The sequence below is a fragment of the Lathamus discolor genome, chromosome W, assembly GCF_037157495.1.
Source record: "Lathamus discolor isolate bLatDis1 chromosome W, bLatDis1.hap1, whole genome shotgun sequence".
Classification (NCBI taxonomy): Eukaryota; Metazoa; Chordata; class Aves; order Psittaciformes; family Psittacidae; genus Lathamus; species Lathamus discolor.
In genome coordinates, this window is record NC_088908.1 from 26,620,986 (window position 1) to 26,765,164 (window position 144,179).

At 46.8% G+C, this 144,179-nt stretch overlaps 2 protein-coding genes and 1 long non-coding RNA gene across 3 annotated transcripts; 2 read left to right on the forward strand and 1 right to left on the reverse strand.

The window, feature by feature from the left end:
- Window positions 1–1,066: 1,066 nt before the first annotated feature.
- Window positions 1,067–6,286, forward strand: LOC136004186 (uncharacterized). Its single transcript, XR_010608258.1, has 2 exons — window positions 1,067–1,393; window positions 4,813–6,286. It is a non-coding gene; the product is annotated as an uncharacterized LOC136004186 (long non-coding RNA).
- Window positions 6,287–13,423: 7,137 nt separating this feature from the next.
- LOC136004273 (partitioning defective 6 homolog alpha-like) lies at window positions 13,424–23,054 on the reverse strand. The gene is made up of 3 exons (XM_065660632.1): window positions 22,886–23,054; window positions 21,625–21,847; window positions 13,424–14,535 (listed from the first exon to the last, which is right to left on the reverse strand). Exons 1-3 carry the CDS (start codon window positions 22,946–22,948, stop codon window positions 13,736–13,738), a joined length of 1,086 nt encoding a protein of 361 aa, XP_065516704.1. The 5' UTR covers window positions 22,949–23,054; the 3' UTR covers window positions 13,424–13,735.
- On the forward strand, window positions 22,889–59,264 carry LOC136004274 (uncharacterized). The gene is made up of 4 exons (XM_065660633.1): window positions 22,889–25,361; window positions 50,537–51,480; window positions 53,231–54,192; window positions 54,790–59,264. Exon 1 carries the CDS (start codon window positions 23,764–23,766, stop codon window positions 24,796–24,798), a length of 1,035 nt encoding a protein of 344 aa, XP_065516705.1. The 5' UTR covers window positions 22,889–23,763; the 3' UTR covers window positions 24,799–25,361; window positions 50,537–51,480; window positions 53,231–54,192; window positions 54,790–59,264.
- Window positions 59,265–144,179: the final 84,915 nt, after the last annotated feature.

Sequence of the window (144,179 nt, forward strand, 5' to 3'; positions counted from 1 at the left end):
CCAACAGCTTACCTCATCCTTACCGACGAACCTAAATGCTAGAATATGAGCAAAGGAGAAACCGGTAAAATCCCATAAAAATTCTGTGCACGGGAGTCCGGACGAAGACGCAGGACGCGTAAGTATATTGCGAAATTTTCTGCAGAGTGAGATTGTTCACGGCAGATCTGCAGAGTGAGATTGTTCACGGCAGATCTGCAGAGTGATTGTTCACGGCAGATCTGCAGAGTGAGATTGTTCACGGCAGATCTGCAGAGTGAGATTGTTCACGGCAGATCTGCAGAGTGATTGTTCACAGCAGATCTGCAGAGTGATTGTTCACGGCAGATCTGCAGAGTGAGATTGTTCACGGCAGATCTGCAGAGTGATTGTTCACGGCAGATCTGCAGAGTGATTGTTCACGGCAGATCTGCAGAGTGAGATTGTTCACGGCAGATCTGCAGAGTGATTGTTCACGGCAGATCTGCAGAGTGAAATTGTTCACGGCAGATCTGCAGAGTGATTGTTCACGGCAGAGTTGTTCGCGGGTTTACCGTTCGGGCGGGATTGGGTTTCCTGGAATATAAAGAATGAGAGGTTCAATATACTGAACCAAGCGAGTGTGGACCCTTAAGTACTGCGGTTCCCATCTCCCGCGAGGGACTGGGCCAGGAACAAGGGGGAGCGAGTGAGTGTGTGTTCGGAGATATTCCAGAAGATGGGGGCGAAGGGCAGCAAGCCTTCGACTCCCATGGGAAGGGTACCCATTGTACCTAAGAATACCCCTCTGGCATATATCTTAGACAATTGGAGATATTTCCCTGGAACCCTAGGGAAAGATAAGCAAAAAAATGATAGAATATTGTACTAAGATATGGGGAGGGAAGAAGATTTTTAAAATTTTTTTTGGCCAGTCTATGGGTCAGAAGAAGATTGGGTAAGACAGCAATTAAACCTCTGGGTTAATAATAAAAAAACCCTTAACCCTGAGGAGAGTCAATATGCGGAAGTGTGGCTAAAAAGACTGGGAGCTAGACTTTACCCGCTGAATGAGATAAAAACTAAACAAAAGAAAAAGAAGGTATAACATGAAGCGGGGACAGATACTAAATATGTATAGGCGTAAGGGAATAAATGTAAAGGAAAAACGACCCTGGGTGTGCATACTTTGGAGGAACGATCCCCATGCACCTCAGCGCTGAATAAAGCATACCTACTTTACAACTTTAACGAGTTGTGGAGTCAATCTGCATATCAATTTGGCGAGCCAGCCAGGAGGCCTCTGTTCGGCTGCAGGATCGGGTGAGGAGCGGATATCCTAAGCCCCCCCCCAGGCCGCTTGCCTGGAGGAGCTCAGCTTCTCATCCGCTCACTGCGGGGACAGACAGCGACCTGCGCCGGCTGCGGAGAGGCGGTATGCTTGGAATTTAGGTACTTTGGGGGGCCTGTAGGGCGTACGCGTGGCCCGGGGCTGCTGGTAAGGCGTGCAGAGACGTCTGGCGCACAGCGGAGTTCCCCGTGGCAGGTAGGGCTTGCAAGCTGGGGGCTCGTCGACCGATAGCGCGGCTGCAAGCGATCCTGGAGGCGGATCGGGCGAGCCCGGGTTTTCGCTGCATCCCAAGTTTTGGGAGCCAGGGCGGACCTGCTAATGACTGTGTAGGAAGCAGGAGAAGGGTAAGCGGAACCATAGCGTGAGTGTGTGGGATCCCATGTGTTTCTGTGTGACTGAGACGTAGCGTAGCTACGAAGCGAGTGTGGAGTCCTAATCCACGGTTCCGTGTCTCCGCGAGGGGAGCGGCCGGGGACGGACGAAGCGTTTATGTTTTTCTGTCCTGTGTCTTGTCTGTGTATAACCATCAAGCAGCTTAGAAAGCGGGGGAAGGTCCGGCTACCCCTCCCGCAGTGGATAATTTTACCAAATACAAGGGCAAGGGAATTTCCTATATGCCCTGTGAGAGTATGTGCCTTGTAGGAGTGTAACTGTATGGGACGGGTGGCATTTCACGTGGATATTGCCACTCAGGACACCGGTGGGGCAGATACTGCTCGGGGTGTCTTACAAAACACTGCCAGGTAGAAAATTATAATTATCTAATCGGTGACCAGAAATAAAAGATTACTTTGTGGAGAAAAGCCACAAAATCCTGGCGGACTTCCGGGAAGTTAGAATGGAAAACTGAGAAAGGGTTTATAAAAGGTATCAAAGAAAATTTGAGAAGATGTGGTTACAAAGGAAAAAAAAAATAAAATGGGAATACAACAATTAATGTCTCTCTTTTTGGGACAATCAACGGGGGATATTAAGAAAACCTTCGTAACCTGACATATGAGTGCATAATAAGTTTTGAACAGTGGAACCTGCTGTGGATACTAGGGCAGTGTAAATTTTGCTGGAACTGAAACTATGTTCTAATGACAGGGGAGTTGATCTGCAGAACCCAGAGATACTATCTTACTGAATCCCCTGAGAATATCATAAAACTTGTGTGTAGGTGCTCTCATATTTTAAGTGCATTTGCAGAGCACTGGGAAAGAGAAGCTATAGAGATTTGTAAGAGATTGTTTGAAATGGGAGCCGGTCAAAACAAGGGAATTCTGAAGAAAAGCCCATTGGGTTACATTTTGGCACATTGGAAAGAAGTGGGAGGTTCTTCTGGGGGCTCGGTAAACAAGAAAACATTGGTAAAATATTGTAACCAATGGTGGCCTTTATAAACTTTGGAAAATCAGGAAAAATGGCCTAAAAATGGAACTCTGAATTCTAATGCATTTTTTTGCAATTTATGTTGGTTTTGAGGTGGCCAAGAAAATGCAATGAAGTAATGTATGCAGATATGTTTCACTTTAAGAAAGCACCTGGAGTGGAAGACAGAATGTGAAATTAATATAACTCTGCCAGATCCCTAATTTTGGTTTTGGAAAAGGACAGGGAAAAACAGAAACCTAAGCTGGAGAGATGTTGTTCAGCCTGTGATACTGGGACAGTCATCAAGAAAATTATATATCACAGGTACCTCCGAGAGGAGCACCCTCTGCCTCTGTCCTATCAGATATTGATAAGGAGGAGGAAATTGCTGTCACTGGCAACAAGCAGCACATTCACATTCAGGGTTAAGAAGGGGTTAAACCAGAAGTGCTGTTGCAGAGGCAGGCATCTGTAACCCCTGCAGAGCAGGGTGAGCACCTGTGAAAAATAATAAATAAATAAATAAATAAGGGAAAACCAAAGGGGAAAGGAGGGAAGCTGCCGCAGTTCCTGTGTTTGAGCATGGAGAGTGTATAGGAATTGGAAATAGGTAGAAAAGAAAAAGCTGGGTCGTGCTACAGCCACGGCTGCGCTGGTTGCTTTAAAACTGGTGGAGGACGAATGTCGGACAGAAGTGGGGGAGTGACCTCCTCTTCTGTGGAACCGGATCGGTGTGAGTGCTATGAGGAGTTTGGACGCTGGGAGTGAGACTACCCTAGTGGGAGTGCCATGGGGTGGCTCGGGTGACTGAATTGGAACTAGGCTGACGGGACCAGGGGAATCTTCCCTAGCAGATCCACTGGTTATAATGGAATTTTTGGTTGATACAGGTGCAATGTATTCAGTTTTAAACAAAGCTTTAATACCTTTGGGGATGATTATATGATGATAAAAGGGGCGACTGGCCAAGGTGAAAAGGCTTATTTTTGTAAACTACTAAAATATCAATTGGGAAAGCAATGGGGCATCCATAAGTTTTTGTATATGCCTAACTCCGCAAAAGCTCTTTTGGGGAGAGATTTGTTAGAACACTTGGGAGCGACCATTACTTTCAAAGGAGGCGAGATCACTTTAAAAGTAAAGGACCAACAGTATATAGAGATGTTAAAAGCTTAATTTTGATCACTAATCATGTCGAGGGAGAAGTCAGATTGAAGATATACTGGATCAGGTATTCCCAGGGATATGGGCTACAAACATACCTGGAAGAGCTCTTAAAAGAATACCAGGTACAAACGGGGAACGTGCTGTTACAGTATGTAGATGATCTGCTCATAGCAGGGAATAATAAGGAGGATGTAAGAAAAGAAAGCATTCGATTTCTAAACTTTCTTGAACAAAAAGGCCTAGGGGTATCACAAGAAAAGTTACAATTTGTGGAGGAAAAAGTGAAATATTTGGGACATTATTTGTTTAATGGCCAGAAAATATTGGAGCCAGTCGCATTAAAGGCCCAGTGATGAGACCCCACTGGCAAGTAATCAGTACTCCAGGGGACACCAAGATAACCCTGAAAAGATAACGTAATGATAGAGACTTTATTTAATTATTTTGCCACATTATCTTTTGGTATAAAGTGTGTATTGCTGTTTATATTTGCTATAATTATTTCTCCTCTTTTCTATTATATATGGAAGCGTACAAAGTGTGTTGAAGGAAATTGCTAAACTTATGCAACCACACAATAGTGAATATAGAAGATATGCTGATGTAAATAATGTATGTACTCTAGATATACGAATTAGGTGTAATAATTTGAATTGCAATTGTTATCCATTTGCTTGTTTTAGGTGTAAGGTATGTCAGGATAAATGGTGGACACACTGTGAATGTGGATGCCCTCCAATAGGAGTTTGCACACAGTGTTGGAAAATCCAAAGAACTCTCACTGAGTGGAAATTAAAACAATTAGAGTCTAAAACAAGAAATTATTTGGGAATCCCATGAGTGGTGGGAGATTTTTGTCAAAGGAATAAACCCTCAATATTATTGTTACCACTCCAATGAACCAGTCCCCTTTATAGCCAAAATTTTGATTATAAAGTGTAGAAGGGAAGTACTAACTGTATCTTGCTTTGCCCCATTAGTTAAGGCTGCAAAGTGGGAAGCCTATGTAAACAGGCAGAAAGCCCGAAACAGCTGTTCTCCTGAAGAATTCCCTTGCTGCCGAGAAGATGGTACACCCCGTGGCTCGAAGCAACCAAGTCGACGGGCGAGGCAGAGGAGGAATAAACTGTGGAGAAAAGAACCAGAACAATGGGATGCAAAAACAGCAATGGCCGAACTTCCCCAGGACTGGTAAAAATATACTTAAATTGGCAAAATTGACAGACACCCTTTTTCCTGGTATACCGTTAGTTTTGTTATTGATAATAACCCAAGCAAATGGAAACCCGCATGAACCATTAAAGTGGGAATTAATATCGTGGGAAACATCCAAAGTGATAACCACTTTCACTGGGACAGGACAACCTGAATTCCCTGTACAACCTTTATGTAGAACTCCGGAAAAGGTTAGATCAACGTAAGAAAGATCGTGAGGCGGGCAGGTCATGGTATGAAAATTGGTTTAATATTTCACCTTGGCTAACCACTTTGTTGTTTCCTTTAGCAGGACCGCTTATTATATTGGTTTTGGGACTTATATTTGGGCCTTGTATATTACGCTATATTTTACACTTTATTAGAGAGCGGTTTGACATAGCTAAACTGCTTATTTTAACTACGAGATCTGGGGTAAAATATAAGAGTGTATCTATTGATGAGGATGAAGATTGTTGTGAATGTGTCATGCCACGTAAAAAAATATACCTGTGATTGTAAGGAATTACCTTGTGAGTGTTATGATAAATGTTGGGAGTGTGGAAAAAGGTTGGCTTACAATTCTGAAAATGAAAGCAGCATCTAATAAACAATAATAGGATAAAAGAAAAAGGGGGGATTGTAAGAAACTATGAATTAGGATATTGTTTAAGATTTATGTTAAGCCCAATGTAAAGGTTAGGCAATAAAAAGTATGAAATTGCTTACTCAAACAGTCACCGGACACAGCTTACATAGACTAACAGTCGCCAACCGCAATCGCTTATCGCTTATGCAAACATAGCAGATGTTGCCTAAAGATAGCTGTAAGATGTTCCATGTGAGAAACTATAGACTAGTGTATTGTTTATTAAGATATATGTTAAGCCAAATGTAAAGGAACTGACAGAGATAAAACACAGCTGGCCAAGATAAGATAGCCACAAGATGTCCCAGGAACTGGCAGAGATAAGACTAACAACTCCCTGCAAAGACATATGGATGAAAGATCAAAGGAGGAAGACTTCTCACCTTGGTCTCATCGATCACCAGGAGGCAGGAAACTACCCCCTAACAACAACTGAAGTCTGCGCAGAGTACTTCCACTATTTCATGAACAAAGAAGTAAAGATGTATAAAAAGGGGCTGTTTGAAATACTTAACACAGCAGTTGGCGGAGCGCAGACTCCCCTGTCGTCCAGCGCTGTCTTTGCTCATATTCTACTTGCTATAATTAATAAAATTTTAATTGGATTATGATCCGTTGTGGTCTCAATTTATAACAATAATCATGATCATTCCTATACATCCCACACAAGGGGTTCCGATTCCACATAAAGTGCAATGGTGACAAGAACTAAGTTGGTGACACGAATCATTCCTGTATACCTCACAGTATGGACAGCTCTTTTCTTGCCTCTCCCAGGAGAGCTTGTCACCTCCAAATCCAGAGGCTCTGAAATTCCTGAGGGCGTATTCTTGCTGTGGCCCTGGGATCGAGCCATGCAGACCACTCTCCCCAAGGCCTGCCAGAATGAGTGCAGGGACACAGAGGATCCAGAAGCACTGGGTGCTGAAACAAAGGTGAGTTGCACACTAACTGCATCCATCCCAGGTGTGGGCGACTGATAGAAATAGTTAAGGAAATGGATCCAGGCGTTATCGCCCTGGTCTGCCTTAAGCCAGTTTTTTTAAGTAAAGAAAACACCAGGTGTTAATGCGCTGCTCGGGCCTAAGCCTTGGGAACTGTAAAGAGAACAATGAAGGGTAAAGATCGGTTAGCAAAACAAAGCAAGTTGTTTGCAAGATAAAGCAGGATGTGCATCTCAAAGACAGACCAAACAGTGTGAATATTTGTAACCCTTAGTAGTTTTGCTAAATCGGGATGATAAGGGAGTAAAAGAGTGGAAAGTTACTGCTTAGCACTTAGTAGACTATAAAAGGGACTGGAGATGGGAAATAAAGGTCTTCAGATTTCACCAGAGCTGGATTCTTCGATAAGCCACACCCAGGGGTTTCTGGCACTCATCCATCCCAAGGGTTTCTGGCACTTATCTGTTGCTCCTGCTTTGAACTCTTCATGTGTTCTTCTAAAGTGTTGGGTCAGATGTGCTGCATGAACCAGGAGATCTGTAAATACTTTTCCTGGCTGACCCAAGGAGAAGGGTCTTGGTCACTGGGGTGGTGAGATGGGTGTTCAAGGATTGCTAATACTGATGTCTGGCTTCATCCCTGCTCATAGTTAAAGAGATCATGAGGCTCCCTTTGAAAATCCCACCTCCTCACTGTATAAGTGCCAGTGATCTCTAATCCTAGGGCTCTGCAGGAGGTCTTGGGGATTTGGAGACTCCTCCCACCTTAATCAAAGGAACTGTGGCTTCTGGACCTTAGATAAAAATTGGGAAATGAGTGAGCTTTTTAGTAAGGAGAGTTAAATGAGTAGTAACAGTTAAACCTTTCAGGTGCTCTGTCTGGGAGGTCCTAAACTGCTCTGTGTCTCGTGTCTTGGCAAGTGTGGGGTTGTCGGTCTGTTGGTTCCCAAAGGCTGTGGAGTGACTTAATTTAAACAGGGTATAAACTCCTAAGGAGGAAACCCAAGAAAATCTTAAACTCAAATCCAGTGACCTCCTCCCATCTTGACCACCAGAGGAGGTGTGATAGCAAGTGCTGTCTCTGGAGAAATGCCACCAAGGACCAGCTAAGATCCTGCTCTGCCAGGCTTCTGGTGAGTGATATGCGGATAGACTCCACAACTCGTTAAAGTTGTAAAGTAGGTATGCTTTTATTCAGCGCTGAGGCGCATGGGGATAGCTCCTCCAAAGGCATGCGCACCTCAGTGTTGTTTCCCTCTACATTTATTCTCTAAAGTTATACATATTCATAAGGTTACACAATACACCTATACTTTTTCATGTCCTATCCCCGCTTCGTATTATAATGACCTAAAGGTCCTTTGCGCCTGCACAGTCCCCCCCTGTGATCATGGACGAGGGTCTCAAGACGAAGTAAATGAGTCTTCCTCTTGTGAGTAGGGGTCTTCAAGATGAAGTAAATGAGTCTTCCTCAAGCCTGAACTTTTCACCTCTAGCCGTCACGCATGCTCTTTAGGAGTCTGGTCAATGTCCAAACCCCAAAGCTAGTTTTCACCGGAACTAAGTAACTGTTTCTCCCCCTTATCAGCAGCTTATTGTCCTGGTACTGCATGGCAAGCATGATAGGTATTTGCAAACAATACTTTCTGTTAAACAAGCAAAATTCCTTTAACCCCCCTTGTACAACCCCCTTGTACAACCCCCCTGTACATTGGTCAACCCTCTGCATCAGTGAGGGTCTGACTGTTTTTTCCTCTGACCTTTCAGCTGCCGTGACGGGCTCAGAATACACCAGTAGGAGCAGTGTAGACTATGCCAAGCCTGGTTCTTTTGTCCTTCTGGCTTTGAGGGCATGGGGTCAGCCTGGGAACCTTAAAAAGGCCAGTTTTAGGCTTGGCTTTTGGTGCCTGCCTTCTCAAACCACAGTCAATAGCTCCTGCCTGACTATGGCCCTGCACCTGAGATGGGATGGGCTGAGGGTGCACCTGTCCTACTGACCTATACCCGCAATTCAGTGTCTTGTGCAGGTGCCTCTTTGCTTTGTCCCTTGTGGGGACAGGGGCACTGCCTGTGTGTGTGTGTGAGCCGGGCCCTGCTGCTTCCCTCTCATTTCTTGCAGATGCAGGTGGAAGGCAGGAGCATCAACTTCATTAAGTACAATACCCGCAGTGCCAAGCAGGCCCTGCTGCGGCAGTCCCTGTCTGAGCAGGCGCTGGCCAAGATGCTGCAATAAAAGCACTGGGAGCAGGAGGACTACAACACCAAGCAAAAGGGCCATGTCCCCCAGTAGTACATACGTCCTCTCTGGTTCATAAGACTTTCTGTCACAGGCCCACTTTCCTTCATTACATCCCCCAGCTTCTGCATAGAAGGGAGGCTGGGGAACGAGGTTCTCTTTCCATATGCAAGCAGTGGGATTTTCTGTGGCCTGGGGAATAAAAGCAGTCCCTCCTAGTTTCTTCACAAGCATCCTGTGGCCACTGGGCTCAGAAAGAATTTTGTCTCCTCCTCCCTGGGTTGCTGTTATCCGATGGTGCTGACACGGGGATGCTCTGTGCTCTGAGAAGTGTGCTCCTGCCCCCTGTAAGCCTTGCTCCATATGACAGCTTCAGTATTACAAGGTCTGGTTTTGGAGAGGCAGACACCTTGCTCTGCCTCGCAGCGTTCACCCTGCCCTGGACCCGGGGTCTGAGGAACATCCAACTAGTGACTTGCCTGTTGGGGTTCTGAGTGGAAAACTGTTCCTGGTGACCCTGTCCTATGACTGACTGTGGTGTCAGTCTTTTGGCTCCGTGCTGTGCCTGCTGTTCTCTGCCAGCATCCCTGGCTGTGAGCTGCTTTGCCCAGCTTCATTCCATCACTGGCCCGCAGATGGTTTTGAGAGGACTCAGTGGCCTGGGCCAGAAGCAAGGAGCAGAATCCCTTGTCTCCAAAGAGCCTGTGCTGGCCTCAGTGCACCTCTTCCAGCAGCCCTTCAGTGCACATGGAGTACATTTGCTAGTCCATGCATAAACCTGGGTGTAACCCCTCTATGGCAGAAGTGTGTGCCAGCAGCATGGGTCTCTGCGGTCCTCAGTCAGGGATGTGGAGACTAGCAGGGTTTGAAGGGCTCAATTCCCAGCCTCTGCATGCCTCCCTGGGCAACCCCTCCTGACAGATGTGCTGACGTGTTTCTTTTGCCTTCCTTTTGCCTTGCCAGCCTGCTGGAGAGGAAAGAGCTGTGGTGCAGAGAGATGGAGGAGTGGCTGTGAAACCTGCCAGATCCCAACATGCCACCTGGTCATACCATGATGCCAGAGAACCAGCAGCTAGAGACCCTCAGCAGTCTGTAGCAGAGTAAGAGGAAAAGAAACAGGGATTCCAGTTCAGAAAAATGGGTGATTCTAATCAGGATTAGGGAGAAGAGAGTTCTGGAGCACAGATTCCTGCCACTTGGAGAGCTACCTGGAATAAGGCATGTAGCTGGGATGTGAGCTGCATATGTGGAAAGAGAAATCTCCTTCAGGTTGGTGGGCTTGCAGGTTACAGGACTGGCTCTCTAGAGCAGACTTGTCCAATAGACCTGATGTTAGGGTTACTATTGCTCTTAATATAATAGAAAGATTTTGATTGGAAGGGACCTTCAGAGGTCTGTAGTCCAGCCCTTGGTTCTTCAAAGCTGGCATAGGTCACTCAGGTCCTCATCCAGCAGAACTTTCAATAGAAAGATGGGTATTCTAAGTCCTTCTTCCAGTGCTGCCATCATTTTCGTGGCTGATGAGGTCAGAGGAAAAGGACAAATTTCTTTGCTCTTCTACTTACACAACTTGTTTGGTTTGGTTTTGTGTTTTACAGGCCAGGAACAGCTGATAAAGGACCTGGTGATGCTGCCAGTGGGCGCAGACACCTTCAGCATGCAGAAGGGACACGTGAAGCTGGAGAAGAAGCTCTTCCAGACAGAAGAGGCCATTTCCTCAGGGCCCAAGGTCTTCATCAAGCTGTACTCCTGAGCCAGTGGGGCTGGGTTAGGGTTAGGGCCCATGCAGTGTGCCGCCAGCATTTCTTGCTCATGCTCCAGTGCTGTGTCTGTCCATGGAAAAGGGAGGGAGAAGCCCTAATATACTCTCTGTGGTCTTGAGAACAGTTGTCTCTGTTGCTTAAATTCTCAGAGATCAGCTCTCTGCTCTGGATCCTTGGCATCACCTCTTATTTTCCCATTTTTTTCCCACTTCTAGGAACTGGTAGGAGATCTCCCATGCTGGTGCCTGCAGTATTTCTTGTCCCCCTCTCTCTCCTGAGCTGGCTCATGGTCATGGCTCATTCTGGGCACCTGCAGACTTGTCTGCACATAACCCTTGTGCTGGTGGTCTGCCACCTGTGCCCTGGTCCTGAGCACTGCCCCATCCTGCTCACACAGCCGGTGCCTCCCAGCCTGCTGGCTGGGCTCAGCAGCTTGGGGACAACAAAGTGGTGCAGAGCTTCAGTCCTGTGCCCAGGGAAGAGCTGGGCTGGCTGCAGGATGTCTGGAGAAGCCTTTGTTGTGTGTGGGGCAGGATGTGCTCCCATAAAGCATCATTTCCCTCTTTGTGTGTGTGCAGCTCCTGGTGGGTTCAGCTGGGCCTGAGGAGTGGTGGTGGGTGGCAGAAACCAGCAGCACCGATGTAGTGCAGGCAGGGGGAGAGCCATGGGTCCTGGTCCCACTTCCTGCAGAGGCCCAAGGCAGCCAGGGAAGTCAGGTTTCACAGGGCTGGGGTGCTGGGACATGGTGGTGGACTCAAGTGGAGGATGAGCAAAGTCCTAGCAGATCTCAGTCCACAGCCTGACAGGACAAGGCTGGACAGATGCCATTGTGGAGGTGAGCTCACTGCCTCCTTACCTTCAGAGGCCACATCAGGACCTGTGCAGACCTTTACAGGGATCCTGCTGCATGAAGAATTTGTAGAAGAATTTGATCTAGAAGGGATCTCTAGAGGGCTTGGTCCATGTCCTGACCAGCAGAGGGCCAGCTCCACAGCTGGGGGCCTTGTCCAGCTGAATTAGCAAAATCTCCAAGGACAGGGCTGCCATCACCACTTTACTGGGGCTGTCTCCAGGTGGTACCGCTCTCAGGGAAAACCTGTTTTCCCCTGAAATCCCATCAGAATGTCCCTCATTGCAGCTTGTGCCTGTTGCCCCATCTTCAATGCAACAGTCTGCCCCAAGCAGGTGCTTTGTGTCAGGGGTTTGCTCCATCCCAGGCAGGGTTTCTAGGGTGGGGATGTTGCAGAGCAGCGTCCAGCCCTGCTAGCAGAACCCTGGGACACTGTGGTGTCCTGGGACATCCGGGGCTGACTCTGCTGCCAAGGGATGAGGAAACTTTTAGTGCTGGAGGAGGTGAAGGTGCTAACCTGAAAATCACCCCCTGGTCCCCTGGGGCTGCCCTCAGGGCAAACACTGCAGCCTTGGCTGAGCCAGCTGAATAAGAGCAGTGCTGGGGGGCTGTGGGCACCAGCCCCTGGGCTCCTCCCTGCCCATAGCAAGTCTGGGCTAACCAGCCCTGCTGCCTGCTCTGCTGTCTGCCTGGAGAGTCAGTCACCCAGCTCTGGAGCCCTGGAGCTGTAATCCCTTCTTGCCCTGGGCAGGGCTGTGGCTCTGATGGACAGTCAAAACCTGAACATTTGGTACTGTCAGACCCTGAGAGCTGCAGGCCCTTGTCCTTGCCCAGCCCCACCACATGCCCTTGGCAGTAGTGCTACCAGCACTGAGGGGATGCTATTTGTAGGGCTGGTGCAGGCTCCTGCCACTAAACCAGTCCTGTGAGGTTTTGGCTACACCAGGGCCTCAGGACAGGAGTTGGGGGGGGTTTGGTTCTTGGGAGTCAGTGAAGGCAACAGGACACAGTCCCCCTTCCCTGCAGAGGGGACTGGCCATGGGGCACACTCGTGCCTGTGTCCAGCATTGCCACACAGAGCCAGGCCAGGGCACTTGGTGCTGGTGCTGAAGGTTGATGACGCAGGAGATGTGGCGAGAGGGGGTGAAGGACCACTGAAGTGGCCAGCCACCATCTGGCCAGGCCTGTTCCCACCAGGACAGGAGGAAGAAAAGCTGTCACCCCTGTGGGTCCATGGGGACCCAGCAGTACCTCCCTGCTGGGGTGTTGCTCCATCCCTCCCTGTGGGCAGGAAGGTGCTGGTCTGGGGCTGGGCCAGGCCAGCAGCAAAGCAAAAGCCAAAGCCACCATCAGCCCAGCACTTTGGTACTGGGAGAGGGATGGAGGGTGCTGGGAGCCCCAGGTGAGCAGAAGAAGGGGGTACAGTCCTTCTGGGCTTGGGGCTGGAGAAGGAGGATGGAGCTGTGCCACCCCCAGCAATATTTACTGGGGCTGAGTGACAGCCATGGTGCTGCTGCCAGCCTGGGTGCCACCCAGCTCCATGTGGATGTCACCAGGGTGTCCCCTGTGTGGCGAGAGCCCTGCAGCAGAGACGAGGTGGGAACTGGGGGGGGGGGGGCAGGCCAGGTTCATTATGTCAGGCCACGTGCTTCAGCATCTCTCCAGGTTCTCCACAATGGGCCTCACTGGGGTCACCCAGTGCAGTAGTAAAGCCATAACCCCAGTGCTGGGGTCCCACCACCACTGTCCCCTCCTCCTGGGGGGCCTGTGGAGCTCATTGTGGGGTTCATGCTGGTCCACAAGAGGATGGGCCACAGCACGTAGGACAGGGCGATAAGGCTGATGGGGGATGCACCTGCCCCATCCCATGGCATTGGGGCTGTTTGCTATCTTGGAGGGGATGGGGTCCTGTTGGGGTCCAGCCCCTGAGGTGACATGAACTAGGGACCAGCAGAGTGTTTTCTAGTAAAGGAATTACTGTCCATTGCAATATATTAATTGACAATGCATATTTCAATAAAACACTTTTAAAACTCCCACTTGCTTGGATTCAGGGGGTGGAAGGCTAGGGGGCTTGGAGGGACAGTGCCCGATGACAGTGGGGCTCCTGGGGATGCAGGCAGCAGGCAGCCCCCCTCCACCCCTGCCCACCAGCCCCCCCATCATCACCCCAGGGCCCACCACCAGCCCTGTGTGGAAATCTGTCTGGACACCAAGGATGGCACAGGATCCTGTGGTGGCTGCCGAGGGTGTCATGGAACCCTGTGGCTATAGGGTGAGGAGGATACCATCCTCCTGCCTGCTGACCTGTCCAGGGCTGCTGTTGTGGCTGCCATTGTGGCTGCCAAGAGACTGGAGGGAGCCCTGGGAGCTGTGTTGGGATGGGCTCTGCTGGAGGGGTTGGTCCATGGGGACCCCATTGAGGCAGCCCCCAGGGATGTAGTGGGACGCACTGTCACTCTCGATGACCAGGTCACCCTCGTCATCGCTCTCAGCCGTGCTGTAGTTGCTCAGGTACTGTGAGGCTGGGCTGGGAGTCTGTTGGCTGGGGATGCTGTCCGTGGACATGCCCGAGCTGCCTGAGGCCTTGCTGCTGTGGATGACATTGTTGCGCTGGTTGGCCGGCTTGACAGTGATGATGAGGTTGTGGCTGTTGGCCACCATCATGTCTGTCACCTGGTCCAGAGACTTGCCGGCCACATCGATGCCGTTGACCTCCAGGATCTCATCGCTCACAGCCAGCAACCCCGTGCTCTCAGCCAAGCCGCCCTTCACCAGGTGGGAGATGAAGATGCCAGGCACCTTCTCGATGCCATGCGGGGCCACATGCATGCTGACGCCATCGCGGATGTAGAAGCCCAGCGGCTTGCCAGAGCCATGCTTGTGGAGCCTCACGCGGCGGTGGGTCTCGGGCAGGGTGTCCACGTCAATGATGGAGGAGACCTGTCGGAAATCCTGGGGCATGCTGATGAGGAGGTGGGTCTTGATCCTGTAGTGCGTGGGGCGCAGCAGCCCCTTCTCCTTCCGCTGCAAGGAGTTTGAAGTAAAGACACCAGCATCAGACTCTGCTGTAGGGAGCAAAGAAGACATAGGTCAGGCACCACAGCTACCCAGGGACGCAACCACATGCCCCGTGTGTTGGGGAAGCCAGCAAGAGAAGCGCCCTGCTCACAGGTCTCACTGGCTTTTCCTCCCCGGAGCATCACCCTGGCTTTTCCTGCAGCCTGTCTCGGCCCAGCCCATCTCCTGGGATTACCCAGAATACACAAGGCCAGGATTAGAAGGATCCAAGTGGTGATTCAGCCTTAATCACACTTTAAGCCAAACTCTGCAGCTTAACACTAGAGCTGCTAGCCCTGATGGCCCAGGAGCCACAGCCATGCCCCACTTTGGGTTCGGGGAGAGATAAACCCCCTGCACAAGGGGCCAACATGGTGGCAGCTCCCTGAGGGCAAGTCCAGCCCCTGAGACAGAACCAGAGTCCCTCATCCCCTCTGGAGCAGGGCCATCACTGGCATGGGCTGGGGATGGCCACAGCTGCATCCTGAAGAGCCCTGCCATCCCCAAGGACAGAGGACCCCCCCCCCCCCCGGAGACCCATCCCAGGCTGCATTATTCCCAGGGCCCCAGTACATCCCAAACTGTGATCTGTGCCACTGTCTCTTATTCCACCATCTAGTACCACCACACAGGGTTTGACTCCATCCTCCTTGACACTGCCCTGGGGCTGTTCCATGGGGCCCAGCTTCACCATGTCCCCTCCTCAGCTACATCTAGCAGGTGCTGGGAAGCATCCCCTGAGCCCTCTCTGGTTTCTCCCCATCACTTTCCATGTGGGAGCTCAGACTTGGATGCTTCATTGCTGGCACATCCCCCATGGTGCCCCCCACCAGCATGCCCCCTGCTCCAGTTGCAGGGTGCTGGGGATGCTCCCAAGCCCAGGGGACATGGGGTTTATCCAGAGCAAAGCATCCTGCCAGGGCTCCTGGGTTATAAATATCTCCCTGCACACACAACCTGGCATATTTTTAGCTTGGGGAAGGGTGGTGGAGGCTTTCCCACAGCTATTCCAGCACACAGCTCCTCTCTGCAGGACGTAGGGCGGCTGGGCCAGGTAGGGCCAGCACCTCAGGGACAAGCCAGCACTCCAGAGATGAACCCTTCAGCAGCTCTGGTGATGTGCTGGTGTCGTGGTTTAAACCAATCCACACAGGTCGTCCACTCACCCCCCCCCGACCTTCCCCACTCCCGGAGGGATGGGGAGGAAAATCAGGAGAATGTAACTCCCACGGGTTGAGATAAGAACAGCCCAGTAACTAAGGTATAACACAAACCACTACTGCTACCACAAATGATAATATTGATAAGAGAAAATAACAAGAGAATACGATACCACCGCCGAACGAGTTCGACCCCCCCTTAAGAACGAGAGCCTGCCCCTTCCGGGTAACTTCCAGTTCCCCCTCCGGGCATGACGTGCTGTGGTATGGAATACCTCTTTGGCTAGTTTGGGTCAGGTGTCCTGTCTCTGCTTCCTCCCGGCCTCCCTCGTCCCCAGCAGAGCATGAGACTCACAGAGTCCTTGGCCAGAATAAACATTACTTAGCAACAATTAAAAACAATCGGTATTATCAGCTCTCTGCCCAGGCTGGAAGTCAAAACACAGAGCTTGCACCAGTTACTAAGAGGGAGCAAAACGGCTCCTGGTAAACCCAGGACAGTATCCACCCCTTATTCCATACCATTCACATCATGCTCAGATCCCACATTTTTCAGTATACCATCAGTCTTATCTCAGTACACTCTTAGTGCATAGACCATATCAATCGTGGCATACCACTTGGCTGCCTTTGACTCTAATTCATACTGAAGTTCTAGCATGTCCGGTACGGCAGCACTCAATGGCGGTGTGACTTCATTCAGGCCACGATAGTCTACTGTTAGTCTCCACTCTCCGTTGGACTTTCGCACTGGCCATATGGGGCTATTAAAGGGTGAGCGGGTCCTGCTGATCACTCCGACTCTCCAGTCTATGAATCAGCTGATGGATAGGAATCAGGGAGTCTCGGTTGGTGCGATATTGCCGTCGGTGCACTGTTGTGGTCGCGATTGGCACTTGTTGTTCTTCAACTTTCAACAACCCCACAACAGAAGGGTCCTCTGAGAGACCAGGCAAGGTGGACAGCTGCTCAATTTCCTCAGTCTCCAAAGCAGCAATACCAAAAGCCCATCGGTACCCTTTGGGGTCTTTGAAGTACCCTCTCCTGAGGTAGTCTATGCCCAGGATGCATGGAGCCTCTGGACCAGTCACAATGGGGTGCTTTTGCCATTTCCTCCCAGTTAGGCTAATTTCAGCCTCCAATACAGTCAACTCTTGGGATCCTCCTGTCACTCCAGAAATATAGATGGGTTCCACCCCTTGACAGCTTGACGGCATCAGGGTACACTGTGCACCGGTATCTACTAAAGCCTTATACTTCTGTGGGACTGATGTGCCAGGCCATTTGACCCACACAGTCCAGTAAATCCGATTATCCCCTACCTCCACCTGGCTGGAGGCAGGGCCCCTCTAATAGTAATCACAACTTTGAACACTTAAGTCATATTGAAAGGGATTATTCTTCGCTATCACAGGAGCTGGAGTAAAGTCAGCTCTTCCACTCCATCTGGGGGCCTGCTCACCAGAGACTGAAGCCGCAGCTCTCATGGGATGATGAGTCTTGGGCCTTGCTCCCCTCTTCAATTCGCCCACTCGTTCCTCCAAAACTGAAGTAGGTTTTCCGTCCCACTTTGTCATGTCTTCTCCGTGATCCCGCAGATAAAACCATAGGGTGGCCCGTGGCGTATACCTCCTGTATCTTCTCTCTCGAAGAATAGGACGCCTTTTGTTAATAGCTGAGACGTGTGTTGGTACACGTGAGGAGCTGGATAAATCAGATAGATCGTCCCTCAATTGTTTGAGATCCTGGGACAGTTTTTCCACAGCTGAGATGATGGAAGGGGTGAGGTTGTCTTCGAACTCTCGGAATTTATGAATCATTTCATCCACTGTCAGTGGTACTATATCATTCCAGGTTACTGTTGCCAATGAATGGGCATATGATGACGGTGCATTCCGTGTTAGTTTTTGCCACATGGGTCGTGTACATTCGACTTCATCTGGGTCTATGGGTACATCCCCATTATTTGGCTTGATGTGATAGATCATCTCTACGATGGCTGATTCCCTCAGAGACTGGATGCCTTTGTCTAAAGTAGTCCACTTAGCCGAACGACTCATAACATCATCCTTGTATGGAAACCTTTCTTTCACAGCTGCCAAGAGCCGCCTCCAAAGACTGAGGGACTTTTTCTCTCTTGCAATTGCTTTGTCAATTCCCCCTTCTCTAGCAAGTGATCCCAGCTGCTTGGCTTCACTACCTTCTAGTTCGTGACCATCGGCCCCATTGTCCCAGCATCGGAGCAACCAGGTGATGATGTGCTCCCCTGGTTGACGGGTAAAATCTTTTCGCATATTCCGTAGCTCAGTTGAGGTCCGAGGTCGAGAAGACACCTCTTCTTCTTCTTCGTCATCATGCGATGATGACTCCTCCTCAGATTCTGGACCAGGTGGTGAATACATTGTTTCTTCATCTTGCTTCACCCTTCTTGCCTCCTTTTTGCTTTTTCTCTTGCGTACAGGGGCAACTGATATTGGTACAAATTGATCCTCTGGTTTAGCTACAGTGATTTTCACTGTGGTTTGAGTAGCAACTGTACTTGTCGCTGGGGATGGTGTAGCTGCTGTACTTGGAGCTGGGGTAGCCGTGCTGTCTGTTGCAGCCAAAGTCTGGGTAGCAACTGTACTTGTCGCTGAGGATGGTGTAGCTGCTGTACTTGGAGCTGGGGTAGCCGTGCTGTCTGTTGCAGCCAAAGTTTGGGTAGCTACTGTACTTGTCGCTGAGGGTGGTGTAGCTGCTGTGCTTGGAGCTGGGGTAGCCGTGCTGTTTGTTGCAGCCAAAGTTTGGGTAGCAACTGTACTTGTCGCTGAGGATGGTGTAGCCGCTGTACTTGGAGCTGGGGTAGCCGTGCTGTCTATTGCAGCCAGAGTTTGGGTAGCGACTGTACTCGTCGCTGGGGGTGGTGTAGCTGCTGTACTTGGAGCTAGAGTAGCTGCACTGACTGTTGCTTTGCCCTCAGATGCAGGGGCATTTTTTTCCTTTTGAAGGTGCTGGATAGTGTTGAACAAAGCCCTGTAAGCATAGGCCAAGCCCCAGCACGTTGCCGTGATTTGTCCGTCTCTGGTATGGCCAGACTGACCACACACCTCATTTAAGTGTTTTACTAATTCTTCCGGATTTTGCACTTGTTCGGTGGTGAAATTCCAAAGTACTGGAGGAGCCCACTGACCTAGATACTTGCCCATGCTATCCCACACACCCTGCCACTCATGGCTGTCCAGCCCCGGGGAAAATCTCTTGGTCCTCCTATATCGTCGTTTAACCCCAGACAAGGCCCAAACCTGACTCTGCTTAACTCTTGAAATCAGACGAGATGGTTGTGGGCAAAACACACTGCATATGCGTGCCAACATGGTAATCCCCATCACAATCAGCAAACAGGTCTCAACAATATTAAAAGGCCATTCAAGAACTTCAAAACTCTCAAATGATGCTGTAGCTGGTCTGAGAGGGGGGCCAGGAGGGTAAAAGAGTGTTTCCTTCGCAGGTTGACCACCCGAGAAGGAGAAAAAAGATGTGAAATTGCTAAGCACCTGTATTATATACCTCCCAAAGTATAAAGGTGGTGACCACACTGGGAGCATAAGACCGATCAGTTTCATGATCAATGATTCTATTGTATTGCAAGTCATGATAAAAAAGTACAATGAGACAAAAACCTTAGCCCACGCCCCACACTTGAAAAACATTACCACAGCAAATACCGGCTGTATGTAATGTACAGAGTTCTGAACCTGTGAGACCCAGAGGAACAGCTTTGAGAGCCAATAAATCAGCATTGTGACGAGTGACTATTAATCTGGTCAGATCTGTCGTTATCTCAACCCTTCGTGCCCCACGTTGGGCGCCAAAAAGAACTGTCGTGGTTTAAACCAATCCACACAGGTCGTCCACTCACCCCCCCCCGACCCTCCCCACTCCCGGAGGGATGGGGAGGAAAATCAGGAGAATGTAACTCCCACGGGTTGAGATAAGAACAGCCCAGTAACTAAGGTATAACACAAACCACTACTGCTACCACAAATGATAATATTGATAAGAGAAAATAACAAGAGAATACGATACCACCGCTGAACGAGTTCGACCCCCCCCCGAAGAACGAGAGCCTGCCCCTTCCGGGTAACTTCCAGTTCCCCCTCCGGGCATGACGTGCTGTGGTATGGAATACCTCTTTGGCTAGTTTGGGTCAGGTGTCCTGTCTCTGCTTCCTCCCGGCCTCCCTCGTCCCCAGCAGAGCATGAGACTCACAGAGTCCTTGGCCAGAATAAACATTACTTAGCAACAATTAAAAACAATCGGTATTATCAGCTCTCTGCCCAGGCTGGAAGTCAAAACACAGAGCTTGCACCAGTTACTAAGAGGGAGCAAAAGGGCTCCTGGTAAACCCAGGACAGCTGGGCTTTCCCCTGCCCTTCCTGTGAGCCCAGCCCAGCTGAGGAAGGCCAGCACTGTGTCCCCAGCCAGGCTGCCCTCCAGGTACCCAGTAGAGTGACAGCACAGACAGGAACCAAGCTTCAGCCTTCGGTTTTTACCCCCCTGGGCAGTCCTGGCTGCCTGGAGCCCACCAGCGGGTGCACACCTACATGTACACGTGCATGCACAACTGTGAGAGCAGCTCCACAGATACATTCCTCACTGACCTGGACTGGTTCAATGACAGCCCAGCCTCGGGATGACCTGTATCCATTTCAAATCAGCTGTACTCGCTTGGGGCTTGCTCCCGGACTCTCCACACACCTCCCCTGGTGCTGCCGGTCCTGTGGCCACTCTTCTGCAGGCACAACTGATGCTGGGTCATGCTGGTGCTGCCTCCTCACCCTCCTATTGCACTGTGCATGGTGCCAGGGCTGTGGCTGCCTGCTGGCCACATCATGCCACTTTGGCACCGTCACCCACAGGCCCCACATGCTTTCCCAGCAGTGGATGAGATGGCTCTGAGAGCAGGAGTAATGCTCCCACAACAGCTCTGACACACCCAGCCCCATGCCGGCTCCCTGTGCCGCAGCCTGGGTCCAGGAACAGGCCATGGTTCAGTGCCTGGACTGCTGCTGCCCATAGTGCATGGCCCCAGAGGAAACATGTCCAGGGCATCCCACACCACCCTGGTGCAAGAGCCCAGGAACACTGGCACAGAAGCCGGGTCCAGCTACCAGCATCACCTCTTGCCCGGGGTATTTGTACCACTAGCAGGAGCTGGAAACATGGAGTTGCTCTGGATGCCGTGCTGGGAAAATTGGGGCTTTGAGATCAGGCTCCGGCTCTGAGCACTGTTGCTTGATGATGCTACTCAAGAGAAAACCTCAGTGCTACTAAACCAAGTGGAAGGGGATGGGCTCATCTCCCTGGCAAAGGGGAAATGCTACTGGGGTGTTTGTCACTGGGAGGTTTTCACCCTGCCATCACAGGGATTTCAGGCTCCTGTGCAAGGAAGCTGCTCTCTGGGAACACACCACTAAGGTCAGGGCGAGCCCCTGGGCTGCCAGGGAGGAGATGAGCCTCCTTCCACTCCAAAACCTCAGCAGCAACCAACACTCCGAGAACTCTGCCAAAACAATGGCTGGACGGGGCTCCCAGTGTGGCACTCATGGAAGTAACATGGTGTTTTCCTGGAGCTTGGCTGGAAAACACAACTTCAAAGGGGTGAATGGCAAGGATTTGCCTTTGCTCACTGGGTTGCACAGAGCTGGGCTGGGGCAGATGCCCCTCAGCATGGGGATGGGCTGGGGGAGGACCCACATGGGTGCCAAAGCTCATGGGGGCTCTGGGAGCCTCCTGGTGCCACCACCTCCTGGTGCCATATCCCTCCACCAAAGTGGTAGCTGGAGGGTGCATGACCACCTGCCCCTGCTGCAGCCCAAAGCTGGAAGCAATGATACTGCAGCTCATGTCTCTTGATGGGGAGAACAGACCCATCACACTTCTCCCAATCCTGCTTACCCTTCTTCCGGATGATGACCCTGAGGAGGGGGTTGGCAGAGGACAGGGCTTTGTAGTAGTTGTCATCATTGTTGATGGGCAGGAGGTCCCCATGGACATCAGTGTAGCCCAGGAACACGTCCACCCATGGGATCTGGTGCAACGTCTGCAGCAGGCAGTAGAAGTCTTGGAAGCTGCCTGTGCCGGAGCGCTTCATAGCGAAGCGGCGAAACTCAGCGTCAAACTGCAGAGGAGGAGGAAGAGGGTAAGACTGGGCAGGGCTGGCTCTGGCCAGCAGGACCTATGCAGGCAGGGCATGGCACCAAGGCAGCAGTGCCCATCAGCCAGAGCCTGTCCCAAAATCAAGATAAAAGGAGTGGAGCCTTTTTCCAGCCCAAACACCCAAGTGACAGCATGGAGAGGTGCCCAGGTGGCAGAGAAAGGACCCTCTGGCCATACCACCATCCATGGAGCTGCCAAGAGGCTCTTCCCTGTGACACGGGCACTGCTGCAGCACCTGGTGAGCAACAGTGTTAATTATTGCCTCCCTCAGCCATGATAAATGAGAAGCCAATTAAAAAGAGGCTAAGGAACACTGTGAGGCTCCTGCTACCTAAGGAGGGTCCCAGCCCCACAGCTAGAGCACCCCAAGCACAGCTGGACAAGGGTGAACAGGGGGATCTGCACATCTGGGCAAGCCCAGGGCTGGGTGAGTGGGCACATGTGTGTGAGGGCACATGCCTGGGCAAGAGTGTGCCAGGTGAGCACGGATCTGGATGCACAGGTACATCCTGCGGGGGTATCCATACCTGGCCGAGCATGTGTGCACAGTGGGGATCACCCCATACTAGAGGTGCACATATGGGTGCTGGCACAGCGCTATCAACTGGGTGAGAGCACATCTGGGCAAGGCTTTCACCCAGCACTACCACACAGGAGGGCCGCCCTGCACACCAGGGCTGCCGGCACCGCACACCAGAGCGGGTGCACATCTAGCGAGCATGTACATCTGGCGAGGGCTCCCCGGCAGCGCTCACACGGCCGGTACCGGCCATGCCGAGCGGGCCCGAGCCCACGGTGATGGGACGCTGCGGTCGCCGGCCCGGGCAATGCTCAGGGAAGCGCAGGGAAGCGCCAGGCAGCGCCGCCGCAGCGCAGGGGAGGGGAACGCCAGCACAGACGGGCTCCCGCGCCGCTCCCCGGTGCACGGTGCCGCCCAACGGAGGCGGCACGGCCAGTCGTGACTAGGGGGCGGGGCCGGGCCCGGCCCGGCTGTCCTTACCTTGCTCTTGACCTCGATGACAGGCTCAACGGAGCGCACCGGAGTGCAATTATTCGTGGCCATACTGCAAACCAAGCTTCACAGCACCATTATAACTCCCACAGCCACCAGCGATTTTTACCGGCCATGAAGTCACCGGGCAGGAGACTGGGTGCGCCTCGCCATTGGCCCAGGCGGGGCGGGGGGCGTGGCCTAATGGTTGATGACGACGTCGCCGTGACAATAGTGGTGGGGGTGTGTTCTTGGTTTAGCAGTAGCAGTCATTTTGCTCCTTCTTAGGAGCTAGTACAGTGCTGTGTTTTGATCTTTTGGCCTTGGAACAGTGGTGATAACGCCGATGTTTTCAGTTGCTGCTCAAATGTTTGGTCTGGCCAAGGACTTTCTGAGCCTCATGCTCTGCCAGGGAGGAGGGGAGGCCGGGAGGAAGCAGAGACAGGACACCTGACCCAAACTAGCCAAAGAGGTATTCCATACCACAGCACGTCGTGCCCAAGGATGTAACTTGGAGGGACCCGGAGGGGGTAGAGGGACTGCAGGGTTAGAGGAGGTATCGGTCGGTGCTCGGCTGGGGGGAGTGGGGCGAGTTATCGGTCGGCTGGTGTTGAGGTGTTGTATTCTTTCCTCTTGTTATTTCCTTTAGCACTATTATTATTAGTGGTAGCAGCAGTGATTTGTGTTATACCTTAGTTACTGGGCTGTTCTTATCTCAACCCGTGGGAGTTGCATTTTTTTTTTGATTCTCCTCTTCGTCCCTCCAGAAGCAGGGGGAGGGCAAGAACTGGGGAGAGTGAGTGGACGAGGTTTGTGGTTGGGTTTAAACCACGACAGTTCTTTTTGGCGCCCAACGTGGGGCTTGAAGGGTTGAGATAACGACGGAGATGATCAGATTAATAGTCGTCACAGTGCTGATTTATTGGCTCTCAAAGTTGTTTCTCTTGCTCTCAGAGCTTCAGAATGTAGTACATTACTTAGAGCCGGTATTCCCTGTGTTAATCAAGTGTGGGGCTTGGGCTAAGGTTTTTGTTTCACTGTACTTTATGGCAATGGCTTGTAATACGGACGGGCTCCGGCAGCAGGGAGAGATAGATGTGCCCGTGGACTTGTACCCGGCCGTCCCGCTGCTCTTCACCGCCCTGGCCCTTGTCCTCGCCTCCGTCTTTGTGAGGCCGCGGGGAGCCGAGGGGGAGCGGCCCCGGGAGCCGGCGGCGGCCGAAGCGGCCCGGGAGAGCGGCCCCGGGGACCAGGCGGCGGCGGGAGCGGGACCGGAGGCCGGGAAGGAGGCGGCTGCTGAGCAGCGGGAGGAGGCGGCCGAGGAGCCGAGCCCCGCGGAGGAGCCGAGCCCCGCGGCCGAGCCCAGCCCCGCGGCGGCCGAGAGCGTCCCCCGGCAGCCGCCCGCCGAGCCCCAGGAGGATGCAGGAGTGCACACAGCATTTCCCAGCACGGCAGAGGAGGAAGAGCTGCACCCGGGAAGAGAGAAGCTGGTGGTGGGAGAGCCGGCAAGCACAGCAGCTGCACCAGCCCCAGGGACAAGTACAGCAGCGTCATCTGAGAGTTCTGAAGGGTTTGAATGGCCTTTGGGTACCCTTGGGACCTGCCTGCTGATTGTGATGGGGATCAGCATGATGGCACACACACAGAGTGTGTTCTACCCATCGCCATTTTGTCTGATCTCAGAAGTTAAGCAGAGTCAGGTTTGGGTCTTGTCTGGGGTTAGACAACAATATGGGAGGACCAAAAGATCTTCCCCAAGGCTGGACAGCCATGAGTGGCAGGGTGTGGGGGGCAGTATGAGCAAGTATCTGGTCCACTGGGCCCCTCCAGTGCTTTGGAAGCATCGGAGATGGAAGGCAGCTCTATGGAGTCCCCAGCAACAAGCTGCAGAAACTGCTGAAGGGGACAGTGAATTATTTTGAGCCTGGTGGGCCCATGGCACTTCAGGCCATCAGGGCAGAGATGCGACATAGAGATGGACTCATGATCAAGGGGTGGACTCAGCAATGGACACTATTGACCAGGTTATTCATGAGTGTGAACACTGCACACAGCCTCTCCTGCCCTGAGAGACTGTTACAAGAGATGGAGCCCAACATCATGGACCAGATGGACTCAGCAGCTTTATAGGTCCATGCACTAAGAAATGATCTTTTTCTCTGTGTGTATGTAGATGTATATATATATGTAAGAGTGATGGCATATTGAAGATGTGGGATCTGACCATGACATGAATGGTATGGAATAAGGGGTGGATAATGTCCTGGGTTGAGCAGCAGCAGTCATTTTTCTCCTTCTTAGGAGCTAGTACAGTGCTGTGTTTTGATCTTTTGGCCTTGGAACAGTGGTGATAACGCCGATGTTTTCAGTTGCTGCTCAAATGTTTGGTCTGGCCAAGGACTTTCTGAGCCTCATGCTCTGCCAGGGAGGAGGGGAGGCCAGGAGGAAGCAGAGACAGGACACCTGACCCAAACTAGCCAAAGAGGTATTCCATACCACAGCACGTCATGCCCAGGATGTAACTTGGAGGGACCCAGAGGGGGTAGAGGGACTGCAGGGTTGGAGGAGGTATCGGTCGGTGCTCGGCTGGGGGGAGTGGGGTGAGTTATCGGTCGGCTGGTGTTGAGGTGTTGTATTCTTTCCTCTTGTTATTTCCTTTAGCACTATTATTATTAGTGGTAGCAGCAGTGATTTGTGTTATACCTTAGTTACTGGGCTGTTCTTATCTCAACCCGTGGGAGTTGCATTTTTTTTTTATTCTCCTCTTCGTCCCTCCAGAAGCAGGGGGAGGGCAAGAACTGGGGAGAGTGAGTGGACGAGGTTTGTGGTTGGGTTTAAACCACGACAGGGTGTTTATCCTGCTTTGGGGTTGTTGTCTTCTAATACACGGCAGCATCTCCGCTGTGTCCCGTGGGTGCCATCGACGGGTGCCCCGGCTCCCCACGGTGTGTCCCTGCACCGGCAGTGCATCGACGGGGCTCTGCGCAACCCGAGCCACGGGCGTGGGGCCGAGGGACGATTGTTTCCAGCCTCGTGCTCGACGTTCTGCTGGCTTTGGCCCCTGCCCGCAGGAAGATTTCATTACCTTCAGGAGGGATTTGTCATTTTGGGATGAGCTGCTTTATCGAGCGATTGGGTAGGAGTGTTGATCAGCTGTAGAATATCCAGAGTGTGATAAACACATAAATGTATTGGCTTTCACAAGTCATAGGTGTGGTTATGTGGATATAACTGTACAAGTTTAAAATAACAGAAACAAAGCTCATTAAAGACACAAGATTAGACAACAAGTTAAAAAGGGTCAGAACTCTTGAGCAAAACGGAGTCACATAGCAAAAGGATTTGTAAAGGTAAAAGAAAGAAGGGGGGGGCTTGATATAAGAAAAGCTAGTGCCTGGAAAACATAGAGTTAAAGTACTTTTTAGCTTAATTTAGGTTGTAGAAAGTTTATGTTTATGTTGTAAATCTGTGGAATGTAGTGGCCCCACTAAACATGAGTTAATTGTTTCACACTAGTATTCTAAAAGTATCTTTAGTTTTAAAGAACAATGTTTGTGTTTGTCCTGGGTTCAGCAGTAGCAGTCATTTTTCTCCTTCTTAGTACCTAGTGCTGTGCTATGTTTTGCTTTTTTGGCCTGGGAAGAGAGCTGATAACGCTGATGTTTTTAGTTGCTGCTCAAATGTTTGGTCTGGCCAAGGACTTTCTGAGCCTCATGCTCTGCCAGGGAGGAGGGGAGGCTGGGAGGAAGCAGAGACAGGACACCTGACCCAAACTGACCAAAGAGGTATTCCATACCACAGCATGTCATGCCCAGGATGTAACTGGGAGTTACCCGGAAGGGCTAGGGGAACTGCAGGGTTGGATGAGGTATTGGTCGGTGCTCGGCTGGGGGGAGTGGGGCAAGTTATCAGACAGCTGGTGCTGAGATGTTGTATTCTTTCCTCTTGTTATTTCCTTTATCATTATTATTACTGGTGGTAGCAGTAGTGGTTTGTGTTATACCTTAGTTACTAAACTGTTCTTATCTCAACCCGTGGGAGTTGCATTCTTTCGATTCTCCTCTCCATCCCTCCAGGAGCAGGGGGAGGGCAAGAAGGGGGGGAGTGAGTGAACAAGGTTTGTGGTTGGGTTTAAACCACGACAGTGTTGTAAGTCTGTGGTGAGATAACAGGATTTAGTGGCCCCACTAAACATGAATGAGTTATTTCACACCATCCTTCTCCTTATCAGTTAGTTTAGAGACAGCCTCCCAAACATCTGCTAGCTTGGGATACTCCTTGTCTGCCCATCCTGCAATAAATTTTTCAGGAAGGTCACACTGTTTTAAATCTTTGCTACGTATCAAAATAATTATAGATATAGCTGGTTTCAGCTAGTTGTGTGATTACTGGGGCATCCAACTGTGCCAAAGGTGAAAAGTACACTGAGGAAGACTGCTTACTTCATCCTCAAGACCCCTGCCCACAATCACCACAGAGCAGTGCACAGACACCAAGAGGAGGAGACTTATGATAATAAGTTCTTGGAGCTAGTTATAATATTCCCCGCCTATATGCAGGAATTATGAATATGTATGTAACTAGTGTAATAGTGAAATTATATAAACCTGTAACAAATACTAATCACTTGCGCCTCTGGCTACGGTCATGTGCCCAGCACTGTTGCTTTTGCTTTATTGACTTTGTCCCTCAATAAAACCTTGTTATCTTGTTTAGAGGAGTGAGTTCATATCTCACACCTCCCAGCAGTGCTGCTCAAGCATGTCTGGAGCAGACATTCCAAGACAAGATCTAACCCTACCGAAACATCGATTGATACGCGGATTGACTCCATAACTCATTAAAGTTGTGAAGTAGGTATGCTTTATTCAGTGCTGAGGTGCATGGGGATCGTTCCTCCAAAGTATGCACGCCCAGGGTCGTTTTTTCTTTACATTTATTCCCTTAAGGCATACATATGCATTAGATTACTGATACGCCTATACATATTTAGTATCTGTCCCCACTTCGTATTATAATGAGCTAGAAGGTCCTTTGCGCCTGAGCAGTGCCCCCTCTGGTCATGGGCAGGGGTCTCAAGATGAAGTAAATGAGTCTTCCTCCTGTGGGCAGGGGTTCTCAAGATGAAGTAAATGAGTCTTCCTTTTCTTAAACTTTTCACCTTTTAATCTTCGCACATGGCTTTAGGGTTTGGTCGGTATCTCAGCCATAAATCATCTGCTTCTCCCCCTTATCAATAGACCCAGACATTCGCATTTCTTTGTCAATAGTTGCTTATCAGTAGAACCAGGCCTCTGTCTCCTCCCCTTATCAGTAGTTTGTGCCTTGTTCTGTTTAGTAAGCATGATAGGTGTTTACAACAGACAATACTTTTGTTTAAGCAAGGAATTCTTCTAACTCTCTTATACAGTCCCCTGTATTGTTCCCTTGTACATTTATTAACCCTGTATCACTATCATGGCTGAAAGCTGGTGAGTGAGTCCTGCTGAAAACCACCTCAACCATGGAGTATTGGGTTTGTGTTAAGGAATATCCACTTCCTCCATGTGAAGCTGACCCTCTTTGCATCAGAAGCATCTGTTTTCAGCTATGGCTGCCCCATCCCTGGCAGTGTTCAAAGCCAGGCTGGATGGGGCTTGGAGCAACCTGGTCTAGTGGAAAGTGTCCCTGCCCATGGCAAGGGGTTGGAACTGGATGAGCTTTAAGGTCCCTCCCAACCCAAACCAGGCTGTGATATATTGCATAATACATGCTCTAAGTGCCTGCCAGTAAGGGGCACCCCGTGTTACTAACAGCACTGTAATTTCCTGCTCTCCTTTCTCCTTTGTAGAGAGCATCATGGAATGTTGCCATGGAGTTGGCACTTGAACACTGCCAGGGCTGGGGAAGCCACAGCTTCTCTGGGCAACCTGTGCCAGCACCTCACCACCCTCACAGGGAAGAACGTCTTCCTAATACCTAATCTAAATCTACTCTATATTCAATTTAAAGCCATTCCCCCTTGTCCTACGTCTACAAGCCCTTGTCAGCAGTCCCTGTGTTAGAGAAAAAGGCAAAATTTTACGATAACTAAGCATTAGAAATTATTATATTTGAAAATTTATAAATCAGTAGTGTGGGTTTGGAAATAATGTAATGTTCCAGTACAGTTTGTAGTTTGTACCAGAGTTATTCAGTAACCAATGTTAACAATGGTAGGCTAGGTGGTAAGAGCTAACATAATTATATACGGTAAAGGGCATACGGGTAGATTTAAAAAGTATTGTGAAAGTCTATCGAAGTAGAAATTAATGGACACACCAGGGTAGTCAAGTAAGAACAAGACAATACTGGCGTCCACACAATGGTTGGGATATATCCAAAGAACAGAAAGGTGAAGGAGGACAGAGCGAGGAAGACTTCTTACTTCATCTGAGGAAGACTCCTTACTTCATCAATGCGACCACCAGAAGAGGCTGCGCAAGCGCAGAAGAGGCTGATGTCGTAATAGACTGATGTGGCAATCCTTGATACATATGTAGTAGTTAATGATGCAATCCGTGTTAAATATGTATTAGTAACCAAATTTTAGTGTATAAATTGCGAACGCGATGTGACGAGGTCGAAGCCAGATTTGGGCGAGTGCCCCTGGTTTCCCAGCGCTGCAATAAAGCACCTCATATAACCATTCCGGTGGTTATGTGTTTATTCTTACGCTAACATTTTGGCGACCCAGATGGGACCTCGCGGGCATTGCTGAGGCGGATCGCGTTTCGACCCCGCTCCAGCCGGCACCGAGAAATTCTCGGGGAGCCATCGACCGCGACCGACCTCTGCTGCTCACGACGGACCTCTGACACGGTAAGAAAGGTGCTTTATTTAAGTTACAGAACCGGTTTCTAGTAAAAGTATGGTGTATTGACCTTTGGTTAGGTCTGGTAAAAGCCTGCCTGTAATACGCAGCGAAAAGCTGCGTTTGGCTGGGCTAGTAGTAAAGCCTGCCTGTTAGACGCGGTGAAAGCTGCGCTTGGTTGGGGCTAGAGAGCTCTCGGGGTAAAAGCCTAGGCGCCGTCCGTTAGACAGTAGCGAAAGCTCTGCAGGTTCGGCAAACGTGGTTATGGTATTGGTATTTGTGCTGCAGGATCAGCATCTGTCTGTATAATTCCTGTAACGTAGTGGTAAGTGTGTGTGCGTGTTTTGGAGATCTCTTTGTATTTACAAAATGCCATTGGTCCCTAAGTCGTCTCCATTAGGTTGTTTTTTTAAGTCACTGCAAGGAGGGTCGGTTTGGGCAGAGCATGCAAAAGAGTAAACTAATTGATTACTGTAATGTACGGTGGATGCAATATGAATTAGAAGACCAGGAAAATGGCCTGAGAATGGAACTTTACAGTATAATACCATCTTGCAGTTGATGTTGTATTGCAAAAGGGAAGGAAAATGGGACGAGTTTCAAGGGAGGCAGGAGTGAGCTGGAAAGCCCTGCTGCTGCCTTCCTCCCACCCACCTACCCCTCCTCCTTTACCCCTCTCTTTTCCCCACTCCCTTTCCCTCCCTTCAAAAAAAAAAAAAGAAAAAAAAGGAAAATGAAAAAAAAAAAATTAAAAAAAAAAAAGAAAAACAGAAACCTTAAAAAAGAAAAAAGCCAAAAAAAAAAAAAAAAGATGAAACCTTTAAAAAACAAAAAAAAAAAAAAACAAAAAAAAAAAAAGAGAAAAGATGAATGGCAGAAATCCTATGGAATAATGGTTGTTAAGGTAAATACTAATGAACAATGTAAGGGATGTGTTACTACTAAGAAAAGAGGTATAGGGTGTCTTGCTTTAAAGAATAATTTACAACATCAGAAAGATATTGAAAGCTTGGATTTGACAGTTGCCCCATCAGCCCCACCGGCATTAAATGAAGAAAGGGGGGGAGGAAGAGGATTTTGTAATTAAAAAAAAAAAAAAAAAAAAAAAAAAAAAAAAAAAAAAGAGAATGAATGTAGACAGAATGTGATATAATCAATGTGCCCTTTGCAAGCAGGAAGGACATTGGAAAAATGAATGTCCATCAAAAGGGGGGCAGTTCATGACAACAAGAAATCCTTTTGCAGGATCTGACATGGCTAAAACAATGTTGTTGGGGGATTTTGTTAATCAAAGCTGACTAAGCCAAGCAGAAAATAAAGAACCCCTTGTAAAGATCCAACTAGGAGAGGAGGAAGTAAAATTTTAATAGACACAGGGGCTACATATTCAGTTTTAAATGATTTACATGGGGGGTTAAGGGAAAGAACTATGACAATTGTGAGAGCCACAGGGAAGGAGGAAATACGGCCATTCTTGCAGCCCCTAGATCTGCGATTTGGAGGGAAGGAATTAACACACGAATTTCTATATGTACCTGAATGCCCCATTCCCCCTTTAGGATGGGACTTATTGGCCAAATTGGATGCAATAATCATTTTGAAGATGGTGTATTAATAATGCAAATCCCTGAATCAAAAGCAGGACAGATTTTGGTTCTTAAAAAACAAAACAAAAAAAAAAAAAACAAAACATTGCTCAAATTCCAAAAGAGGTAAAAGAGGCTGTGATACCGACAGTTTGGGAGACAGAAATTCCGGGAAAATCAAAAGCAGCTCAACAGTGACAGTGGAATTAAAAGATGGGGTTAGGCCGGTAAGAGTTAAACAATATCCTTCGAAGCTAGAGGCAAAGTTTGGGATTATAAAAAACAATTGAGAAATTTTTGAAATGTCGAATTTTGGAAGAATGTGAATCAAAATATAACACACTAATTTTTCCAGTAAGAAAATGAAACAGTGAATATAGGTTAATACAGTATCTGAGGGCAATAAATAAAATAACAAAAGATATCCCCCCCAGTAGTAGCAAATCCTTATACACTGTTAACATCTGTGAAGGAAAAATATAAATGGTTTACAGTGATTGATTTAAAAGATGCCTTCTTCTGCATTCCCCTTGACAAAAGTAGCAGGAAACTATTTGCGTTTGAATGGGAAAATCCACAGAATGGACGGAAAACACAATTAACATGGACCAGACTTCCACAAGGATTCAAAAATAGTCCGACCCTATTCGGAAACCAACTGGCCAAAGACTTGGAAACATGGACCACCCAAGGAAAAATGCAAGTACCAAGATCACAATACCTGTTGTTACAGTATGTAGATGACATTTTTCATTGCAACAGAACAAAGATCCCTGTGCATAAAGGTAACAATTGAAATTCTGAATCAGCTAGGCTTAAATGGTTATAAAGTCTCAAAAGAAAAGGCATAAATTGCATGCATGACTGTGTTATATCTGGGATGTGAAATCTCACAAGGACAGCGAAAGCTGGGAATAAATCGCATAGAGGCAATTTGTGCTATCCCAGAACCACGGAACTTGCATGAGCTGAGAATATTTTTGGGCATGGCGGGGTGGTGCAGACTATGGATAATGGACTATGGACTAATTGCCAAACCCCTATATGAGGCCCAAAAATCACATACCTTTGTTTGGGACAAACAACAGAGAAAAGCCTTTCAGAAATTAAAAGAGGCACTGACGAAAGCACCAGCACTGGGGCTCCCGGATCTGACAAAAGATTTCCAATTATTTATCCACGAGAGACAGAGATTGGCATTGGGAGTGTTAACTCAAAAACTTGGCAACTGGAAAAGACCAGTGGGATATTTCTCAAAACAACTAGATCCGGTGAGTGCAGGATGGCCTTCCTGTTTGCGAGCAGTAGCCGCAACTGTTATTTTGATTCAAGAAGCTAGAAAACTAACTTTGGGAAAACACATTGATGTATTTGTGCCACATATGGTAACCACTGTTCTGGAACAAAAAGGGGGACATTGGTTGTCCCCTAGCCGGATGATGAAATATCAGGCAATCCTATTGGAACAGGATGATATAAGCTTGAAAACTACTAACCTGTTAAACCCAGCAGCTTTTCTAGGAACTGACCTAGAGGAAGGAACTCTTGAACATAACTGTACAGAGGACATCGAGCATATATATATGCAACCAGAACAGACTTAAAAGAGGTACCTCTTGAGCAACCGGACTGGGAACTTTTCACGGATGGAAGCAGCTTTGTGGAGAACAGAACACGGTACGCAGAATATGCTGTAACAATGCAACAAAAGGTAATTGAGGCAAAAACATTACCTCCTGGGACGTCAGCTCAATGGGCAGAGCTGATAGCTCTTACAAGAACGTTGGAACTGAGCGACGATAAAAGGTGAATGTATGAACTGATTCAAAGTATGCGTTTGCTATAATACATATACACAGAACATTGTAAAAAGAACGAGGACTGTTGTCTTCACCAGGGACTAATATATAATATCAAGAAGAAATTTTGAAACTGATAATTGCTGTACAAAAACCCAAACAGATAGCCAGTATGCATTGTAAAGCACACCAAGGAGGAACTTTGAAGATGTCCGAAAATACACTGGCAGATTGGACAACTCGACAAGTTGCCCGAAAGGTATGGAACATGATGGCCCTGATACCTCTCAAGGTAAGCCCACTCCATACCTATCTTTCACAAGATCCTAATTATTCAAAAGAAGATGAAAAGCTGGCCGGACTGTTGGAGGCTCAAAAGAATTCTGAAGGGTGGTATACAACAACAACTGGACGAATAATAGCACCACCAGCAATAATGCGAAAAATCCTACAAACTGAACACCAAAAATGTCATTGGGGTGCAGAAGTATTGGTAACTTATTTAAGGCTAGGAACAATTTCCACACAGATGTTAACGATGGCAAAAGCAGTAGGATCAAAATGTGAAATTTGTTTAAAAAAAAAAAAAAACAATCCAATAGTAAGGAGACAAATTGAAATAGGAAAAATTAAAATAGGAATGGAGTCAGGAGATTATTGGCAGGTTGATTTTGCGGAATAACCAAAAGTACAAAGATACAAATATCTGTTAGTAGGGGTTGACACCTTTTCTGGATGGCCAGAAGCCTTTCCCTGTCGCACCAATCAAGCAAAAGAAGTGGTGAAATGGTTACTTAGAGAAATCATCCCACGGTTTGGAGTTCCTTTAGGAATATCATCAGATAGGGGTCCACATTTTATTGCCAACGCAGTACAAGAAGTTAGTAAACTATTAGGAATATCATGGAACTTACACACTCCTTGGAGGCCCCAATCTAGTGGACAGGTAGAAAAGATGAACCAAACAATAAAAAGACAAATCTGTAAAATATGTCAGGAAGCCAAAATAAAATGGCCACAAACATTGCCTATAGCTCTGCTACGAATTAGAATAAAACCCAGAAGTAAAATGTCAGTAAGCCCCTAAGAAATCCTCTATGGAAAACCATATGAGGCACCGGAACCCAACCCTAATACCCATATTAAAGGGAATCAGGATGTTTATAATTATGTGCTATCTCTCGGTAGAACCTTAACTCGACTGCGAAGCACTCTGGTGTAGAATAGGCCACTATCTCTGGAAAATCCAGCACATGATATCCAACCAGGAGACCAAGTATACATCCGGAACTGGAATAAAGAACCATTAAAAGAACAGTGGGACTGACCATATCTAGTATTGCTAACCACATTCACAACAGTGAAGGTAAAAGGAATAGATTCTTAGATACATTATACACGAATAAAGAAAGTTTCAAAAATCTGGGAAACACAGGTACTAGGCCCTACAAAACTAAAACTGGAATGTAAATAAGATGCCTGGGTTCTATTATAAAACTTTGATTTTCATATGGTCGTTAACAGAGCTGACATCTGTTTTTATCCTAGCAATCCCTCGGAAAGAAGTTTTAAAACGACCTAAAACAAGATGCCATTCTGACTTGCAAGTTCACAAAAACCACTCCAATAGGACCAACACCAACAAGGATAGTTGGGAAAAAGATAATTGGTCCTATAGGACTGGATATACAATTAGCCATAACGAAACTAAGGTTACAAGAAAAAGGACTAAAAGATCAGTAAATTCAACACAAATAATCCAAGTGTATCATCGAAATCCTGAGGAAAATTTAATGATAGGACTGATTGAAGATTTTGCAAAGATGAAAAACACAAGTAGAATAACAGCTTGTTTACCAATACCCAAAGCGGCAGGAGAACCAACTGAATGGGGAATAATAACATTCTCACTTTCAGAAATTAACAGAGCAATCACTTGTCAGGAAAAGGAGGTAACAGAAAACATGACAATGACAGAATATCGAGAAGAAGGTGTTTTTGGAGATCCTGCAGTTTTAGTACTAAGATCAGTTTGTGAGAGATACCAAAATGCTCAATTTACCTCTGTAAGAGATGAATGGGGAAAATGCATTTACAAGAAAGAAATCAAGATAAACAGGCAAAAAAGGGTGTGGGAATGTGGAAAAACAAATAGTTCAAAACAAGACTGGAATACAATTTGGTCAGTGAGCATTTTACAGAAATTCCAATATATTGGGAACATCTCTTGGTGTCTTAGATGGACAGGAAAACAAAATGTAACAGAAAATATAAACATCAGTAACTTACTGTCCATAAATCGGGTTAGTCAAAATATAATCAAAAATGTTCCTTGGTGGAATTGTACCAGAATCTTAGATTGTGACACTGACCCTGAGAAAATTACAATACCTCCAATCAAGATTGCTTTAAAGGCAGGATGCGCGTGCCGAGGACTGAAAATTGGAGGGAAAGTAATACAAGTCCCCGTTGACAATATAGATTGTAAATATTCAACAGTGCATAGTATGGGACATTTCATTTGGGCAGCAAGTGACGGAACCTGGACTACCCACCTACCCATAGAAGGTCCAGCTAAAGAAATTACTTTAGGATTACCAACTCTTTGTCCAATTTGGAAAAAGTCACCATTCAAAGGCAAATTAGAAATCTTACAAATTCGAACAAGAAGAAATATAGATAATAACGACAATAATGATGAAAACATTTGGCAGGAGCCCTCAACAGGAGTTAAGATAGGATGGGCTTTTGAATCTCTACTTGCCCCAGTGGCAGCATATCGAAACAGAGAAATGATTGACAACCTGTTTAGTCAAACAAAAAGGTTAGCCAGAATAACAAAAAAAGGATTCAGAAATTTAAATTTACAATTGCAGGCAACAACCAAAATGACCTTGCAGAACAGAATGGCATTAGACATGTTATTACTTAAGGAACATGGCGTTTGTGGATATTTAAAGGACAGAGTAGATCACTGCTGTATTCACATTCCTAATGTGACCACAGATATAGAATACGACATTTCCCAGCTGTACAACATTGAAAAAGAAACAGAAAAAGAAAAAGAATATATTGAACAAAATTGGATCGGAGCACTTTTTGATGATCTAGGCCTTCACCTCACAGGATGGGTCCATTCCCTCGTACAAACTATAATAGTGATACTGATTGTATTTTTAATGCTATATTTGATGTATCTTTGTATTCGAAAGGAAATAGCCCAAAACAGGGCATGGACCCATCGAATTATAGAGGCAGTAACTAGGAAACATCTGAAATACCCTACACCTCCACTGACTTATCAGGAAACAGCTACCTAAGAGAATGAAAATACTTACTTAAGTTAAGTGAAGTATTTTCAAAGGGGGGAAATGTTAGAGAAAAAGGCAAAATTTTACGATAACTAAGCATTAGAAATTATTATATTTGAAAATTTATAAATCAGTAGTGTGGGTTTGGAAATAATGTAATGTTCCAGTACAGTTTGTAGTTTGTACCAGAGTTATTCAGTAACCAATGTTAACAATGGTAGGCTAGGTGGTAAGAGCTAACATAATTATATACGGTAAAGGGCATACGGGTAGATTTAAAAAGTATTGTGAAAGTCTATCGAAGTAGAAATTAATGGACACACCAGGGTAGTCAAGTAAGAACAAGACAATACTGGCGTCCACACAATGGTTGGGATATATCCAAAGAACAGAAAGGTGAAGGAGGACAGAGCGAGGAAGACTTCTTACTTCATCTGAGGAAGACTCCTTACTTCATCAATGCGACCACCAGAAGAGGCTGCGCAAGCGCAGAAGAGGCTGATGTCGTAATAGACTGATGTGGCAATCCTTGATACATATGTAGTAGTTAATGATGCAATCCGTGTTAAATATGTATTAGTAACCAAATTTTAGTGTATAAATTGCGAACGCGATGTGACGAGGTCGAAGCCAGATTTGGGCGAGTGCCCCTGGTTTCCCAGCGCTGCAATAAAGCACCTCATATAACCATTCCGGTGGTTATGTGTTTATTCTTACGCTAACACCTGCTGCTCTCTGCTCCCCTACAGTAAACTAGGGAAATACCAGAGATGCTCAGGAGCACCTGCCTGATATCCTGCCAGGAGCTCTTCCTCCGAAGCTGCTGCAGCCCCGTAAGGCCTAATAGCCGACGAGGAACCACAAGTGCAATACAAGAAGGAAAGTACATTCCCCCCCCCCCCCCCCCCTCCTCCTCCTCCTCCTCCTCCTCCTCCTCCCCCTCTACCCTCCCCCTCCCCTCCCCTCCCCCTCCCCTCCCCCTCCCCTCCCCCTCCCCTCCCCCCCTCCCCTCCCCCTCCCCTCCCCTCCCCTCCCCCTCCCCTCCCCTCCCCTCCCCCTCCCCTCCCCTCCCCTCCCCCTCCCCTCCCCTCCCCCCCCCCCCCCCCCAAGACGGCTGAGGGAGAGCTCCCTGAAGAGATGACGAAGCATCACGCCGGCCTCCTATTGGCTTTTGGTGCTGTCTGTCGGCTGAAAGCCCGTTCCCCCCGCCCCTGTCCGCCCCAGTGATAGGCCGTCCTGCCCGCAGCGAGTAAAGTATTTTCCGGTGCTGTCATTTTTGTCGCCGTTGCCCGGTGAAGGTGTGGGGTTTACGTTCCATATGCAGGTTGGGAGTGAGTGCCTGCCGCAGCAGTGGAAACATACCTGGTGGGAGGTTATGCTGTCTTGTTCCGGTAGCAGGTAGGGGCAGCTGCTGGGACCACTTGGCGATGAGGGGGCCATGGGCCGGGCGTGGCTCGGGAGGAGCCCGGGGCGTCTCGGTGGGACTTTTTCAGTGTGGGACGGGGCCTTGCGTGAGAGGGGTGTTCTTGAGTTAATGTGGAGGCCTGCCCGGACCAGCTCCGTCAGGGACCTCCCGCAAAGATCCGCCCAAGTCCCCGGTCGGCAGCGAACGCTGTGGGCCATGCCAGAGACACTTCGGGGGCTGCCCTGGCTCTGCCCCTAGTGCTGCAGTATAGTGGTCGCGTGAGGGCTGCTTTGGTTTCCGTGATTTGCTAGTCCTGCTGTCTGGCACGGTCCTCACCGCCGGTACCTGCGGGAAGTGGTGTGATAGGAATGGGGCCTTTGTTGTACATCTGGAGCGGGAAGGAAGAACGTCGGCCTTGGCTTGAGGTGTGCTGAGGGTGGCTCCAGGCTTTGGACTCATGGGTTATCACACAACCTGCCTGTACTGAATTAAAAACACATTTAGTAAAAAAAGCGTTTCTCTTTGTATGTAACAGTTCACATACTGATGTCAGAGCTTCAGGTGTTTGTGTGCACCTCACCAGGAGGCTGGATGAACTTGTGCAAAGCGTTTGACACTGTCCCACACAACATCCTTCTCTCTAAATTGGAGAGATATCAATTCGATGGATGGACCACTCGGTGGATAAAGAACTGGCTGGACGGCCGCACACAAAGAGTTGTGGTCAATGGCTCGATGTCTGGCTGGAGACCGGTAACGAGTGGTGTCCCTCAGGGATCGGTGTTGGGACCGGTCTTGTTTAACATCTTCGTCGCTGACATGGACAGTGGGATTGAGTGTGCCCCCTCAGCAAGTTTGCCGATGACACCAAGCTGTGTGGTCCGGTTGATATGCTGGAGGGAAGGGATGCCATCCAGATGGACCTTGACACACTTGTGAGGTGGGCTGATGCCAACCTTATGAAGTTCAACCACGACAAGTGCAGGGTCCTACACCTGAGTCGGAGCAATCCCAGGCACGGCTACAGACTGGGCAAAGAAGAGTTTCAGAGCGGCCCTGCAGAGAAGGACTTGGGGGTGCTGGTCGATGAGAAACTTAACATGAGCCGGCAGTGTGCGCTCGCAGCCCAGAAAGCCAACCGTATCCTGGGCTGCATCAAAAGGAGTGTGACCAGCAGGTCAAAGGAGGTGATCCTGCCCCTCTACTCTGCTCTTGTGAGACCTCACCTGGAGTATTGTGTGCAGTTCTGTTGTCCTCAACATAAAAAGGACATGGAACTGCTGGAACAAGTCCAGAGGAGGGCCACGAGGATGATCAGGGGCCTGGAGCACCTCCCGTACGAAGACAGGCTGAGGAAGTTGGGGCTTTTCAGCCTGGAGAAGAGAAGGCTGCGTGGAGACCTCATAGCAGCCTTCCAGTACCTGAAGGGGGCCTATAGGGATGCTGGGGAGGGACTCTTTGTCAGGGACTGTAGTGACAGGACAAGGGGTAATGGGTTAAAACTTAAACAGGGGAAGTTTAGATTGGATATAAGGAGGGAATTCTTTCCTGTTAGGGTGGTGAGACACTGGAATGGGTTGCCCAGGGAGGTTGTGAGTGCTCCATCCCTGGCAGTGTTCAAGGCCAGGTTGGATGAAGCCTTGTGTTGGATGGTTTAGTGAGAGGTGTCCCTGTCCATGGCAGGGGGGTTGGAACTAGATGATCTTGAGGTCCTTTCCAACCCTAACTATTCTATGATTCTATGAACAGCGTGACATGAAAATAACGATTCCATGTCATGGGGGTGATCTCCAACTTCTCGGGGCAGTGTAGCAAAGTTCCCCATCTGCATTCCTGCAGAGACCTTGCCTGGCTTCCAGAGTGATGCTCAGTCTCTACCAGCATTTCTGATGCCTCTGATGGGGTCCTTGCAGAACTGAGGCAGCATCTGTTTTTGCAGAGGTCTCTGCAGTACAGTAACATCACAGGTATACAACCCCTGTTGCAGAGTAAAATCTTAATGGTTCATGTGTAGATTTTGTCGAAGGTTCTCATGCAACGTTAAGATCCACAAGGATGTCATGACCAGTAACAACTTTATTACTTGTACAGCCCTTGTTATTTGTCTTTGCTTTCTTTGCAAACTCAACAGCAATGACTAACTGGATGAAAGCATTGCCCCCATTGCTGGTGTGTTCCTCCTCCACGTGCCTTGTCTTCCTTGGAGCCAAAGTGGAACTTTTTAGGGTGAGTTTGAGAAGCATGAATTGCTGGTCAGGGTAACACTGGTTCTGCAGGAGGAGAAAGCATCTTTCTGGATACAGGCTGTTATTCTTTGTCCATCTCTAATGGTCTGCAATGGTTTTGGGGCACTGTAGCCCTTGAGACTTCTGCCTTCTGAACTCCCTGGCTGCTTCAACATAGAATTGAATTGGATCCTGTAGGAATCGTCAGGTTTTTCATTGCCTTGGGTCATATAAATGCTTGTTGCTGTGTATATGTATATGTATATGCTATGTTCAAGGCCAGGTTGGACAAAGTCTTGGGTGACATGGTTTAGTGTGTGGTATCCCTGCCCATGGTAGGGGGGTTGGAATTAGATGATCTTAAGGTCCTTTCCAACCTTAACTATTCTATGATTCTATAAGAATATATGTAAGAGGTCAAACAGCTCCTTTCTGTGACTGTAGGATGGGACTTCGAGCTCACTGCGAAATTCGGCAAGAATGGAAGTATTCTGTGGCCACAAAAAAGGTTAAAGAGCTTTAAGTGCTTCTGTTTGAACATTTAGGTTCAGAGTGGAGTTGCAGGCATTGATTATTTCCTCTCTCTTAAAAAGGAGATTGTTTTGTATCTCCTGATGTATAAAATATCTGTTTGAGTCTGGTTTTCACTTCCAGATAAAAGCACTGCTCACAAGTATGACAAGGCACACAAGAAGACAAGGGTCCTCACAAGTGTGTTCATTCCAGTGTTCAATCCCCAGAGATATCAGTGCACGAGGATTTTAATTTCTGAAAGATTGGCTTATAAAAGGTTTTTCATTATTTGCATAACTAATTTGGTGGTGGCTTTTCCAAACCAAGGAATCTTTGCTTGCTTAGGTCTTCCTTATGTAGATGTAGTATGCTTTTGATCACCTTTGTCCGTATCATTTCCAGTTCTGCCTTTTTTTTTTTTTTCTCCCCTCCCCTTAGATAAGTATCAAAAATGTACGTAGGGCTCTGGAGAACTGTGCTCTGGGGACTTCTGCAGTCGGACAGTGCTGATCTTTTGGTTCTTCATAGGCTGTTAATTACAGCTGCCTCTCTCCAAGCTGTGGCCATGTTCTGATACAGTGGGGTTTTAGATTGCTTCTTCAAGGTGGCTTGGGCTGGAATATCTTGTCTACTAGCACTTGAGTGTGTCTGCAAGGTGTGGGTGTACCAATATGTACCCCCTTTTTCAAAGGCTCTTGTTGAGCCTCCTGTTACAGCTCGTTCAGCAGTTACTCTAGTTCTGCCTGCACCATGTCATGTATGCTCAGTGGCTTGCCCTGTGCAAGGACTGTGGGTTTGCTGCCTTTCAGCATCTACATCCATCCCTGACAAACCAAGACTTCCCAGTTGGTTAAGGACTGAAGAGGGATTAAGAGGCTATGGGTGGCCCTCAAGTGAGGGGAGGGAGCATGTCACTCTCTGCAGAGCTTGCTGGCTGCAGAATTTGGGGGAGTCTCAAGCCTGTGACTGTGCAAGCCATGTCTTCCTCCCTTGGGAGCCCGATGGCCTTGCTGGAAGTCATTGCTGAGGCTGACTTGGCCAGTTCTTGATTTGTTGTGGTACTAGTGGTGAGCTGGTGTCCTTAAGTTCTGGTATCATCAGGAGTTGGTCTCCATGGTAGTAAATCACTAGCTTTTATGGGTTTGTGCTAATAGCTGCTAGTGATACTGATGCAGCAACCTGTTACATTTTGGGAATAAGTGAAGTTAAAATGAATTCCACCTGACTGAGATTTTTGAAGAGGCAGTTGGATGGGAAACAGGAAAAGCTAAAACTGACACTGGGTGAGCATTACAGAAACTGGCTGCTCTGAGCAGCAGCAGTCTCCTATTGCTACTGTGTGCTCTTAATGTTTTCAAAGAATTCCACTTTTTCTAAACTTTTGTTGTGTTTCGTTGTTGCAGCAGGGAGGAATCAGCACGACCATTGTGATCAATAAGCACGATTCATTTATTGGGCTTCTACCTTCGGTTAATATAACAGTGAATATGCAAATACTAGGCACTTGATTGGTTCTGGCACAAATAAGGCATTGCGTAAGCTCTACACTTTTGCAGCTACACCATGCACACCCCCCCCACCATCCTCTTTCTCATGCACTTATCGCTTAGTGTCCTTGGCTGTGATTGGTCATAGCATGTTGCTGTTTGCCGGTGTCCTTCAGTTCCTCATTATCTGGTGCTAGTAAGTCTGCACCATTCTACACAGATGTCTTGTTTCAGCTCGTTGATGGGAACATGACCTTTCTCTGTTAGCCACTTCTCCACAAATCCCCCTTTTTCTTTATGAAGGAATAAGGACTGAGTCAGGAGTCATTGTAAACAAGCAGAACAACATTGCAAAGCACAACAAAGCAACAAGCCCCCTATAATTATGAGTCCAATAATGGCAAAACAGCTTGTAAAGCAAATGTATATGCAGCTCTATGAAGCAAACATCGATTTTCAAATAACTCGAGTAATTCAAAATCTGTACTTCTAAAATTAGCTAAATATTTCCGAAGCGCTATAAGTGGGTTACATAAAAGTTATTTTGACAGACTATACAGAAAGTCTTTGTTTCAGCCAACTCTGGTGAAGATATCTTATAGACTGACAACCACCACAATACAATTCTACTGTAGGGTCACACTGATGACAAAAACTACAAGGTAGTGTCTACTGTGGTTGCCAAGTCCATTCCGAGGTTGCCGGGGGTGGCTGGTTGCAAGGCAACGGAGTTTGACTTGCTGCGTACACACGTTGAGGCGCAGGGGCTGTAGGACACATGGTTGGGATCATTGCGCGACGGGTCTTGGCGCTCCGTTGCCTGTTTCCCGACCGGTTCTGTTTGCGTCGACAGGTAGCAGCACAATGGTTGTCCATTTGACAATTAGGGCACCAAACCGAGTGGTGGCAATCTTTTCTCATGTGCCCATTTTGACCACATCTAAAACATCGAGGACCCTTGACCATACCGGTGGCTTGCAAAGGTGCCAAGGCCGCTAATACTTGCGAATGACTTTTTTGAATTGCCTCTCCCACTGCTTTTACTGCCTCAACCAACACTGCCTGATGCCTCATAGGTACCCGTGCCATTCGTTCTAACATCTCTTCTACAGTGGCATTTGCAGGTAACTGAACAAGTGTCTGCCTTACAGCATCATTACAGTTCTGTATTGCACACAAATTGCAGTAAAATACCATGCATGTATTCTGGAGTACCTGACTTCCTTATAGCATCAGCTACCCTATCCACAAAGGTACTGAAGGGCTCATCCTTTTTCTGTGTCACTTTCATATAGGCAGGAGCTGCAGTAGTATCTTTAATCTGTGATAGAGCTCGCAAGGCTAGTCTCATAGATTCTTTTAACAATTCTGGACCTAGCTGGACTTGAGCCTCCTTAGTGGAGAACTGTCCGATTCCCATCAGGTGTTGTAATTGCACCCCAATCAGAGGATCTCCCTGGCCTCGTTGAACTGCAACCGCCTCTTGACAGGCTTCCTGCCAATACATGTTCCATAACAACAACTGCGAAGGGGTGAGGATTAATTATACAATACTTTTAATATAACAGCAAATCTGTTCCCCAAATATATGACAACATTTTCCTAGTGGGTTCAGACTGAACGCCTGTAGAAGAAACCGTTTGCCTTAACTGAGATAGCAATTTCTAATTTAGTGGAGACATTTCAGCATTTACTGCCTGACCTTGAGGGTTAAACTAGTACTTAACAGGAAAGGTGAGAATCTTTTCCTGCAACGCCTGCGAACAATCAAAATCATTGTTTGACAGAGCCTCTCTCTGAATAGATTTCCAATCTATCACCTGGATTCGCATTTGTCTACCCGTGCTCTGCAACTTTACCTTTTTTTTTTTTTTTTTCCCTCAAAGTTGTTCACCCTGCTTTGCACGGCTACAAACAGCAGCCTGCTCAGCAGCAGCTACAGCTGCCTGCCTGCTTCAGCAGCAACCATAAATACCTGTCAGCAACCGCACTTTTGCATTAACCCTTTCTTGCCTGAAATGTTAAACCACTACCTCTTAAAAACTTTTACATGAACACAATAACAAAAAAAAATACATAGAACACCATCTGCCCTCATCACACACACACATACGTATGCGTATGGGATCCCACAAGCACACTTCACACATCTACAATATTTGAAACACAAAATTCAGACAATCATTACTCCCACTACACAGTCCCACATACAGAATGTGGCACAAGGACCCTGTGAAGACTATCAGGAAACCAGCTCCAACAAGCATCATTGCAGTGTGAGGTGGCAGGCTCAGCCCTAGCGAGCGTCCCCACAGAGGCTCTGCCTCCCTCACATCGCATGAGGCTTGGGCTTTTATACTGATCAAAATGCACACTCATTCTGACACAGGTGGCCAGCCTATGTCAGAAGAAGTGGCCAGCAATATCTATAAAGGTTTCCAAGCATCAATAGAATCATAGACATATTTGCTAACTTCTAGTACATGAGTATCACAGAGAGACTGTATCAAATGAGTTGTATATGGGACCCCAAGTCCACAGTCCGCCACAGTTCGCCCGATACCCCTGATAAGGGCATACGAGAGACCTTCCCACCGCGGGTCTTGATCCAGCACATACATCACAGGGAAAGCACACAATACATCTGCATCCCCCACCCATCTCACTTCTCCCTTTACAGCTGCCCATTTATCATGAGGATCTGGGGGATATAAATCAGGCTTCTTTTCTGGCTCCATGTCAAAAGGACCATGCAGGTCAGCATCAGAATTAACAGGCGTCAGAACCTCAGGAGCAGCAACAGCAGCCTGATGAGCACGCACAGGTTCCTTGGGGTCAATAGGGTCCGGGTCAAAAGACTGTCTTCATCTCTGTCCTCAGTCTTTGCAGCCGCGGCGGCAACTGGCAGAGGTTCAGGGGTGGCCAGGGGTGGGGGGGACACTGGGTTCCACGATCTCACTTTTTGACTTTAACATCTCTAAAATAGTTCTCCAAATGATTAACAAATGTTTCACAGTGTCACTGCCTTTTGTGGCTGCGTCCCACAATTTAACTCGTGCACCATTCCACAAAGAGACCTCAGATACGATAGACTCATCAGTCTCTGGATAATGCGTCTTCGACCATTTCAACATTAAATTTAAGTCTGTCTCTTTAAAGGTTGCTCCCTTCACCTTAAGGAGTGAAAACATCCATAAAACAGAGACTTCTTCCTTAGCGATTTTTTCCCAAGTCCCAAACTCAAAGGCTTCTCCAACCCCCTGGATTAAGTCCTTCTCCTTAATCCAGAGCAGCAATCTTTTTAGCATAGCTTCATCATACGCTATCCCTCTCGCAGAGAGGATATGTCGGAAGAGTTGAAGTACTGCATACTTATGTAGGCAATTAATAACTGTCCTCCAGTCTTTAGCACATTTTTTTTTTCGCTTGCTTGTTATCATCAATCACTCTATTCCAAAGCTCATCCCCAAACTTCTTCCATTCGGGTAGATCAAATACATCGTTAGGATCTTGGAAACAACCTAACTCTCTCGTGTATTCTAACAGAGCCTTTAATCCCTTTGTTAAGTCCAATTCCTTATCCACTCCCCGCTTCTCTAAGAAGCACTTAAATAAATCATATGCTGCCTCTCTATCCATTATTACTCAATTATTACTCGATTTTTTCTCAACTCATAAAACGTTGGCGCCAATGTAGCTCACCAGGAGGCAGACGAAATACGGGCGGCCAGCCAAGTAAAATCTTGCTCAGGCTCTCGGAACCAACGCTGCCAGCAGCGAAGCGTTCTTTGCCTTCCGAAGGCTGCATTCTTCGGAGCTTTCCCAATCCCTGCTGTCTTCCCAGCTTTTAAAGGTACCTGGGTTCCTGTTCCAATCGGTCCGCTCCCCTCCTATTCCAGCTGTCTTCTTTGCTCAGTCAAGCAACAGCAAGAGGGTCCCTGTTCGGGCACCAGTTTGTTGCAGCAGGGAGGAATCAGCACGACCATTGTGATCAATAAGCACGATTCATTTATTGGGCTTCTACCTTCGGTTAATATAACAGTGAATATGCAAATACTAGGCACTTGATTGGTTCTGGCACAAATAAGGCATTGCGTAAGCTCTACACTTTTGCAGCTACACCATGCACACCCCCCCCACCATCCTCTTTCTCATGCACTTATCGCTTAGTGTCCTTGGCTGTGATTGGTCATAGCATGTTGCTGTTTGCCGGTGTCCTTCAGTTCCTCATTATCTGGTGCTAGTAAGTCTGCACCATTCTACACAGATGTCTTGTTTCAGCTTGTTGATGGGAACATGACCTTTCTCTGTTAGCCACTTCTCCACATTTCGTAATTTTGACATTGTTGTGCGTGAGGGTGGTGAGGCGCTGGCACAGGTTACCCATAGAAGTTGTGGTTGCCCCATCCCTGGCAGCGTTCAAGGCCAGGCTGGACGGGGCTTGGAGCAACCTGGTCTATTGGAAGGTGTCCCTGCCTATGGCAGGGAGTTGGAACTGGGTGAGCTTTAAAGTCCTTTCTAACCTAAATTGGTCTGGGGTTCTATGACTCCAGGTCTGTGCAGTCTGATGCCAGAAGGCACTTGCTTAGCCTGTATCTTTTCAAAAGATGATGCTCTTTTTACTGAAAGCATTATTTTAATTTTTTTTTCTTTCAGCCTGTAAACTGCTGAACACAGCTGCGTGGGGACTTGAGCAGCTATGCTGACTACCCAGCCACTTGCAAGCTTTTATTTTTGTTTGTATCATTTATAGAAAAAAAGCCCCCCCAGAAAAGCCATCTTTCTTGGCAATAAATTACCCTCTAATGTAGAATAGTAAATACTTTTAAAGATCCTTTTATTACCATCTTTGAGTGTTCTGCTAGATGCTGGATAAAAAAGAGTTAATTAAAATTCAAATGATTTTTTTTTTAATCTTTATAAAGACAATTATGGGATCACTACAAACCTAACATGACACAAAATATGGGAAAAAAACCCCTACTGAATTAGTTCAGTAAATATTGCAATTAGTAAATATTTCATGAGGTGTTTTATGGCATCTGCCAACATACATGTGTGTCTTGCAAAACAAATATTCACACGTGCTGCTGTTTCCGTGTCCTGGTTTAGTGTGTATACTACAAAACTGCCCAAAGTTCATTTGGGGTTGTAGTCCTGTTGTGCTGGTTAATGTAGGCACCCCCAGGCTAACAAAATGCTGATTGCACATGGAGCGTTGGCACTGAGTAGTTGGACTTGCAGCCTGGTGCTTCTCAGTGCTGCATCAGGATTTGCTTTCATACGTTGTAACTTAGGGTGAGTATTTTAGAATGGGGAGATGAGTAAACATCCCTGTCCGAAACAGAGACTCTTGTTGCTTGCAGTTTGTTGTTTTGTTTTTTTTTCCCTAAAGGTGTTGATCTGGTGTTGGTACCAGTTCTCTTTTTAAACATGGGCTTTGCTTTCTCATTATAAACATCTAAAAATACCTCAATGTGTCATGTTCATAACATTAAGAAAACTTTTTCCTTATAAAGAAACCCCTGCCAAAATCATTCAGAAAAGGTCAGAGTGGGTGCAGTAGTCAAGAATTTGGAGAGGCACAGAACAAAAGCCAGATCATAGGTTGCTGCGGTGTCGCAGATCGAGTAGACATCTGACATCTCTCCTTGAAGTCAGTGCTAAAGTGAGTGCTAAAGGCAGTTCAGTTGCGGCCAGAAGCAGTTCTGAGACTACTGGCAAGTTGGGATCTGAAGAGATTAATTTACCAGGAAATAATTAAAAGAACAGAAGAATTGTGACTTTAACAAATGTTTGTGTGGAGGGAATGAATATAAGAATTGTGTGCAAACTCCTGCATTCCTGGCGATTAGATGGCATAGGCAGAAGGAGGTATTTGTAACTGTCCTGAGTTAAGTAAAACTTTTCACTGCCCACATTGCCAGAGAGGAGCACCCTTTTCCTTTCTGAAAGTATTTTCAGTGTATTTAAAAACTGACATTAGAGTCTTCCTTGGAGCCTTTTCTTCCCCAGGCTAGAGCTCAGTGAATCCAGGCTTTCCCTTAGGACCTGTTTTCTACATGCTTTCTGGAGGAGCTTAACTGTTTGCAATGAAATTAAGTTCTGTCATGGTTTAAGCCCAGCTGGTAACTCAGAGCCATGCAGCCACTTGTTCAGTCCCTGCCTTCTTCCCCCCACTCCCGGGGGGATGGGGAGGAGAACTGAGAGAATGTAACTCCCACAGGTTGAGATAAGAACAGTCCAGTAACTAAGGTATAATACAAAACCACTACTGCTACCACCAGTAATAATAATAAGGGAAATAACAAGGGTAGAGAATATAAAACTAAAAGGGGAAAGGAAAACAATAAACCCAAGCAATGCACAATACAATTGCTCACCACCCACCGACTGATACCCAGCCTGACCCAAGCAGCAATCTGGGCCTTCTTTCTGGGTGACTCCCCACAGTTTATATACTGGGCATGATGTGCTGTGGTATGGACTACCCCTTTGGCTAGTTTGGGTTGGGTGTCCTGTCTCTGCTTCCTCCTGGCTTCTTGTGCCCCTCCTCACTGGAAGAGTATGAGAGACTGAAACGTCCTTGACCAGGGTAAGCATTACTTAGCAACAACTAAAACATGGGTGTGTTATCACCATTTTTCTTGGACTAAAGTTGAAAACACAGCACTGCACAAGCTACTAGGAAGTAGGAAAATAACTTACAGCTGAACCCAGAACAGCCTTGAAGTTCTTGTCTGATCTTGGCCTTTACTCATGTTCAAACCCAGTAATTTACACACAAAATGACAGGCTGAAATCATGACCTGTTAACAGAGAAGGCAGTTGTTGTGGGGGGTTGAAGGAGGAAGGGCAAGCTGATGGGCAGTGGGGGATGGAAGGCTCATTTTATATCTTCACATAAGTCACATTGCACATCCCAGCAGCACCCTGCCCTGCCCCTTTGGTGGGTCTGTTGGAGTGTGATATGGTCAGTCTGCCAGGCATCCCCATATTTGTACTTCAGCCGTTGTCCTCCGTACCAGAGAGGTTTTAACTGCTTGGCTTGCTTAATTGCAGCACGTTTCACATTGGTGAATAACCTGGGTGTGGACAAGGTGTATTGCTTTTCACTTTCTGACCATTTATTATATGGTGGAGCCTCTTCAGCATGCATCACCTCCTCTGGTGACATTCCAAAATCTTTGCCTTCTGGCCAGTCCATGATGACTTCCAGAATTCCTGGATGACTGGGATTTCTTATTCGAGATCACTTTGTAATTAATGCAGCCCACTTACTCCATGTAGCATCAGTTGCTTAATGTGTAGAGGAGATCCTGCCTTTGGACATCCAGCCCAGCATGGGCAACCGGGATGCCAGGAGGAGCTGTGCTTCAGTGCCAGTTACTTCTGAAGCAGCTTGAACCCTGGAAGAAACATTTATGTGCCCCAAAACTTGCCTATTATTTCATATAATCCTAGAATGGTTTGGGTTGGAAGGGACCTTAAAGCTCATCTAGTTCCAACCCTCTGCCACAGGCAGGGACAACTTTCACTAGGCCAGGTTGCTCCAAGCCCCGTCCAACCTGGTCTTAAACACTGCCAAGGATGGGGCAGCCACAGTTTCTCTGGGCAACCTGTGCCAGGGCCTCATCACCCTCACGGGGAAGAACTTCTTAATATCTAATCTAAATGTACACTATATTCAGTTTAAAGCTATTCCCCCGCATCCTACACGTACAGGCCCTTGTCAAAAGCCCCTCTTCAGGTTTCTTGTAGTCCTTTTAGGCACTGGAAGCTGCTCTAAGTTCTCCCCTGAGCCTTCTCCTCCAGGCTGAACAAGCCCAGCTCTCTCAGCCTGTCTCTAGAGCAGAGGTGCTCCAGTACTCGCAGAATCTCTGTGGCCTCTTTAGTTGCTCCAACAGCTTCACATTCCTCTTGTGTTGTTGCCCCAGAGCTGGACTCAGGACTGCAGAGGGGGTCTCCCCGGAGTGCAGTAGAAGGGGAGAATCCCCTCCCTTGAACTGCTTCTCATGCTCTGGGGATGCAGCCCAGCATACTCCAATTATCTCAGTTGGTCTAGTAAAAGGTATTTGTCTCACAAACCTTTATCTCATTTAGAGTCTGACATCATTACAACTACAGCAGTGCTGCTTTTACTGCTGGTGCAATAGATTTGATGTCCTGTCCTCTTGATGCTTCCTGTTGCTTCCATTTTGTACCTCACTGGCTTTGTGTTGTCCTGGTGTGCTCATGTGTGTTTCTGTATGTATGTCCTGAGTTTTGATGCTCAGGACTTTGTCAAGTTACTTTCTTTTGCAATAGGATTATTAGACTTGTCCTTTAATACTCTTTCTCTCTGGATTGCAAGTTTGGGGGATCTTGGGTTGATTTTTTTCATTAGGTTCATTGACTATTTTGAATGCTGTCTGAAGGATAGAATGTAGTTTTCAGGCTGGATGTGTTTGATACCAAAATATGCCTTTTGTTGATACTGACTTGTAACTTTTCCTGTTTTAGGAACCGTGGATGGAATGGAAAGCTGAGGAGCTGAACTTTTTATCGAAGGCTTGTGTGTAGACCCTGCTGCATGAACGACTGCAGCATGAAAATGCTCCCTGGAGTGGGTGTGTTTGGAACAGCACTGCTCGGGTACTGGTGCCCTTACTGAGAGCAAAAGGCTTCTCCATTGAAGCTTTTTGGGGGAAGACCAATGAGGAAGCCAAGCAGCTGGCAGAGGAAATGAACATCTCCTTCTATACGAGTCAGACTGATGATGTCTTGCTGCACCAGGATGTAGATTTGGGTTGTGTCAGTATCCCTCTACCACTAACTTGGCAAATTGCTGTGAAGGCTCTAGGTACCTTTTTATCTTTGGAGTTGGGCCAGAAATCCCTTGCTCCTTGGCAGATTGAAATTTGCAGCTGTTGCCTCAGCACAGTTCTGGTTGCACCAACATGCAGATGCAGTGCTGAAGGTTTTGTGTAGAATTAGTAGTTCCATCTGTGAGAAAGGTCACCTAGAAGTTTTTATAAAAATGCTGTTTATAATTGCTTATAGCTTTGCAAGTCTTGAACCAGTTGGGCTAAAGTATCTCACGTCTTCCTCAGACTGAACTCATGATCGGTTATGATGGGGAGGTTTTATTAAAAATGAGCTGTTGCAGAGATGATGTTGATGGGGGGTGGGGTGTAAAATAGTTTTATGCCTATTTGGGGACAAAAAAACCACCCCAAAACCACAAACCAACCCACAACAACAAACCAAACAAAAAACCCAAACCACCCCCCCCCCACCCCCCCGCAACTTAAGTTGCTTCATTAATTTCAAGGCTTCTTATGTTCTGCAATAGGAAACCAGGCTGTGCCTGTGGCAGGGGGGTTCAGCCAGCGTGCCGTGACCCTGGCCACCACCTGAAGCTCTCTTTGGACAACCAAGTCCATGGCAAGCTGGTTTGGTCCCAGGTACAGACTTGCTGGAGGAATCATTCCACCTGGCACAGGAGGGAGGAGATATTGGGGACAGCAGGAGGAATCCAGCAAGATGGGCTGGATGAAGGTGTCTGGGAGACAAGAGATGACACTGTAAACTGGTTGAGCAGGGAGGTGGGAGCCAACTGCATGATTTTGTAGTGTTAATGTCCTCTCACCTGGTGCAGTGTGGGTGTAGGTTTGTGTATAATCCTGTAAATAACAAGCGTAATGTTTTTACTGTGTTTATGGGAAATCCACATAAGTTAATTTTAGGGAGGGGTATTATCTCAAACCAGGTGAGCCAGGGTTGGTGTGTTGTTCTTTGCCTCTTTATAGCAATTTGTTTTGGGAGTAAACAATTTGCTGTGCAAACATTTGCAGTGCCACTTAGATAATGCAGAGAGAGATTTCAGGCAGATTTTTTCCCTCTTTTTCTGTTTTACAGTTAGATTAGTTTGCTTACCTTATTAGAGTACTGTCCTTTGCATTTTAGGTATTCTAATTTTGAATATTTGACCCATAAGTTAGAATTTATCTCTTTAAATGTGCTAAAAGTTCATTTAAGCACTGGTAAGGTAATCGGTGTTTTGCTAGTTCTCATGGCTCTTGGTGATCAAGCGGGCTAAAAGGTGAGGATTGAACCTTCTCTAGTGAATTATTAATGAAAATGGGTTGAGGATGAGGGTGGTGAGGCACTTGTGCAGGTTGCCCAAAGAAGTGGTAAATGCTCCGTCCCTGGTAGCGTTCAAAGCCAGGTTGGATGGAGCCTCGGGCAACATGGTCTAAGGTGAGGCGTCCTTGCCCATGGCAGGGGGATTGGAACTAGATGATCTTAAGGTCTTTTCCAACTCTAACCATTCTATGGTTTGTTGAGATATTTTTCTTCAACGGCTGGGAACCTGTAAGATGGCATTATTCAGAGGAGGAAAGGAGGGCAAAGCTGGTGCAGAAGTATACACGTGATATGTATGCTTGACTGCAGCACAGATAAGTGGGAAGCTGGAAAAGCTAGGGAAGTGGAAGGATGTTTTACTACTTCACGAGCCATATTGGTGAGACAAGGGAAAGCCTCCGGCCAACCAGAAAATGTATTAGTACCAGAATATATACATATACCTGAGCCCGTTGTGCTGTGGCAATTCTGTAAAGTCCACTTGCCAATGGCCTCCTGGACAATTGCCTTTGTTGTTCCAGATGGGGGTCTCAGCATGTTAAAGAAGGTTCGTACTTCTTTACAACACTTTAATAATTCCATTCATTTGCATACTCAGAACTTGGAGCTTTAAAGCCTCAGTCATTGATTCTGTTCCCCCATGAGTTGCCTGGTGTTTTTCTTCTCATAAGAGGCTGGGCAATTATTACTTGCCTGTTTTGTGTAACCCACCATCCTTAATCATTCTTCTTGGCTCCTAATAGGCTAGGTAATTTCTCATCCTCTGTCTGATAACTTGGAACTTCATTATGCAAGCACTGATACTTATGAGGCAATATTAATAAAAGGTCCCCATTCACAGCTTCTTTAGCTGTTTTGTCAGCAACTTGATTACCAGTATTCACTGGAGTGTTATCAAACTGATGTGCCCTAAAAGCAAATTTTGACTTTCTGACAATTCCAAGTCTCAGTAGCACCATCAGATTGGCTTTCTTGTGCTGATGTGTTGGGGGGCGGGAGGGGGGGATGTGCAGGGCTTCAGCCTCTATTATCTTACGTTTGTTTACCACAGCATATCCTGCTTTCTAGTTTCCATTTTCATAAAGCTGCTACCATCCACAAACAGTTCGTGGCCCGAATCCTTCAGGGATGTATCTTGCAGGTCAGAATGGCTTGAATACACATGCTCAGTAGTCTGCTCTCCTGCTTCTGGAGCAGTTGTCAAAATCACTGCTGGGTTCAAAAGGTTAGTTACTTTAAATTCTATGTCCTCTTGTTCTAAAAGCACAGCCTGATATTTTAACAGCCTGCTTGGGGAAAGCCAATGACTGCTTTTCTGTTCCAGAATGGTTGTTAGCATGTGAAATACAAATACAGTCCATTTTTGTCCCAAAGTATTTAACAAAGATTTCTATTAGAGGCTCTAGTCCTTTTCTTGCTTCCAGTTTTATAGGATATTGTTTCTTACATTATTCAGAGGAGGAAAGGAGGGCAAAGCTGGTGCAGAAGTATACACGTAATATGTATGCTTGACTGCAGCACAGATAAGTGGGAAGCTGGAAAAGCTAGGGAAGTGGAAGGATGAAGTAGCAAAGGGTAGTTTATTCTTCACGTCTGTCTGCTGTGTAACGTTCTGGTCTGCAAACTGATGCAGGCTTCTCTGACCCAGCATGACACTGACGTTGTCTGTCAGCTTCCTAGATTTGTCACAGTGGTATTTAGAGATCTGCTACCAAGTATGTTGTGACGTATTTTAAGCCTGTGTTGGATGGCTTGTTGCGATTGAACAATCACAGGTCTTGTGTGTTTTGTTTTGTTGGGGGCTGTTTGTTTTAAAGTGCTTATACTTCTATTACTTATTCATATACTTTTTTTTTCTTTCCTGTTTTAAAACGTGCTTACATGTTTATTTCTGGCAGAGAGGAGAGAGACACAATTTTTCCAGGTGGTGCAGCTTGCTTGCATTAAGTTTCTTACTGACAGACATCCATGAACAAGCCCAGGTGAAGCATGGAATCAGACTCTACAACTCAAAGAGAGTTATAAAGCGGGTATGTTTATTACAGCGCCAGGTGCAAGGGGGATCGCTCCTCCTAACTTGCACACTGAGGGGTTAAGCAAGCAGATATTTATTACACACAAACATAGCATATTCATTAGGTTCCCGAGAGAGCAGCAGGGATATTACAATTAGTTTAGGTATTCATTATCATAAGTCTCCTCCCTTTTGGTGCTTGCGCACTGCCCTCTGATGGTCGTGGGCAGGGGTCTTCGAGATGAAGTAAGCAGTCTTCCTCAGGGTGCACTTTTCACCTTTGGCACAGTTGGATGCCCCAGTAATCACAAAACTAGCTGAAACCAGCTGTACCTGCAAGTTTCTGATGGCTGGCAAAGATTTAGAACAGTGTGACCTTCGTACAAAATTTATTGCAAGCAGAACAGGATGGGCAGACAAGGAGTATCCTAAGCTACCAGATGTTCAGGAGCCACTGTCTCCAATCTAACTGATAATTAGAAGGATGGAAAGAAATAATTCACTCTTGTTAGTAAGACTACTAAATTCTGCTATCACACCACAGACTTACAACACAAACATTGTTCTCTATCTTAGACCTAAGTTAAAAGTATCTTAACCCTATGTTTTCCAGGCACTTGCTTTCCTTATATCACAGGTACAACTCCAGCATGACGAGAAGAAAGCAGAATGTCTGCGTTGTGGTTCTCATGCCCCACAGTTAAAATGCATCCACCTTTGCATTAGGTGAACACAGAGTGGAGTTACTGGCTGGAGTAGTGTAACATATGGGATGTTTGTGCGTGAGGCAGAACATGAGAAGTCCTCAGTGTAAAATTCTTTCAGAATACTAAAGATAATGCTGCTGCCTGTCCTGAGCCCAGCCATCAAGGGGTGGCTTCTGGAATGGCTGCAGAGGATCCTCGTCTCTCTTGGTTTATACTGGTTGACTGTATCATTTATGACATCATTGCAGCAGATTGTTTGACCCCCTGGTTTTGTGGAGTCCCTACAAATTACAACGCATACATGTTAATTCTGAGGGAAGGAGTCAGAAAGGGCTCTGTCACTGCTTCGGGTGGTCAAATTCAGACTTCCTGTTCTTGTCACAGGATGAACAACCATGCTGTGAGTACTCTTTGCATATCGTGCTTCCTGTTTCTGTGACAAGTAGCATGGAAGTCTTTCAAACCGCAGGCAAACAGGAAGTGAGGTGGAGGAGTGTGTTTTGGAATGAGCGTTCATTCATTGGGAGGCCCCCTAAGTAAGTCTGTCTGAAACAGCCAGTTATTTGGGAATGTGAAGAGTGAAGGTGATAGGATTTGCATGAGAAACACTCTGGGAACAAGCTCTGAGGCCTTGATAGTAAACAAGCTTTGGGGCAATAAGTTGGAATGCTGAAAGACAGGAAATGTAAACAAGCAAGCCTTGGGGGGTAAGTCAGGATGTTGTTATAACAAGGAATCTCAGTTGGAGGCCAGAGGATGTGGGGGTCTTGAGAAGAACTAAAGCAAGAAGGTGAAACTGTCCTGTGTGAACAACACATGATCAGCATTGCGACTGAACTATTTACCTGGGGATTTTTACAGGGGCCAATGAGATTAAATGTGGCATTCTTGTGCAGGTTGGGAAAGTATCGAACAAAGGGGTAAAAGGGCTTGATGGTAATAAAGTGTCATGAAAGGAAGACTTGGACGACTCAATATGAGTTAACAGCAAGCTTTGTTTATTGCAAGTCTTAACACCTATTTATATGGTTTCTAACTAGGTCACACATATTTTGTTAGATACAATGTAGCTTTCCGAGGATGCTGTGTCCTTGGTGATGATTCACTGTTCCGTCCTCCTCCTGGTCTTAAACCTGCTGATTGTGGTGTTTACCACATTCCTGCTCCACCAGCTGCAACATATCTATGTGACCCTTTTTGACAAGCCAATCCCCCACAATTCCCCCGTTTTTATTTGGGGTGTGAGGGCCCCACATTTGTGTTATTGACTGCAAGACTAACTTATAAGCACATCGTAGCAATCAAGGAAAAAGCATTAATACAGCAAACACTACTAATAAAATGAGAATTCCAGTTTGAAGAAGCTGGCGCAGCCATAACAGAGTATGCTGCAAAACTCTGATCATTATAGCTGGGGATCCCTATTAAGCAGGTGTGAAAGGGATCCGTGGCAGAGGCAAGAGCTAGGCAAAAAGAATTAGTATTAGTCTGATTGGCCCACGTCACCCACAGGTTAACTCGGGGATCAATGTGCTGTAGCACGCCATTTACCCTGAGCGACACACAGCCAATGCCCAGGATCAAGAAGCCCAGTGCGGCGGCCCCCATTCCCCCTACAGGGGGCAGTGGACTTGCCCTCTGGGCTTGAAGTATTATGGATCGTCAGTTGGTTAAGTTCTGCTCGGCGAGTTCTGTCGGGCCGGCCTCCGTGGTCGAGCCAGGAGTCACCGCAGGTTTGGCCCAACGACTAGGCACCCAGATGGTACCTGTGGGGGTAAGAACACACAGATAACCCCGCCCCATATATATTACCTTGGCAGGGCCCCCCCAAACACCTGTCTGTGGATCCCTGTAGTAAACCTGCATATCAATTGTGGGACGATCAGACATTTTAGGAAAATGAACAACAATGGGAGGTTCGTTATGGTGGCCAAAAATGCATAGGTGGTTGAGCACAAACAGCACTTTGGCTAAACGTTCTCTTGGATCAGAGATGTCGTCCTTTAGTTTCTACAAATACTTTTTAATGTAAAGTTTGCTCGTTCTACGACCGCTTGCCCAGTTGGGGAGTGTGGAATGCCAGTGACGTGCTTAATGTCCCATAGCTGTAGGAATTGTTTATCACTGTTGCTGCTGTATGCTGGACCGTTGTCCGTCTTAATAGAGGCAGGCCTTCCCATAACTGCAAAGGAGGCCGTCAGGTGCCTTTTGACGTCTCGAGCTTTCTCCCCTGGCTGTGCAGTCGCCCAAATCATATGGCTATAAGTATCTATTGTTACATGTACGAATTTTAGTCGACCAAACTCTGGGACGTGAGTAACATCCATTTGCATCAGTTCGTTGGACCGTAGTCCTTTGGGATTTACTCCAATTCCGAGGCCTATCCCCTGATTGTGGAAGCTACACACAGGACAGGCCTGAACGATAGCTCGCGCTTCAGTCAGTGAAATGCTAAAGCTGCGTTGGAGGCCCTTTGCATTCTGATGGAAGATCATATGCGCCTGTCGGGCCCTGTCAAAAGCGGGAACCGGGGCTTCTATTATTGCGACGAGGCGGTCTGCTCTTGCATTGCCTTCTCTGAGTCCTTCGTTCCATTGGTGACTATGAATGTGCAACACTGCGTAACGCTCCGATCTGAAGTCAATAGCACGCTTTAGCTGCATCAAGAGGCTTGCTAGCCGCTGGTTCTTCAAAGCGCGTATGGTGGCGTCCTCAATATGATTAGCTACTCTGGCCACATAAAGGGAGTCTGTTATAATGTTGATCTTCTGGTGAAGCCATTGGAGGAATACCCATACTACAGCATACAACTCCAAGGTTTGAAGCGTATCCTCGGGTTGCACCTGTAAAATCTGGTGCCGCCAGTCAGCCCCATCTTTCCACGTCACCACTGCTGTTCGTGATCGTTGGCCGGCATCTGTAAACACCGTGATTGCGTTTGCAAGGGGTTACTTTAACCAGTGGTGGTTAGTCATCCACGCCAGGGTAAGTGATTCCAATGGCCGCGTAGTGATCAATGAACCACTCTCTAATAGTGCTGCTTGAAGTTCCATAGAGGAGCACAGATACCAATCTAAGTCAGTCTGCCTCATGGGAATTTGAATTTCTCTTGGGGGTAGCCCCGTAATGGCAAGGGTGCGCAGTCTGCCCTTTTTTATCAAGTCCGCCAGGGTGATAATATATTCTTGCACTGTACAGCGTGGCTGCAGCGGGGGGGCGATCCATTCCAATACTATACGTTCAGGCTGGCCACGACCCTCCCCCGTTTTTATTTTTTGCCTGGGAAATGGCACCGAGAAGGAATTTGGGGCCAGTTAGAATGGTTAGATATATCAGAACATCTGGTAGTCGTCGTGCAGTGACATGATTGGTGACAAATTCTGTGATGGATCGCAACAGTCCCTTTTGTTTTGGGGAAAGCTCCACAGTAGAGGCCGGGTCCGTTCCCTTTAGTAGGGGACGGAGACCATCAAGCAGTTCATTTGGAATCCCGACAACCGGGCGGAGCCATTGTAGGTCACCTAGAAGTCTCTGTGCATCGTGTAGCGTTCGAATGTGTGTATCCACAGTCAGTTTTTGTGGCTGTATTTCATGATCAGTGATTGTCCAGCCCAGGTATTTCCAAGGAGCTGTTTGTTGAATCTTTTCTGGGGCTATTGTCAGTCCACGGTTACTCAGTTTTTCTGCTACAGTTTGCAGTAGTACGGTGGTAAAGGGCTCCTTTTGAGCTAATAAAATATCATCCATGTAATGGTATATAATTACACTGGGCCAGGCTCTACGGAGTGGTTGAAGGGCTGCATCCACATATAGTTGACAAAGGGTAGGTGAGTTCCACATTCCTTGCGGTAATACTGTCCACTCATAACGCTGAGCAGGGGCTTCCCGATTAATAGATGGTAAAGTAAATGCAAAGCGCTGCATGTCATCTGGATGCAGTCCAGTTGTGAAAAAACAATCCTTCAGGTCCACAACAAGTAAGGACCATTGATCTGGGATCATACTGGGATTTGGGAGTCCAGGCTGTAAAGCTCCCATTGGTTGCATTTGCTCGTTGACAGCACGCAAATCATGGAGTAACCTGTATTTACCAGACTTCTTTCTTATTACAAAAATAGGCGTGTTCCATGGATTCATGGATAAGTGGAGGTGTCCTTGTTGGAACTGTTCCTGTATTAGGTGATGAGCTTGTTTGAGACTTTTCCTTTTTAGAGGCCATTGCTCCATCCATTTGGGCTCATTTGTTGTCCATGTGTCTATCCGTGTTCTGCAACTTTAAGAGTTGTTCACCCTGCTTTGCAGGGCTACAAACAGCGGCCTGTTCGGCAGCAGCTACAGCTGCCTGCCTGCTTCAGCAGCAACCATAAATACCTGTCAGCAACTGCACTTTTGCATTAACCCTTTGTTGCCTGAAATGTTAAACTGTTACCTGTAAAAAACTTCTACATGAACACGATAACAAAAAAAAAAAAAAATACATAGAACACCATCTACCCTCATCACACACACACACATATACACACACATATGGGATCCCACAAGCACACTTCACACATCTTTTGGAACAATATTTGAAACACAAAATCCAGACAATCATTACTCCCACTACAAAGTCCCACATACAAAACGTGGCACAAGGACCCTGTGAAGACTATCAGGAAACCAGCTCCAACAAGCATCATCGCAGTGTGAGGTGGCAGGCTCAGCCCTAGCGAGCGTCCCCGCAGAGGCTCTGCCTCCCCCACATTGCATGAGGTTTGGGCTTTTATACTGACCAAAATGCACACTCATTCTGACACAGGTGGCCAGCCTATGTCAGAAGTGGCCAGCAATATCTATAAAGGTTTCCAAGCATCAATAGAAACATAGACATATTTGCTAACTTCTAGTACATGAGTATCACAGAGAGACTGTATCAAATGAGTTGTATATGGGACCCCAAGTCCACAGTCCGCCACAGTCCGCCCGATACCCCTGATAAGGGCATACGAGAGACCTTCCCACCGCGGGTCTTGATCCAGCACATACATCACAGGGAAAGCACACAATACATCTGCATCCCCCACCCATCTCACTTCTCCCTTTACAGCTGCCCATTTATCATGAGGATCTGGGGGATATAAATCAGGGTTTTTTTTTGGGTTTTTTTTTTTTTTTTTTTTTTTTTTGGGGGGGGGGTGGGTGAGAAGAGAGTTTGTGGTTTCCATGGAGATGAAGCTGAAAGTGCAGGAAATTTAGAGGGTTTGGGTCCTTGCAAAGCAGACAAACTGGTGCCAACGTGCGTGGCTGCTGCTGCTGCTGCTGCTGCTGCTGAGGAGGCTGCTTCGCGGACAGCGGAGAGGAGCGAGGGCTGCGAACACTTGGTTTCGGGATGTTTCTGCTTGTGCTTTCAGCCCCTCCCCTAATTCTTTGATGGCATTCACTAACATAGCCTGATTACCGGTAGGGACTTGCGCGGCACGTTCCAATAACTCCTCAACACTCCAATTCCCTGGCAGTGTCACTATAAGATTTCGAACAACGCTGTTCCCGTTCTGCAAAACACACTGCTTTAAGGTAGCTCCTTGCATATATTCTGGCACCCCTGCTGTTTTTATGGCTGTGGCTATTCTGTCTACAAAGGAACCTAATGGCTCATCCCGACCCTGCCTCAGGGACATATAGGAGGGCAACCCACCAGGGGCCTTAATTCGATCTATGGCGCGCCGGCCAGTGGCCATTGCCTCTCTGATTTTATCAGGCCCTAGGAGGGCTTGTGCCTCTGTACGTAGAAAAGGACGCAACCCCATCAGCTCGGGGATAGTCAGCCCGTATAAAGGATCCCCGGGTTGGCGCTGTTCGGCCACTGATTCTTGGCAAAATGCTTGCCAGTGTGCGTTAAATAACAACTGCTGGTGTGGGGTTAATATAAGGCGGGTGAGACTCTTGACATCACTGGGGAGTAATAACCCCCCCCCCCAAATATAAACCAACATTTGTTTAGCGGGCTCCCCCTGAATACCACATTCGCTCACTATCGCTCGCAGCTGTGACAGCAATTTCCAATCTAACGGTGTAATACTAGCTGTAAGGCCACCCTGAGGCCCCTGTTGATAGGTCACCGGGAATGCTTGTAACATATCAGCGGCAGCCTCAAGATCCCCCTCCTGGGCAGCCTGTGCTGCTATCTTTTTCCACAATCAATACCCATGCCCTTGTTGCCAACTTGCAGGTTTCCCTCCTCCACCAGCTCACTCACGTCCCCAGATTCTGCGTTCCCGGGGGGCAGCTTTTCAGCCGGACCCCGGGAAACAAGGACCGAGGAGGAGGGAGAGCCGGTGGGCGGTTTTTCAGCCGGACCCCAGGAAACAAGGACCGAGGGGGAGGGGGGGGGGGGGCGGTGGGCGGCTTCTCAGCCGGACCCGGGGAAGCAAGGACCGAGGGGGGGGGGGGGGGGGGCGGTGGGCGGCTTCTCAGCCGGACCCGGGGAAGCAAGGACCGAGGAGGGGGGGAGGCCGGTGGGCGGCTTCTCAGCCGGACCCGGAGAAGCAAGGACCGAGGGGGGGGGGGGCCGGTGGGCGGTATATAAACCGTATTGGTGAGGGGCGGCAAGGGCCACGGGTCTCCCGCCCCCCCTGAGGTGTTAGAGGAGACCGCGCCGAGCCGCTCAGTGGCGGCTTTCGCCGCCTTCTGCTCGGCACGGTGCTGATCTAACGCGTTAGCAACTACCCGCCAGGTTTTTCCCAAATTCTTTGCCGTTTTATCATCGTCAAGGGTGGCTGCCCACAGCTTATCTACTAGTTTCTGCCACTCGTCACGATCAAAGATCGTATTGGGGTCGAGGAAACAACCTTTCGCTACTCCACAAGCTACCACTCCCGCTAATTCCTTCTTTAACTCCTTCTCCTTAATACCACGCTTTTCTAAAAAGCAATTTAATAAATTCAGGGCAGCTTGCCTCTCCATACCCCCTTTTAAGGTACTCACGCTCCGTTGCCCTATGAGGCTTCGGCTGCTCCTCCTCCTTGGTGCAACACTGCCGATGCAGCCACTGCAAGTCCGGCGGCGCCCAGATCCCATCTATATGGTCGTCCTGCGCGCGATGTGCCGCTTTGACCCTCCGGGGCAAAATCGGAGCCAAGTGCCAGTTTTCACGGCCGTGGTGTCGGTACCCTCCACTCCGTGTTCGAATCACGTCGGGGTCACCATTTGTCATGAAAGGAAGACTTGGACGACTCAATATGAGTTAACAGCAAGCTTCGTTTATTGCAAGTCTTAACACCTATTTATATGGTTTCTTAACTAGGTCACACATATTTTGTTAGATACAATGTAGCTTTCCGAGGATGCTGTGTCCTTGGTGATGATTCACTGTTCCGTCCTCCTCCTGGTCTTAAACCTGCTGATTGTGGTGTTTACCACATTCCTGCTCCACCAGCTGCAACATATCTATGTGACCCTTTTTGACAAGCCAATCCCCCACAATAAAGTTTTGTCTCAGTTTCAGTATCCTCACCGACCTGAGTCCGTGTCTCAATATGCCACAAATGGTGCCCAACGTGGGGTACGAAAAAGGCTAGCTGTCAATCCGGTGGCATAGCTCAAGCTGAACTACATGCTGAAAGGAAGCAAGTCTGGAGACCAGTAACAAGTGGTGTCCCTCAGGGATCGGTGTTGGGACCGGTCTTGTTTAACATCTTCATCGCTGACATGGACAGTGAGATTGAGTGCACCCTCAGCAAGTTTGCTGATGACACCAAGCTGTGTGGTCCGGTTGATATGCTGGAGGGAAGGGATGCCATCCAGAGGGACCTTGACATGCTTGTAAGGTGGGCTGATGCCAACCTTATGAAGTTCAACCATGACAAGTGCAAGGTCCGGGGCTGCTGGTAAGTCATGCAGAGACATCTGGCGCACAGAGTAGTTCTCCTTGGCAGGTAGGGCTTGCAAGCAGGGGGCTTGTTGACCGATATGGCGGCTGCGAGCGATCCTGAGGGTGGATCGGGTGAGTCTGGGTTTTCGCCGCATCCCAGGTTTTGGGAGCCAGGACGGACCTGCTAATGACTGTGTCGGAATCAGAAGGGTAAGCGGAACCACCGTGTGAGTGTGTCTGTGGGATCCCGTGTGTGTTTTGTGTGACTGAGACATGGCATAGCTACAAAGCGAGCGTGGAGTCCTGATCCACGGTTCCATATTCTCTGTGAGGAGAGCGGCCGGAGACAGACAAAGCATATTTGTTTTGTGTTGTGTCTATTTGTTCTTGTGTATATGTCCTTAGTGTTAAAGATTACAGTGTTTAAGCGGTGGGGGAGGAGTAGACGAAAGTAAACCGTGACTAATTGGAAGGTTAAGAAGAGTTCCCTCTCTGTGCCCCAGTGGCTGTATAAGAAAATTATAACCTCTAATATTTGTGGTCCTATTCTTGAGACCTGGACTTTACACTCAGAGAATTATAGCCTCACATATGCGTGCATAATAACTTTTGAACAGTGGAACCTGCTGTGGATACTAGGACAGTGTAAATTTTGCTGGAACCGAAACTATGATCTAACAACAGGGGAGTTGATCTGCAGAATCCAGAGATATTATTTTACTGAACCCCCTGAGAATATCATAAAACTTGTGTATAGGTGTTCTCATACTATTTTTGTAAACCATTGAAATATCAATTTGGAAAGCAATGGAGCATTCACAAGTTTTTGTATATGCCTAACTCCCCAAAAGCTCTTTTGGGGAAAAATTTGTTAGAACACTTGGGAGTGACCATTACTTTCAAAAGAGGCGAGATCACTTTAAAAGTAGATGACCAACAGTATATAGAGATGTTAAGCTTAGTTTTGGTTACTAACCATGGCAAGGAAGAAGTTAGGGAAAATGTACTGGATCAGGTATTCCCAGGAGTATGGGCTGCTGATGTGCAATAAGAGCAAAAACACACCTCCTATCCAAATTAAACTTAAGGAAGGAAAACAGGCAGTCAGGGTCAAATAGTACCCCTTGAAAAAGGAAGACAAGGAAGGAGTTAGACTGGTGTTTGAGACCTTTCTGCAACTAGGGTTATTAAGAGAATGCCAGTCTGATTTTAATACTCCTATTTTGCCCGTCCATAAACCTGATGGGTCAATCCGAGTTGTACAGGACCTATGGGCTGTTAACAAGATAACAGACGGTCTCTACCCTGTGGTAGGAAACCCATATACCCTATTAACATGTTTGACACCGGAACTAACTTGGTTTACTGTTTTAGATTTGAAAGATGCCTTCTTTTGCCTCCCTCTCCATGAAGCCAGTCAGAGAATCATTGCTTTTGAATGGGAAAGCCCTAAAAGTGGGTGTAAAACCCAGCTCACATGGATGGTGTTGCCCCAGGGATTCAAAAACAGCTGTACCCTGTTTGGAGAACAACTGGCAAAAGATTTAGAGTCTTGGAAAACTCCATCAGAAAATGGAAAAATTGTTGCAATATGTGGACTGACAGAGACCAGCTCATTAGGACGCCTGAAGGAACAGACGGACTACAGCTCTGGTGGCATGTAGCGAAGTTTATTACACAAGTTTCTCAATTTATAATCAAGCTAGATTCTGGTTACCTATGGCAAGATCCTGTTCTCAACATTGATTACATCTCTTTGGCTACTTTACAACTACGCGTGACAATTATTATCTGAACTTGTATTATGTTCTTAATTATGTTAATTATTTTGTTCTCTTACCTTGCCAGATGCATTGAACCATCCGTTCTTACATTGTTGCTATGTTCTGTTTGTTTTCACTCCAAGGGAGGTTCAGGAATAGGTCGAAACGTTCCCTTTCAGGAGCGTATTCGCCTTCATCTCACTAACCCTTTCAGGCCAGCTCGACTCCCTTCAGTGGACGACCTCCTAGAGGCCACACAGACTGAAGAATCTTCAGTGGACAAAGGAAGCCACTTGAGCCTTCCGCCAATTAAAAACCACCTTGATGTCGGCACCAGCCTTAGGACTCCCAGATGTGAGTAAACCATTCTTTCTTTTCTCCCATGAGAAACAAGGAATTGCCTTAGGGATACTAGCACAAAATTTGGGCCCATACCGGCAAGCAGTTGCTTATTTTTCTAAGTAATTGAACTCTGCAGTCAAAGAATGGCCTGAATGCTTCAGGGCGGTCGCAGCAGTCACGCTGAATATCCAAGACGTGTGCAAGTTCACTTTGGGCCAGAAAATGACTGTACCACACACAGTGTCTGCAGTACTGGAGGTGAAAGGCAGGCACTGACTTTCCCCTCAGAGGTTCCTGAAATATCAAGCGTTTGTGGTGGAACAAGATGATGTAGAGATAGTGGTAACTAACATTGTCAACCCAGTCTCTTTCCTCAGTGGGAATAAAGGAGAACCTGTGCACCACGATTGCCTGGAAACCATTGAGAGCCACGTACTCCAGGCATCCGGATCTGAAGGATACCCCTGTGAACAACGCAAAAACTTGGTTTACTGATGGGAGCAGCTATGTCACCAGTGGAAAACGACATGCTGGATATGCAGTTACCACCTGCAGAAAGGTAATAGAATCTAGACCTTTGCCAATAAACACCTTCGCACAAAAAGCGGAACTGATTGCTCTGACTAGAGCTCCGGAACTGGCAAAAGGAAAAAGCATAAATATCTATACAGACTCAAGATATGCATTTGGAGTTGTGTATGCACATGGTGCCATTTGGAAGGAGAGAGGACTGTTGAATTCACAAGGAAAAAACATTAAACACGCACAAGAAATATCGAGACTGTTGGAAGTGGTCCAACTACCCGAGAAGGTGGCAGTTATGCACATCAAGGCACACCAGAAGGTGAGCTCAGAATTAGAGAAAGGAAATGAGCTGGCGGACAGAGAGGCAAAAGAAGCGGCAAAAGGTGAGATAACAACTGAAGGAGCACTAGTCCCTGATGGGAAAATTTCCCTGGAAGGTAAGCCAAACTATAATAAGGAAGATCAGAAATTGATTGTAGATCAAGATGGAGTATTCAATGAGGAAGGGTGGGCTAGTACACCGCAGGGAAAGATAATTGTTCCCTCATCTTTGTTATGGTCCTTAGTAAAGAAAGAACATCAAAAAAACACACTGGGGAGTGGATGCCTTGCATAAATATTTGATAAGCAAAATTGTGGCTAGAAATTTGTATGCTACTATTCAACAGGTAACTCACCAGTGTGATCTCTGCCTTCAAACAAATCCCCAAAATACTCCTAAACTCAAAGTAGGCCAAATTGGAAAAGGTAATGGACCAGGACAACAGTGGCAAATTGACTTTACAGAACTGCGAAGAAAAGGGGGGTTATAGACATTTGTTGGTATTAACAGATACCTTTTCAGGTTGCCCAGAAGCCTTTCTGACTAGGAGTGCAAAGGCCCGAGAGGTAACAAAGGCATTGCTACAAGAAATAATACCACGCTACAGGGTTCCAGCCACTATATCTTCAGACAGGGGACCACACTTCATTTCAAATGTGGTACGACAAATTAACAAATATTTGGGCATTGATTGGCAACTTCATACTCCCTACTGCCCTCAGTCGAGTGGCCAAGTGGAGAAATCAATCATCTAATCAAACAACAAATTGTGAAATTAGGTCAAGAAGCCAGTTTACCTTGGCCCCAGGCACTTCCATTTGCCCTGTTGAGGATTCAAACTAAACCAAGAACACGAGAAGGGTTAAGTCCCTTAGAAATTCTATATGGAAGACCGTATGGAGTTCAATGAGGAACATCTACCCAAGTGGGAGAGGACCTATATAACAGAATTGGGGAAACAACTCAGAAAAATTGAAAAACATGTGGCTGGAACTCGGAGCAGGGGATTGGATAGCCCAGTACATAATATACAGCCTGGAGATTATGTGTATGTGAAATCCTTAAAACCTGTAGGAGAAGAGGATCTCGAACCAAGGTGGAAAGGACCATTCTAAGTATTACTCATGACCTTCACAGCTGTCAAAATTAAGGAGCAAAATGCCTGGATTCATCACACTCGAGTTAAGAAGGCTCCAAAGGCTCCTTGGAGAGCAGCATCAGGCGGTAACGAACTGAAACTAAAACTTATCTGCGCGAGATAAATGTATCATGGGTAAAATGTTCAGCGATCTAATCTGTAGAATTCTAGTCAAAGTCTTATGTACAACCATATTATATCACAAGGGGGAGGGAGCCACAAGTTGGGTTATACACGATCCACTTTGGGATCTAGGCCTCCCTGGGTACACAGGATACATAGGATTGGAATTTGAGATACAACATCTAACCTTAACTATAGTATCCTTACATGATAATCAAACGATATACCCCTCTCCTCATGTACCTCGGAAACAGAGAATAATTCAAGTAAATATGGGAAAATCAGTCAGTATAGGGTGCCAATTGGATTGTGATAGAGACAATATGATGGGTAACTCACTGAAGCGTAAAAATATAGCTACCCACAAGAAGCCAACTCAAATTAGAGTCCGAACTTCCTCGACTGACAAACAGGAACAGGTGACAATCTGCGAAAAACTAACCGAACCAGATTGCTGACATAATTTTACATTAACACAGAATGTTGAGGTATCTTGTTTATGGGCTTGTGACACGAGAGGGATATAATTTTTCTTCAAAATGAATGTTAAGCTCCTTACCACCTCTACTACCCCAGCAAACTGTAAATTTAGAATCCTGTATTACACGAGAGCAACAGGGATTCATTTGTGAGGGTAACACAATTAATGCTAAGGACATATGCCTTGATGTGGAACAAGGCATTTGTCATTTCGAAGTTCATCCAGATATCACTAAAAAAACTGTGCTCATATACATTGGCCAAGGCTGCGTATGTTTACGAACTGCTTGTGCTTCTATCAAGATAGATAATAACGAAACCGTAACTGTTAAGAGTCATTCTGATTTGTGCATTTGTAACTTCATTAAGATTATTGAGTGTGACTTTACGTATTCAGCACCAGTTGTATGACCAACTGCAACTGGTATAATGAATGCGTTGTGTCACCCCATTGTTGTCCTTCTAATATTAGTATTAGTTTCATATTGACTATTGGATTATTTGTTTGGAACTGACGAATGTTACAATGCATGATTTTGACCTCTCTATCAAATGCACATGGTAAGGCGCTGAGAGATACCTTCCGCAGGAGTTGGTCGAAAGAGGAACTTGTCTGAAGAGTAAAAGAATTTACTCACTTTGTAGAAAAGGGAGGACTGATGCAGAGGGTTGACCAATGTACAGGGGGGTTGTACAAGGGGAATGTACAAGGGGGGTTAAAGGAATTTTGCTTGCTTAGCAGAAAGTATTGTTTGCAAATACCTATCATACTTGCCATGCAGTACCAGGACAATAAGCTACTGATAAGGGGGAGAAACAGACTGATGAGGGGGAGAAACAGTTACTTAGTTCTAGTGAAAACCAGCTTTGCGGTTTGGACGTTGACCAGACTCCTAAAGAGCATGCGTGACGGCTAGAGGTGAAAAGTTAAGGCTCGAGGAAGACTCATTTACTTCATCTTGAGACCCTCGCCCACAACCACGGGGGGGCACTGCGCAGGCGCAAAGGACCTTCTAGCTCATAATACGAAGCAGGGATAGGACATGAATATGTATAGGCGTATTGTGTAACCTTATGAATATGTATAACTTTAGATAATAAATGTAAAGGGAAACAACACTGAGGTGCACATGCCTTTGGAGGAGCTATCCCCCATGCACCTCAGCTGAATAAAAGCATACCTACTTTACAACTTTAACGAGTTGTGGAGTCTATCCATGTATCACTGACCTGGGGCCTATTGATCTGGAAAAGGGGTCTGATTTATATCCCCCAGATCTTCATCATAAATGGGCAGCTGTAAAGGGAGAAGTGAGACGGGCAGGGGATGCAGATGTATTGTGTGCTTTCCTGATGGCGTATGTGCTGGATCAAGACCTGTGTTGGGAAGGTCTCTCGTATGCTCTTATCAAAGATATCAGGTGAACGGTGATGGACCATGGACTTGGGGCCGCATATACAACTCATTTGATACAGTCTCTCTGTGATACTCATGTATTTATCCCAAATGATTTTAAAACGTTGTTTCGTTTGATAATGGCGTACATGCAATACACTATGTGGGAGTCGAAAATGAGGCAGCTCGCAGGTGCCTAGGCTGCTAAAACCTTAAGGTTGGGAGCGTGTGATCTATTGCGAGCGGTTACTGCCGATGCATTAGTGGGGCAAGCTGATTTTAACACCAGTGCTGCACAAGCCAGGATTGGCCAGGCGGTCTTGCAGCAAGTTAAACAACTGGCACTCCAGGCTTTTAAAACTCTCCTGGCAGCCGGTAAGCAGCGGCAGCATTTTGTCCAAATCAAACAAGAGGCAAATGAGCTATTTATGAAATTTTTAGACTGACTTAATGAGGCTCTGGAAAAACAGATCGATAATGAGCAAGCACGCGAATATATTTTCAAACAACTTGCTATTGAAAATGCTAACCTTGACTGTCAGAAAGTATTGTGACCTTTACGAGATCCTAGCATAGATGATATGTTAAATGCTTGTATGAATGTCGGGTTTAGACAACACAATCTGCTTCTGATTGCAGAAGCATTTGCAGCATTGTCAGTTAAGTCACGGCAGTGATTTTTGTGCTGTCAGTACGGCCATTTGAGAAAGGACTGTAAAGTTGTCCTGGGTTAAGCAGTAGCAGTAATTCTTCTCCTTCTTAGTAGCTGGTGCAATGCTGTGTTTTTGATTTTTTGGCCTGGGAACAGTGCTGATAATGACAATGTTTTTAGTTGCTGCTCAAATGTTTGGTCTAGCCAAGGACTTTCTGAGCTTCATGCTCTGGCAGGGAGAAAGGGAAGCTGGGAGGAAGCAGAGACAGGACATCTGACCCAAACTAGCCAAAGAGGTATTCCATACCACAGCACGTCATGCCCAGGATGTAACTGGGAGTTACCCGGAAGGGCTAGGGGACTGCAGGGTTGGACGAGGTATTGGTTGGTGCTTGGCTGGGGGGAGTGGGGTGAGTTATCAGTTGGCTGGTGCTGAGGTGTTGTATTCTCTTCCCTTGTTATTTCCTTTATCATTATTATTATTGGTGGTAGCAGCAGTGATTTGTGTTATACCTTAGTTACTAAACTGTTATTATCTCAACCCGTGGGAGTTGCATTCTTTTTGATTCTCCTCTCCATCCCTCCAGGGGTAGAGGGAGGGAAAGAATGGGGGGAGTGAGTGGACGAGCTGTGTGGTTTATGGCTGACTTTGTTTAAACCACGACAAAAGTAAAAGCAAATAATAAAAGGGGAGCACCTGGGATCTGCTTATGCTGCCATAAAGGATGTCATTATGCAAATCAATGTTGATTGAAATTTGAAATTACAGACCAGTCAGTCTCACCTCCATGCCTGGCAAAATCTTGGAGCAGATTCTCAGATCATCAGATCATCAGATTTCAGGAACGCCAAAACAACTTCCAAATCAGAAGGACTGTGAACTGGTGAAGGACTAAGGGACCTCAGGGAACTGGGAACTGGGGTAAAAGGAAACCCTAAGGTCTCTAAACAAAAAGGAAAGGGAGAAAGGGGAGGAAGGAAAGCGGAGGGGGGGGGGGGGGGGGGATAAAGGAAAAGATTTTACCCTTCAGTGATCATGATGCACTTTAGCAGTAGATCCATTTTGCTTCAACCTGGCTTGCCTTGGGCAAGGAGCTCTGGAGACATCCCTTCTGCCAAAGTCCCTCCAGGCTGCAGCTGCCCCAAGGTCTTGAAGTGCCCCCTATCTCCTTTCCCAGGGGCTCTTGCGGGGGCAAGGATGGAGCCCATGAACCGTCTGCCTTCAGCCAGGATAGAGCCATCCTCCTCTGCTAGAGATGACCTTTGGTGCTGGACCAGGTCAGCAGTGGATTTTCCTGCTCTTGGAGGTGGGAGGATTGATTGACTCCAGCCTGGACTCAGGAGGTTCAGGTCTGGGAATCATCAAAAATAGAGAAATCCCACAAGATTCTTTGCAATGCATCCTCTCCAAACAGACTGGGGCTGAGCTATTTGGGCAGGGATCTGCTGGACATCCCTCCTGCAAAACACCTTCTGGGGCCACCAACCATTTCCATGAGGTCACTGTGCTTCAGCTGAATGCACACATAGCCACTCTTCTTCTTTACCTGTGTTTTAGTATTAAATCTCTGCCAGCTCTCTGAGCATTTTGGTTTTAGTCTTTGATGCTCATAATATTGTTTGTTATTTGCTTTATATTAGGGATGTTTGGATGGGTGAAAGTCTTGCTGGCAATATGTCATGAATGAAAAGAGAAATCTGTTACGAATGAAGGGAGAAATCTGTTATGAATGAAGGAAGAAATCTCCATGGATAGGTCTATATATGGTGCATGCACAGAGCAGCCCTTTCTCTGATAATGCTACATCTGTGTCACACAGAAACATGCAAAGTCCAGCTTTGGTGGGCAAGTATCTAGTGTGGGCACCTCCAGCTCCCCATGGGTGACTCTCTGGAAGGCAGGAGGAAGGAACCTCCTATCACAGAATCACAGAATCCCAGACTGGTTTCGGTTGGAAGGGACCTGAAAGCTCAACCAGTTCCAATCCCCTGCCACAAGTAGAGACACCTTCCACTAGCCCAGGCTGCTCCAAGCTCTGTCCAACCTGGCCTTGAACACTGCCAGGGATGGGGCAGCCACAGCTTCTCTGGGCAACCTGCACCAGAGACTCACCACCCTCATATAATGTCATAATAATACAGACATGCATATCAATAAGCATTTAAAAGGCTTAAAACGTTAAAAGAAAAGCCACGAACTAGATTGTCTGCTCCACACTCACATTAGATGGACTGAGAAACTAAAACTCTACAAGGAATTTAATTATTAATCATCGGTAATGTTACAGCTCATTAGGAATACAAACCCAAGAATTGCTCTGTGTGCTTACTATTTAAGCATCCATAATACAACCACTATCGAAATACACACTGGGCAGGACTGAGCTGTGACCAGACTCAGCACAGCAGGTCAGAAGTTCCTGTGAACTTGACCATGAGTGCACAGAAAAGCAAGTTTTGAGTAAGTGAATAAGGATGTCGATCATATTTGAAAAATCATGGCAGTCAGGTGAAGTTCCCGACGACTGGAAAAAGGGAAATATAGCCCCCATTTTCAAGAAGGGGAAATTGGATGACCCAGGCAATTACAGACCATTCAGTCTCACCTCTGTGCCTGGCAAAATCTTGGAGCAGATTCTCCTGGAAGGCATGCTAAGGCACATGAAAAACAACAAGGTGCTTGGTGACAGCCAGCATGGCTTCACTAAGGGGAAATCCTGCCTGACCAATCTGGTGGCCTTCTATGATGGGGCTATGGAACTGATGGACAGGGGTAAAGCAGTTGATGTCATCTACCTGGACTTGTGCAAAGCGTTTGACACTGTCCTGCACGACATCCTTCTCTCTAAATTGGAGAGATATCAATTTGATGGATGGACCACTCAGTGGATAAAGAACTGGCTGGATGGCCGCACACAAAGAGTTGTGGTCAATGGCTCGATGTCCGGCTGGAGAGCAGTAACGAGTGGTGTCCCTCAGGGATTGGTGTTGGGAAAGGGTCTTGTTCAACATCTTTGTCGGTGACATGGACAGTGGGATTGAGTGGGCTCTCAGCAAGTTTGCCAATGACACCAAGCTGTGTGGCTCGGTTGATACACTGGAGGGAAGGAATGCCATCCAGAGAGACCTTGACACGCTTGTAAGGTGGGCTGATGCTAAACTTATGAAGTTCAACCATGACAAGTACAAGGTTCTACACCTGGGTCACAGCAATCCCAGGCACAGCTACAGGTTGGGCAGAGAAGCGATTCAGAGCAGCCCTGTGGAGAAGGACTTGGGGGTGTTGGTCGATGGGAAACTTAACATGAGCCGGCAGTGTGCGCTTGAAGACCAGAAAACCAACCATATCCTGGGCTGCATCAATAGGAGCGTGACCAGCAGGTCGAAGGAGGTGATCCTGCCCCTCTACTCTGCTCTTGTGAGACCTCACTTGGCGTATTGTGTACAGTTCTGTTGTCCTCAACATAAAAAGGACATGGAACTGTTGGAACAAGTCCAGAGGAGGGCCATGAGGATGATCAGGGGACTGGAGCACCTCCCGTATGAAGACAGGATGAGAAAGTTGGGGCTGTTCAGCCTGGAGAAGAGAAAGCTGTGTTGGAGGCCTCATAGCAGCCTTCCAGTACCTGAAGGGGGCCTACAGGGATGCTGGGGAGGGACTCTTCATTAGGGACTGTAGTGATAGGACAAGGGGTAGCGAGTTAAAACTTAAACAGGGGAAGTTTAGATTGGATATAAGGAAGAAGTTCTTTACTGTAAGGGTGGTGAGGCACTGGAATGGTTTGCCCAGGGAAGTTGGGAATGCTCCATCCCTGGCGGTGTTCAAGGCCAGGTTGGACAGAGCCTTGGGTGATATGGTTTAGTGTGAGGTGTCCCTGCCTGTGGCAGGGGGGTTGGAACTAGATGATCTTAAGGTCCTTTCCAACCCTAATTATTCTATGATTCTATGCTCGAGAGCATGGGCGAAGAGGGGACGAGAAGGTCCCAGGGATGCTATAGGGAACCAAAACACTCTGATGTGGCTCATCCTTGAAGCACTGTTTGCATCCAACCACCACCTCCTTCCCCAAACACCCCTGTGAAGACACGGGCCGGTGCCTCTTTGATGCTGCCACATTTATTTGGGAGCATCTGCTTTCTATGTTGCCCAACGCCTCACGCCAACAGCCGCCAGAGCCACAGTGAGCAAACTGAGAGCACACAGCAGGAGGAGTGCCCCAGGGAGCCACAGGTTAGGTCCTGCAGAAGAGAAAGATTGGTTACACATCTGAGACCCCTGAACCGGCGCTGAGCCCTGACATGGCATCTCCTGGCTGGGGCTGAGCTGGGGAGGTCATCTCCTGTGAAGGGTAAGAGCCACTGGAGCTGGGGGTATGTCAGGGTCCTGAGGGCATTAACAGGACTCAGTCACCCCAATTAGCCTCACATGGGGCCTTTACCCACACCTGCTGCCCAGGGGCTCCATTTAGTTTGTCATTCATGTGGCTCATCTGAGTTATGCTGTGGGTGATCTTGGTCCTGGACCTCTGCTTGGATCTCCTGGATTGTCCTCAGTGCTCAGAAGGAGCCTGCCTCGCTGTGTTGATGCAGAAGTCTATTGTGAGAGCCCAGCCTTCCTCACCTGTCTCCTGACTCCCGGTCCCTTCCCACCCTGCTCAGCCTGACCTGTGCCCAGTACGGAGCCACTCACCAGAGCCAACCTCTCTGTGCTGGTTTGGCTCCTGGAGCATGCCCTGCATGGCCGTGACACCTGAAAGACTCCATGCTCCTGTTCAGAGCAGTGACTTTAGCAGCGCTTTTAAAGAACCTGGCATTGCCTAGAGAGTTGCAAGGGTCTGTGAGCTGCTCCTGCCCTCCCCAGAAGGACATACGTACCCCCCAGGGCATGTTGGTCAGTCCAGGAATGGTGGGTCTCTTCTCCCAAGGAAGTAGCAGCCAGCAGGTGGATGGGCCCATAGGAGACAATCTTACTGTAGTCATTGGCCAGTGCCCGCTTGCTCCACCGGTGCCTGGGGCACTGCTGTAGATAAAGCCAAAGGAAAGGTGTTGGGAGCAGAGGGCAGGGGAGAAGCACGCTCCAGGGGCAATGAGGATGATCAGGGGACTGGAGCACCTCCCGTATGAAGACAGGATGAGAAAGTTGGGGCTGTTCAGCCTGGAGAAGAGAAAGCTGTGTTGGAGGCCTCATAGCAGCCTTCCAGTACCTGAAGGTGGCCTACAGGGATGCTGGGGAGGGACTCTTTGTCAGGGACTGTAGTAATAGGACAAGGGGTAACGAGTTAAAACTTAAACAGGGGAAATTTAGATTGGATATAAGGAAGAAATTCTTTCTTGATAGGGTGGTGAGGCACTGGAATGGTTTGCCCAGGGAAGTTGCGAATGCTCCATTCCTGGCGGTGTTCAAGGCCTGTTTGGACAGAGCCTTCGGTGATATGGTTTAGTGTGAGGTGTCCCTGCCCATGGCAGGGGTTTGGAACTAGATGATCTTAAGGTCCTTTCCAACCTTAACTATTCTATGAGTGTATGATAACAAATTACCCCTCTGAATGTCCCTCTCACGGAGCTGCTGCGGTTTGGTGCCAGCACAAAGGAGAAATTAAAATAAAGGCATAGACTCCAATGCCACCATGTATTATTACAGCAGGAAGCCAAATTGCACAATTAATATATTTTTCAACCCAGTCACTGGGTGCCGTCCACACTGTGCTGGGCTCAGGATGTTTTGGATCTATGGGGATGCATGAAATTTATTGGGCTCAACAACTAACTATGGGTCAACCCCTATTGTCCTGTACTTTAAAATCAGGAGGGACAAAAATTACTTTGCGAGGAATCATTGATAGTGGAGCAGATGTTACAGTCATTTCTGTGCCACAGTGGCCTGATTAGTGGCCTTTAATGAATGCTCATGTGCGGAAGATCAACGGACAGCACGCTGATTAATGTAATCAGAAACTGGCCTTTATTCACTTCAGAGTACTGCCCTTTATAGCTTCCAAGCTTGGTCACGCGCTTAAGATTTACAATGATTGGTTTCTACACATAATGCAAAGACAGCTGATTGGTTCCTTCTTCAGCACCTGGGAGCAACACTAGCTGATTGGTCCCTTCTTCAGCATATGGGAGTTGTTTCCCTCCTGCAGAACTTCCGCATACGTGGCCACAACTTTGCCCTGAAGTAACCTGAACTAGGCCGTTAATCCTTACTACAAACTCTAACCAATGGCAAGAGTCCTGGATCGCTCACATGCCCATTGTTTGTTAAAGAGCCCTCAACACTCATGCTTCCTTATCAGGAATTGGTGGTCAAACCTCTCCAAAACAGAGTAAAGAGCTTGTTGTTATTTTTCAACTGGAAGGGAGATCTGCCTTGATCAGGCCCTATGTGTTACCTGGATCTCCTGCCCTATGGGCAGAGACTGTTTAAGCCAATGGGGAATGCATTTAAGCATGCATTTTTCCTAGGGGGCACTGTTCTGCAGCAGGTCCCAACTTTAACCCAGAAATCAGAGGAGTCTGTTTGGGTAGATCAGTGGCCCCTCCCAAAAGAAAAGCTGCTGCAATTACACAAATTGGTGGATGAACAGTCCCCATGACTACGCTGAGGTGAGTAGCTCCAGAGAGGATGCCTTCAACACCTGAGCAGGGGGAAGCTCAGCATCCAGGAGCCTCAACTCAGAGCGGCAAGAGCCACGGAGGGAGCCTCAAGTCTTCGACAGGACTTGCCCAGGAGCCGGCAGCTCAGCTGACAGGAGCAGCTGACTCACAGGAGGCAGTGCCAGGAGGGATGGCACCAGCCCTGACTGGTTAAAAAACCACCCCAGGGAGCGTGAGTGACCAGGAGCATGGTGAACAGGGCAGGCAAACATAGTGTGTACAGGCAAACACTGTAGCTCCATGGACAAGATGGCGGAGGCGGCGGCGAACTGCATCATGGAGTGAGAGGTGGAAGGAGGAGCGCAGCGGCCAGGAGCGCGGCGACCAGGAGCATGGCGAACTGAGCCGGCAAACAGAGAGGGTCGAGGCAGTTTGCACGGCAGTTGACCAGGAGCGCGGCGAACAGAGCCTGCAAACAGAGAGGGTCGAGGCAGTTTGCACGGCAGTTCGCGCGGGCAGGCGAGTGGGCAGGGAAGCGGGCTAACCGCCTCATCAAGAGGACTCGCCTGGAGTACAGGAGGAGGAAGGAGTGCTTGTTTGTGTGGAGAGATGTAGATGGATTGATTGACCAGATAGATCATGGTTACAACACGATCAAAAGCTGTAGTGAGTACTAATGTGGGTATCCAGACTGAGCCTTCCTGCAGACATGCAGCTGTGCAGGTCTCTGGCTGCAGTGAATGCCTGAGCCTGGCACTTGTATTGGAAGGAGCCAGTGACACTGCTTGTGTTCGCTGTGAGCAATTAAATGATCTGCTCAGGCAGGTGGCTGAACTGAGGGAGGAGGTAGAAAAGTTGAGAGCCATCAGAGAATGTGAAAGTGAAATAGATTGGTGGAGCCACACCCTAAGGCAAGGGCAGAGGGCAGTGGTTCAACAAGTTATGGATCCCCTTCCCTCCTACCATCAGACAGAAGGAGAGAGCTTAATGGACAAGGATGTATGGAGGGAGGTCCCTCCTCGGAGAGGTAAGCGAAAACCCTCGCAATCCCTTCCTCCCTCCCAATTGCCCTTGAATAACAGGAATGAGGTCTTGGAAATACAGGGCCAGGTGAATGGAGATGGAGAGGCAAATCTATCTAGTGAGTCACCTAGGGCTTATCACTCACCCCCATGCCTCAGAACTTCCCCAACCAAAAAGAAAAGAAGAGTAATTGTGGTGGGTGACTCCCTTCTGAGGGCAACAGAAGGGCCCATTTGTCGACCGGATCCACCCCACAGGGAAGTCTGCTGCCTACCTGGGGCTCAGATTAGAGATGTTAAAAAGAAACTCTCTGAACTGGTGCAGCCCTCTGACTACTATCCGCTGCTGGTTTTTCAGGTTGGCAGTGATGAAATTATTACAAGGAGGGTAAGGGCAATGAAGAGAGACTTCAGGGCCCTGGGACAGCTGGTTAAAGGGTCTGGAGCGCAAGTGGTGTTTGCCTCCATACCTGTTGCAAGCAAGGGTGAAGGGATATATAGGAAGAGTCTGCAGATTAATGTATGGCTACGTGACTGGTGCCAAAGGCAGGGGTTTGGGTTTTTCAATCATGGGCTGCTGTATGAGACACATGGTTTGCTGGTGGCAGGTGGGATACACCAGTCCCAGAGAGGAAAAAGGGTTTTGGGGCAGGAGTTAGCAGGGCTTATTGACAGGGCTTTAAACTAGATATGAAGGGGGGAGGGGATTTAACTGGGCCTGTTGGGGACAAGCCCAAGAGAAACATGCTAGGGATTGAAGGATGGCGGACTAAGGAGGACTATCAATCTCTTGTTTCATTTGTGGGAAAGGATAGTTTTTTAGACCCTGTCCCGCAGGGGAAAAAGAGTACTAGGACTCGCTCCCTGAAATGCTTGTACACCAAAGCACGCAGCATGGGGAATAAACAGGAGGAGTTAGAAGTCTGTGTGCGGTCTAAAGGTTATGATCTAGTGGCAATTACAGAGACATGGTGGGACAGTTCACATGACTGGAATGTGGTCATGGATGGCTATGTCCTTTTTAGGAAAGATCGGTCAGCAAAGCGAGGTGGTGGAGTTGCTCTTTATGTGAGAGAGCAACTAGAATGTATTGAGTTCTGTCCGGGGTCGGATGAGGAGCAAGTGGAATGTCTGTGGGTACGAATTAAGGGACAGACTGGCACGGGTGATACAGTTGTGGGGGTCTATTATAGACCTCCTGATCAGGATGAAGGAGTTGATGAGGCTTTCTACAGGCAACTGGAAGTAGCCTCGCGACTACATGCCTTAGTCGTCGTGGGGGATTTTAACTACCCCGATATTTGCTGGAAGACTCACACAGCCAATCATTCACAGTCCAGGAGGATCCTCCAGTGCATTGATGATAACTTCTTAATGCAAATGGCGGACATACCAACTAGGAGAGCAGCGCTGCTAGATTTAGTACTCGCCAACAAGGAGGGTTTGGTCGAAGTGGTGATGGTCAATGGCAGCCTTGTCTGCAGTGACCATGAGATGGTGGAGTTTAGGATCCTGTGTGGGAGGAATAGAATACCTAGCAAAGCCACAGTTCTGGATTTCCGAAGGGCCAACTTTGGCCTCTTCAATCAACTGTTAAGGGAAGTCTCATGGGAAAGGGTATTAGGCGGTAAAGGGGCTCAAGATAGTTGGTCAGCATTCAAGGACCGCTTCTACCAAGCTCAGGATCAGAGCGTCCCAATGAGTAGGAAATCAAGTAAGGGATCTAGGAGACCAGCGTGGTTAAACAAGGAGCTGCTGGGCAAACTCAAGTGGAAAAGGAGAATCTATGGATTATGGAAGGAGGGGCTGGCCACTTGGGAGGAATATAGGACAGTTGTTAGAGGATGTAGGGAGGCAATTAGGACAGCTAAGGTCTCCTTGGAACTTAATCTTGCTAGTTGGGTTAAGGACAATAGAAAGGGCTTCTTCAAATACATAGCAAATGAAACTAACACAAGAGGCAATATAGGCCCACTGCTGAACGTGGTGGGTGCCCTGGAGACAGAGGATATAAAGAAGGCAGAGGTGCTGAATGCCTTCTTTGCCTCTGTCTTTACTCCTGCAGACTCTCCCCGGGGGCCCCAGAAGGAGTCAGGACAAAAGAGGAGTTTGCTTTGGTAGATGAGGATTGGGTTAGGGATCAGCTATGCAATCTGGACATCTGTAAATCGATGGGTCCAGATGGAATGCACCCACGGGTGCTGAGGGAGCTGGCGGGGGTCATTGCTAGGCCACTCTCCATCATCTTTGGTAAGTCGTGGGAAACGGGAGAGGTGCCTGAGGATTGGCGGATGGCAAATGTCACACCAGTCTATAAGAAGAGCAAGAAGGAGGACCCAGGTAATTATAGACCTGTCAGCCTTACCTCCATCCCTGGAAAGGTGATGGAACAACTTATTCTTGACTCCATCTCTAGGCATATCAAGGATGAGGGGGTCATTAAGAACAGCCAACATGGTTTTATGAGGGGGAAGTCATGTTTGACCAACCTTATAACCTTCTATGAGGAAGTGACTAGGTGGAGGGATGATGGTAGAGCGGTAGATGTGGTTTTTCTTGATTTCAGTAAGGCATTTGATACTGTCTCTCACAGCATCCTCATAGATAAGCTAAGGAAGTGTGGGCTTGACGATCAAGTAGTGAGGTGGATCAAGAACTGGTTGAAAGGAAGAAGGCAGAGAGTTGTGGTCAATGGCGCAGAATCTAGCTGGAGGTCTGTGACTAGTGGAGTCCCTCAGGGGTCGGTGCTGGGACCGGTGCTGTTTAATATTTTCATCAACGACCTGGATGAGGGAACTGAGTGTACCCTCAGCAAGTTCGCTGATGACACAAAACTGGGAGGAGTGGCTGACACACCAGAAGGCTGTTTTGCCATTCAGCGAGACCTGGACAGGCTGGAGAGTTGGGCGGGGAGAAACTTGATGAAATTCAACAAGGGTAAGTGTAGAGTCTTGCATCTGAGGAAGAACAACCCCATGTACCAGTACAGGTTGGGGGTTGACCTGCTGGAAAGTAGCGAAGGGGAAAGGGACCTGGGGGTCCTGGTGGATAGGAGGATGACCATGAGCCAGCAATGTGCTCTTGTGGCCAAGAAGGCAAATGGCATCTTAGGGTGCATTAGAAAGGGTGTGGTTAGTGGGTCAAGAGAGGTTCTCCTCCCCCTCTACTCAGCCTTGGTGAGGCCGCATCTGGAATATTGCGTTCAGTTCTGGGCCCCTCAGTTCAAGAAGGACAGGGAATTGCTTGAAAGAGTCCAGCGCAGAGCCACAAAGATGATTAAGGGAGTGGAACACCTCCCTTACGAGGAGAGGCTGAGGGAGCTGGGTCTCTTTAGCTTGGAGAAGAGGAGACTGAGGGGTGACCTCATCAGTGTTTATAAATATGTAAAGGGTGGGTGTCAGGATGATGGAGCTAGGCTTTTTTCAGTGATATCCAGCGATAGGACAAGGGGCAATGGGTGTAAACTGGAGCATAGGAAGTTCCACGTTAACATCAGGAAGAACTTCTTTACTGTAAGAGTGACAGAGCACTGGAACAGGTTGCCCAGGGGGGTTGTGGAGTCTCCTATATTGGAGATATTCAAGGCCCACCTGGACAAGTTCCTGTGTGATGTACTGTAGGTTACCCTGCTCTTGCAGGGGGGTTGGACTATATGATCTTTTGTGGTCCCTTCCAACCCTTGGGATTCTGTGATTCTGTGTGGCACAGCAGTTTGCACGGGCAGGCAAGCGGGATAGTGAACACTTGCCTTATGACCAGGGCCTGGTCTGGGAGCTCTGCTCTGGCTGCCCTGGCGGTGGCCAGCGTAGGCACCCAGACAGAGCTGATGAGAGGAGAGGCTGCAGCGCAGAGCTCGGAGTGTAGAGAGTGCCTGCACTGGTCTCGTGAGGCGAGGGTGCACAATGGGCAGGGCTGCACTTGGTGCGCCCTGGTCGAGGTCCTGCAGCAGGTGGCTGAGCTGCACGACACTGTCAATAGGCTAAAAGATGTCAGGGAAGCTGAGAGGAAGCAGGACTGCTTGCTCCAGGCCCAAACTGTGCAGGGGCCTCAAGCATCCATCGTAGCTCATGGAGGAAAGAAGGAGGCTGTTAACCCAGAAAGCCAGAAAGCTGGGAACTAGTAACAAAAAAAAAAAAAAAAAAACCAACAAAAAAAGGAGGAAGAGGACAATTAAAAGCAAGGGGCTTTCTCCTAAATCTCTTGTCCTCACCCAGAACAGCTTTGCAGTTCTGCAGGGGGCTAATGAGGAAACACCCTTGCAACATGAACAACTGGCTGATGCACTGGTAAAGAAGATCACTACTGCTGCTGCCAGGAAAAAGCAGCGGGTCATAGTGGTAGGGGATTCAACTTTGAAAGGCACAGAGGCACCCATCTGTCTGCCCGACGCAGTCTCAAGGGAGGTGTGTTGCCTACCGCAGGCACGGATCAGGGATGTTGCAGAGAGGCTGCCTGGTCTAATAAGTCCCACTGGCTGTTACCCACTTCCAATTGTCCATGTGGGTGCTAGTGATATCGACAGCAGTAGCCCAGAGAACATTAAGAAGCACTACAGAGCCCTGGGAGAGGTGGTTAGGGGCTCTGGAACTCAGATAGCCTTTTCATCAATTCTCCAGGATAAAGGTGATGCAAAGGGTTAACCAATGTACAGGGGGTTAGGGTTAAGCCACTTACCTGACAATGTTACTGCTCATTCATACTTATCGTACTTGCAATGTATAAGGGGGTAGGTCAAGCCGCTTACTTAACAGTGTTACTGCTTGCTCATTCTTACCGTACTCGCTGTGTATGCTAGAGCAAGATATAAGGACATAGCTATTGTTAAGAGGTAGGGACCGTGACTTGGTTCCCGTCCTTTGGACGCCTAGGCTGGCTGAAATTGGCTCTGCGGTTTGGACAATGACCAAGCCTCCAGGGAGCATGCGTAATGACTAGAGGTGAAAAGTTCAGTCTCAAGGAAGACTCGTTTACTTCATCTTGAGAACCTCGCCCACGACCACTAGGAAACACTGCGCAGGTGCAAAGAACCTTTTAGCTCATTGTAATATGAAGCCAGGATAGGACATGAATGTCTATAGGCGTGTTGTGCAACCTCATGCGTATGTATAACTTTAGAGAATAAATGTAGAGGGAAATGATGCTGAAGTGCGCTTGCCTTTGGAGAAGCTATCCCCCATGCGCCTCAGCGCTGAATAAAGCATACCTACTTTACAACTTTAACGAGTTGTGGAGTCTACCCACGCATCAATTTGGTGAGCCAGGCAGGAGACCTCTGTTCAGCTGCAGGATTGGCTAAGGGGCAGACATCCTCGGGGCCCCAGGCCGCTTAGCTGGAGTAGCTCCGCTTCTCGGCTGCTCACTGCAGGAACAGACAACAACCTGTGCCGGCTGCAGAAAAACGGTGTGTTTGGAATTTAGGGGGCCTTGAAATTTAGGTTTCTAATTTTCCTGGGACTTATAGGGGGCCTATAAGTCGTACGCATGGCCCAAGGCTGCTGATAAGGCGTGCAGAGACGTCTGGCGCACAGCTTAGTTCCCCTTGGCAGGTAGGGCTTGCAAGCAGGTTAGGGACTCGTCGACTGATAGAGCGGCCACTAGCGATCCTGAGGGTGGATTGGGTGAGTCCAGGGACTTGTCAGCCTATAGAGCGGCCGTAAACCAGACGAGTTCCGGGTCTCCTCTGCATCTCAATTTTTGGGAGCCAGGACAGACCTACTAATGACTGTGTAGGAAGCAGGAGAAGGGTAGGCGGACCCAGGTCTCTGCTGCATCCCAGGTTTTGGGAGCCAGGATGGACCTGCTAATGACTGTGTCGGAAGCAGGAGAAGGATAAGCGGAACCACCGTGTGAGTGTGTCTATGGGATCCCTTTGTGCAAGAATTCTGTGTGTGGCTGAGACGTGGCATAGCTACGAAGCGAGTGTGGAGTCCTGATCCACGGTTCCGTGTTCTCCGTGAGGAGAGCGGCCGGAGACGGACGAAGCGTATTTGTTCTGTCTCATATTCTCGTTTCTGATTTAAACGCTGGGGGAAGAGTAGATGAAAGTAAACCGTGACTAATTGGAAGGTTAAGAAGAGTTCCCTCTCTGTGCCCCAGTGGCTGTATAAGAGAAGTATCAAAGAATTATAGCCTCACATATGAGTGCATAATAACTTTTAAACAGTGAAACCTGCCGTGGATACTAAGACAATGTAAATTTTGTTGGAACCAAAACTATTATCTAACAGCAGAGGAGTTGATCTGCAGAACCCAGAGATATTATTCTACTGAACCCCCTGAGAATATCATAAAACTTGTGTGTAGGTGCTCTCATACTTTTATAAGTGCATTTGCAGAGCAGTGGGAGAGAGAGGCTATAGAGATCTGTAAAAGATTGAAATGAGAACCAGTCAAAGCAAGAAAATTCTGAAGAAAAGCCCATTGGGTTGCATTTTGGCACATTGGAAAGAACTGGGAGGGACTTCTGGGGGCTTGGTAAGCAAGAAAACATTGGTAAAATATGGTAACCAATGGTGACCTTGGTATACTTTGGAAGATCAGGAAAAATGGCCCAGAAATGGAACTCTGAACTATAATACATTGTTGCAATTAATGTTGTTTTGAGGGGGCAAGGAAAATGGAATGAAATAATGTATGCAGATATGTTTTACACTTTAAGAAACCACCCAGAGTGACAGACTGAATGTAAGATTAATGTAGCTCTGCCAGATCCCTTAATTTTTGCTTTGGATAAGGACAGGGAAAAACTGAAAGTTAAGATGGAGAGATGTTGTTCAGCCTGTGATATTGGGGAAAGATGTTTAAAGTTAAAAAAAACAGTAATTAGGAAGATAGGTTAGAAAATTATGTATCACAAGTACCTCTGAGAGGATCACCCTCTGCCTCTGTCCTATCAGATATTGATAAGGAGGAGGAGATTGCTGTCACTGGCAACAAACAGCAGATTCACATTCAGAGTTAAGAAAGGGTTAAACCAGAAGTTGCAGAGGCAGGCATCTGCAAATCTGCAACCCTTGTAGAGCTCCAGCAGCTCCTGTGTTTAAGCGTGGGATGAGTGCTGGGGCAGGCGGACAGGTGGGAACAGGCTGGAAGTGAGACTGCCCTGGGGGGGGAGTGCCATGGGGTGGCTCCGGTGACTGAATCCACTGGTTATAATGAAGCTAGGGGACAAAGAAAAGAAAGTGGAATTTTTAGTTGATAAGGGTGCAACGTATTCAGTTTTAAACAAAGCTTTAATGCCTTTGGGGGATGATTATATTATGGTAAAAGGGGTGACTGGCCAAAGTGAAAAGGCTTATTTTTATAAACCATTAAAATATCAATTGGGAAAGCAATGGGGCATTCATAAATTCTTGTATATGCCTAACTCCCCAAAAGCTCTTTTGGGGAGAGATTTTTTAAAACACTTGGGAACAACCATTACTTTCAAAGGAGGCGAGATCATTTTAAAAGTAAACGACCAACAGTATATAGAGATGATAAAGCTTAGTTTTGGTCACTAACCACGTCAAGGAAGAAGTCAGGGAAGATATACTGGATCAGGTATTCCCAGGGGTATGGGCTACAAACATACCTGGAAGGGCCAAAAGTGCATCCCTGATACAGATTAAGCTCAAGGAGGGAAAACAGCCAGTCAGGATTAAACAATACCCCATAAAGAAGGAAGACAGGGAAGGAATTTGCCCAATAATTGAAAATTTCCTACAGTTAGGACTGTTAAAGAAGTGCCAGTCTGATTTTAACACCCCTATTTTACCTGTTCATAAACCTGACGGGCCATACCGAGTGGTACAGGACTTATGAGCTGTTAACAAAATAACTGAGGACCTTTACCCTGTGGTAGCAAATCCATATACCATATCAACATGCTTGACACCGGAGTTAACTTGGTTTACTGTTTCAGATCTGAAAGATGCCTTCTTTTGCCTCCCTCTCCACAAAGCCAGCCAGAAAATCTTTACATTTGAATGGGAAAGCCCTAAGAGTGGGTGCAAAACCCAGCTCACGTAGATGGTGCTGCCTCAGGGATTTAAGAACAGTCCCATCCTGTTTGAAGAGCAACTTTCAAAAGACTTAAGCCTCTATATGCACTAATCGTAGATGACAGCAAGAATCTTCAGTGGACAAAAGATGCCACTCAAGCCTTCCACCAGCTGAAGAATGCTCTCATGTCAGCTCCAGCTCTAGGACTTCCAGACGTGAGTAAACCATTCTTTCTATTCTCCCATGAGAAAAAGAGGATTGCCCTGGGGATACTGGCACAAAACTTGGCTCCATACCAACGAGCAGTTGCTTATCTGTCCAAGCAGTTAGACGCAGTGGCCAAAGGATGGCCCAGATGCCTTAGAGCCATTGCAGCAGTCATGCTGAATATCCAAGAAGCACGCAAATTCACCTTGGGCCAGAAAATGACAGTGCTAATGTCCCAGACAGTGTCTACATGCTGGAGGTGAAAGGCAGACACTGGCTTTCCCCTCAGAGGTTCCTGAAATATCAAGCCATCATGGTGGAACAAGATGATATAAAGATAGTGATATAGAGATAACTAACATTGTCAACCCAGCTTCTTTCCGCAGTGGAAACGAAGGAGAACCCGTACACCACAATTGCCTGGAAACCATTGAAGCCACATACTCCAGCCATCCAGACCTGAAGGATACCCCTTTGGACAATGCAGAAACCTGGTTTACTGATGGGAGCAGCTATGTCATCAGTGGAAAATGACATGCTGGATATGCAGTTACCACCTGCAGAGAAGTAATAGAATCTGGACCTTTGCCAATAAACACCTCTGCACAAAAAGCAGAACTGATTGCTCTGACTAGAGCTTTAGAAATAGCAAAAGGAAAGAATATAAACATCTATACAGACTCAAGATATGCATTCAGAATTGTGCATGCACATGGTGCCATTTGAAAAAAGACGATTATTGAACTCGCAAGGGAAAAGCATCAAACATGCACAAGAAATAGTGTGGCTGTTGGAAGCCGTCCAACTACCTGAGAAGGCAGCAATTATGCACATCAAGGCACACCAGAAGGTGAACTCAGAATTAGAAAAGGGAAATGAACTGGTGGAGAGAGAGGCAAAAGAAGCGGCAGAAGGTGAGGTAACAACTGAAGGGGCCTTAATTCCTGATGGGAAAATTTCCCTGAAAGGTAAGCCAAATTAAAATAAGGAAGATCAGAAATTGATTGTAGATCAAGATGGAGTATTCAATGAGGAAGGGTGGGCTAGCACAACACAGGGAAATATAATTATCCCCTCCTCTTTGTTATGGTCCCTAGTAAGAAGTAAACATCAAGAAACACACTGGGGGGTGGATGCCTTGCATAAACATTTAATAAACAAAATTATAGCTAAAAACCTGTATGCTACTATCCAACAAGTAACTCAATAATGCGATCTCTGCCTCCAAACGAATTCCAGAAGCAACCCTAGGCCAAAGATAGGCCAAATTGGGAGGGGTAATGGGCCAGGACAACTATGATAAATTGACTCCACGGAACTGCCAAGAAAAGGGGGGTATAGATATTTATTGATATTAACGGATACCTTTTCAGGATGGCCAGAAGCCTTTCCAACTAGAACTGTAAAAGCTCAAGAAGAAACACAATTGATGCTAAGGACATATGCTTCAATACAGAAAAAGGCATCTGTCATTTTGAAGTCCATCCAGACAATACTCAAAAAAATATACTCGTATGTATTTGCCAGAGTTGTGTTTGTTTCAGAACTGCTTGTCTTTCTATGAAGATAGATGATGATGAAATTATCACTGTTGGAAATTATTCCAACCTTTATATTTGTAACTTTATCAAAATTATTGGGTGTGACTTTACATACTTAGCACCAGTTGTATCCCATCAACTGATAAAATCCAATTGCACAATATATCATAAATTGTCACCCACACCCATTGGAATGGATCTCGCCCTGGTAAGACAGTTAATAAAACACCCTAATCTAATTGACATTCTAAAAAGTACAGGAAAATAAAAAGAAAACTTTAATTACTACTCATCACGATACGGAAGAAATAAATAGGGTCTTACAAAGAGTAAGACAAGGTACAAGTCATCACTGGTGGGATGTACTTTTTGGGTGGTCACCCAATGCAACTGGTATTCTAAATACATTACTTCACCCTATCATTGTTCTTTTACTATTAGTTGATATAAGCTTCATACTCTCTGTTGTGTTGTTAGTTTAAAATTGGAGAATGTTGCGACGAGTGACAATTTTAACTTCTTTGTCAAAGGCACATGATAAAGCGCTAAAAGATACCTTTCATAAAAGCTTGCTGAAAGAAAAACCTATGTATTAGTAAAAGAATTTACTAACTTTATAGAAAAGGGGGACTGATGCAAAGGGTTAACCAATGTACAGGGGGGTTAGGGTTAAGCCACTTACCTGACAATGTTACTGCTCATTCATACTTATTGTACTTGCAATGTATAAGGGGGTAGGTCAAGCCGCTTACTTAACAGTGTTACTGCTTGCTCATGCTTATTGTACTTGCATTGTATGAGGAGGTAGGTCAAGCCGCTCACTTAACAGTGTTACTGCTTGCTCATGCTTATTGTACTTGCATTGTATGAGGAGGTAGGTCAAGTCGCTTACTTAACAGTGTTACTGCTTGCTCATTCTTACCGTACTCGCTGTGTATGCTAGAGCAAGATATAAGGACATAGCTATTGTTAAGAGGTAGGGACCGTGACTTGGTTCCCGTCCTTTGGACGCCTAGGCCGGCTGAAATTGGCTCTGCGGTTTGGACAATGACCAAGCCTCCAGGGAGCATGTGTAATGACTAGAGGTGAAAAGTTCAGTCTCAAGGAAGACTCATTTACTTCATCTTGAGAACCTCGCCCACGACCACGGTGTGGTAGTTAGGGTTCGGCGGTCAGAAGATGTCGTGTTGTACGGAAAGATAAGAAGATAAGACCCCTCTCCCTAGAGCCAGTAACACTTGGTTTGTGACGTAAGCAGACGGAAGTGACGTTGTAAACTCAGGGTATATAACACCGTGTTACCCGTCAATAAAGCCATTTGCCGTCCACCACATTGGTGTCTGCGAGCTGATGGCCCGAGCGGCCTGGGGTTGGTCGCCGTGCCATTCCTGAGATAGGTCGTCAAGTCAACGAAGGCAACAAGTGGTGCCGAAACCCGGTGTAAGAAACTATGAATTAGGATATTGTTTATTAAGATTTATGTTAAGCCCAATGTAAAGGTTAGGCAATAAAAAGTATGAAATCGCTTACATAGACTAACAGTCGCCAACCGCAATCGCTTATCGCTTATGCAAACATAGCAGATGTTGCCTAAAGATAGCTGTAAGATGTTCCAGGAAATGGCAGAGATAAGACGAACAAAGGACATAGGAGTAGAGGGGTCAACAATGGGACAAAAGAGGAAGACTTCTCACTTCGGCAGAAAACGACCCCCTAACAACAGCTGAAGCATGCGCAGTATACCTCCACTACTTCATGAACACGGAAGTAAAGATGTATAAAAAGGGACTGTTTGAACTGCTCAGTACGGCAGTTGGCGGAGCGCAGACTCCCCTGTCGTCCAGCGCTGTCTTTGCTCATATTCTACTTGCTATAATTAATAAAATTTTAATTGGATTATGATCCGTTGTGGTCTCAATTTATAACACCGGGAACGGGGTTTCGGGAATCGCCTGGACGGGTGAACGGCGGCCGGAGCGGCTGGACCAGCCCGGCGGGGAGGACGCTCCCGGACCAACAAGGAGGATGGAAGCCCTTGCGAAGGTCATATCGCAGTTACATAGTCAGTGGGGTAAAACCCAAAGATTTTACTCTCGCAGTTGCGAGGCTTTTGCAAACTGGGGTTATTGCCCAGCCGGTGGATATTCTCCACCCCGAAGTGTGGGATAAATGTACTAAAGCGTTAGCCGAAGAAACGATGTCTTCGGGTTGTGGGAAAAATCTTAAGTCATGGGGGAAGGTTGTACAGGCTTTGAAAAAGGCCATACAAGAGCAGTAGACCTGGAAAGCGGCAGAGAACTGTTTGTTGGCCATCCCGAAATTGGGAGTCGGGGCGGCCACGCAGACTTTGCACCCCCCAGATGATGCTGATTGTATTGAGCTCAAAGATCACCAAGAGGGCGACTCGTCCCCTCGACCGGGTCCCGACACGGGCCCCGACATGTTAACGGAGGGACAGAATCGAGATAAATTTTTCTGGGGCAGGCTAGCCGAGGAGGCCAGGAGAGCCGCGGAGAAAGCGGAGTCTGAGGCAGCCTGGCCTAGACCGCCGCCATATGCGCCCCAAGATGGCGCCGAGCAGAAAGGCGGAGGGCGGGGCGAAGACGCCCGTGGCGGGAAAAAGGAGAAAGCGCCGGTATTATCATGCGCACGCAACGAGGAGGGGGAGGAGAGAACGAACGGGAAGGAGAGAACTGGGGGGGGCACCCGGGAAAGGGAGGAGAGCGCGAGCGAGGGGCAGAAAGCCGATCGGAGCGGCCACCTGGAAAAATACCCTCCTACGGCAAACAGCCCGCCGAGTGTGTGGGGGGGCGAATCGAGAGAGAGGGAGTGGCCCACCCGCAAGAAAAGCGGGCGGGGCCGGAGCCCGGCAGAAAGGCACAGGGAACCGGAAGTGAGCAGTCAGTCGAGCTCTGACCCTGAATCAGGCACCAGCCGGGACGAGTGGGTCACAACCGATTCAAGCCTAGAGGAGGAGGAAACGAAGATGGACAAAGGGGGAGGACTCCCCCTCACGGACTGGAGGAAAATAAAGATTGCTTGCGCCGACTGGACCCCATCACCCAAATTAGCGTTCCCGGTCCGGGTGACAGATGGGGGGCAGAGGGTCTACTCGCCAATAAATCCAAAAGATATACAAGCGATTGTTAAGGCAATCACAGATAAAGGGCTTAATTCTGCCATGGTCTCCACCCTCATAGATGGTGTTTTTGGGGGAGATGATATGCTCCTGTTCGATATAAAACAAACCTGTAAAATGATTCTTGACGGGGCAGGGATGATTGTTTTTAATCAAGAATGGGAATACAACTGTATAGCACAACTAGCTCAAGTAACTGGGGCGGATCATCTACTACACGGCTCCAGCCTGCAGCGATTAACAGGTATAGATCCGGCAATGATCACCCCCCAGGCACAGGCCCAGGGCCTGCGGCCCTATGAAGTAATGACAACTACCCGTGCAGCCAGAGAAGCTATTCGTGAGGCTTCTAGAGTCGTTGTCAAGCCATCGCCATGGTCTACAATAAAACAAAACGAAAGTGAGAGTTTTACACAATTTGTAGATCGCCTCCAGGCAGCGGTCGACTCCTCGTCCCTGCCTGCGGAAGCGAAAGGCGCAGTTGTCACAGAATGCTTACGTCAGCAATGCAATTCGACAACCAAAGAAATTTTACGATCATTGCCGGCGAGGTCAAGCATTGCGGACATGATTAAGCATGTCGCAAAAGAAGAACAACTGTCCCCGATCCAGGTGGCTGTCCACACCACGATGGCTAATATGACGGCATGTTTTAAGTGTGGCCGGGTGGGCCACATTGCACCAAACTGTCCTCAGTCGGAAAAGCCACTAATAGCGCCTCCCCCATGTCGGAACCAACCCAGAGGACCGTGTTGGGCCTGCGGAAAGAAAGGGCATTTTGCTAAGGAATGTAGATCTAAAACCCAGGGAAACGGGGCGGGGAGGGGACACTTGGGCCGCGCACAGTCCTCTCCCACTTGGGACATGAGGTGGCCCAACTATGCCAACCCCAGATGGGGCGAGGCACTCCCGAACCCATTACCCCCTCGAGAAGCAACCAGCTTTATGGTCCAACCGACGGTTCAGCCAGATCTGTCCCTACTCCAGGGTCAACAAGGACCAACCCCTGGGAGCGGGACCCCAGGGTGGCCCTGGTCATGAACTGTGATAACCCGCCAGTGGTGTGGGGGGTCTGTTCCCTCCATAATGTCTTATCTGGTACCACCATCAGTGTCCCTTTCCTGATTGATACTGGGGCAGACGTTACCGTTATCCCTGAGATGAACTGGCCCCCGTGTTGGAAATTCAAAGACGCCTCTATGGTGGGTGGAGTGGGGGGATTATCCCGAGCTCGGAAGAGTGCCCAACTGATAGCAATCACACTTCATACTGAAAAAGGACCGGAGAAAACAATTACCCTTTTTCCATATGTTATGTCAGGAGTTCCACCCCTGTTGCGGAGGGACGCTTTAGCCCTATTAAAAGCCAAGGTGACAAATTTATAGTAAGGGCCACTGCCACACACCCGCCTCCACCAATTAAATTGTCATGGAAATCATCCGATCCAGTGTGGGTCGAGCAGTGGCCCCTGTCTAAGCCTCGAATGGATGCTCTTCTTGAGCTAGTTGGCCGCGAACTACAACAAGGCCATATAGAACCTTCCACCAGCCCATGGAATAACCCGGTCTTTGTTGCACCCAAGCGGAATGGTAGGGGATTTCACCTCCTTCATGATCTGCGTGAAGTAAACAAAAGAATCGAGCCAATGGGTCCTGTCCAAACGCTGTTGCCCATGAACTCTATGATACCAGAAGGACAACCTTGTGCTGTCCTTGATATTAAGGACTGTTTCTTTTCGATGCCTCTGCATGAGGAAGACAGGAACCGGTTTGCTTTTTCTGTTGTATTCCCAAACAGCCAACGCCCCAACCTACGTTTCCAATGGAAAGTGTTGCCTCAAGGAATGATCAACTCGCCCACTATTTGCCAGATTACAGTGGACCGGGCGTTGACACCGGTTCGGCACAGTGATCCGACCGCGACCATCATTCAATATATGGACGACATCCTGATTGCCGCACCATCAGGAAATCAGGTGGACCAGCTAGTATCAATGGTTTCGGAGACTTTGAAGATAAGCGGGTTCGAAATTGCGAGCGCGAAAATTAAAAGAGGACCATGTGTGAGTTTTTTAGGAGTGGGGATCACAAGTTCTTACATAACCCCTCCCCTAGTAAAAATCCGTCGGCACATCAAGACGCTCCATGATGTACAACAGTTAGTAGGGTCCTTACAATGGCTCCGCAATATTGTCCTGATCCCTCCTGAAACCATGAACCCCTTGCATGACCTTCTAAAAGGGAAGAACCCATGGGAACCAAAAACTCTAATGCCGGAGGCAATAAACTCTCTCGATTTTATCGAGCAGCAGATATCGTCAAGTACGCTCACCAGGTGGAATCCGGATATACTGCTCGATCTGTATGTACACTTTACGGAAGGAGGGGGAGTAGGAGCATTAGCCCAGGGTCCCCCTGAAAAGGCCCGCCCAATACAATGGATAGTCCTGGGAAAACCGTCTCGTGCATTTTCTCCAGGAATTGAGTGCCTTGGTAACTTAATCATGAAAGGCAGGAAACTCGCCCTAAGACACCTGGGCATCGAACCCACCAGGATATTTCTACCCTTCCGCAAGCAGCTTCCAACACAATCAGTGGCGATGTCAGAGTATTTGGCCATAGCCGTCGTTGGATTTGGTGGAGAAGTCCGGTACGCTACGAAGCCTCCCTGGACTCAAATGTTGGCACTTGTCAGCATCGACCTCCCATGGAAGGTCATGGACCGACCCCAACAGGGACCAACAGTTTTCACAGATGCATCCTCAGTGACTTCAACCGCAGCGGCGGTATGGCAATTGGAAGGGGAATGGCACTGCATTAAAATGACTGACCACACGCTTTCAGTCCAACAGCTAGAAGCAAGGGCAGTGGCACTGGCGTGCGGACTGTTCCCAATGGAACACCTTAACATAGTGACCGACTCGATGTTCGTGGCCAAGCTTTGCTTGGCCATGTCAGGTCCCGGTGTGTCAATATCTACAGTAGCTTTGATGCTAGAAGAAGCACTGTTTTCCCGAAAGGGCACCATATCGGTCATCCATGTTAACAGTCATGACCCAATCAAAGGTTTCTTCCAAACCGGCAACGACAAAGCAGACGCCGCCGCAAAAGGACTGTGGACGCTAAGAGACGCCCGTCAGCTACATGAGTCTCTCCATATTGGAGCCAAAGCACTAGCAAAGAAATGTGGGATTTCGGTCGCTGATGCGAAGCACATAGTCGCCACGTGTCCCCACTGTCAGAAAACACCACTGTGGTCCAGTGGAGTTAATCCCAGAGGTCTTAAGGCCTCTGAGGTGTGGCAGACGGACTTTACGCTTTGTCAGCTGTTGAAACCTCGGGCGTGGTTGGCAGTAACTGTAGATACATCTAGTGGAGTGATCATAGCCACGCAACACCTCAGAACTGACTCTAAAGCGACCATCCAACATTGGCTGACGGCCATGGCGTGGCTTGGTGTCCCCAGTCAGATTAAAACAGACAACGGTCCGAATTTTGTCTCCAAATCAGTACGGGCATTTGCTTGTAAATGGAGCATCACTCTAACACATGGGATCCCGTATAATAGCACATTGCTGTCACCTCTCACTTTCCTACCTGAAAGTCCAATTGAATCCTACATCTCCTGTGCTTGCTCTTTGTGAGCAGTAGCAGAATATAGCACTTGCGTTTGGACTCTGCTGAAACAGCAGAAGAGACAGTCCAGAAAGTTCCCACTGATCATCTTCAGCGCACAGCGAGCTTTGCAACTCTGCAACACACATTGCTGTCACTCCTCCCTTTCCTGCCTGAAAGACCAACTGAATCCACCATCTCTGTGGACAAAAAAAAAAAAGGAGGTGGAATTTTTGGTTAATACGGCTGCAACGTATTCAGTTTTAAACAAAGCTTTAATGCCTTTGGGGACGATTAATGCCTTTGGGGACGATTACCCTGTTTGGATAAAAGGGGTGACTGGCCAAGGTGAAAATGAATACGTTGCAGCCGTATTAACCAAAAATTCCACTTCCTGCTGGGCATCTTCAGCACACTCCTCCTTTTCCTGCCTGAAAGACCAATTGATTACACCATCTCTGTGCCCGCTCTCTGCTGAGCAGGAACAGGGAGAGTATAGCAGGAATGTTTAGACTGGGCTAAAACAGCGGAAGAGCCTTGCAAAAAAGCTCCTGCTGATCATGTTTAGCGCACAGTGAGCTTTAAACTGTGACACAAACATTGCTGTCACTCCTCACTTTATCTCCTAAAAGTGCATTTGAATCCATCGTTTCTGGTGCGCTCTCTCGTTTCGAGAAGAATTGTGACAGGGGAGGACGAGCGCTTGGACTCTAATCCCACAGCGGAAGGGCGAGCAGGGAAACTCCTGCTGGGCATCTTCAGCACACAGTGAGCTTTGCAACTCTGAAACACACATTGCTGTCACCTCTCACTTTCCTACCTGAAAGTCCAATTGAATCCTACATCTCCTGTGCTTGCTCTTTGTGAGCAGTAGCAGAATATAGCACTTACGTTTGGACAATGCTGAAACAGCAGAAGAGACAGTCCAGAAAGTTCCCATTGATCATCTTCAGCGCACAGAGAGCTTTGCAACTCTGCAACACACATTGCTGTCACTCCTCCCTTTCCTGCCTGATCTGCAAACTGACTCGATTCGCCCTCTCCTTCAGCAGTTTCTGCAGCTTGTCGTCGAGGACTCCAAATAGCCGCCTTCCATCTCCGATGCTTTCCCACAATACGGCAGTAAACAAGGCATACTGTTTTTCACTTTCTGACAGTTTGTTATATGGTGGGGTCTCTTCAGCACGCATCACCTCCTCCTCTGGTGACAGTCCAAAATCTTTGCCCTCTGGCCAGTCCATGATGACTTCTAGAATGCTTGGATGACTGGGATTTCCTATTCGAGCTTGTTGTGTAATTAGCACAGCCCATTTACTCCATGTAGCATCAGTTGCATGATGTGTAGAGGAGACCCTGCCTTTGGACATCCAGCCCAGCACGGGCAACCGGGGTGCCAGGAGGAATCATAGAATCATAGAATAGTTAGGGTTGGAAAGGACCTCAAGATCATCTAGTTCCAACCCCCCCGGCATGGGCAGGGTCACCTCACACTAAACCATCCCACACAAGGCCTCATCCAACCTGGCCTTGAACACCGCCAGGGATGGAGCAATTTTTATTTTTTTTTTTTTTTTGCACACTACTGGAATCTATACTGTGGGTTTTAAATACTAAGAGGTGGGAAGAAAAATGTAGTGGCTCTGTTCTTCCCTAAATAAGTGATGGCAAATGACTGTAAAATGAGCTCCTGAGCTTGTATGTGCAGAGAGGAATTTAGTCCCATGGTGAACAGGATGGTAGCAGATGGATCAGAATAATACTGGGTTTTTGTGCATACGCTGTTTAAAGTTACACCAGAAACAAGGGAGCGAGTCAGGAGGTTCAGTGTTTTGGCCACCATTCATAAATATCTGTATCTCACAAGCCAGGACTCAGCTTGTTCTTCATCTCATTTGCTTCTAGGGTGGAAATAGGCAGCCCTGTTGGCTATACATCACTATGACTCACCTTTGGGACAGACTGTCTGGGGGAAGTAGGGGATGTGTGAAATTTGAGGACCTTTTCCCTGCTGGGCTATGGGTACACAAAGACTGGGACCCAAAGCACACACCTGCCACTCACAGTCAGGTTCATCCCTCTCAGTCCAGGAACATTAGAAAGGACACTCCTGTGTCTCACACTGCAGCTAAACATGATCAGCAGGAGCTTTTTTGCAAGGCTCTTCCGCTGTTTTAGCCCAGTCTAAACATTCCTGCTCTACTCTCTCTGTTGCTGCTCAGCAGAGAGCGGGCACAGAGATGGTGGATTCAGTTGGTCTTTCAGGCAGGAAAGGGAGGAGTGACAGCAATGTGTGTTGCAGAGTTGCAAAGCTCGCTGTGCGCTGAAGATGATCAGTGGGAACTTTCTGGACTGTCTCTTCTGCTGTTTCAGCAGAGTCCAAACGCAAGTGCTATATTCTGCTACTGCTCACAAAGAGCAAGCACAGGAGATGTAGGATTCAATTGGACTTTCAGGTAGGAAAGTGAGAGGTGACAGCAATGTGTGTTTCAGAGTTGCAAAGCTCACTGTGTGCTGAAGATGCCCAGCAGGAGTTTCCGTGCTGGCCCTTCGGCTGTGGGATTAGAGTCCAAGCGCTCGTCCTCCCCTGTCACAAATCCTCTCGAAACGAGCGAGCGCACCAGAAACGATGGATTCAAATGCACTTTTAGGAGATAAAGTGAGGAGTGACAGCAATGTTTGTGTCACAGTTTCAATGAACCCTAGCTCCATTATAACCAGTGGATCTCCGAGGGAAGATTCCCCCGGTCCCCGTCAGTCTAGTTCCAGTTCAGTAACCAGAACTTCAGGCTTATTTTTGTAAAGTATTAAAATATCAATTAGGAAAACATTGGGGCATCCATAAGTTTTTGTATATGCCTAACTCCCCAAAAGCTCTTTTGGGGAGAGATTTGTTAGAACACTTGGGAGCGACCATTACTTTCAAAGGAGGCGAGATCACTTTAAAAGTAAACGACCAACAGTATATAGAGATGTTAAAGCTTAGTTTTGATCACTAATCATGTCAAGGGAGAAGTCAGATTGAAGATATACTGGATCAGGTATTCCCAGGGATATGGGCTGCAAACATACCTGGAGGGGCTAAAAATGCACCCCGGATACAGATAGGCTCAAGGAGAGAAAACAGCCAGTCAGGATTAAAAAATACCCCCTGAAAAGGGAAGATAGGAATTTGCCCAATGACTGAAAATTTCCTACAGCAAGGACTGCTAAAAGAGTGCCAATTTGATTTTAACACCCCTATTTTACCTGTTTGTAAACCTTATGGGTAATAACAGGTGGTACAGGACTTATGGGCTGTTAACAAAATAACTGAGGATCCTTACCCTTTAATAGCAAATTCATACACTTTGCTAACATGCTTAACATCAGAGCTAACTTGGTTTACTGTTCTAGATTTGAAGGATGCTTTCTTTTGCCTCCCTCTCCATGAAGCCAGCCAGAAAATCTTTGCATTTGAATAGAAAAGCCCTAAGAGTGGGTGCAAAATCCAGCTCATGTGGACGGTGTTGCCTCAGGGATTTAAGAACAGTCCCACCCTGTTTGGAGAACAACTTTCAAAAGACTTAGAGTCCTGGGAAGCCCCACCGGAAGAAGGGAAGTTACTGCAGTACATAGATGACATCCTAATAGCGACCCTGTGTGGCCTGGACAGTATGACATGATGGTGTAGATTGTGGATCTACCATCATGGACTAATTGTTAAGCCTCTATATGCACTACAACAAGAATCTTCAGTGGACAAAGGAAGCCACTTGAGCATTCCACCAATTAAAAAAATGCCTTGATGTTGGCACCAGTCTTAGGACTCCCAGACGTGAGTAAAAAATTCTTTCTTTTCTCCCATGAGAAACAAGGAATTGCCTTAAGAATACTAGCACAGGACTTGGGCCTGTACCAGCGAGCAGTTACTTATTTTTCTAAGCGATTGGACTCTGCAGCTGAAGGATGGCCTCGATGCCTCAGGGCCATTGCAGCAGTTGTACTAAACATCCAAGATTCACCTTTGGCCTGAAAATTACTATGCTGGTGTCCCATACAGTGTCTGCAGTGCTGAAAGTGAAGGCGGGCACTGGCTTTCCCCACAAAGTTTTCTGAAGTATCAAGCCATCATGGTGGAGCAAGATGATGTAGAGATAGTGGTAACTAACATTGCATCTTTACCAGCTTCTTTCCTCAGCAGAAACAAAGGAGAACCAGTACACCAGGATTGCCTGGAGACTATTGAGGCCACATATTCCAGTCGTCCGGATCTGAAAGATTCCCCTTTAGACGACGCAGAAACCTGGTTTACTGACGGGAGCAGCTACGTCATCAGTGGAAAATGGCATGCTGGATATGCAGTTAGGTAATAGAATCCGGACCATTACCCATAAACACCTCTGCACAGAAGGTGGAACAGATTGCTCTGACTAGAGCTCCGGAACTGGCAAAAGGAAAAAGCATAAATGTCTATACAGACTCAAGATATGCATTCGGAGTTGTGTATGCACATGGCGCCATTTGGAAGGAGAGGACTGTTGAATTCACAAGGAAAAAACATTAAACACGCACAAGAAATATTGAGACTGTTGGAAGTGGTCCAACTACCTGAGAAGGTGGCAATTATGCACATCAAGGCACACCAGAAGGTGAGCTCAGAATTAGAGAAAGGAAATGAGCTGGCAGACAGAGAGGCAAAAGAAGCGGCAAAAGGTGAGATAACGATTGAAGGAGCTTTAATTCCTGATGAGAAAATTTCTCTGGAAGGTAAGCCAAACTATAATAAAGAAGATCAGAAATTGGTTATAGTTCAAGATGGAATATTTAATGAGGAAGAGTGGGCTAGTACACCACAGGGGAAGATAATTGTTTCCTCATCTTTGTTATGGTCCTTAGTAAAGAATGAACATCAAAAACACACTGGGGAGTGGATGCCTTACATTGATATTTTATAAGCAAAATTATGGCTAGAAATCTGTATGCTAATATACAACAGGTAACTCACCAGTGTGATCTCTGCCTCCAAACAAACCCTAAAAGTAATCCTAAACCCAAAACGGGTCAAATTGGGAGGGGCAACAGACCAGGACAACAGTGGCAGATAGACTTTACAGAACTGCCAAGGAAAGGGGGGTATAGATATTTGTTGGCATTAACGGATGCCTTTTCAGATTGTCCAGAAGCCTTTCCAACTAGAACTGTGAAAGCCTGAGAAGAAACGCAATTGATATTAAGGACATATGCCTTGATACAGAACAAGGCATTTGTCATTTTGAAATCCATCCAGACATTACTCAAAGGACTGTACTCGTATATATATTGTACTTGTATATATTATATATATGTGTGTGCTTAAGAACTGCTTGTGCTTTTGTGAGGATAGATAGTGATAATGAAATCGTGACTGTTAAGAGTAATTTTAATTTTTGTATTTGTAATTTTACTAAGATCACTGGATGTGACTTTACATATTCAGCACCAGTTGTATCCCACCAACTGATAAAATCCAATTACACAATGTACCACGAGCTATTACCTACCCCCATTGGAATGGACCTTACGTTGGTAAGACAATTAATAGAACATCCAGACCTCATAAATATAATAAGAGGTGTCCAGGAAAACGGAAAGAAAACTTTAATTACCGTCCATCATGACACGGAGGAAATAAGCAGAGTTCTACTAAGGTTAGGACAAGATACAAGCCACCACTGGTGAAATGTACTTTTCGGATGGTCACCAACTGCAACTGGTATACTGAATATGTTGTGTCACCCCATTACCGTTCTTCTAATGTTAGTTAGTATTAGTTTCGTATTGTCTATTGAATTATTTGTTTAGAAATGGCGAATGTTGCAACACATAATAATTTTGACCTCTCTATCAAATACACATGGTAAGGCGCTGAGAGATACCTTCCGCAGGAGTTGGTCGAAAGAGGAACTTGTCTGAAGAGTAAAAGAATTTACTCACTTTATAGAAAAGGGGGGACTGATGCAGAGGGTTGACCAATGTACAGAGGGGTTGTACAGGGGGATGTACAAGGGGGTTAGAGGAATTTGCTTGCTTAAACAAAAGTATTGTCTGTTGTAAATACCTATCATACCTACTTAGCAGAACAAAGGCACTAACTACTGGTTCTATTGATAAGGAAAAGCAGACAGCTGGTTCTATTGATAAGCAGCTATTGATAAGGAAAAGCAGATGCCTGATTCTACTGATAAGGGGGAGAAGCAGATGGTTTACGGCTGGGACACCAAACAAACCCTAAGGCCATGCGTGAAGACTAAAAGCTGAAAAGTTTAAGAAGAGGAAAATTCATTTACTTCATCTTGAAGACCCCTACCCACAGGAGGAAGACTTCACCTTGAGACCCCTGCCCATGACCAGAGGGGACACTGCTCAGGTGCAAAGGACATTCTAGCTCATTATAATACGAAGCGGGGATAGATACTAAATATGTATATGCGTATCAAGTAATCTAATGCATATGTATACCTTAAGAGAACAAATGTAGAGGGAAAAACGACCCTGGGTGTGCATACTTTGGAGGAACTATCCCCATGCACCTCAGCGCTGAATACCTACTTTACAACTTTAACAAGTTGTGGAGTCAATCCGCGTATAACTATCACTACAGTTCCTAATGAAGCATCCCTCCCCAGCATACTTTATAAGCCCCCTTCAAATAGTGGAAGGTTGCTATGAGGTCTCCACACAGCCTTCTCTTATCCGGGATGAACAGCCCCAACTTTCTCAGCCTATCTTCATACGGGAGGTGCTCCAGTCCCCTGATCATCCTCGTGGCCCTCCTCTGGACTTGTTCCAACATTTCTACATCCTTTTTATGTTGAGGAAACCAGAACTGTATACAGTACTCCAAGTGAGGTCTCACGAGAGCAGAGAAGAGGGGCAGGATCACCTCCTTCGACCTGCTGGTCACACTCCTTTTGATGCAGCCCAGCACACAGTTGGTTTCTGGCCTGCAAGCACACACTGAAGTGGTTCATGTTCATTTTCTCATCGACCAGCACCCACAAGTCCTTCTCTGCAGGGCTGCTCTGAATCTCTTCTCTGTCCAACCTGTAGCTGTGCCTGGGATTGCTCCGACCCAGGTGTAGGACCTTGCACTTGGAATGGTTAAACTTCATGAGGTTGGCATCAGCCCACCTCACAAGCGTGTTGAGGTCCCTCTGGATGGCATTCCTTCCTTCCATCGCATCAACTGAACCACACAGCTTGGTGTCATCAGCAAACTTGCTGAGGGCACACTCAATCCCACTGTCCATGTCACTGACAAAGATGTTGAACAAGACTGGTCCCAGACTTGCGTATGTTCAGGTTCTACAGATGATCTTAAACCAGATCCTTTCCTACAATGGGCCCAAGGTCTTCATTCTCACAGTCCCTGCATCTGCCTTCCAAGACTTGGGTGGTGTGGTCAGAGCATTTGCCAGTGAAGACCAAGGCAAAGAAGTCATTCAGAACCTCAGCCCTCTCCAAATCCAGGGTAGCCAGTTCTCCCGATAGCTTCCGGAGAGGGCCCATATTGTCCCTAGTCTGTCTTTTATTTGCAATGTACCTACAGAATCCCTTCCTGTTATCTTTCACATCCCTAGCCAAGTTTAATTCTAACTGGGCCTTAGCTTTAATAACCTAGTCCCTAGCTTCCTGGAGAACATTCCTGTATTCTTCCCAGGCCACCTGCTTCCACCTTTTACAAGCCTCTTTTTTCCCCCTCTATGTTTCTTCAGCAGCTCCTTATCCATCCAAGGAGGTCTCCTTGCTTACCTGCTGTACTTCCTTCTATTTGGTGAGCAACACTCCTGAGCTTGTAGCAGGTGATCCTTGAATATCAACCAACAGTCTTGGGCCCCCCTGCCCTCCAGGGCTATATCCCATGGAACCTTACTAAGCAGGTTCCTGAAGAGGCCAAAGTCTGCTCTCTTGAAGTCCAGGGCAGTGAACTTGCTACACGCTCTTCTCACTGTCCTGAAGATTTCGAACTCAACCATCTCATGACCACTACAACCAAGAGCGTCACATTTCCAACCAGCCCCTCCCTGTTGGTGAGCACGAGGTCAAGCATGGAACCTCTCCTTGTCGGCTCCTCTATTACTTGCAAAAGGAAGTTGTCTTCCACACAATTGAGGAACCTCCTGGATTGCTCCTGCCGGGCCATACAGTCGCTCCAACAGATATCAGGGTGATTGAAGTCCTCCATGAGGACAAGGGCCTGCAAGCGTGAGGCTTTTCCTATCTGTCTATAGGTCGCTTCATCCACAGAGTCCTCTTGATCAGGTGGCCTGTAACAGATCCCCACAATAATGTCTCCCATCACTGTTCTCCCTTTAACCCTGACCCACAAACTCTCTGTTGACTGATCACCTGTCCCCAGAGTTCCATACTCTCCAGGTTATCCCTAACATAAATAGCAACTCCCCCTCTCCGCCTGCCGGGCCTGTCTTTTCTAAAGAGCCTGTAACCTTCCTTTCCAACACTCCAGTCATAGGAGCCATCCCACCATGTTTCTGTGATACCAATGATATCATAACCCGTAGACGTGCACACAACTCTAATTCCTCTTGTTTGTTCCCCATGCTATGGGCGTTTGTATTGAGGCATCTGAGCTGAGCTCCATATGACGCCAGCTTATTGGCTGGAGCGGCTGGAATATCTCTACATTGCTCCAAGCATTTATTATAGGTGCTGGCAACTGACTGGGTGTGTTGGGACGGAATGATGCCCCCCTCCCCAACACATCTAGTTTAAATATTTCTTGACCACCCTGGCAAGCCTCCTACCAAAATCACTCTTCCCCTTCGTTGTCAGAACAGCTCCACCAGCCTCCAGTAGACCTGGCCTCACAAACCAATTCCCATGTTCAAAATACCCAAAGCCCTGACTATGGCACCACTGTTCTAACCATTTCTTAACCTCGAAAATCCCCCTAGCCTTTTTAAGGTCCTCCCCTTTGATACGTGGGTAGACTCCACAACTCGTTAAAGTTGTAAAGTAGGTGTGCTTTATTCAGCGCTGAGGCGCATGGGGGATAGCTTCTTCAAAGGCAAGCGCACTTCAGCATCGTTTCCCTCTACATTTATTCTCTAAAGCTATACATATGCATGAGGTTGCACAACACACCTATAGATATTCATGTCCTATCCCAGCTTCGTATTATAATGAGCTAGAAGATCCTTTGTGCCTGCGTAGTGCCCCCCCGTGGTGTTGCCTTCGTTGACTTGACGACCTATCTCAGGAACGGCACGGCGACCAACCCCAGGCCGCTCGGGCCATCAGCTCGCAGACACCAATGTGGTGGACGGCAAATGGCTTTTATTGACGGGTAACACGGTGTTATATACCCTGAGTTTACAACGTCACTTCCGTCTGCTTACGTCACAAACCAAGTGTTACTGGCTCTAGGGAGAGGGGTCTTATCTTCTTATCTTTCCGTACAACACGACATCTTCCGACCGCCGAACCCTAACTACCACATTTCCCCCCTCCCTATGCTTAACTAAATAGGCTAAAGTATAAAAGTATAAAAACATGCATTATATTTTCATAATAACAATAAAATTGGCTAAAATCTAATAAGTTCTAGAAGAGGTATATCATTATCCACTTATCTTGAGGTATATATAAGGCATGTAGAGAAAGAGGTACCCAGGGGGCAACTAGGATCAGTGAGGTATAATTGGAGATGGCGAAAGGAGACTTCAAATAAGAACGTTTCTAAAGCAGTTGTTGGCGTTCTACCAACATAATGTCAACTCGTTCTAGCCGGCTCCTGACGAACGATATAAGCTTGTTCAGGACGCAGGGTCCAAAGATCAGTGCCATCATGATCATTGCAACTGGCCCCACCAGGGTAGATATTAGGGTGGTTAGCCATGGTGAATGGTTAAACCATGTTTCATACCACCCTTGTTGGGCTTCTCTGTCCCTTTTTCTTTTTTCTAGACCTTCTCTAAGTTTGGTCATGGTATCTCTGACAACTCCAGTGTGATCTGCATATACACAACATTCCTCTCTAAGCGCTACACACACTCCTCCTTGCTGTAAAAACATTAAATCTAATCCTCTCCAGTTTTGCAACACTACTTCGGACAGTGATCTGACGGATTTTTCTAAAGCAGTTATTGATTGCTCAATTCTTACCAGGTCCTCGTCTATGGCCGTCCTTAGTGCTTTGAATTCTTTGCTCTGTTGTACTAGCGAGGCTACTCCTGTACCCACTCCCACACCTCCTACAATCATTAATGTGGCTACTGTTAATGCTGTGAAGGGTTCTCGTTTGGACAAGTGATGCTCTGAGGTGATCTGTGAGTGATAAACAAACTCTTCAGAATGATAGAAGATTCTGGGGACTATTGCCACTTGTATGCAATAATCTGAAGATTCATTAAAAAGTTTCAATGACAAACAAGGTGTGAATCCTATAGTGGAACAGACCCACTTGGCGTTACTAGCCGGTAGTAACCATATTACTGGTCTTTTAGATGGTAATGGTCTCTTTTCCTTAACACACAACCGTCTTTTGTGTTCAGGAACTTTCCCTACACACATGCCTCTTCCTGTCACTTGAGTTAATGCAATTCCTTGTTTTTCTGAGCCCCATGTACACTGCGCTGGGTTAATGGCATTTGAGAGTCTGGGTTTTTTAGTGACTCCCACAGCCTCGTAAAAGGGCGGTCTTATTCCATAACACAACCAGCAATGTTCAGTAAGATTCGGGTTAGTTCTGTTCAATACCAGGTAACTGACTTGCATCAGTTTCCAAAGGGAGTTACCCCCAAGGTGTTCGTTGGGGTTTATGACAGTTTGAGTGGGGGTGAGTGTATTTGTGGTATCGGTCGTTTCAGGAGCTGTTGTTACGTCATCCGGTGTCTCTTTGGCTAAACCATCAGTCAGTACCAGGTTGGGGCCTACTGGTAATGGATCATTTGGAACTGTTTCCTTTTTGATGAGAAATAGTCCACCTCTATCCTCTCCTGGTTCCCAATACCTAATTTCCCAAGTTCTACCTATTACCCATCCCGGGTCCTCTGGCTGTAAGATGTCAAGTCTTACATGCTGACAATTGGTGTCACTGTTAGTACGCCGACGCCATGCCAATTGCAAGCCTCCACTAGAATCATGACTAGGTGGCTTGCATCCATCAGGTCCCCAACTTGTTTTTAGGAACTTGTCTTCTGTCGAAGGAGACCATGAGGAGGCGATTGTTTCACAACCCCAATAGGCACAATAGTACTGATTTGGTTGATTGCAGTATCCTTTCCCAGGGTTGGAAGCAGGGCATATGTAGTAGCCTTTTAAGTTTAGACATAGTGGTATAGGTACTAGCTGACACAGGGTGGCATTAAAACTGGGAGCCCCTGGAGTTATGATAGTTTGTATAACCTTAGCACTTTCCCACTGATATAATGCCCATTTAAATGGCTGGTGAGCCTGGTGACTTATTTCGCCCCCTGTTCGTGGTGACACCCAAAACAAAATAATCAGGATGCACCGGAAAGGGTGCAGCTTCCTTCCCTGTCCCAAGGCAACCTGGCTCGTACATATTTTCTGTCCAAAACCTTGAGGTCGTTTCAACCGGGAGGTCCCCAAATCGTTCCGTGTCCTGGCATATTGCCCTTCTCTGGATTCTGCCGAGCTGTCGTTCTTTATTGCCAGCGGGGAGCACGGGTTACAGGGGCAGCCGATGACGAGATCCTGCGGATAAAAACTCACAGTTTTTGTTAGTTTTATTTTTGAGGTCTGGTTTGATGGACTTAAGCAGACACCACTTAACTCTGCCATCCTTTTTAACTGCAGCATACCCTCGCCCTGTGAGGACTAGCCTCCATCCTTGTTCCCATTCTCCCAGCTCATTTCTAATTATGACTGACGGGCCCTCATCTAGTACTCGAGTGGCCCAGTGTTTTTGGGAGGGGCTATTTACCTCGTCCCCCCTGGGGAATTGATTTAATGCTAACAGAGCAGTCGCTAGCAGGCGCGCTTGGTCTCCCGAGGGAATGGTGTTGACAAAACCTTCTGTCTTTGCCAATACCTCTAACTTAGATTTCAAAGTTTGATTCGCTCGTTCAACTATGGCTTGCCCGGTGCTATTATACGGGATCCCATGTGTTAGAGTGATGCTCCATTTACAAGCAAATGCCCGTACTGATTTGGAGACAAAATTCGGACCGTTGTCTGTTTTAATCTGACTGGGGACACCAAGCCACGCCATGGCCGTCAGCCAATGTTGGATGGTCGCTTTAGAGTCAGTTCTGAGGTGTTGCGTGGCTATGATCACTCCACTAGATGTATCTACAGTTACTGCCAACCACGCCCGAGGTTTCAACAGCTGACAAAGCGTAAAGTCCGTCTGCCACACCTCAGAGGCCTTAAGACCTCTGGGATTAACTCCACTGGACCACAGTGGTGTTTTCTGACAGTGGGGACACGTGGCGACTATGTGCTTCGCATCAGCGACCGAAATCCCACATTTCTTTGCTAGTGCTTTGGCTCCAATATGGAGAGACTCATGTAGCTGACGGGCGTCTCTTAGCGTCCACAGTCCTTTTGCGGCGGCGTCTGCTTTGTCGTTGCCGGTTTGGAAGAAACCTTTGATTGGGTCATGACTGTTAACATGGATGACCGATATGGTGCCCTTTCGGGAAAACAGTGCTTCTTCTAGCATCAAAGCTACTGTAGATATTGACACACCGGGACCTGACATGGCCAAGCAAAGCTTGGCCACGAACATCGAGTCGGTCACTATGTTAAGGTGTTCCATTGGGAACAGTCCGCACGCCAGTGCCACTGCCCTTGCTTCTAGCTGTTGGACTGAAAGCGTGTGGTCAGTCATTTTAATGCAGTGCCATTCCCCTTCCAATTGCCATACCGCCGCTGCGGTTGAAGTCACTGAGGATGCATCTGTGAAAACTGTTGGTCCCTGTTGGGGTCGGTCCATGACCTTCCATGGGAGGTCGATGCTGACAAGTGCCAACATTTGAGTCCAGGGAGGCTTCGTAGCGTACCGGACTTCTCCACCAAATCCAACGACGGCTATGGCCAAATACTCTGACATCGCCACTGATTGTGTTGGAAGCTGCTTGCGGAAGGGTAGAAATATCCTGGTGGGTTCGATGCCCAGGTGTCTTAGGGCGAGTTTCCTGCCTTTCATGATTAAGTTACCAAGGCACTCAATTCCTGGAGAAAATGCACGAGACGGTTTTCCCAGGACTATCCATTGTATTGGGCGGGCCTTTTCAGGGGGACCCTGGGCTAATGCTCCTACTCCCCCTCCTTCCGTAAAGTGTACATACAGATCGAGCAGTATATCCGGATTCCACCTGGTGAGCGTACTTGACGATATCTGCTGCTCGATAAAATCGAGAGAGTTTATTGCCTCCGGCATTAGAGTTTTTGGTTCCCATGGGTTCTTCCCTTTTAGAAGGTCATGCAAGGGGTTCATGGTTTCAGGAGGGATCAGGACAATATTGCGGAGCCATTGTAAGGACCCTACTAACTGTTGTACATCATGGAGCGTCTTGATGTGCCGACGGATTTTTACTAGGGGAGGGGTTATGTAAGAACTTGTGATCCCCACTCCTAAAAAACTCACACATGGTCCTCTTTTAATTTTCGCGCTCGCAATTTCGAACCCGCTTATCTTCAAAGTCTCCGAAACCATTGATACTAGCTGGTCCACCTGATTTCCTGATGGTGCGGCAATCAGGATGTCGTCCATATATTGAATGATGGTCGCGGTCGGATCACTGTGCCGAACCGGTGTCAACGCCCGGTCCACTGTAATCTGGCAAATAGTGGGCGAGTTGATCATTCCTTGAGGCAACACTTTCCATTGGAAACGTAGGTTGGGGCGTTGGCTGTTTGGGAATACAACAGAAAAAGCAAACCGGTTCCTGTCTTCCTCATGCAGAGGCATCGAAAAGAAACAGTCCTTAATATCAAGGACAGCACAAGGTTGTCCTTCTGGTATCATAGAGTTCATGGGCAACAGCGTTTGGACAGGACCCATTGGCTCGATTCTTTTGTTTACTTCACGCAGATCATGAAGGAGGTGAAATCCCCTACCATTCCGCTTGGGTGCAACAAAGACCGGGTTATTCCATGGGCTGGTGGAAGGTTCTATATGGCCTTGTTGTAGTTCGCGGCCAACTAGCTCAAGAAGAGCATCCATTCGAGGCTTAGACAGGGGCCACTGCTCGACCCACACTGGATCGGATGATTTCCATGACAATTTAATTGGTGGAGGCGGGTGTGTGGCAGTGGCCCTTACTATAAATTTGTCACCTTGGCTTTTAATAGGGCTAAAGCGTCCCTCCGCAACAGGGGTGGAACTCCTGACATAACATATGGAAAAAGGGTAATTGTTTTCTCCGGTCCTTTTTCAGTATGAAGTGTGATTGCTATCAGTTGGGCACTCTTCCGAGCTCGGGATAATCCCCCCACTCCACCCACCATAGAGGCGTCTTTGAATTTCCAACACGGGGGCCAGTTCATCTCAGGGATAACGGTAACGTCTGCCCCAGTATCAATCAGGAAAGGGACACTGATGGTGGTACCAGATAAGACATTATGGAGGGAACAGACCCCCCACACCACTGGCGGGTTATCACAGTTCATGGCCAGGGCCACCCTGGGGTCCCGCTCCCAGGGGTTGGTCCTTGTTGACCCTGGAGTAGGGACAGATCTGGCTGAACCGTCGGTTGGACCATAAAGCTGGTTGCTTCTCGAGGGGGTAATGGGTTCGGGAGTGCCTCGCCCCATCTGGGGTTGGCATAGTTGGGCCACCTCATGTCCCAAGTGGGAGAGGACTGTGCGCGGCCCAAGTGTCCCCTCCCCGCCCCGTTTCCCTGGGTTTTAGATCTACATTCCTTAGCAAAATGCCCTTTCTTTCCGCAGGCCCAACACGGTCCTCTGGGTTGGTTCCGACATGGGGGAGGCGCTATTAGTGGCTTTTCCGACTGAGGACAGTTTGGTGCAATGTGGCCCACCCGGCCACACTTAAAACATGCCGTCATATTAGCCATCGTGGTGTGGACAGCCACCTGGATCGGGGACAGTTGTTCTTCTTTTGCGACATGCTTAATCATGTCCGCAATGCTTGACCTCGCCGGCAATGATCGTAAAATTTCTTTGGTTGTCGAATTGCATTGCTGACGTAAGCATTCTGTGACAACTGCGCCTTTCGCTTCCGCAGGCAGGGACGAGGAGTCGACCGCTGCCTGGAGGCGATCTACAAATTGTGTAAAACTCTCACTTTCGTTTTGTTTTATTGTAGACCATGGCGATGGCTTGACAACGACTCTAGAAGCCTCACGAATAGCTTCTCTGGCTGCACGGGTAGTTGTCATTACTTCATAGGGCCGCAGGCCCTGGGCCTGTGCCTGGGGGGTGATCATTGCCGGATCTATACCTGTTAATCGCTGCAGGCTGGAGCCGTGTAGTAGATGATCCGCCCCAGTTACTTGAGCTAGTTGTGCTATACAGTTGTATTCCCATTCTTGATTAAAAACAATCATCCCTGCCCCGTCAAGAATCATTTTACAGGTTTGTTTTATATCGAACAGGAGCATATCATCTCCCCCAAAAACACCATCTATGAGGGTGGAGACCATGGCAGAATTAAGCCCTTTATCTGTGATTGCCTTAACAATCGCTTGTATATCTTTTGGATTTATTGGCGAGTAGACCCTCTGCCCCCCATCTGTCACCTGGACCGGGAACGCTAATTTGGGTGATGGGGTCCAGTCGGCGCAAGCAATCTTTATTTTCCTCCAGTCCGTGAGGGGGAGTCCTCCCCCTTTGTCCATCTTCGTTTCCTCCTCCTCTAGGCTTGAATCGGTTGTGACCCACTCGTCCCGGCTGGTGCCTGATTCAGGGTCAGAGCTCGACTGACTGCTCACTTCCGGTTCCCTGTGCCTTTCTGCCGGGCTCCGGCCCCGCCCGCTTTTCTTGCGGGTGGGCCACTCCCTCTCTCTCGATTCGCCCCCCCACACACTCGGCGGGCTGTTTGCCGTAGGAGGGTATTTTTCCAGGTGGCCGCTCCGATCGGCTTTCTGCCCCTCGCTCGCGCTCTCCTCCCTTTCCCGGGTGCCCCCCCCAGTTCTCTCCTCCCCGTTCGTTCTCTCCTCCCCCTCCTCGTTGCGTGCGCATGATAATACCGGCGCTTTCTCCTTTTTCCCGCCACGGGCGTCTTCGCCCCGCCCTCCGCCTTTCTGCTCGGCGCCATCTTGGGGCGCATATGGCGGCGGTCTAGGCCAGGCTGCCTCAGACTCCGCTTTCTCCGCGGCTCTCCTGGCCTCCTCGGCTAGCCTGCCCCAGAAAAATTTATCTCGATTCTGTCCCTCCGTTAACATGTCGGGGCCCGTGTCGGGACCCGGTCGAGGGGATGAGTCGCCCTCTTGGTGATCTTTGAGCTCAATACAATCAGCATCATCTGGGGGGTGCAAAGTCTGCGTGGCCGCCCCGACTCCCAAATTCGGGATGGCCAACAAACAGTTCTCTGCCGCTTTCCAGGTCTACTGCTCTTGTATGGCCTTTTTCAAAGCCTGTACAACCTTCCCCCATGACTTAAGATTTTTCCCACAACCCGAAGACATCGTTTCTTCGGCTAACGCTTTAGTACATTTATCCCACACTTCGGGGTGGAGAATATCCACCGGCTGGGCAATAACCCCAGTTTGCAAAAGCCTCGCAACTGCGAGAGTAAAATCTTTGGGTTTTACCCCACTGACTATGTAACTGCGATATGACCTTCGCAAGGGCTTCCATCCTCCTTGTTGGTCCGGGAGCGTCCTCCCCGCCGGGCTGGTCCAGCCGCTCCGGCCGCCGTTCACCCGTCCAGGCGATTCCCGAAACCCCGTTCCCGGTGTTATAAATTGAGACCACAACGGATCATAATCCAATTAAAATTTTATTAATTATAGCAAGTAGAATATGAGCAAAGACAGCGCTGGACGACAGGGGAGTCTGCGCTCCGCCAACTGCCGTACTGAGCAGTTCAAACAGTCCCTTTTTATACATCTTTACTTCCGTGTTCATGAAGTAGTGGAGGTATTCTGCGCATGCTTCAGCTGTTGTTAGGGGGTCGTTTTCTGCCGAAGTGAGAAGTCTTCCTCTTTTGTCCCATTGTTGACCCCTCTACTCCTATGTCCTTTGTTCGTCTTATCTCTGCCATTTCCTGGAACATCTTACAGCTATCTTTAGGCAACATCTGCTATGTTTGCATAAGCGATAAGCGATTGCGGTTGGCGACTGTTAGTCTATGTAAGCGATTTCATACTTTTTATTGCCTAACCTTTACATTGGGCTTAACATAAATCTTAATAAACAATATCCTAATTCATAGTTTCTTACACCGGGTTTCGGCACCACTTGTTGCCTTCGTTGACTTGACGACCTATCTCAGGAATGGCACGGCGACCAACCCCAGGCCGCTCGGGCCATCAGCTCGCAGACACCAATGTGGTGGACGGCAAATGGCTTTATTGACGGGTAACACGGTGTTATATACCCTGAGTTTACAACGTCACTTCCGTCTGCTTACGTCACAAACCAAGTGTTACTGGCTCTAGGGAGAGGGGTCTTATCTTCTTATCTTTCCGTACAACACGACATCTTCTGACCGCCGAACCCTAACTACCACACCGTGGTCATGGGCGAGGTTCTCAAGATGAAGTAAATGAGTCTTCCTTGAGACTGAACTTTTCACCTCTAGTCATTACGCATGCTCCCTGGAGGCTTGGTCATTGTCCAAACCGCAGAGCCAATTTCAGCCGGCCTAGGCGTCCAAAGGACGGGAACCAAGTCACGGTCCCTACCTCTTAACAATAGCTATGTCCTTATATCTTGCTCTAGCATACACAGCGAGTACGGTAAGAATGAGCAAGCAGTAACACTGTTAAGTAAGCGACTTGACCTACCTCTGTCGCGGTACGCGGGAATCAGACACTGCACTCATGGAGTTATCGTGAATGTTCCGTTTATTAATCACAAGCTCGCTGCTTATATACGTTATTGATTAGGTGTGGTTATACATGATTGGTTCCTCTCGCTGTTCACGCGCAGAGTTCTTCCCCGGGATTGGTTGGCACACGCCGATCACGCGTCCTCTGTTATTGCAGACGTGGCGCCAGTAAGTCTCCATCTGAGGCTCTGGGTTCCGTCTTGCACATCCGCTTGATATTTAACTAGACATTTATTTCCTTAATCTTGTTTACCAGTTCGTCCCGAGATGACCCAAGAGCTGGGTCATAGAACTCCAGTACTTTTCCATGTCCCATATCAGTCAGAAAACCATCCACAATTCCCCCTTTTTCTTTAGTTACTAACATAGTTTGCTTAATCATACGAGAGAAGGCACTGTTAATCATTTGCTGTAGGCACATACAAAAACAAGGAATAACGAATAAAATTCCCATAATAATGATTAATAACAATAAGCCTATACGTAATATTGATGTCAGCCATGGCCCGAATCCCAGTGATTTTAACCAATCCTCTAATCCCCAACCAGAATATATTTGGAGTTTTCCAGTTAAAGCTGTTAGTTCTTGAATACGAGCATGTATGGACTTTGAATGGCTGGAGAGATTCATACAACACATTCCTTCAAAATCATCGCAACCGTGGCCATGTGCTAACAATAAAAAATCTATAGCAGCGCGATTTTGCAAAGTGGCATGACGAATAGAATCTACATCTAGCAATAATTCTGATAATGCGGCAGAGGTCGCATTAGTTTGCTTAGATAGCCAACAGCCTAGTTTACTGATTTGTTTTAAGGCAATTGTAGCCCCTACTCCAGGTGCAAAGATATTGGTAAAAATAATTTGTTCAGTATTTAAAAAATTAACATTTGGATCACAATCTTCAGTAAATTTATGCACGCTGCGCTTTGTCCTGGTATGATTATGTTTGATTTCTAATACTATACTTTGATTTGCTGTGAGCAGGGTTAATCTTCCTATGGTGCATGGCGCACCCTTTAAATGCGAAGGGATACCTGGCCATGCCCTATCTCCACAAATTAAAAAATATCCGGTAGGTAGTCGTAGCGGAACAAGGGAGGAGACTGAGGTATTTTTTGAAGTATATTTACACCACGACGAATTTTGATAATAGGAATAAGAAGAATTAACACAAGTGGTGTAATTATGCTGGCTTTGGCGTGACCTAAAGTCAAACATAACACATGCGTCGGGTCGCAACGAGCCTAACAATTCTATTTCTTGTGGTTCTAAATCGCTCTGGGGTAACTGGGGCGCCCAAGCATCCCAGCTGTCAATTGTGTCATTCAAGTTACTGGCATTGCAGACAGGGTTATTTGGTGGACAGGGCCAAGACACATCTGGGACCCCCACGAGACACGTCGAAAAAGGATTTGTGGGGGAGGCAGTAGAAAGACATATAGTATCTTGCCCTGTGATATTGGCTAAGGTTATCCAGACATTTTGTTTTGGTTGGGCTGGCAAATATGTCACTACATCGATTACCAATAATGCCCATAGTGGCAGCATCTTGATGGCAGTTGCGCCTATCATCTTTTCTTCTCACAGGTGCGCTTTGGTCCACTTGCTTGGTATCCACCGTGGCCCAGTATCTGTCAAAACACAAGAATAACCTCGACCAGTGAATATAAGTTTAACTGGGCCTTTCCAGTGCCCTGTTTGCGGGTCTCGGTAGTCCACCAAGGTGTCTGAGGCTTCCAAGACAGCGGTTTTTCCAAAATGCACAGCTGCTGGGGCTTGTTCTCTTGTTTCTGCAACATTTAAAAAATTTAAAACATACAGAGTTTTAGCTAATACATCATGTGGAGTTAGATGATCCTTTTGGTATTTTGCTATATACTGCTTTAGCGTGTTATTCATTCGTTCTACTATAGCCTGACCTGTGGGGTTATGTGGAATCCCTGTCAAATGATTAACGCCCCACATCTGCATAAAAGAGGCTACTCGCTGACTAGTATATGCGGGCCCATTATCCGTCTTAATTTGTTTGGGAACACCCATGACAGCGAAGCAGGCATGTAGATGCCTAACAACGTGGCTGGAACGCTCACCACTCTGAGCTGTAGCCCAAACCATGTGTGAAAATGTGTCAACACAGACATGGATATATTTTAACCTTCCGAAAGGACTATAATGAGTTACATCCATTTGCCATAGCTCTCCACTGTATAATCCTCTAGGATTTACTCCAACCCCTAGTGGCCCACTATGATGACTACAGACATCACAGGTCTTGATAATGCCCTGTGCGTCAACGCGAGATAATCCAAAAGCCTTTTGTAAGGCTTTAGCATTTTGGTGAAACATAGCATGGCTTTGCTTAGCCGCTTGAAAGCGGTCTATTGGCCCTTGTTGATGTAGCGCCACTAGCTGATCTGCTCTAGCATTTCCTTCGCCCAGACCCAACGTTGTAAGATGACTTCGAATATGCAGGATACAGCAGGGCATTGATCGTTCTGCGATCGCTTTAGCAATCTGGATAAATAACTGCTCTAAACATTCCCGTTTATTTCTTTTAATTATAGCCCCTGCTATTCTGTATACTATTCCTACGGCATATTGTGAGTCAGATACGATATTTATTGCCTTGTCCCGCCAAGTTACCAGAGCCCACAGGACTGCCTTTAGTTCTAATGTTTGAAGTGAATCCTCTGCAGTTCCTAAAATATAATGATGCGTCCAGTCATCTTTGTTCGTTTTCCACACACAAACGGCCTTTTTACTTTTCCTTCCGGCATCTGTGTAAACCGTAAGTGCTTCCGACAGTGGCTTTGATGTTACTAATTGATTTGGTCGCCATGGCAGGGTGACAAGACTCTGGACTCGCTTATCGCCAGGTTTTTTCGCTTTTAGTTGTCCAGTAAACCCTTCTAACGCTAACTGAGTCACGACAGATTGTGAAATAACCCATTCCAACATTGCCTGTGCCGATATATCCACCCATATTTCTTCTGGTTCTTTGGCGGATACATCGACACATCGCTTTCTGCCCTTCACAATTAAAAGTGCCATTAATTCCGCGGGGGTGGTTAAACTTCCCTTCGGGTTTATACTGGGGAACAGCCATTCCAGTATACAGATTCCCCCTTTTTCTTTTAAGGACAATTGAAATAACAAGGCAAAGGCATTAGACGCTAAATTACAGAGGCACAGCAAGAGTGGTCTATCAGAGAGGTATCGATTTGCAAACGCAGCGGCTACTTTCGAGCTTATTGCTCGACAGTGCTCGTCCAAATAGGCGGCATTATAAGTGACGGGTCGAGCTGGGTCTGTCCCCCTGAGGAGGGTAACAAAGGGGGCGAGATCAGCATTCGTTAGGCCCGTGACTGGCCGAAGCCACTGCAATTCCCCGACCAATTTTTGTGCGTCTGCGAGCGTCTGCGGTCGACAAAATAAGGTAGGCTGGAGAGGATGCACAGTGAAGTCGGTAATTTTCCATCCTAAATACTTCCATGGGCTAGTGGCTTGAATTTTCTCTGGGGCGACAAGAAGGCCTCGCTGCTCAAGCTGCAAGGTAATGGCAGTTAAAAAGGACTTGGAAAATATAATTGGAGCACAAAAAAGGATATCATCCATATAATGATAAATAATCATGTCAGGGTACTGGGCCCGAATGGGCGCCAGTGCCCACGCCACATAAAGTTGGCACATTGTGGGGCTGTTTTTCATGCCTTGTGGAAGTACTACCCATTCATATCGCTTGTCGGGCTCTGCGTGATTTGTGCTGCGTAGGGTGAAAGCAAAGCGACACGTGTCCTGTGATTGCAATGGGATAGTAAAGAAACAGTCTTTTAGATCAAGAACTAGCAAATGCCAACCAGCAGGTAGCATAGTTGGGAGTGGCAATCCTGGCTGTAAGGCTCCCATAGTATGCATTTGATCATTAACAGCACGCAGGTCATGGAGAAGTCTCCAAGCCCCGGGCTTTTTCTTTGGGATGACAAAGATGGGTGTATTCCACGGACTGATAGAAGGCTTGATATGTCCTTCATTTAACTGTTGTTGTACCAATTGCATAGCAATTTTTTGGCGCTCTTTTGTCATAGGCCACTGCTCAACCCATACCGGTTCTTCAGTTTTCCACTGAATTGCCGGAATGGGAGGCGCTTCGGCAGTGGCCATTACTCCAAATTTGAATTTGACGTAGATGGAATATTGATATATGCGCCCATCTGTGCCATTATATCTCTTCCGAGTAACCCTGACAGTGCCCCTGGGAGGGGCATGACATACGGACAGACGGTGGCTGCTTGCCCTTCTGGTAGGGTTATACGGACAGGATTTTGTGATTGAAGGGGCATATTGCCTCCACCTACCCCAAACACCGAATCATGAGCAGGCTTAAGTGGCCAATCAGAAGGCCACACCTTCCGCGCTATGATAGTAACGTCCGCGCCAGTGTCACACATCACGGAAATTTGTTTTTCTTTTGATTTGTGGGTTAAGGTTACAGTTACCATTGGTCGTTGATGCATCCTTTGAACTAGTGTAACTAAATGATCTCCGGTGGAGCCAAATCCATTATCCCCTCTTTCGCAGCCAACACTGGTCGGGGTTGCCGGGTGTCTAGCAAATAACAACAATTGAGCAATTCGTGAGCCCTGCTCTATCGTGCAAGGAGGGAATAGAGTAAAAGCCACGACCATAATTTGACCAGTAAAATCTGCATCAATGACCCCTGGCAACACTATTAGCCCATTCACCCCACTCGACGACCGACCAATCAAAATCGCCCCAAAATCTTTTGTAGGAGACAACGGTCCATAGGTTGTGGTCGGAATTTTAATCGGGTGCGTATTCATTAATGTCATTGTTGTTGCGACTGCCAAATCGATTCCCAGGCTGCCGGGGGTTGCTGGACCGGGTAGGCGGACGCTCCTGCTTGTGTCGCAGCGCGGGAGCTCGCGCTCCTTTTCCCGTTTTTTGACCCTCTGCAAACGACGGTGGCATGATTATCTCGCTGACAATTATCACACCACACGGTTACAGAGCAGGTTCGTCGGAAATGCCCTTTACCGCCGCAGCGATAACATTGAGATTGTCCAGCTTGAGGGACGTTTCTTTTCGCAGGCGCTCTATTAGACACTTTCTGGACTGCAGCTGCAATAAGTTTCGTAGTAGGAGCTAGTGCCGTCTCAACTGCTGCTGCAACATGCTTTGCGCTAGCCTCTTGGCCAGACCGCAGGGCCAATTCCAGCATGTCAGCAATATCTGCCGTTTTAGGCAACGTGGCTAGAATTGAACGAGTCTTGGAATTTGCATTTTCAAATGCTAGTAGTCGCATCATGCTTTCTTTATTTTCATTTGGCAGTTGTGATGAATTTCGAATAGCTGCGTGCAGGCGATCGACAAAGTGCGCATAAGGTTCAGTTAATCCCTGTTTCACCCCTGTAAATGTAGGGGGCTGCCCCTCTTCTGGGATGGCGTCATAAGCTATCAGGGCGGTGTCAGCTACCACTTGTATAAGCCATGGAGGGTAGCGAACCTGCTCGTTTACGTTTGCAAACATTCCCTGACCGACTATCATATCAGCCTGGAGTCCAGCTAAGGGGTCCCCCTGAGCCCTAGGGCGATTTTCTTGTTCCCTTGCCAGACGGTACCACTCGCGTTGCCACAGCAAATGCTGGGAAGGTTTCAACAGGAGACGAGCCAATTCGTCACAGTCTATGGGGAGGATTGGTTCGGTGGTATGCAACCACCGCAAAACGGCTCGCCCTGCTTCGGATTTTATCCCTTTTTCTTTTATGGTGTTTATAGCCTGTTGTATGGCTTTCCATTCATGGCGAGCATATTCAGGTTGTCCCCCTTCCCCAAGTACAATGGGATAAGCAAGCACTTCAGGGGTCCACCCTCCCTCAATAATGGCATCTCGCACCATCCCAGACCATCGTTTCGGCCTAGCCCCGGAGGGGACTGGATCTGCATTCCCTAATATAATGTCTTTTAAGGCTGAGGTGGGCGCAGCCGGACTAGAAATATTGGAGTGTGAAGGCTCGACCGCGACCGTCGATTCTATTCTTGCCAAAGATTGTTGGAGGCGTTCCTCCAGCTCCTGCATCTGCCGCTTAAGTGAAGCGACCTCCATCTCTCTAGGGACAGAAGGCGATTCAGGCATAGGGGCAAGAGGAATAGGTGGAGTTCCCGTCATACAAGCATCACCGTCCTCATCTTCAGGTGGGAGCGGGATAGAGTAGGGAGACCTGGGTCGACAATTTGGTCCTCCTTGTGTACAGTCAGTTAATGGCACGACGGGAGCAGTTGGCTGTATAAGTGTTGGCGCAGTGGGCATAGGCGATGACGGGGGGTGCAAGAGCGGATTAGGGAATGGTTTTTCCTTACTACATGCATCTGATAGTTCCGCTAATGATTTGAAAGCGGGCGCTCCACCAAGCCCTTTTATGGGGATCTGGCCGACGGTGTGAACAGGATAGGCAAGCACAGGATCGGCGGATTTTGACTGCGGCTGAGTCCTTACTGTCGGACCAAGAGCCTGTACAGCAGCCGCAGCTATGGTGGTTTCAGCCTTCATTTCGGCTAACACATTAATAACGGTGCGCCAGGGCGCTCTCAATTCCTTAATGCCTTTATCTTGGTCTGTGATAGTTAAGTCCCACATTTTATCGCCCACTGCGCGCCATTCGGAGTGTTGAAAAACTAGCGGGGGTTGTTTAAAAAAGCCCTTTTCTCTTCCCCACTGTATCAGCTTTGTAAGCAGCTTTTCCGCTACAGCTTCTCCTCTCTTAGAGAGAATAGCATGGAGCAATCGCTCGGCTGCAGCAAACTCTGCCTCCAACGGCACTGTCCCTTTTGACCCGGGCATGGTCCCTCGCGAGGCTTTACAGCACTCCGTATCCGCGAAGATCAGCCTTACCTCCCGGAGGAGTTTCGCGGCTCCGCTCTTCAACACCGTTGTGTCTCTAGGGCGAGTCTTCAGGTCCCTGTTCGGGCGCCAGATGTCGCGGTACGCGGGAATCAGACACTGCACTCATGGAGTTATCGTGAATGTTCCGTTTATTAATCACAAGCTCGCTGCTTATATACGTTATTGATTAGGTGTGGTTATACATGATTGGTTCCTCTCGCTGTTCACGCGCAGAGTTCTTCCCCGGGATTGGTTGGCACACGCCGATCACGCGTCCTCTGTTATTGCAGACGTGGCGCCAGTAAGTCTCCATCTGAGGCTCTGGGTTCCGTCTTGCACATCCGCTTGATATTTAACTAGACATTTATTTCCTTAATCTTGTTTACCAGTTCGTCCCGAGATGACCCAAGAGCTGGGTCATAGAACTCCAGTACTTTTCCATGTCCCATATCAGTCAGAAAACCATCCACACTACCTCCTCATACAAGGCAAGTACAATAAGCATGAGCAAGCAGTAACACTGTTAAGTGAGCGGCTTGACCTACCTCCTCATACAATGCAAGTACAATAAGCATGAGCAAGCAGTAACACTGTTAAGTAAGCGGCTTGACCTACCCCCTTATACATTGCAAGTACAATAAGTATGAATGAGCAGTAACATTGTCAGGTAAGTGGCTTAACCCTAACCCCCCTGTACATTGGTTAACCCTTTGCATCAGTCCCCCTTTTCTATAAAGTTAGTAAATTCTTTTACTAATACATAGGTTTTTCTTTCAGCAAGCTTTTATGAAAGGTATCTTTTAGCGCTTTATCATGTGCCTTTGACAAAGAAGTTAAAATTGTCACTCGTCGCAACATTCTCCAATTTTAAACTAACAACACAACAGAGAGTATGAAGCTTATATCAACTAATAGTAAAAGAACAATGATAGGGTGAAGTAATGTATTTAGAATACCAGTTGCATTGGGTGACCACCCAAAAAGTACATCCCACCAGTGATGACTTGTACCTTGTCTTACTCTTTGTAAGACCCTATTTATTTCTTCCGTATCGTGATGAGTAGTAATTAAAGTTTTCTTTTTATTTTCCTGTACTTTTTAGAATGTCAATTAGATTAGGGTGTTTTATTAACTGTCTTACCAGGGCGAGATCCATTCCAATGGGTGTGGGTGACAATTTATGATATATTGTGCAATTGGATTTTATCAGTTGATGGGATACAACTGGTGCTAAGTATGTAAAGTCACACCCAATAATTTTGATAAAGTTACAAATATAAAGGTTGGAATAATTTCCAACAGTGATAATTTCATCATCATCTATCTTCATAGAAAGACAAGCAGTTCTGAAACAAACACAACTCTGGCAAATACATACGAGTATATTTTTTTGAGTATTGTCTGGATGGACTTCAAAATGACAGATGCCTTTTTCTGTATTGAAGCATATGTCCTTAGCATCAATTGTGTTTCTTCTTGAGCTTTTACAGTTCTAGTTGGAAAGGCTTCTGGCCATCCTGAAAAGGTATCCGTTAATATCAATAAATATCTATACCCCCCTTTTCTTGGCAGTTCCGTGGAGTCAATTTATCATAGTTGTCCTGGCCCATTACCCCTCCCAATTTGGCCTATCTTTGGCCTAGGGTTGCTTCTGGAATTCGTTTGGAGGCAGAGATCGCATTATTGAGTTACTTGTTGGATAGTAGCATACAGGTTTTTAGCTATAATTTTGTTTATTAAATGTTTATGCAAGGCATCCACCCCCCAGTGTGTTTCTTGATGTTTACTTCTTACTAGGGACCATAACAAAGAGGAGGGGATAATTATATTTCCCTGTGTTGTGCTAGCCCACCCTTCCTCATTGAATACTCCATCTTGATCTACAATCAATTTCTGATCTTCCTTATTTTAATTTGGCTTACCTTTCAGGGAAATTTTCCCATCAGGAATTAAGGCCCCTTCAGTTGTTACCTCACCTTCTGCCGCTTCTTTTGCCTCTCTCTCCACCAGTTCATTTCCCTTTTCTAATTCTGAGTTCACCTTCTGGTGTGCCTTGATGTGCATAATTGCTGCCTTCTCAGGTAGTTGGACGGCTTCCAACAGCCACACTATTTCTTGTGCATGTTTGATGCTTTTCCCTTGCGAGTTCAATAATCGTCTTTTTTCAAATGGCACCATGTGCATGCACAATTCTGAATGCATATCTTGAGTCTGTATAGATGTTTATATTCTTTCCTTTTGCTATTTCTAAAGCTCTAGTCAGAGCAATCAGTTCTGCTTTTTGTGCAGAGGTGTTTATTGGCAAAGGTCCAGATTCTATTACTTCTCTGCAGGTGGTAACTGCATATCCAGCATGTCATTTTCCACTGATGACATAGCTGCTCCCATCAGTAAACCAGGTTTCTGCATTGTCCAAAGGGGTATCCTTCAGGTCTGGATGGCTGGAGTATGTGGCTTCAATGGTTTCCAGGCAATTGTGGTGTACGGGTTCTCCTTCGTTTCCACTGCGGAAAGAAGCTGGGTTGACAATGTTAGTTATCTCTATATCACTATCTTTATATCATCTTGTTCCACCATGATGGCTTGATATTTCAGGAACCTCTGAGGGGAAAGCCAGTGTCTGCCTTTCACCTCCAGCATGTAGACACTGTCTGGGACATTAGCACTGTCATTTTCTGGCCCAAGGTGAATTTGCGTGCTTCTTGGATATTCAGCATGACTGCTGCAATGGCTCTAAGGCATCTGGGCCATCCTTTGGCCACTGCGTCTAACTGCTTGGACAGATAAGCAACTGCTCGTTGGTATGGAGCCAAGTTTTGTGCCAGTATCCCCAGGGCAATCCTCTTTTTCTCATGGGAGAATAGAAAGAATGGTTTACTCACATCTGGAAGTCCTAGAGCTGGAGCTGACATGAGAGCATTCTTCAGCTGGTGGAAGGCTTGAGTGGCATCTTTTGTCCACTGAAGATTCTTGCTGTCATCTACGATTAGTGCATATAGAGGCTTAAGTCTTTTGAAAGTTGCTCTTCAAACAGGATGGGACTGTTCTTAAATCCCTGAGGCAGCACCATCTACGTGAGCTGGGTTTTGCACCCACTCTTAGGGCTTTCCCATTCAAATGTAAAGATTTTCTGGCTGGCTTTGTGGAGAGGGAGGCAAAAGAAGGCATCTTTCAGATCTGAAACAGTAAACCAAGTTAACTCCGGTGTCAAGCATGTTGATATGGTATATGGATTTGCTACCACAGGGTAAAGGTCCTCAGTTATTTTGTTAACAGCTCATAAGTCCTGTACCACTCGGTATGGCCCGTCAGGTTTATGAACAGGTAAAATAGGGGTGTTAAAATCAGACTGGCACTTCTTTAACAGTCCTAACTGTAGGAAATTTTCAATTATTGGGCAAATTCCTTCCCTGTCTTCCTTCTTTATGGGGTATTGTTTAATCCTGACTGGCTGTTTTCCCTCCTTGAGCTTAATCTGTATCAGGGATGCACTTTTGGCCCTTCCAGGTATGTTTGCAGCCCATACCCCTGGGAATACCTGATCCAGTATATCTTCCCTGACTTCTTCCTTGACGTGGTTAGTGACCAAAACTAAGCTTTATCATCTCTATATACTGTTGGTCGTTTACTTTTAAAATGATCTCGCCTCCTTTGAAAGTAATGGTTGTTCCCAAGTGTTTTAAAAAATCTCTCCCCAAAAGAGCTTTTGGGGAGTTAGGCATATACAAGAATTTATGAATGCCCCATTGCTTTCCCAATTGATATTTTAATGGTTTATAAAAATAAGCCTTTTCACTTTGGCCAGTCACCCCTTTTACCATAATATAATCATCCCCCAAAGGCATTAAAGCTTTGTTTAAAACTGAATACGTTGCACCCTTATCAACTAAAAATTCCACTTTCTTTTCTTTGTCCCCTAGCTTCATTATAACCAGTGGATTCAGTCACCGGAGCCACCCCATGGCACTCCCCCCCCAGGGCAGTCTCACTTCCAGCCTGTTCCCACCTGTCCGCCTGCCCCAGCACTCATCCCACGCTTAAACACAGGAGCTGCTGGAGCTCTACAAGGGTTGCAGATTTGCAGATGCCTGCCTCTGCAACTTCTGGTTTAACCCTTTCTTAACTCTGAATGTGAATCTGCTGTTTGTTGCCAGTGACAGCAATCTCCTCCTCCTTATCAATATCTGATAGGACAGAGGCAGAGGGTGATCCTCTCAGAGGTACTTGTGATACATAATTTTCTAACCTATCTTCCTAATTACTGTTTTTTTTAACTTTAAACATCTTTCCCCAATATCACAGGCTGAACAACATCTCTCCATCTTAACTTTCAGTTTTTCCCTGTCCTTATCCAAAGCAAAAATTAAGGGATCTGGCAGAGCTACATTAATCTTACATTCAGTCTGTCACTCTGGGTGGTTTCTTAAAGTGTAAAACATATCTGCATACATTATTTCATTCCATTTTCCTTGCCCCCTCAAAACAACATTAATTGCAACAATGTATTATAGTTCAGAGTTCCATTTCTGGGCCATTTTTCCTGATCTTCCAAAGTATACCAAGGTCACCATTGGTTACCATATTTTACCAATGTTTTCTTGCTTACCAAGCCCCCAGAAGTCCCTCCCAGTTCTTTCCAATGTGCCAAAATGCAACCCAATGGGCTTTTCTTCAGAATTTTCTTGCTTTGACTGGTTCTCATTTCAATCTTTTACAGATCTCTATAGCCTCTCTCTCCCACTGCTCTGCAAATGCACTTATAAAAGTATGAGAGCACCTACACACAAGTTTTATGATATTCTCAGGGGGTTCAGTAGAATAATATCTCTGGGTTCTGCAGATCAACTCCTCTGCTGTTAGATAATAGTTTTGGTTCCAACAAAATTTACATTGTCTTAGTATCCACGGCAGGTTTCACTGTTTAAAAGTTATTATGCACTCATATGTGAGGCTATAATTCTTTGATACTTCTCTTATACAGCCACTGGGGCACAGAGAGGGAACTCTTCTTAACCTTCCAATTAGTCACGGTTTACTTTCATCTACTCTTCCCCCAGCGTTTAAATCAGAAACGAGAATATGAGACAGAACAAATACGCTTCGTCCGTCTCCGGCCGCTCTCCTCACGGAGAACACGGAACCGTGGATCAGGACTCCACACTCGCTTCGTAGCTATGCCACGTCTCAGCCACACACAGAATTCTTGCACAAAGGGATCCCATAGACACACTCACACGGTGGTTCCGCTTATCCTTCTCCTGCTTCCGACACAGTCATTAGCAGGTCCATCCTGGCTCCCAAAACCTGGGATGCAGCAGAGACCTGGGTCCGCCTACCCTTCTCCTGCTTCCTACACAGTCATTAGTAGGTCTGTCCTGGCTCCCAAAAATTGAGATGCAGAGGAGACCCGGAACTCGTCTGGTTTACGGCCGCTCTATAGGCTGACAAGTCCCTGGACTCACCCAATCCACCCTCAGGATCGCTAGTGGCCGCTCTATCAGTCGACGAGTCCCTAACCTGCTTGCAAGCCCTACCTGCCAAGGGGAACTAAGCTGTGCGCCAGACGTCTCTGCACGCCTTATCAGCAGCCTTGGGCCATGCGTACGACTTATAGGCCCCCTATAAGTCCCAGGAAAATTAGAAACCTAAATTTCAAGGCCCCCTAAATTCCAAACACACCGTTTTTCTGCAGCCGGCACAGGTTGTTGTCTGTTCCTGCAGTGAGCAGCCGAGAAGCGGAGCTACTCCAGCTAAGCGGCCTGGGGCCCCGAGGATGTCTGCCCCTTAGCCAATCCTGCAGCTGAACAGAGGTCTCCTGCCTGGCTCACCAAATTGATGCGTGGGTAGACTCCACAACTCGTTAAAGTTGTAAAGTAGGTATGCTTTATTCAGCGCTGAGGCGCATGGGGGATAGCTTCTCCAAAGGCAAGCGCACTTCAGCATCATTTCCCTCTACATTTATTCTCTAAAGTTATACATACGCATGAGGTTGCACAACACGCCTATAGACATTCATGTCCTATCCTGGCTTCATATTACAATGAGCTAAAAGGTTCTTTGCACCTGCGCAGTGTTTCCTAGTGGTCGTGGGCGAGGTTCTCAAGATGAAGTAAACGAGTCTTCCTTGAGACTGAACTTTTCACCTCTAGTCATTACGCATGCTCCCTGGAGGCTTGGTCATTGTCCAAACCGCAGAGCCAATTTCAGCCAGCCTAGGCGTCCAAAGGACGGGAACCAAGTCACGGTCCCTACCTCTTAACAATAGCTATGTCCTTATATCTTGCTCTAGCATACACAGCGAGTACGGTAAGAATGAGCAAGCAGTAACACTGTTAAGTAAGCGGCTTGACCTACCCCCTTATACATTGCAAGTACGATAAGTATGAATGAGCAGTAACATTGTCAGGTAAGTGGCTTAACCCTAACCCCCTGTACATTGGTTAACCCTTTGCATCACCTTTATCCTGGAGAATTGATGAAAAGGCTATCTGAGTTCCAGAGCCCCTAACCACCTCTCCCAGGGCTCTGTAGTGCTTCTTAATGTTCTCTGGGCTACTGCTGTCGATATCACTAGCACCCACATGGACAATTGGAAGTGGGTAACAGCCAGTGGGACTTATTAGACCAGGCAGCCTCTCTGCAACATCCCTGATCCGTGCCTGCGGTAGGCAACACACCTCCCTTGAGACTGCGTCGGGCAGACAGATGGGTGCCTCTGTGCCTTTCAAAGTTGAATCCCCTACCACTATGACCCGCTGCTTTTTCCTGGCAGCAGCAGTAGTGATCTTCTTTACCAGTGCATCAGCCAGTTGTTCATGTTGCAAGGGTGTTTCCTCATTAGCCCCCTGCAGAACTGCAAAGCTGTTCTGGGTGAGGACAAGAGATTTAGGAGAAAGCCCCTTGCTTTTAATTGTCCTCTTCCTCCTTTTTTTGTTGGTTTTTTTTTTTTTTTTTTGTTACTAGTTCCCAGCTTTCTGGCTTTCTGGGTTAACAGCCTCCTTCTTTCCTCCATGAGCTACGATGGATGCTTGAGGCCCCTGCACAGTTTGGGCCTGGAGCAAGCAGTCCTGCTTCCTCTCAGCTTCCCTGACATCTTTTAGCCTATTGACAGTGTCGTGCAGCTCAGCCACCTGCTGCAGGACCTCGACCAGGGCGCACCAAGTGCAGCCCTGCCCATTGTGCACCCTCGCCTCACGAGACCAGTGCAGGCACTCTCTACACTCCGAGCTCTGCGCTGCAGCCTCTCCTCTCATCAGCTCTGTCTGGGTGCCTACGCTGGCCACCGCCAGGGCAGCCAGAGCAGAGCTCCCAGACCAGGCCCTGGTCATAAGGCAAGTGTTCACTATCCCGCTTGTCTGCCCGTGCAAACTGCTGTGCCACACAGAATCACAGAATCCCAAGGGTTGGAAGGGACCACAAAAGATCATATAGTCCAACCCCCCTGCAAGAGCAGGGTAACCTACAGTACATCACACAGGAACTTGTCCAGGTGGGCCTTGAATATCTCCAATATAGGAGACTCCACAACCCCCCTGGGCAACCTGTTCCAGTGCTCTGTCACTCTTACAGTAAAGAAGTTCTTCCTGATGTTAACGTGGAACTTCCTATGCTCCAGTTTACACCCATTGCCCCTTGTCCTATCGCTGGATATCACTGAAAAAAGCCTAGCTCCATCATCCTGACACCCACCCTTTACATATTTATAAACACTGATGAGGTCACCCCTCAGTCTCCTCTTCTCCAAGCTAAAGAGACCCAGCTCCCTCAGCCTCTCCTCGTAAGGGAGGTGTTCCACTCCCTTAATCATCTTTGTGGCTCTGCGCTGGACTCTTTCAAGCAATTCCCTGTCCTTCTTGAACTGAGGGGCCCAGAACTGAACGCAATATTCCAGATGCGGCCTCACCAAGGCTGAGTAGAGGGGGAGGAGAACCTCTCTTGACCCACTAACCACACCCTTTCTAATGCACCCTAAGATGCCATTTGCCTTCTTGGCCACAAGAGCACATTGCTGGCTCATGGTCATCCTCCTATCCACCAGGACCCCCAGGTCCCTTTCCCCTTCGCTACTTTCCAGCAGGTCAACCCCCAACCTGTACTGGTACATGGGGTTGTTCTTCCTCAGATGCAAGACTCTACACTTACCCTTGTTGAATTTCATCAAGTTTCTCCCCGCCCAACTCTCCAGCCTGTCCAGGTCTCGCTGAATGGCAAAACAGCCTTCTGGTGTGTCAGCCACTCCTCCCAGTTTTGTGTCATCAGCGAACTTGCTGAGGGTACACTCAGTTCCCTCATCCAGGTCGTTGATGAAAATATTAAACAGCACCGGTCCCAGCACCGACCCCTGAGGGACTCCACTAGTCACAGACCTCCAGCTAGATTCTGCGCCATTGACCACAACTCTCTGCCTTCTTCCTTTCAACCAGTTCTTGATCCACCTCACTACTTGATCGTCAAGCCCACACTTCCTTAGCTTATCTATGAGGATGCTGTGAGAGACAGTATCAAATGCCTTACTGAAATCAAGAAAAACCACATCTACCGCTCTACCATCATCCCTCCACCTAGTCACTTCCTCATAGAAGGTTATAAGGTTGGTCAAACATGACTTCCCCCTCATAAAACCATGTTGGCTGTTCTTAATGACCCCCTCATCCTTGATATGCCTAGAGATGGAGTCAAGAATAAGTTGTTCCATCACCTTTCCAGGGATGGAGGTAAGGCTGACAGGTCTATAATTACCCGGGTCCTCCTTCTTGCTCTTCTTATAGACTGGTGTGACATTTGCCATCCGCCAATCCTCAGGCACCTCTCCCGTTTCCCACGACTTACCAAAGATGATGGAAAGTGGCCTAGCAATGACCTCCGCCAGCTCCCTCAGCACCCGTGGGTGCATTCCATCTGGACCCATCGATTTACAGATGTCCAGATTGCATAGCTGATCCCTAACCCAATCCTCATCTACCAAAGCAAGCTCCTCTTTTGTCCTGACTCCTTCTGGGGCCCCCGGGGAGAGTCTGCAGGAGTAAAGACAGAGGCAAAGAAGGCATTCAGCACCTCTGCCTTCTTTATATCCTCTGTCTCCAGGGCACCCACCACGTTCAGCAGTGGGCCTATATTGCCTCTTGTGTTAGTTTCATTTGCTATGTATTTGAAGAAGCCCTTTCTATTGTCCTTAACCCAACTAGCAAGATTAAGTTCCAAGGAGACCTTAGCTGTCCTAATTGCCTCCCTACATCCTCTAACAACTGTCCTATATTCCTCCCAAGTGGCCAGCCCCTCCTTCTATAATCCATAGATTCTCCTTTTCCACTTGAGTTTGCCCAGCAGCTCCTTGTTTAACCACGCTGGTCTCCTAGATCCCTTACTTGATTTCCTACTCATTGGGACGCTCTGATCCTGAGCTTGGTAGAAGCGGTCCTTGATTGCTGACCAACTATCTTGAGCCCCTTTACCGCCTAATACCCTTTCCCATGAGACTTCCCTTAACAGTTGATTGAAGAGGCCAAAGTTGGCCCTTCGGAAATCCAGAACTGTGGCTTTGCTAGGTATTCTATTCCTCCCACACAGGATCCTAAACTCCACCATCTCATGGTCACTGCAGACAAGGCTGCCATTGACCATCACCACTTCGACCAAACCCTCCTTGTTGGCGAGTACTAAATCTAGCAGCGCTGCTCTCCTAGTTGGTATGTCCGCCATTTGCATTAAGAAGTTATCATCAATGCACTGGAGGATCCTCCTGGACTGTGAATGATTGGCTGTGTGAGTCTTCCAGCAAATATCGGGGTAGTTAAAATCCCCCACGACGACTAAGGCATGTAGTCGCGAGGCTACTTCCAGTTGCCTGTAGAAAGCCTCATCAACTCTTTCGTCCTGATCAGGAGGTCTATAATAGACCCCCACAACTGTATCACCCGTGCCAGTCTGTCCCTTAATTCGTACCCACAGACATTCCACTTGCTTCTCATCCGACCCCGGACAGAACTCAATACATTCTAGTTGCTCTCTCACATAAAGAGCAACTCCACCACCTCGCTTTGCTGACCGATCTTTCCTAAAAAGGACATAGCCATCCATGACCACATTCCAGTCATGTGAACTGTCCCACCGTGTCTCTGTAATTGCCACTAGATCATAACCTTTAGACCGCACACAGACTTCTAACTCCTCCTGTTTATTCCCCATGCTGCGTGCTTTGGTGTACAAGCATTTCAGGGAGCGAGTCCTAGTACCCTTTTTCCCCTGCGGGACAGGGTCTAAAAAACATCATCCTCTGCCTTTGTTAACGTGACGACCGTTACAGCCTTAGGTGTGTTGGCTAAGATCTCTTCCAAGTAAGAAGACAAATTTAAAACAAGGAAGCATGAATTGGTACAGGAAAATAACAGACACTTCAGAAAAATAATTGCACTGTAGTAGGAAGGAACAGGAACCTGCTGTCTAACTAGACACCTGCACTTTCTCTTATAATCTTTTCGGCTTCCTTATAATTTTTTTTTTTTTTTTTTGCTTTTCTCAAATTTGTTCACATCGTCTCAACAACATAGGCATAATGATTTACCTGGAGCTCTACGCAGTGTCTACTGTACAGGCTCCGTAAAGAGTCATGAACTCGAAGGTAGGGAAACTAAGCAGCTGGGATCACTTGCCAAGGAAGGGGGTATTGACAAAGCAATTGCAAAAGAGAAATGGTCCCTCCGCCTTTGGAGGGGGCTCTCGGCAGCTGTGAAGGGAAGGTTTCCGTACAAGGATGATGTTATGAGTCGTTCGGCCAAGTGGACTACTCTAGAGAAAGGCATCCAGTCTCTGAGGGAATCAGCCATTGTAGAGATGATCTATCACAGGCTGGATACACAGAAAGCACCGTCATCATATGCCCATTCATTGGCAGCTGTAACCTGGAATGATATAGTATCACCAACAGTGGATGAAATGATTCATATCGTGTGGGGTGATACAGCGGAAGAAGTTTTTGAGAAAGGGAGGAAAATACTCCAAATCCTGATAAAAGCTGGTTTTGCCATAAAATGGAGTAAGGTCAAGGGACCTGCACAGGAGATTCAGTTTTTGGGAATAAAATGGCAAGATGGATGTCACCAGATCCCCACAGATGTGATCGACAAGATAACAGCACTGTCTCCACCTACTAATCAGAAAGAAATACAAGCTTTCTTGGGTGTTGTGGGGTTCTAGATAAATGCACATCCCAAATTACAGTTTGACTGCAAGCCCTCTCTATCATGTGACCCGGAAGAAGAATGATTTCAAATGGAGCCCTGAGCAACAACAAGATTGAGAAAATTAAAGGAGACATAGTTCATGCAGTAGCCCCTGGACCAGTCCAGACCAGGCCAGATGTAAAAAATGTACTATACACCGCAGCTGGGGAGAATGGTCCTACCTGGAGCCTCTGGCAGAAAGCTCCAGGTGATTCGGAGAAAACTCCAGGAACAAACTTGCCAACAAAGTTTTCAAGCTGACAAGCAGGTATTCTTTATTGCGGCGCCGGGAGACACGGGGGATAGCTCCACCTAACGTGTGTCTCCCTGTTGCTACACAAGCCGTCCTTATATAGTCCCTGGGCATACATACATTACGTCATTTTCCAGAAAATTCTGTGCATGCGTACAGAATTGTGATGGTGGTCTCTGAGGGTCGTTTACTTCTTCCAACAATCTTCATCACTTCTGGAAGCCTTTGGAGCACGCGCAGTAGATGCTCATACCAGTTTTAATTGGTTCGTTAGCACAGGAGACATAATAATCCTCCTATCCTCCTACTTATCAGTTAGTTTAACTGTAGCCCATCCTGGACACCTGCCATTCCCAGATACTCCTTATCCCTGTGTCCTGTTCTTCTAGCCTGTTTTTCTTAAAACTCTGTCAACTATAACAATTTATCTTGTACAAGAATGCTCAGTGTGTTCTCCAGCTGCACTCTATTTTTTTTCTATGTATCATGCACTTTAGTAAATTTCCATTGCTACTGTTACAAATCCATCAAACTTAGCATTACTTAAAACTGATTCTAAAGGTTTATATATTCCATTTTGTGATTTTCTGTCCCCCTTGTTTCAAATCCCCCCTTTTTCTGTCCTTTTGCAAATTCTTTTGCCACATTTTATATATTACCATTACCATCAAAAGTCTTTTGAAATAATTTCCCGTTTCTACTTGGTGCTTAATTTCAATCCTTTTTCAGTCTTCATAATTTATCATAGCATTTACAACACCAGAGGGAACATTGTATCATACCACAAGTAATCAATATTAAAATAATTAACACCAATATACCTGCAACCAGTTGCTTCAACCAGGAGAGATCAGGTAATCATGAAGTTAACCCTTTCCATATTTTTTTTCAAAACCCCAGGAGGTGTCATCCATGGCCATTTCATGAAATATCTTAGTTTGTTTCCAAATTTCCTCCAGATCTGTTTCAATTCTGCCACTTTGGTCTATATAGGAGCAACAACTTTCACTGATTATGGAACAAACCCCTCCTTGTGATGTCAATAACATGTCTAGAGCCATTCGGTTTTGTAATACCACCTTAGATAGGCTAGTTCTCTCTCGTTCTGCCTGGATTATATCAATGTTTTTATTTTCCATTTTCTCTATGGTTGCTGAGATATTTATAATTTATAATTCACTTATTATAAAACTATGAAATGCAGTGTGCCGTTCAATAATAAGGCTAAATCCTCGCTTAATCCGTTTAGAAAAACTTCTAATCCAGGTCCCGGAAGGATACCTGTAGATAATAGTAAAATTGGGTATTACAGCACCTAAGGTGCATGCTCCTTTCCAGCTAGGGGGTAGAATCTTGTAAGCATTTTCTCCACATAACCAATACCATCCTTTCCCTTTAGGAACAAGCCACCACTGAACTATGATACCATCTATATTAATACTATGATTGCATTTTGAATGGTGACCTACGTCTGTGGCATTTGAACAAGCATGATTTCCTACCCTGGTTCCCGGTGTAATACATCTTTGTGCACAGGTGTAATATTTATTACTTGGATTAACTATTCCAAATTTTAACCTTTCCTTCGGATACAGATTACTAGTGTTCACCCACAAATTTGTCCATGAGACAGTGTTATGAATTGGAATTCCAATCAATGGGAGATCCAGGCTTTCTCCTGGTTTAGGCAACTGTGCACATACCCAACAGTCACTACGATTAAAAATATTAGTAACATTCTGCACTGATTTCAGGTACAAATTCTGGTCCCAAGCTTGTGCGCCAGTTATCACATAAGTCCAAATCGTGATCGACGCAATTTCATATGTAAGGGTCCTCAAGGCTCGATCTGCCATGTTTTCCGTGGCTCTGGTGCTTTCTTTACTCTTGAATAATGTATCCAAGCAGGTTGTTCCTTTATCTTCACTGTTGTAAAGGTGGCCAGTAATCTCTGGTACGGTCCGCTCCACTTCTCCTGTAGAGGATCTCCTGAAAAATTCTTAACATAAACCCAGTCTCCAGATCTGAAAGGGTGGATCGGATAATCCAAACCTCTTGCTCTTGTCCCTACTATTCTCTTATTTGTCTCTTCCAATTGTTTTCCTAAATTAATCAAAAACTGTCGTAGATAGCCTTCTCCCACTTCCTGAAGACTTTCTCCTTTAAACTGGGACTGATATGGTCTTCCATACAAAATCTCAAATGGGCTAACCTCTTCTTTTGACCGAGGTTTAGTTCCAATTCTTAATAGAGCCAGTGGTAACACCTGGTACCAATATAAATTTGTTTCTTGACATATTTTACTAATCTGTTATTTAATCAGATGGTTCATTTCTTCTACTTGCCCACTGGCCTGAGGCCTGTATGGAACACGTAGTTGCCAATCAATTTCTAATTTTTTGCTAATTTCTTGTAACAATTTTGCACTAAAGTGTGAACCCCGGTCGGAAGATATTGTCGCTGGTACTCCAAAACGAGGTACTATTTCATTTAATAATGTTTTAATCGCCTGTCTTGCATTATTTATCCTACAAGGGAATGCTTCTGGCCAGCCTGAAAAAGTATCCGTTAACACCAACAAATATTGATAGCCCCCTTTTCTTGGTAATTCAGAAAAATCTATTTGCCACTGCTGTCCCGGATAACTTCTTCTCACAATTGTCCCAATTTAATTTCTATTTTCAGTTTTAGGATTATTCTTAAGATACAGCTGACATTGTTTTGCCACTAATTGAACTATAGTATATAGATTTCTTCCTACAATTTGTTTAAGTGCTTATACAAAGAGTTACTACCACAATAAGTTTTATTATGTTCCTCCTGAACTAACTTCCAGAGTTGGTTATAGGGGGTTACAATTCTCCCATCCAGTATCTGAACCCCACCCTCTTTATTTTCCTGTCCTTTTAGATCTTGAATCAATTTTCTATCCTCTTTTGAATACCTAGGTTTAGATTTCTCAATTGTTAGTTTGCCATCAGGGATTAAGGACATGATTTTAGATTGTTCAGCTGCTCATTTGGCTTCAAAGTCGGCCAAATTGTTTCCAATTTCCTGATCGGAGTCACCTTGATGTCCTTTACAGTACATAATAGCTACTTCTTCAGGTAGCTGAACAGCTTCTAGTAATTGTAGAATTTCTGTAGCATGTTTAATCTGTTTCCCTTGTGTGTTCAAAAGTCCTCATTCTTTCCAGATAGCCCCATGTGCATGTACCACGCCAAATGCGTACTTAGAATCAGTCCAAATATTTATCCTTTGATCTTTAGCCAATTCCATGGCTCTCGTTAATGCTATTATTTCTGCCTTCTGGGCAGAGGTGTTTGCAGGTAAAGGTTTAGCTTCTATTACCTGTGAAGTGGTGGTAACGGCATATCCTGCTTTTAGTTCACCATTTTTCACAGAGCTACTGCCATCAGTGAACCAAGAATCAGCGTCTTCCAGAGGTTTTTCTTTCAAGTCTGGTCAGCTCGAATATACAGTCTCTATGGTGGCCAAGCAGTCGTGTGTTAGTGGTTCTGTTGATTGTTCCTGCAAAAAGGATGCTGGATTCACAACATTAGTGACCACAATTTCTATATCATCCTGTCCCACAAGTGTGGCCTGGTATTTTAAATAACGTGAAGGAGATAACCAGTGGGCTCCTTTCTGCTCCAGGACTGCTGATACCGCATGGGACACTAGCACAGTAATCTTCTGTCCCAAGGTGAATTTGCGAGCCTCTTCAATATTTATGATGACTGCGGCCACAGCTCTTAGGCATCCGGGCCATCCTTTGCTCGCTTCATCCAGTTGTTTTGAAAAATACGCCACTGCTCTTCACAGAATCACAGAATCACAGAATCCCAAGGGTTGGAAGGGACCTAAAAAGATCATCTAGTCCAACCCCCCTGCAAGAGCAGGGTAACCTACAGTACATCACACAGGAACTTGTCCAGGCGGGCCTTGAATATCTCCAGTGTAGGAGACTCCACAACCCCCCTGGGCAACCTGTTCCAGTGCTCTGTCACTCTTACAGTAAAGAAGTTCTTCCTGATGTTAACGTGGAACTTCCTATGTTCCAGTTTACACCCATTGCCCCTTGTCCTATCACTGGATATCACTGAAAAAAGCCTAGCTCCATCATCCTGACACCTACCCTTTACATATTTGTAAACATTGATGAGGTCACCCCTCAGTCTCCTCTTCTCCAAGCTAAAGGTTTCTGAGCAAGGACCCCCAAGGCTATTCCTTGTTTTTCATAGGAATATAGCCAAAATGGTTTAGTTACATCCGGAAGTCCCAGAGCTGGAGCTCTCATTAACTCTAAATTTCTAAAAGCCCCCTCTGCTTTATCAGTCCAGTCCAAAGAGGGAGGGTTTCCCTTCAACAGTTCTTATAGTGGTCTTACCAGAACTCCATAATCATGGATCCAAAGTCTGCACCATTCAGTCATTCCCAGGAATGTCCGGAGTTCCTTGACAGTTGACGGTCGAGGAGTCTGGCAAATGGCTTCTTTTCTGGCAGTTCCAAGTTCTCTCTGTCCTCCTGTTATTTCATATCCTAGATAGGAAACTCGGGTTTGGATTAGTTGGGCTTTTTGTCTGGATACCCGATAACCATTCAGCCCCAGAAAATTCAATAATTCCACTGTCCACTGGATACATTCTTCCTTTGTTTCTGTAGCAATTAGCAGGTCATCCACGTATTGTAACAGAGTCCCCGTCTGAGTAGGTGGCTTCCAGGATTCTAGTTCTTGTGCTAGCTGATTTCCAAAAATTGTTGGACTGTTTCTAAACCCCTGAGGTAATACCGTCCAAGTTAATTGGGTTTTTCTTCCTGTATCAGGATTTTCCCATTCAAAAGCAAATAAATTTTGGCTTTCTTTGGCTAATGGCAAGCAAAAGAAAGCGTCCTTTAAATCCAGGACGGCAAACCATTTCTGATTTAGTTTTAGTTTGGTCAATAAAGTATATGGATTAGCCACCACAGGGTGAATATCTTCTAGTATTTTATTTATTGCTCTTAAATCTTGAACTAGCCTATAGCTTTTCCCATCTGCTTTCTTTACTGGTAAAATGGGTGCGTTATATTCTGATTCACATTCCACTAATAAACCAGATCTTAAAAAAATTAACAATTATTCCTTTAATTCCCCTTCTATCTTGTATTCTTAAAGGCTACTGTTTTATTCGAACTGGGCAGGCCCCCGTTTTTATTTCAATTTTAATAGGCAAAGCATTTTTTGCCTTACCTGGAATTTCTGATGCCCAAACTCCTGGATATACCTGATTAAGGTTTTCTTCTATTTCAGGGAGGTCCTCCTGTTTGCTTTTCTGCTGAATTAAAGATAAACTTAAAACTGCAATTAATTGATTATTTTTAACTCTAAATTCCATTTGCCTTCTTTAAATGTTGCTTCTCACCCTAATAAAAATTTTAGAGAATTTGGCATGCATAAAAATTTATGCATTCCTATTTATTTTCCCAATTTGTACTTTAAAGGCTTCAGAAAGAATGCCTCTCTTCTTTTTTTTTTTTTTTTTCTTGGTGGCCAGTAGCTCCCACATCTGTAGCAAATTCTTTTCTCTCTGATTTAATACCAAATAACTTGCTCCTGTAACCACTAAAATTCCACTTTATTTCCTCTAATCCCTAGTTTTAATTTAACCAGTGGTTCTGGTAGGGTAGATTCCCCAGGTCCCCGTCAGTCTAGTTGCAATTCAGTCACCAGAGCCACCCCATGGCACTGCCCCCCCCCACCCAGGGCAGTCTCACTTCCAACGTCCAAACTCCCCATAGCACACACACCGATCCGCTTCCACAGAAGAAGAGCCCACTCCCCCACCTCTGCCCAACATCCCTCCTCCCAGGCTCAAACACAGGAGCTGCTCGAGCTCCCCTCCTTTCCCCCTTGGTTTTCCCTTTTTTTTTTTTTTTATCTCACAGTAGCTCACCCTGCTCTGCAGGGGCTGCAGATGCCTGCCTCTGCAACAGCACTTCTGCTTTAACCCTTTCTTAACTCTGAATGTGAATCTGCCGCTTTTTGCCAGTGACAGCAATCTCTTCCTCCTTATCAATATCAGATAGGACAGGTGCAGAGGGTGCTCCTCTCAGAGGTACCTGTGACACATAATTTTCCAACCTATCTTCCTGATTACTGTTTTTTTACTTTAAACATCTTTCCCCAATATCACAGGCTGAACAGCATCTCTCCATCTTAACTTTCAGTTTTTCCCTGTCCTTTTCCAAAGCCAAAATTAAGGGATCTGGCGGAGCTATATTAATTCTGCATTCAGTGTCTCACTCCACGTGGTTTCTTAAAGTGAAAAACATATCTGCATACATTACTTCATCCCATTTTCCTTGCCACCTCAAAACAACATTAATTGTAACAATGTATTATAGTTCAGAGTTCCGTTTTTAGGCCATTTTCAGGCCATTTTCCCTGATTTTCCAAAATATAGAAAGGCCACCATTGGTTACAATATTTTACAAATGTTTTCTTATTTACCGAGCCCCCAGGAGACCCTCCAAGTTCCTTCCAGTCTGCCAAAATGCACCCTAAAAGACTCTTTTTCAAGATCTCTTCACTCTGCTGATCTTCCATTATCAATCTCACATTCACACACACATGGGATCCCACAGACACACTCCACACAGTTACAACACTTGAGACAGAGACTAAAATTCTATCAGACAACAGTTAATAACACAGTTATAGCATCCTGTCACCAATACCAAATCACACGACCAATATCCTTAGTGTAACAAGCCACAAAATAAATCAAATACTAACAAGATCCAAAACCATTTCCACAAGACACCCCCTGCGTCTTGTAGGACCCAAACCACAAGATGCCCCCTGCTTCTTGTGGGTGTATACCAAACGGACGCTAGCAGCTGGGTATACGCCTTTACCTACGAGATTTCCTATCTCGATTTACAGAAGGCTTCCAAACCTTGCGTATGCTTACCAAACCAACCCAATTACCAATGCAGTCTTTATGCAAGATGCCCCCTGCACCTTACAGACCATACAAAAGAAAAGAATACCTTTTATGAAGATGGTCCTTGTCTGCTCCTGCAGTGATCCGAATGAGTCGAGGGGTCCCTCCAGGAAAAATTCCCGAGGGCCCTAGGGAGCCCTGTCCTCAGCGGGTCCTGCAGCCGAGCAGAGAGGGTCCCACCTGGGTCGCCAGATTGATTCGGAGAAAACTCCAGGAACAAACTTGCCAACAAAGTTTTCAAGCTGACAAGCAGGTATTCTTTATTGCGGCGCCGGGAGACACGGGGGATAGCTCCACCTAACGTGTGTCTCCCTGTTGCTACACAAGCCGTCCTTATATAGTCCCTGGGCATACATACATTACGTCATTTTCCAGAAAGTTCTGTGCATGCGTACAGAATTGTGATGGTGGTCTCTGAGGGTCGTTTACTTCTTCCAACAATCTTCATCACTTCTGGAAGCCTTTGGAGCACGTGCAGTAGATGCTCATACCAGTTTTAATTGGTTCGTTAGCACAGGAGACATAATAATCCTCCTATCCTCCTACTTATCAGTTAGTTTAACTGTAGCCCATCCTGGACACCTGCCATTCCCAGATACTCCTTATCCCTGTGTCCTGTTCTTCTAGCCTGTTTTTCTTAAAACTCTGTCAACTATAACAATTTATCTTGTACAAGAATGCTCAGTGTGTTCTCCAGCTGCACTCTATTTTTTTTTTCTATGTATCATGCACTTTAGTAAATTTCCATTGCTACTGTTACAAATCCATCAAACTTAGCATTACTTAAAACTGATTCTAAAGGTTTATATATTCCATTTTGTGATTTTCTGTCCCCCTTGTTTCACAGGGAAGACCTGAGGTCAACCCCTCAGCTTTTGGAGTCAGGGGTACACAGGATCTGAGTCCAGCTATACCCCAACTGAGAAAGAGATACTGGCAGCCTATGAAGGGGTTTGAGCTGCTTTGGAAGTTGCCTGTGCTGGGCTGGATGTTCAAAGGCAGGGACTCCTCTACACATCGTGCAACCAATGCTGCATGGAGTAAGTAGGCTACACTAATTACACAATGAGCTTGAATAGGAAATCCCAGTCATCCAGGAATCCTAGAAGTCATCATGGTCTGGCCAGAGGTCAAAGATTTTGGAGTGTCACCAGAGGAGGAGTTCATGCGTGCTGAAGAGGCCCCACCATATAATAAACTGACAGAAAGTGAAAAGCAATAGGCTTTGTTTACTGATGGGTCCTGCTGTATTGTGGGAAAGCATCATGGACTGGATGGACTCAGCAGCTTTATAGGGATTGTTCCATGCACTAAGAAATGATATCTCTCTCTTTCTGTGTGTGTGGATCTGTATATACATATATATATGAGGCAAGAGTGATCTGGGATAAGTGATCTACTTGCTGGTTCCACTTTGCAGCAGGGACTTTGTCCCGTGCATGGCCTTTTACCCATCCCACCTTCAAAGGTCAGGATCTTCCTATTTCCAGGAGACGCTTCCAATCCTCTGTTCTCCACACTTCTGTAGAAACTATTTCTCACTTCTTAGATTCCCACTGACATATCCATTCCATAGCACCCTTATAGGTTGTGTAGGAATCAGTGTAAATGGCAGTAGCGCCACATTCTGCGGCCAACAGTAGAGCTTGCAGCTCTCCTACCTGTGCGCTACCTTTTCCTCAACTGTCTTTCCGGTGCCAATTTCTAATGCTACTGCTTTATATTGCCACCTTAATACCACTCAATGAGCAGATGCATCAGTAAACCATACTCCCTCTGTATCCGAGCCTGCCACAAACTCAGGTGCTTTTTTAATCGCTTCCAGGTTTAATTTGTAAGCCTGGGTCTGAATTTATGGGTTGCTGAAATTTGGAGACTTTGACCGGACTCTCTCTTAATTGAAGTAATTGACTAATTCCTTCTAAGTATGCATACCATTTCTGAACTGTGGCCTTTTGAGCTACTCCCTCAGGAGGAGGCAATACATTAAGGACTGGATTCAGAGGAGGAAAAGGACCCTGTACTATAATATCTTGCAATGTGCATAATTTCTCAGCTTCCTTAACTGCTCTAGTGTGGGAAAGGACCCCCTTCTCCCAGTCTGAATGCTGCTGTTTGGTTTTCTTAAAAGAGGAAGAAGAAAATAGTAGAAGCCTAGCTGTTCCTTGTGGTTTCTTTTGGAACACACCACAATATGAAATGTGTGTGTGTTGCCTTCGAGGGCGTGGCGACCTATCTCAGGAATGGCACGGCGACCAACCCCAGGCCGCTCGGTCCATCTGCTCATAGACACCAATGTGGTGGACGGCAAATGGCGTTTATTGATAAATGACACAGCCTTATATACCCTAGGTTTACAACGTCACTTCCGTCTACTTACATAAAAAACCAAGTGTTATTGGCTCTAGGGAGAGAGGCCTTATCTTCTTATCTTTCCGTACAACACGACATCTTCCGACCGCCAGACCCTAACTACCACATTTCCCCCCTCCCTATGCACAACTAAATAAGCCAAAATATAAAAGTATAAAAGCATGCACCATAATATCATAATAACAATAAAATTAAATAAAATCTAATAAGTTCCAGAGGAGGTATGCCATTGTCCACCTATCTTAAGGTATGTATCACAGACAAACTTAAACATAGAACACAAGGCACATAAAACAAGAAGTACCCAAAGAATAACTAAAATCAGTGGGGTATAATTGGAGATGGCGAAAAAAGACTTTAAATAAGAACATTTTTAAAGCAGTTGTCGGCGTTCTAATAACATAATGTCAACTTGTTCTAGCCGGCTCTTAACAAACGACATAAGCTTATTCAGGACACAGGGTCCAAAAATCAGTACCATCACAATCATTACGATAGGCCCCACCAAAGTAGATATCAGGGTGTTCAACCATGGTGAATGACTAAACCATGTTTCATACCACCCTTGTTGGACTTCTCCATCCCTTTTTCTTTTTTCTAAACCTTCTCTAAGTTTAGTCATAGTATCTCTGACAACTCCAGTATGATCTGCATATACGCAGCATTCCTCTCTAAGCGCTACACACACCCCTCCTTGCTGTAAAAACATTAGATCTAATCCTCTCCGATTTTGCAGCACTACTTCGGACAGTGATCTGACAGATTTTTCTAAAGCAGTTATTGATTGCTCGATTCTTACCAGATCCTCATCTACAGCCGTCCTTAGTGCTTTAAATTCTTTACTCTGTTGCACTAACGAGGTTACTCCCGTACCTACTCCCACACCTCCTAAAATCATTAGTGTAGCTACTGTTAATGCTGTAAAAGGTTCTCGTTTAAATAAATAGTGTTCTGAAGTAATCTGTGAGTTATAAACAAACTCTTCAGAATGATAAAAAATTCCAGGAACTATTGCCACTTGTATACAGTAATCCGAAGACTCATTAAAAAGTTTCAATGATAAACAAGGTGTAACTCCTATAGTGGAACAAACCCACTTAGTATCACTAGCCGGTAATAACCATCTTGCTGGATTTTAGATGGCAGTGGTCCCTTTTCCGTATTGACACACAAACGTCTTTTGTGTTCAGGAACTTTCCCTACACACATACCTCTTCCTGTCACTTGAGTTAATGTAATTCCTTGTTTTTCTAGACCCCATGTATACTGTGCTGGATTAGTGGCATTTAAGAGTCTAGGTTTTTTGATGACTCCTACAGCCTCATAAAAAGGCGGTCTCATTCCATAACACAACCAACAATGTTCAGTAAGATTTGGATTAGTTCTATTCAATACCAGATAACTGGCTTGCATCAATTTCCAAAGAGAATTACCCCCTAGATATTCATCTTGAGTGGGGGTGAGGATATTTTTAGTATCAGTCATTTCAGAAACTATTGTTACATTATCTGATATCTCTTCAACTAAATCATCAATCAATACTAGGTTGGGGCCTACTGGTAACGGATCATTTGGAACCATTTCCTTTTTAATAAGAAATAATCCACCTCTATCCGATCCTGGTTCCCAATACCTAAGGCCCCAAACTCTACCTATTGACCATCCTGAATCCTCAGGCTGCAAAATGTCAAGTCTTATATGCCGACAATTACTATTCGAAACGCCTCCAAGAGAATCATGTTTAGGCAACTTACATCCATCAGGTCCCCAACTTGTTTTTAAGAACTTATCTTTCATCAAAGGAGACCATGAGGAAGCAATTGTTTCGCAACCCCAATAAGCACAATAATAATGATTTGGATGATTGCAATATCCTTTTCCAGGGTTGGAAGCAGGACACATATAATAGCCTATTAAATCCAAACATGGCTCTATAGGTGCTAACTGACACAAAGTAACTGTAAAACTGGGAGCTCCCGGAGTTATGATGATTTGTACAACCTTAACACTCTCTCCTTGATATAATGTCCATTTAAATGGCTGGTAAGCCTGATGACTTATTTCGCCCCCTGTTCGTAATGGCACCAAAAACAAAATAATCAAAATACACCGGAAAGGATACAAACTCCTTCCCTGTCCCAAGGCGATCTGGTTCATATTTATTTTCTGTCCAGAACCTTGAAGTCATTTCAACCAAGAAGTCCCCAAATCATCCCGTATCCTGGCACATTGCCCTTCTCCGAATTCTGACGAACTGTCATTCTTTTTTGCCGACGAAGAATACGGGTCACGGGAACAACCAATGATGAAATCCTGCAGATAAAAACTCACAATTTTTGTTAGTTTTATTTTGAAGATCTGGTTTAATGGACTTAAGCAGACACCACTTTACCATCCTTTTTAACTGCAACATACCCTCGCCCTGTCAAAGATCATTCTACAAGTTTGTTTTATATCGAATTTGAGCATATCATCTCCCCCAAAAACACCATCTATGAGGGTGGAAACCATAGCAGAATTAAGTCCTTTATCTGCGATTGCCTTAACAATCGCTTGTATATCCTTAGGATTTATTGGTGAATAGACCCTCTGTCCCCCATCTGTCACCAGGACCGGGAACACTAATTTGGCTGATGGGGTCCAGTCGGCACAAGCAATCTTTATTTTCCTCCAGTCCGTGAGGGGGATTTCCTCCCCTTTGTTCCTCTTAATTTCCTCCGCCTCTAAGCTTGAATCGGTTGTAAACCACTCGTCCCGGCTGGTGTCTGATCCGGAGTCAGAGCTCGACTGACTGCTTACTTCCGGTTTCTTTGTCGGGCTCCTTGCGGGCGGGCCGTTCCCTCCCTCTTGGTTCGCCCCGCCCTCTACCCTGCGGGGTGTTTGCTCTGCAGGGACATTGCTTCAGGTGGCCGCTCCGATCGACTTTCTGTTCTTCGCTCGGGCTCTCCTCCTTTTTCCGGATATCCCCACCAGTTCTCTCCTCCTCGTTCTCCTCCCCTTCCCGTCTACATGCACATGGTAATACTAGCACTTCCTCCTTTTTCCCGCCACCAGCATCTTAGCCCCGCCTTCCGCCTTTCTGCTCGGCGCAATCTTGGGGCGCATATGGCGGCGGCCTAGCCCAGACGGCCCCAGGCTCCGCTCTCTCCGCGGCGCCCCTGGCCTCCTCAGCCAGCCCGCCCCAAAAAGATTTATCTCGTTTCTGTCCCTCCATCAGCGTATCAGGACCCATATCGGTATTCAATCGAGGGGACAGGTCACCCTCTTGCTGACATTTGGGCTCAGTACAATCTACACCGTCTGGGGGATGCAAAGTCTGCGTGGCCGCCCCGACTCCCAATTTCGGGGTGGCCAACTGTTATAAATTGAGACCACAACGGATCATAATCCAATTAAAATTTTATTAATTATAGCAAGTAGAATATGAGCAAAGACAGCGCTGGACGACAGGGGAGTCTGCGCTCCGCCAACTGCCGTACTGAGCAGTTCGAACATCCCCTTTTTATACATCTTCCGTGTTCATGAAGTAGTGGAGGTACTCTGCGCATGCTTCAGCTGTTGCTAGGGGGTCGACTTCTGCCTCCTGGTGGTCGTTGAGGCCGAAGTAAGAAGTCTTCCTCTTTTGTCCCATAGTTGACCCCTCTACTCCTATGTCCTTATATGGAGTTGTTCGTCTTATTTCTGCCAGTTCCTGGAACATCTTGCAGTTATCTTATGTTTGCATAAGCGGTCTCTGGTTTAGTTGGTGTAAGCGATTGTGGTTATCTTATCTTGTGTAAGCTGTGTCTGGTGGCTGTTTGCCTAACCTTTACATTGGGCTTAACATAAATCTTAATAAACAATACCCTTATCCATAGTTTCTTACAATCCCCCCTTTTTCTTTTTATCCTATTATTGTTTATTAGAGCTACTATCATTCTCGGCACTGTAAGTAAACTTTTTTTCCACAATCCCAACATTTATCTTAACACTTACAAGGTAATACCTCACAATTACAATAGGCATAGTTTTTTACGTGGCATAACGCATTCACAACAATCTTCATCCTCATTAATAGATACACTCTTATATTTTGCCCCAGACCTCGTAGTTAAAATAAGCAGTTTAGCTATGTCAAACCGTTCTCTAATAAAGTGTAAAATATAGCGTAATATACAAGGCCCAAATATAAGTCCCAAAATTAACATAATAAGCGGTCCTGCTAAAGCAGACAACAAAGTGGTTAGCCAAGGTGAAGCATTAAACCAGTTTTCATACCATGACCTGCCTGCCTCACGATCTTTCTTACGTTGATCTAACCTTTTCCGGAGTTCTACATAAAGGTTGTACAGGGAATTCAGGTTGTCCCACCCCAGTGAAAGTGGTTATCACTTTGGATGTTTTCCAGGATATTAATTCCTACTTTAATGGTTCATGCGGGTTTCCATTTGCTTGGGTTATTATCAATAACAAAACTAACGGTATACCAGGAAAAAGGGTGTCTGTCAATTTTGCCAATTTAAGTATATTTTTACCAGTCTTGGGGAAGTTCGGCCATTGCTGTTTTTGCATCCCATTGTTCTGGTTCTTTTCTCCACAGTTTATTCCTCCTCTGCCTCGCCCGTCGACTCGGTTGCTTCGAGCCATGGGGTGTACCATCTTCTCGGCAGCAAGGGAATTCTTCAGGAGAACAGCTGTTTCGGGCTTTCTGCCTGTTTACATAGGCTTCCCACTTTGCAGCCTTAACTAATGGGGCAAAGCAAGATACAGTTAGTACTTCCCTTCTACACTTTATAATCAAAATTTCGGCTATAAAGGGGACTGGTTCATTGGAGTGGTAACAATAATATTGAGGGTTTATTCCTTTGACAAAAATTTCCCACCACTCATGGGATTCCGTATAATTTTTTTTTTTTT

Coding starts and splice junctions, on each gene's coding strand:
- LOC136004273 (XM_065660632.1), bottom strand. CDS start 22,948: ATGGCCACGAATAATTGCACTCCGGTGCGCTCCGTTGAGCCTGTCATC. Junction 21,848..22,885: donor TCATCGAGGTCAAGAGCAAG/GTAAGGACAGCC, acceptor CCTCCTCTGCAG/TTTGACGCTGAGTTTCGCCG. Junction 14,536..21,624: donor GGTCATCATCCGGAAGAAGG/GTAAGCAGGATT, acceptor TGCTCCCTACAG/CAGAGTCTGATGCTGGTGTC.
- LOC136004274 (XM_065660633.1), top strand. CDS start 23,764: ATGATCAGATTAATAGTCGTCACAGTGCTGATTTATTGGCTCTCAAAG.